This window comes from Lagopus muta, chromosome 15 (assembly GCF_023343835.1).
Source record: "Lagopus muta isolate bLagMut1 chromosome 15, bLagMut1 primary, whole genome shotgun sequence".
In the NCBI taxonomy this organism is placed as follows: domain Eukaryota; kingdom Metazoa; phylum Chordata; class Aves; order Galliformes; family Phasianidae; genus Lagopus; species Lagopus muta.
This window is the reverse complement of record NC_064447.1, coordinates 1,864,085-1,966,839: the sequence shown is the minus strand read 5'-3', so window position 1 is coordinate 1,966,839 and position 102,755 is coordinate 1,864,085. Positions and strand designations below refer to the sequence as shown.

At 52.7% G+C, this 102,755-nt stretch overlaps 6 protein-coding genes across 25 annotated transcripts; 3 read left to right on the top strand and 3 right to left on the bottom strand.

Moving 5' to 3' along the window:
* Positions 1-2,303: 2,303 nt before the first annotated feature.
* Positions 2,304-13,476, bottom strand: NAGPA (N-acetylglucosamine-1-phosphodiester alpha-N-acetylglucosaminidase). Of its 2 annotated transcripts, XR_007379985.1 has the most exons (12): positions 13,371-13,476; positions 12,763-13,248; positions 9,327-9,466; positions 8,697-8,805; positions 8,249-8,377; positions 7,269-7,477; positions 6,974-7,021; positions 6,448-6,576; positions 5,195-5,326; positions 4,923-4,983; positions 3,850-4,447; positions 2,304-3,464 (listed from the first exon to the last, which is right to left on the bottom strand). XR_007379985.1 is itself a non-coding variant. In XM_048961626.1 (11 exons), the coding sequence occupies exons 1-11, from the start codon at positions 13,463-13,465 to the stop codon at positions 4,225-4,227; spliced, it is 1,761 nt and encodes a 586-aa protein (XP_048817583.1). In that variant the 5' UTR covers positions 13,466-13,476; the 3' UTR covers positions 2,304-4,224. The 2 variants fall into 2 exon arrangements, 1 of the variants encoding a protein (XP_048817583.1); XM_048961626.1 differs by having other exon boundaries at positions 2,304-4,447.
* ALG1 (ALG1 chitobiosyldiphosphodolichol beta-mannosyltransferase) lies at positions 9,503-32,724 on the top strand. 5 transcript variants are annotated; one of them, XM_048961642.1, is made up of 14 exons: positions 9,503-11,474; positions 11,570-11,646; positions 23,851-23,928; positions 24,989-25,092; positions 25,601-25,749; positions 26,788-26,877; positions 27,101-27,217; positions 28,119-28,240; positions 28,503-28,541; positions 29,095-29,154; positions 29,866-29,976; positions 31,278-31,392; positions 32,093-32,168; positions 32,501-32,724. In XM_048961642.1, exons 2-14 carry the CDS (start codon positions 11,625-11,627, stop codon positions 32,633-32,635), a joined length of 1,218 nt encoding a protein of 405 aa, XP_048817599.1. In that variant the 5' UTR covers positions 9,503-11,474; positions 11,570-11,624; the 3' UTR covers positions 32,636-32,724. The 5 variants fall into 5 exon arrangements, with proteins under 5 accessions (XP_048817599.1, XP_048817601.1, XP_048817598.1 ...); XM_048961644.1 differs by lacking the exon at positions 23,851-23,928; XM_048961641.1 differs by having other exon boundaries at positions 9,503-11,646.
* LOC125700648 (zinc finger CCCH domain-containing protein 11A-like) lies at positions 14,787-22,799 on the bottom strand. 2 transcript variants are annotated; one of them, XM_048961653.1, is made up of 8 exons: positions 19,190-22,799; positions 18,867-18,986; positions 18,625-18,748; positions 18,201-18,284; positions 18,002-18,112; positions 17,551-17,690; positions 16,997-17,064; positions 14,787-16,482 (listed from the first exon to the last, which is right to left on the bottom strand). In XM_048961653.1, the coding sequence occupies exons 1-8, from the start codon at positions 19,388-19,390 to the stop codon at positions 16,239-16,241; spliced, it is 1,092 nt and encodes a 363-aa protein (XP_048817610.1). In that variant the 5' UTR covers positions 19,391-22,799; the 3' UTR covers positions 14,787-16,238. The 2 variants fall into 2 exon arrangements, with proteins under 2 accessions (XP_048817610.1, XP_048817609.1); XM_048961652.1 differs by having other exon boundaries at positions 18,867-21,452; positions 22,520-22,799.
* A 143-nt stretch (positions 32,725-32,867) lies between the features above and the next one.
* On the bottom strand, positions 32,868-40,037 carry EEF2KMT (eukaryotic elongation factor 2 lysine methyltransferase). 7 transcript variants are annotated; one of them, XR_007379986.1, is made up of 9 exons: positions 39,805-40,030; positions 39,662-39,733; positions 39,462-39,542; positions 39,248-39,349; positions 38,119-38,336; positions 36,902-37,197; positions 35,843-35,989; positions 34,328-34,710; positions 32,868-34,231 (listed from the first exon to the last, which is right to left on the bottom strand). XR_007379986.1 is itself a non-coding variant. In XM_048961647.1 (8 exons), the coding sequence occupies exons 1-8, from the start codon at positions 39,880-39,882 to the stop codon at positions 34,658-34,660; spliced, it is 1,047 nt and encodes a 348-aa protein (XP_048817604.1). In that variant the 5' UTR covers positions 39,883-40,030; the 3' UTR covers positions 32,868-34,657. The 7 variants fall into 7 exon arrangements, 6 of the variants coding, with proteins under 6 accessions (XP_048817604.1, XP_048817608.1, XP_048817603.1 ...); XM_048961647.1 differs by having other exon boundaries at positions 32,868-34,710; XM_048961651.1 differs by lacking the exon at positions 34,328-34,710.
* Positions 40,038-40,048: 11 nt separating this feature from the next.
* NDUFB6 (NADH:ubiquinone oxidoreductase subunit B6) lies at positions 40,049-42,296 on the top strand. Its single transcript, XM_048961660.1, has 4 exons — positions 40,049-40,325; positions 40,402-40,494; positions 41,094-41,138; positions 42,141-42,296. Exons 1-4 carry the CDS (start codon positions 40,146-40,148, stop codon positions 42,204-42,206), a joined length of 384 nt encoding a protein of 127 aa, XP_048817617.1. The 5' UTR covers positions 40,049-40,145; the 3' UTR covers positions 42,207-42,296.
* A 4,497-nt stretch (positions 42,297-46,793) lies between these two features.
* CAPN15 (calpain 15) lies at positions 46,794-95,529 on the top strand. Of its 8 annotated transcripts, XM_048961607.1 has the most exons (16): positions 46,934-47,179; positions 51,192-51,540; positions 51,627-51,811; positions 55,357-55,502; positions 60,370-60,689; positions 82,565-84,062; positions 86,952-87,160; positions 87,355-87,538; positions 90,012-90,235; positions 91,089-91,214; positions 91,328-91,480; positions 91,842-92,003; positions 92,830-93,059; positions 93,252-93,412; positions 93,666-93,844; positions 94,002-95,529. In XM_048961607.1, the coding sequence occupies exons 5-16, from the start codon at positions 60,514-60,516 to the stop codon at positions 94,177-94,179; spliced, it is 3,480 nt and encodes a 1,159-aa protein (XP_048817564.1). In that variant the 5' UTR covers positions 46,934-47,179; positions 51,192-51,540; positions 51,627-51,811; positions 55,357-55,502; positions 60,370-60,513; the 3' UTR covers positions 94,180-95,529. The 8 variants fall into 8 exon arrangements, with proteins under 8 accessions (XP_048817565.1, XP_048817567.1, XP_048817570.1 ...); XM_048961608.1 differs by lacking the exons at positions 46,934-47,179; positions 55,357-55,502 and adding an exon at positions 46,794-46,881; XM_048961610.1 differs by lacking the exon at positions 55,357-55,502 and having other exon boundaries at positions 46,933-47,179; positions 90,090-90,235.
* Positions 95,530-102,755: the final 7,226 nt, after the last annotated feature.

Genomic DNA, 102,755 nt, shown 5'->3' with positions numbered 1-102,755 from the left:
GCCGTTTGTGGTGGAGGTGTAGCTTCTTCCAGCACAGCAACTCAGGTATCCGTGGCCACATTTCACTGTTCAGACCACCTTTCTTCTTCTCACTGAGCTTTTCTTAAGGTTGAAGAACTCGTGCAGGTGAGGAGAAGGTGCACATAGAGTGATTCCTTCTAACCCTGTTTCTTTAACCAGTGATTTTGAAGCACAAAGATGAAAAGAGCCCCAGCAATTGGAACAAAAGAAGATGATGTGCTTATGTGAGTTGCTTGGAGGTTTTATTGTCCTTTTTTTAAGGAGCAGAGCCAAGGAAATGATTCCCCCAGCTTACATCACTGTGTGCATTGCTCAGGTAACCCAGTTCTGCAGGTCCTGGGACAGTTCTGATGTCCAGGAGTTCCCCAGCTGCTCTGCACACTTCACCATTTCTCCCAAATGAATTCAGCTTCTGTGTGATTTCGGACATGTCTGGGATTTCAGCATCTGACACAGAGGGAAAAGCAAAGCACTGCCTTTGCTCTGGAGAATCAAGGGTCCTGGAATTGAAAGTGCACGTGTGTATCCTGAATGTGAAACCCTGCCGTTAGTTCAGATGCTAGAAACACAAATCCAAACTGATTCCTAAAGCATGGGGAGCAAACCTTGCCCTTCCCTCTCTGTGATGTTTCAGGTCTTCAGCTTTTTATGGCTGGTTGGTCTCATCCCACAGTAGAACATCCCTGCATGTGGCAAGGCAGTTGGAGGTTCATGATCCTTGAGGTCCCTTCAACCCGGGCCATTCTGTGGTTCTGGGATTTCTAGATTGCCATTAGCTTGCTCTGGTTGAGAATCTTCTCTGTTATGCTGGATTCATTTGATTTTATATCAAGCAGGGCACGTTGCTGCTCTCCTCCCAGCTGTCAAAGCCTTGGGTGCTTGGCTCTTGCCAGGGGAGGTCCCTGATGAGCTGGGCAGAGGTGGAGGGCTGCTCCTGCATCGCTCCTTCCTGAGCTGATTGCAGCTCAGTCCAGATGGAGTTCTGGATTCTGCTCCTTGCAGATCTTACAAAGCAGAGCCTGGGCAGGGAGCTGGTGATGCAGCAGGACCTCGCGGCTGTTTTTCAGTACAGTGGGCTCGGGCTGCATTCAGACAACCAGCTGGATGTCTAATGAACTCCTCAGTTAATGAGGGCTTTCTCCTGTTTCAAATGTTCCACGTGCAAAACGCAATGCCTACCTCACAGAGCTGATGCCATGTTTAATGTGTTTGAAGGGAAACGGTACCGTGGGCAATGTGGCAACACGGCGCTGTGCTGTTGTTTACAACTCAGGCCATACGTGCAACCTTTGTTCTTAGCAATCCCTGCAGGTCCACCTTGTCCTGCTGCTCCCTGCTTCTGCCTCAGCAGGGCCGAGCACGGATACGGGGCACAGAGGGTGGATGTCACATCACACAGAGCAGCAAGACGGTGACTGAGCCGCTTGGGTGAAACGTTTGGGGTTAGAAAAGGGCTTTTTTGTAATGGCTGTAGACAAAGTTGGCCTTATGAAAGGCCTGAGGGAGACTTCAGTCCAGGGAGATGCAGAAGCAGCACTCTGGGCTTCGTACCACTTTCCACATGCCAAGGGTGAAGCTGAATGCTGGCACACAGAGCACTGTTAGGCTCTCAGTGCAGGTCTGTGCTGCTCCTGGGCTCTGTGCACCCTTCTGCTGGGGGGCAGAGTAACCCTGGTTGCCCCATCAGTACATGAGACCACAGATGTTTGCTGCAGAATTTCAGGCACAGCCATGTTCACTTCATTATAAGGTTGGCCAGTTGTTTTTTTCTTCAGTAATCAGAGGCAGGGGTGCAAAATATCACAGCTTTAATACGAATTTACAACCCTGATTTAACTCAATAGCTGAAATACTGATGAGTTTTTCCATTCTTTGCTCAGCTCTTTGTTCTGTCGGCTCTGGGCAGCAGTGCCAACACTTCTTTATTACCTGAAGTGCTCCCAGTGGGAGCCAAATCAAGCAAAAAGCTGAGCTGTTCGATCCTAAGGCCTAACACTGACATGTCTATCAGACTCCTGCATGCTACTGGCTTTACCATTTCTCTAGCTTGCTTGCATTGGTGATTCTTATGCGTAGTTATTTCTCTTCTGGAAGGCTAAATTGGTATTGTGTGACACATCTTGGCTTTTAATGACATCAACGTCCACTTCCAAGCTATTCAGCTACATACAAGTTAAATGGGCATTATTTTTTTATTATGGTTAATTTTTAGAAAGTAGTTTTACTTTCTGTCCCTTGCAGCTGTCTGGTTTTATATATTGGGGTCCTGATTTCTCTCAGCCAAAAAAAAAGTGGGGGGGGGGGGATAAAAGAACCAAGGAGCTATTCTTGAAGAGCACAGCAGCAAAAGGCTGGGTGCTCCATACTGTGTTACTTGACAGCAAATCTGATGCTAAAAACGTACTTAGTTACAGGATTTGTAAAATTAAAGGGAAAATACAGTATTTGTAAAAGCTGTACATTTCTGTAAGTCGGGAATAAAACAAGAAAGCTCTCTGAAGTACGTCTGATCGTTTGATGAAACCCAATCCTCCACATCTGTGGCAAATCCTGAATATTTCAGCACTTGTGCAGCTCTGTTTGGGTATCCGCAGTAACTGACGTTGTTTTGCTCTTATCCAGTTGCCTTTACCATTTATATAACTGCAATGTCTTTATGTTTGCCTGTAGGACCAGCATTTGCTGTTTATTCCTACACCAGGACGTAGTTTGCTATGGGCAGCCCTGCAACTGAGAACTGTTCTTTAACATGGGAAGGGCTCGTTAGGGCTTAATGACCCACTGAGAGCAACTGGGGACAAACGGTTCCTCCTCCTGCAGCTGAGCATTAACCAGTCCACTTTCAGGCAGTTATTACTAATTGGCTTTATTCATGTTTCAAATTGCCACCGTGAGCAATAGAAAAATAGAATCTTCAGTTTACAAGTTGATTTTGATGCCAACAGTGGCACAAAAGTTTACATTTCTTTTGCTTGAAGAGATTAAAAATAGAGTGCATTAGAAAGGTTCAGGCTCAGTCTTTCAGGCTTTAAAAAAAAAAAAAGTGCAGCATTAAAGCAGCATATTAAAGGCCAGTTTCTCCTCACAGGGAAGCAAACCTGGATATTTATATATATTTTTTAACACTGTGCAAGTATGTGTTCCAGTAAAACATCCAGTTTCCAGCTGAGATGTTCAGGATGTTGGGCTGCCTGAAATAGTGAGCACAGCCCCAGCTCCCTGATGGCTGCCACCCCCATAATGGAAAGGCAGTGCCAGCAGCAGGAAGCAAGAAGGGCTGCAGGGACCCTGTGCAGCTGAGGGAGGGCAGCCTAGTGCTGGGAAGACTGAGCAGGCTGCGGTGTGGTGAGCCCAGCCCCGGGCTCAGTCAGGTCCTGCTGCCTCCTCCATTCATTGCCCAGCTGGGAGGGCTCAGTGCTGCAGTACCTCTGGCTGAGCTGCTCCTGGGAGGTAGGAGAGAAGACAAGGCTGAGGTGTGTGCACCAGTCAGACTTTTCCTGGTGCTGTGCTCTAAGAATCGACCAAAAAGACAGTGCTCATGAAACACCTGTTAGATCAGTCCTGGGACTGAGGATGTTGACTGCAGTCAACATAAGGTTTGGAGGGGGGAAGGGGGAAGAAGGCACAAGAAAGCCACAACCCTGCGTGTCAGCCTCTGAGCCTACTGCTGTGGCAAGGAGCAAGAATGTTGTGGTTCCATTGCATTGCAGCTGTTTTAGCATCTTAAAATCTCACAAGGGAAGGGCAGATAACCATAGATCAGATAATCCTTAAGGCAGCTTCCTTATGGCTATCTTTATGCAGGAGGCAACATGCAGTTTATCTTACCTCTTCAGGACACTTAGCGACTGTACCACTGTGTGTGTGACAAAGGACCTTTCTGAAGTACCCATGGCTCCAACTCTGCTGCAGCTGTGGAACTCCCTCCTATGTGTGTGGAAGCTGGCTCCATGGCTTGAATCCTCGCATGGCAGCTCTCATCTGCTCCAGTCAGAGCAGGTGGAGAGGTGAGGGAAGCCAGCCTTGTCCTCAGCAGGGCTGGGCAAGAAGCGAGGCAGTTCTTGAACTAAAATCCCCTGCTGCTGCTCTTGGGTTTGTCAGCAGTTTTACACTCTAGATCTAAAAATTCTCTGTAACAGTCAGTGCTGAATGGCAGTACAAGCTGCAGAGTGAAATACCTCTTCTCTTTTCCCAGCTGGGACTCTAAAGGAGTGTCTGACTTTGGTCCTGAGCATCTTCTGCTTCACAGGCAGCAGACGTGAAGGTGTGGCTGGCTTCTCCATTCATCTCCCTCAGGGGGTGATAGCGATAATCACCACCTCCATGCTGCCCCTCTGACCTGGCCTTGAGAAAAAGGCCCACGTTTCCCATGGCACTAATTGCGAGAAGCAGAGCCAAGACAAAGGTCACGGAGATCCAGGTTCTTCTATCAGACAAAAGAAAAATCCACATAAGCAACACCTCCTGACCTGCTCTCACATGTCTCAGCGTTTTCTCAAGGTTTGTACTCCCTTCTGTGACGACAAGCTTGTGGTTCTGCTCTCAGGTAGGCAAGAAAAGGCTCTGCGAAAGCCTTTGAAAGGCTCCTCTGGCAGTGGATATTTTCTGCTTTACACTCAGTTACCAAGTGATAAACTGTGCCTGCAGAGAGGCTGCAGCTTCACTGATAGCACAGAAGCTGTGCACTGGTGTTGGGACTGTCACTGTCCTTTTGTTTTATACACAGCGCATCAGTGGAAGAGGAAAAGCAAATGGTATTTAAGTGTAAGCTGCTGCATGCTGGGCTCAGCCTATAAATAGTCACCAAAGGTGCTACAGCTCAGCACTTGTCTTGCAATTGGGTTTTAGCAGTTTGCTCCATCACTCTGTGCATGCATACTTGTCTGATTAGTGTTACTTACTCTGACAGAGAAAATTTTTCGTTGCTCTTTTCCTTATCTGGGGAAGCCAAACACCTCCAAGCTGGAAAACAAAAAAGAATAGAGGGAGGAAAGTGAGAGGTTAAAATTCCATGTAACAAAGGTAAGCTTAATGAAGGTAACAGAAACCCATGCCTTGAAACTAAGCAAACAGAACATGTGCTAAAGCTGCTCTTCCAAATGCACAAGAAACCAAAACAAAAACAAACATGAAAAAAAACCAACCCACCCCACACCACTGTAGTGAGCAGTACCTTTGCTGAGCTGGTCCTGTATTGCCACTTCGTAGGTGATGTTACAGCTGCCTGTCTGTGGGTTGCAGGGACATGAGTGTTCACATGCACAGAGCTGCTGGCAGTTGGGCCCATACCTGCCCATGGGACATGCTAGGGAACGGATTACAAAGAAGTCAGCTGCTGTCAAACCTCCATGTGCTCTGAATTCATCCAGTCTACCACCCTGATCCCCAACCCTTCCTCCATGCCTGTTCTGTCAGCTGCACCAGCAGTGTGTCAGGAGGTAGAGATGTGCTCAAGGCATTAGAAGCTCAACCTTTGCATGTAGCTCAGGTGTTCAGGTTGCTTCTGGCCCCACAGCAGTCTCAGGCATTGTTGCTTTCAATGCATTTTTCTCCCTGCCACCTCCGAGCTACCATCCTACTCTTCGGCTTGTAAGCAAAAGCTGGAGGGGGCTGAGGTGGTGTCATGGCCAATCCCTAAAGGGAAGGAGGTGCTTGTGTTTGAAGACAAGTATCCAGACCTCTTTAGCTGTGCTGAATGATCAGATTCCCAATCCCAAAGCTTCCAGCAGCTTGACAAAGCTGTCTGCCTCCCCCTGTGTTCCCCAGCAGCCTGAAAGCACCCAACTCTAAGTTAACTGCCATTATTTTGTTCAGTTCAAAGAGGTTTTTGTAAAATTGGGATCGGGTTGAGTGTTTCTATGCTGAGAACAAAGCATCACTAAAGTAACCATGCACAGCAGAAGTTCACACCCACACCATAATTAACTTGTCCTGTCGGCAGAGCAGGCTGTTCAGTCAGGTTTGCAGGAGCCTTGAGTGCTTCAGGGAAGCTGCAGTTACACAACTGAATGAGTTGCCAGCTCTGTTACTGCTGTATGTGCACAGGTGCAGGTCCAAGACTGGAAGCCAGAAGGGCCCTCAGGAGTCTTTGCAGCCGCTGACTTGGCTCACCTGAAGGCTGAGCTCCAGGCAGAGCCTGGCCACAGCACCTCCAAGGGAAGGGCGTGCAGGTATTCATGTTCTACTCAGGAGCTTTGGAAAAGCAACACAGCTTTTCTGGGCAGAGACTCAACAGGGATCCATTCTAACGATAAAGAGAACTCCCTTTTCCTCTCTGCTCCCTCTGTTTCATTTTAGCCAACTCAAGTTGGAAGGAAGGCCCTTAAGCTGGAAACCTTACACTCCAGCTGTGAAACTGACCTCACACTTGATTTGCCAGTGTGAGGTGGCTCAAACAAGACAAGAAAGCCTCTCCCCAGTCCTTACCATGCTCACAGCTTGTGCCATAGTACCCAGGAGGGCAGGAGCAGGCTCCATGCACGGGGTCACACGAGCCACCATTCTGGCACTGGCATTTCTGGCTGCAAGCATTCCCGTAGAAACCGCTCACACAAGCTGCAGGGGAGCAGAAATCTCATCAGGCCTCATCGCAGTCATAAGCAGCCTCACCCCATGCTTATAGCCCAGAGCATTCCCTGGCCTGGGATGTTGATGTCTGCTCAGGAAAGCAGGTGAGTCTGGGTCTCGACCCAGGGAGCAGATGAAAGGAAAAGGGTGGTTTGCAAAGGGCTTAAATTGAAATGTTTCACTGTGACCCTACTGTAAATTCTGCAGTTAAACTCACACTGACAAAGGAGAGCACACTGCAGCCTCCCCCCCCCTGCTGCTCCCTCTTGGAAAAGGCTCTCAGAAGAACCTCCTCACCACTGCAGGCAGCCAGCCCATAGTGAAGGGGTTCAGATTATCCCTTGTTGTCTATGAAAAATCCGAGTGGAGTAGAAATCAGCATTACCTTCACTGCAGTTGCTGCCAACCCAGCCAGCCTCACACAGGCACCCAGCTGTGCAAAAACAAACAGGCATTAACAGCTACAACACAGGTTTAGAAATAGCAGAATCAGGAGCCTTGAGATCAGGCTGCTTTCTGCCAGGGAACCATCAGAAGTGGAGTCCCAAACAACTCACTGAGTTGAGGCACAAACACCCACCCACGACAGCTCCCAGATCACCTCCCACTGCTCGGATTTTGAGAGGTCAGCTCAGGGTCAGCTGTTGGTACCCGCCGAGCCGCATGCAGCAGGGACTCACAGGAGGTGCAGGCTCCATGCAGGCTGCAGTTGGAAGGGCCACAGTCCAACGTGTCGCAGGCTGGGCCTCTCCAGAAGTCCCCAGCACAGTGGCACTGCCCCTGCACGCAGTCCCCGTGGCCGCTGCAGTCTGCAGGCTCGCAGGCAGGCTCGTGGACACACACAATGGTTGAGATGCTCCGAGGGCATCGCCACATGTTGTCAAAGGAGCTGGGGATAGAAGATGGGGCCCGTGAGGCTGCTTCCAGCCCTACGTGAAACAGCTTGGTACAACCACAGATACTCATCCCGATTCTCACTGGCAAAGGAGAATTTCTATAATGTAAAAATTAGATTTGAGTCAGTGTTTGAACTCAGTATTAGCTCCTATTGGACAGGAGTCATCTCAAATACAGGATTTAAAGTAACATGCAAGCAAAGCACCTCTTTAAGCAGTCTTAGCTTTCCTAACTTAGGTGTTCAACATGCCTTTATTTGAATGGTATTTGCTTTGATGAAGTGACATCACTGCAGTAACAGCAATGCTTGGCTTTTGACGGCCAGACTGCAAATAGGACTTTCTCTCATTTCTTGTTTACAATCAGAAACAGCCAAAAACCTAAATCTAATCTAAATCTAAATCTAATGCACATTATTCTTTAGGTACCCCGCATGAGGCAGGACAGGGTCTCCAAGTCAGTGCTTCTCTTCCATAACAACAACCTGTTCACAGATCTCTGCTAATTGGGGTGAACATGTGACTCTAGACCTCACAGTGGAAGAGCTGCTTTCAGACCCCATTCCCACATGTCCCTGATAACTAAGTGGGAAAAGTAGGTAGTCACTAAATTACTTTAGATTCAGTCTCTCTGAAACCCCTGACACTTGCCTTTGCACTGTGAGCTCTCAGCAATGCCAACGGAGTCCCCTGCAGAGCAGCAGGGTGGCACTGAGCTCTGCACACTAACAGGAGCTGTGCAGTGACCATGCAGCAGCACCTACCAGTGCTCTGAAGGGTAGCTTGCGAGGGTCCCGTTCAGGACCAGCGTTGCCGACCCTCCACCATCCAGGTTGATTGCATTGATGATTCCCTGCTGTTTCAGAAACTCAGCCATTTCCCAGAGGTTGATCCTGCAAAAGCAAATGGTTCTTCACTGATCAGCTACTGAATGATGCTGCTGTGCTAGAAACTTGGTCGCTCTCCACAGCAGAAGGGGAGCAGCTCTCCCATCCCAGATACACTGATCCTCCACCTGAAGGCTGCCATAGCATCCTGTGGCTCTGCCTCTCTATTACCACAAATTGTCAAGCAGTGTCTTTAGTTCAGCTCCTGAGCTCTGCCCATCTCTGTCTTATTACTGGAAGTTGCAGAGTTCCTCCAGCTCTGGTGACAGAATTTAAGGACTGGACTTGCACCTTCCCTGGGGGGTTACCACGACCTTGGCCTTACCCTCTAGACTCGGTCTGTCCATCCACGTGAACCAAGACCAGCTGCCCCTGACTGTCATGTCCAACTGCAGTCCTGGCTGATATCACATTGATGAACTTCTCAAAGGTTCCTGTGCAGGAGAGGAAATAATTCACACAGCAGCTGGGTGACAGAACTGGCTGTTCAGACACAACTGCCTGCAAAACAGCTCCCAGCAAGGAGCTCACTAATCTGAGACACAATGACAACAGAGCCCAGATTCCTCTTCTTTCTCCAAGACACCTAGGAATCACATTTGCAGAAGCACCACTGTCAAGTTTCTATCTGGCACCGGACAAAGGAAGGGGGTTCAGAAGCCCCCAGTTTTAAACTCCTACAGGAGGTATTACCTGCTTTGTTTCTCCAGACAAGAATTAACAGCTACCATGTTGTACAACTACTTGCAGAGTTCTTAGCAAATTCTCTTCAACATGGAGCAGATGAGCACAGCCTCACCATGCAGACAGTCAATTTCCAGTAGTGCACTTGCTGCAGACTGAAGGTAAAGCAGCACAGAGGAAATCTGGACCTCTTAAGCGAGTAGCAACTAGACAACAATTTCCGAAGCTCCCCTCACCCTCCAACAGCCTTGTGAAGCTTTACAATATTTACCTGTGGTTTGAGTTTCATCACACTCTGCCATTTGACTCTGATTGATGTACACTTCTCCGTCTCTCAGGAGCCAAACCACCCCGCTCACGAGCTGCACAAAGGGGTTTTCTTGATCCAAGACATCCTCCTCAGACAGGTAACTAGGAAAAAGAGAGCAGGAGGGGTTATCCATAGTCACAGCAGCATCATGTGAAAGCCTCTTCTGCTGCCAGCAGGCTCCAGAGGCAGGGAGAAGAGCAAGAGGCACTTGAACAAATGCCAGTACATCCAAAGCTAGAGGCCAAGCAGTGCAAAGCACCCCTTCAGCACCCAGAGTGGAGCCTCTTCTCAGTTGTTATATACAAAGCCACTGTTAGCGACTGTCCCCTGCACCAAACAACTCCTGCCAACAATGTGGCCTGTGGACCTGAGCCAGGATAAGGGCAGAAAGCATCTGGCAGATCATGAGGGCAGAACCATTGCCAAATGCTCAGGGATCTGGGGAAGTATCTTTAACACCTCAGCATCTGTCAGCTTCCACTCTGCAGAGCAATGGCACCAAACAGCCTTTGAGGGGGTTTTCAGCAACAGCAACCAGTCTGCCTGCAGCTGCTCTAAGGGATGCTACTTGCTCCCTCCATCAAGGATAGCTGCTTCTCCTCTTCCAGAAGCAAAAACTTCCCCTGGCAGCCAGCAGGAAGGACTGTTCAGCTACCATTTCCATGATTAGGCACTGTGTGTCATGGTGGGATGCTTCCTAATTTTCCTCTCAAAAATGAGGGTGCTGATCTGGTTCATCAAAACTTGCTGCTAGTTGGTGTCTGCAACACACAGAAGACAGCAGCAAAGGTTGGACCTGAACAGCTGTACTTGCAACTGTGCAAGATCTGCCAGTGTTTTTTGGTTTAATGCCAATTGCTTTACGTGCTCCAAACACGTCTTGTGGGAGCTGGATGCTTACCTGATAGTTTTTCAGTGTGTAACTGTAGCTGAAGAAAGCATCCTTGGTTGAAGAAAAGCATAACTGAAAATACCTGAATGGTAAACATGCAGAAAGAAATCCCTTTTAACGATGGGATGTGAACCCAGAATGACCACAGCTGGAAATCCACCACATTGCACACCACTCTGCAGCAAACCTTACTGGGTCTGAGGGCATGTGGGAGTAAGCCAGCAGAGCAGTGAATGCAGCCACCAGAAGCAGCAGCTTGCAAATCAGTTTCCAGACTGCTTCTCAGTCTTCTGGGAACCACCAGGGTACCCCTAGGAAGTCTTCTGGGACTTTTAGTGTACCTGCTGCTGCTGGGGAAGGATAGCTGCCAGGCATTTTACTTCTTAGCAAGTGCTAAAGTCCTTCTGTCAGCTCTTTGTGATCAAAGGGAGCTCTGAGCTTTTGCCTCCTAATTAGGGACTGTCACACACCCTTTCAGCTGGTGCCAGAAGAGATCTGTGTAGCTGCAGGGCAGAGACCACAGCTCCTAGGAGCCAGCAGATGCCACAGCTTGTGTGGAGAGCAGCTGGAAACTATGCAGGTGACACCACAGGACATAGCATCCAGCACAGCAGATACCCAGGTGCAGTCTGAGCTGCATAAGGAGAATGCAATTCTCCAGTCTCAGGCTGCAGGCTCTCACTCAAGCTAGGACCAAAGGAAATGGTGACCTGCTATGTCCTGGTTGAAAGACTCTGCTGACAGGATAAGCTGCTACACGAGGACATCAGTGCACTGCACAGCAGCTGGGATGATGAAAATGACGAGGACAGATAACAACAACCTGCAGAAAGAGAAGCCTCAACCACAGAGTATCCACAAACAGCACCCAGAATCTGCTCACTGGGGTAGCAAACACCGTGATGCTGAAAGCTGGAAGGCTCTCAGCTCGGGCAGTAGGATGGAGCTCTTCCTGCACCCCCAGATGTGTGCCTACAAAGCAAGATTAGTGCTGTATGGGAACTGCTGAATCATGGCCTGAACCTCTGATTGATCACCTGAGGCAAGCAATGAGTCAGCCCTGGGAGAGCAGCTGTGGGTAATTCACCTGTGCTGCTGGAAGGGGTGGAGCTTGGCTCCATCTCTCCTAGATCCATTAAGAGCTGACTACCATTAGGGGAGGATCTCTTTCTGGAGATCCCTCTTATTTGGAGTTTTTCAGCAAACCCAGAACAAGGGTAAGCCCTTTATCTGTTCTTTCTAGTGTAATAACCTGCTTAGTCAAACTCTCCCATGTATTTCTTAATACTTGTATATTCATTGATTATACAAGTGCCCCACAGCAAGTAAAGGGCTGGGATTCCTGTGAAACCAAGTGCCAGACAAGCATGACCCACTACAGCACCAGAGGTAAGTGAGTGACAGTAGGAGACTGCCAGCCTTTCTAGAGAGGTGTGTGGGGGGCTCAGACTTGGGATGCTGCTGGGAGACTGCTGAGGCTTCTCCAGCCCTCAGACCATCACTGCCTACTGTTCTGTGTGGGCACCTACAAAACTGCTGGGGATGCTGCGAGTGTATCAAGAGCACGGCTCAGAGGTTGCTTTGGGATAGTGGTCAAGTGATAAAAAAATATGTATAAGGAGAGATCACAAAAATCCTGGGGTGTGTTTGCTTTGTGGGAGACCACCTAGCATCGGAACTTGTGCAACTCTGTGGGAACCGGTCTCTACAACTTTCTGAAAGCAGGTTGTAGTGAGGTGGGGTTTGGGCTCTTCTGATGTGTAACCAGTGATAGGATGAGAGGTAATGGCCTCAAGTTTCACAGGAGGTTGTTTATTTGGAAAAGTTTCTCTGAAAGAGAGGTCAGATGCTGGAATGAGTTGTCCAGGGAGGTGGTTGAGTCGCTGTCCCTGCAGGTTTTTGTTAGCTGTTGTACTGAGGGACAGTGTTTAGTGGGGAAATATGGTGGTAGGGGGACTGTTGGACTGGATGATCTTGGAGGTCTTTTCCAATCCTGGTGACTATGATTCTGTTACTCAGTCTGGAGAAGAGGAGGCTCAGGAGAGACCTTATCACTCTCTACAACTCTTGAAAGGAGGCTGTGGTGAGGTGGGGGTCAGCCTCTGCTCCCAAGAGCGAGAGGATGAGAGAGAATGGTCTTAAGTTGCATCAGGGGAGGTTTCAGGTAGGTTAGTAAGAAAAATGTCTTCTCAGAAGGTGAGGCATTGGCACAGGCTGCCCAAGGAGGTGGTGGAATCACCATCTCTGAAGGTGTTCAAGAACTGTGGAGATGTGGAACTGCAGGATGTGGTCAGTGGGCACTGTGGGATGGCTTGGGGTTGGACTTCACAATCTCAGAGGTCTTTCCAAACCTTAAAAATTCCGTAAATGAACACATCATCTGTATGCGAGATGGGCTTACTGCACAGCGGGTAACAAATCCACCTTCAGGCAAGGAGGCGGCTACAACTGAGCACTGCTGTCTGCCTGCAGGAGCTTCCTGCAAACCCAACCCCCTGTCCTTACCCAAACACCATGCTGCCATCCCTGCGGATGCCGAACTGGGCGTTCTGCAGGCCGCGGGCGTTTTGCACCAGCCTGCCGTCGCTCACCACGTTCCCCAGGCACTCCCCGCTGCTCATGTCGAAGTAACCGCCGTTCTGAGCCACCAGGCACCGGCCCAGCCGCGCCGTCTCCTCCACGGTGACCCTGCGCCGCTCCCCGCAGCCCCCGGCACCGCCGGGCTCCAGCACCGACAACGTCCTCAGCGGGTTCCTCACGAAGGTGAAGTGGCCGTAAACGGCCCGGCGCTGCTCCTCGGCCGAGGAGATGTAGGAAACGAAGGTCCGGGTGGTGGCCGCGGGCAGCCCCGTGCTGTTGTCGCCGGGCCAGGTCTCGTGCGTCACGTTACCGTGCCGGACGGGCTGACAGTCCCTGACGTGGCGGTGGCCGTGCCGCGGCCCGTGCTGCCCGGGCGGGTAGGGCTGCAGCAGCCGCAGGCCGGAGGCGGCCCTGTAAGACAGCAGCGCGGGATCACGGAGCGCTCTCGCCGCCGGAGCGAGGCCTCCGCTTTCCCCTTCTAGAGAAGGGGAGACCCCGACCGAGGGAGACCGGGCCCCACGGGAGCCACTCACCCGGCGCCGCCCGCCGCCTGCAGCCAGCCCAGCGCCGCCACAGCCAGAGCCCACCGCCGTCGGTCCGCGGCCCCAGCCGACGTGGAGGCCGCCATCTTGGCAGGAGCACCCCCCCGCCCCCTCGCGCTATTGCGCCCCCTGGCGGCGGGAGGCCGCGCAGCCCTCCGTTCGGAGCGCGAGGCTCAGCCGGCTGGGAGCTGCAGCGCGGCGTCCGTCGGTGGCCGCGGGATGCGGAGCTGCTGAGTCTGAACCACGGGGAGCGGCGGAATCCCAATCTGCAAGAGGATCAGTAGGCAAGCACGGGAAAACTCGTGTGAGACAGAGGAGGTTTAGGCGGTAAAGCAAAACTTGCATGCTCACATAAGTGCAAAACAAACGAAGGCGATTCTGCTGTCTCCCATCAGCTGGGAGATGTTCATTGCACGTAATGCGGGCAGACGTGGGCAATGTTCCCTTGGACAGCTGCGATGCACTGCTGTCGGTAGCACTGGTAGTAGAGGAACCCTCTGAGCATCCTGCTGCTGCCACAGCTGTGTGATGTGAAGAGCACCTGCCTGTGGAAAAGGTCATGGCACAAAGCGATGCGGCTGGCCTCAGTGATGGCCTGTACTCCTTTAAAGACCATATGCACTGGGCAGGCTGAAGTAAGGATTAGTCCAGGAGATCAAATGTACAACTGAATGGTGAGACAGGAGGCAGAGATCTATCTCCATATTGTCAGTTAATAGTAAGATTCCTACCTGTTTTAAAAAATAAAAGTAAAAATAAAATTTTCCCCAAGAGACTGTGAGCTGTGAGAGGGGGTCCAGAGGAGCCACAAAGGTATCAGGGGCTGCAGCACCTCTACTACAAAGGCAGGCTGAGGGAGCTGGGCTTGTTCAGCCTGGAGCAAAGAAGGCTGGGGGCGACCTCATTGCAGCCTGCAGTACCTAAAGGGAGCCTACAGACAGGAGGGGAGTCAACTCCTGAAAAGGGTGGATAACAGCAGGACAAGGGGAAATGGTTTGAAGTTGAGGGAGGAAAGGGTTAGGTTGGATGTCAGGGGAAGTTCTTTACAGAGAGAGTGCTGGAACAGCTGCCCAGAGAGGCTGTGATGCCCCGTCCATCCGTGGAGGTGTTCAAGGCCAGGTTGGATGGGGCCCTGGGCAGCCTGGGCTGGTATGAAATGGGGAGGTTGGTGGCCCTGCTTGTGGCAGGAGGCTGGAGCTTCATGATCCTTGAGGTCCCTTCCAACCCCAGCCATTCTGTAATTTTCTGCATTGAATGCAGTTTTTCTGATGTTGATCAGACTTCTAACACGTTGCCATGCTTGCCAGGGCAGTCACATGCAAGCACACACTCCAGGAAACAGTCTGCAGCAAGTTGTGAAGACATAAGGCCTTCTTGAAAACCTCTGAAGGTGTTTGAAAGGTGAGCTTTGAGCACCTTTATTCCTTGGAGGTTGTAGAGGAGGGCATTTCACGTTACACGAACAATTCCTGATGGTCTTCTCTGTAAGTGGCAACTCTGTCTGTCCTTATTTATGGAAGACTTTGCGTAGAGCGATGAGGGTCGCCGACTTTGTGTCTAACCTGCAAATAATAACTGCTGTTCTGTTAATAGGAGCAGGGCCTAGGGTGCACGTGGGAGTTATTACTGTAAGGGCATTACTGTTCCTAGTTAGAACATTGCACATGAACTGGAACCTGTTATGTTAATCTGAAAGGACAAGATCCACACTGGCTCACATAATACCCTACATCTGTGTACGGATGGTCACAGGCACACAGAGAAAAAGAGAAATGTGTGGGTGTAAAACAACATTTGAGATAGAAATGCTATAATTTAAAGACATAAACAAGTAGGGAAGTGAATGTAAGAAGAGTGAGCTGGCCTCTGCTCATGGTTTCCGTCGCCTTGCATTTAGAGCAGACATTCACCATGCACTGGCATTCCTCAGCAGATGATGACTGTGGCTGACTCGAGTGGGAGGACTTTGTCCTAGCTTCCACTGGTAGACAGCCCTGAGGCTATGTTCATCGCTGAGAAGCATCCCGACCCAGGTTGGGCCAGGTGCTTGTACAGAGCAGCTCCATGCATGGTGCCACCTTCTGCTGCTTAGCATCAGCGGCACAAACGCCAGCACTTGCTGGCCTCACCAATTCCGTGCTGCCCCCTTGGCCAGGATCCAGTGCAGATGCACTGGGCTGTCAGGAGCTGAGTGACTCCACCGCTGTTCATGGGCAATGGGATGAGAAGCAGGAGTCAGATGCAATAAGGGATTGCCCTAACGCTGCAAGCCGCTGCCCCTTGCTGCCCACGGGCAAGCAGGGTGTAGGCAAGGAAAGGGGTGTGCTGGTTGTACTGGGTGTGCAGCTTTTGTTCAAGGAGAAGAACCGCACCATGCAGCGTGAGACCTGAGGGAAGGGGGAGAAAGCGGGAGGTGGGGGTGGCAGCGCTGCTGTTGACACAGGCATAGTCCAAGGAAGCAGAACCCCAGAGCTTCCACTTGAAGCCAATGCAGAGTTTTGCTAAGGGGGGAGGAAGGAAGAGGTTTCAGGTTTGGCCTTGGGGATGGACGTCTTTCTGTGCCCACACCAGTGCTTTGTGCTCTTGATGCTGAAGGCAGCCGCCCAGAGCTGGGGAGTGGGTGCACGGCCCCTGAACTCTGAGCAGCATGGAAGTCAGGAGAACAGAATGCAGGCACTGCTGATTTTGACCAGTTTGACTCTGCTTTAAGACTCATTGCACAGTTTGAGAAAGAGCGTCCTCTCAGAATAAGAAAGAGGAGGAACAGGGTTGAAAAGAAATAGGATTGGTTTTAATTGATGGTGGTTGTTGTTGTTGTAAAATACACAATCAGACTATGATGTTGTGATGTCATTGGTCTCAGAGCTCCATTAGGAGCTCATCTGTATCCAGAGAGTCGTCATCAATTTCTGCATCGAGTTCTTCTTCAGTGAATTCCATCAGTAACTTCTCGAGGTCCTCATCCTCAGAGAAGTGTTCTTTCCCCACCTCTGGGCAGCTCAGCTGCTGCGCCTGGTCAGCTTCTTGTGTGGCACAGGTTGTTAAATGTGGGATCTCCATTGGTGCCACAGAATCTGCCTGGCTTCCCGGAAGCAGTTCCAGACTGGGGAGAACAAGGAAGAGAACAATCAGCACCTGACATTTCTAACTGCAGGTACGCTTTCAGCTACCAGCTCTGAGATCTGTGGTTAACCCCTCCCGCACCTCACGCTCGCATAGGGATGGCGATTCAGTTAACCTGAGGCTGCCTTGAGAGTGCAAAATACCAGCAGGCACATGTGTCACAGTGGGAATTGATGTGTACAGACAGAGCAGTTTGAGTCCAGCCAACAGGGGCCAGGTTTTGTAGCAGAAGCACACTGCCAGCCTCATTGTTTGACTGTAAATACGTGAAGAAGTCATCCTCTGTTACGTCCACCTGTTAGAGACTGAGTTCCTGCTCCCCATGACATACTCAGCAGAGACTTTGAGTGAGCAATTGAAATTAGTGCAGATGACTTCTTCCCTTGTTGGATTATGCCATGGCACATCTCAGACACTCCACTTGTCCCCTGATGTGAAAGAACTTATGTGCAGTGGATAAAGGGCACTGGTGAAGAACAAGTAGCGGTCATCACCTGCTTGGAAGCTTCAGGACTTCAACGCTGACAATGGTGTACTCAGGCAGGACTGAAGCAAGGATCGCCTAGGAAGAAACAAGACCGTGTGTGTGAAGCAGGGCTCAAAGATTTTCTAAGTAGCTCTTTTTCTCAGGAGAAGCTGTGGATGCCCCATTGCCAGAAGCATTCCGGGCCTGGCTGGATGGGTTTCCAGGCATTTGAGTCTTGTGGCTGGCAGCCCTGGCCACAGTAGGGCAGGAGGAACACCGGATGATCTTTGAGGACTGCTCCTCCCTTCCAGGGCGCTGCTGAGCCTGATCCCTGATACAGAAGCGCATTGCTCCTGAAGAAAGCGTTCCCTTGAAGGTTACAGGTGACCTTGGGAGTTTTTAGCAGCGCAGCGTTCATGGACAAAATCCGTGTACATCTAATTGCAACAGAGAATTTCCACAAGTGCCGTGGGAGACACCTGCTGCCTTCAGAGGAAACAGAAGACCTGTGGAACATTTGAAACTTTTACCATTACTACAAGAGCAGTGTAAACCTCTCATATGCACTACTGCTGCTCTTACCATAGGTAGTTTTCTGGCTGGAGGCTCATCGGCGTCCTCAGCAGCAGATGGTTGCATCTCCGCTGCTTTCCGCTTCCGTCTCCGCATTGTGGGGAAGGTGGTCTTCCAGTCAATAGGCCTCCCGCGCACCTTGCGTCCAGCTGAAGGAAAAGGAAGAGGTTGCTGATAAGGTCTTGCTGTGCCTCAAAAGAAATCCCCGTTCTCCTATCATTCCCACAACCCTTCCAGGAAGTAAACTACATTTGGCCAGCGGAATTACATTGCCATGTCCAGGATTTCAGCAATGTTTTGCACACAGTCCTCTCCATCTACCGACAGCGCATCGAAAGGAACAAAGAAACCCAGGAGCTGCACTCAGCAATAGTCCAGGGCAAGGAAAACTTTAACACACAACAATGCTGAGTGGCTGCATTACTGTGCTGAGGCACTGCAACAAGCTCCTGGTGCTCACCCTTGACTCTTTTCTTGTGCGGCAGTTCCTCAGCTTTGTCGTCCTCCTCCTCCTCATCACATCGCTTGCGCTTTTGCGCAGCGGGGCCATGGGAGGAAGATGGGATGTCACCTGCAGAGAACAGTCCAGGAGAGAACAATCAGAACATGGGAGTAGAAAGGCAGCGCCTGAAACCCAGATGCCTGTTCAGTATCTGTACCTCCTTCTGCTGCCTCCTCAACCTCTGTCTGGTTCTCCAGACTTTCTGCAGGGCCGCTGTTCAGGGGAAGGCTTGTGTCAGCTTCTGGCAGAAAGGAGACAAGAAATAATTGAAGAGCATCTCTTTGGAGGAAGGTTTCAGCACACCAAGCCACAAGCTTCCAATTTTCAAGCATAGTTTCTTGTGTTTACCTTTCCCCTGCTCAAATGTTGTGCCGTTTCTGCAGTCAGCACAGACCTGCAATGCACTGACCTCTCTCCGGAAAAAAACCCACCCCTATTCTGACAGCCAAAACACAAACCAATATTTCACTGATCACCACTCTTCCCTGCGCTCCCCAATGAATGCTACCTGACATCCTGCACCCGCTCAGAACTAATATTCATCATTAAGTCTGTCATGCTTCATGCCATCAGGAACTCACCGTCACTTGGTGGTACGGTCGGTCCGTTCCCACCGCGTTCCTTCAAATGAAGAAAACGGCAGTGGGCTTTCTGACAGCCTCCCGGCTGATTCTCCCAATAGCAGGGAACCGCACTGCGCTGCTTCTGAAGAGAGAAAGAAAGGAAGGGTCATGGAAACAGGCAGAGGAGGTTTGCAGAGAGATGCAGCGCTGCAGGTCGTGCCTGAGGGAGGTGGAGAGCTCATCTTCAGGCAAACACTCACTTCAATTTTCATGTGTCGGAACTTGCAGTCGTTGCGGAAACAGCAGCCCTGTATCCACAGTCGGCAGACTCGTTCACTCCCCAGAGCCGCCTCACAGTGGCGGAAGGGACATCTGTCTCCCTGTGAGCAAAAGGAAAGCACACAGGAGAATAAGAGCACAGCCTGAAAGGTGTCCGTGCTGTCGGCCCAGGTTGGTAGCAGGGAGCGCACAATGCCTCTGCTGATGAAGGCAACGCATCGCCAGCAGGTCTCCCCCTGCTCCAGCCCTTCCTCTTCAAAGCGAGGAAAGGAAGAACATCCAGGCAAAAGACTCCCAACCATACCTTAAGACAGACGGAGTTGAAATAGTAGTAGCAGTCGTCTCCTTGCAGAGCCATGGGGAACTTCTTAGAGCAAGGATGGGCTGTCTCCAAAGGAATTCCCCGCTCTTGGAAGGAGCTGGCTGCAGTCCGGACCTGCTGGGATCCACAAAATGTCCTCTCGGACAGGAACCCTAGAGGAGGCATCAACAAGGGAAGAATCATGAGGAATAAGCATTTTGCAGCTTTCTTCTTTTATGCCTCATGGACTCTGGAGGAGGGCAGTGCCTGGGAAGCAGCAGGTTGCAAGAACTGTGCCAAGTCTAGATCCAACTTGTGTCTAACTGCCACGACTTCTCCCAGCAAGCCCTGTCCTCCATCTCACCACCAGTTATACACCTAGCAGCACGCATTTTGCGTTCCTGACATGAAAATGACTCCCTTCATCTTCTCCTCTTGCTGCAGCTGCAATGGATGCACTGGTACGACTCCCACGTTTGACAAACCTACAGTTCTGGCTTACCAGGCACAGCTGCAGTCCCTCTCCCTTCCAGCTCACACTCCAGCCCAATGGCTGAGCAGCACCGTCAGCGACAGCGGGCAGCACCCGTCAGCCACCACCACTCTCACTGCCAGCCGGGACGAGAGCTTACGCAGCGTGTCCACACTGCTGTGCAGCGCTCACGGCTGTGGCACTCACTGGTGGCAGCCACGGCCCCAGCACAGTGCTTGTGATGTCACCGTGCTTGTGATGTCACCGGACAGTGCATGTCCCCAGCTGAGCACCCGGCTCTCCACCGTGACTTCAGTGGGGTTTTGTTAAAAATGTGCTGGATACGGCACAGCCAGCGCTCCGTGGGTCATTAAAGCACAAGTTGCACTGCATCAAGTCTGTGCTCTTCTTCCTTTGTCCTGTCTGAGGTGAAGGCTGGGGCCCAGCAGCAGTTTTGCAGGGCTGTGTGGCAATGGTCAGTCACAGCTTGAGGCAGTGGTTGAGCACCTGGTGGGAAGGCAGGGCAGCTCAGGTGCACACAAACCCTTCCCAGACATCACTGAAGGGTTGGCAGTGGAGGCAAGGGTGTCTGAGTGGAGATCCCTGCTACCTGAGGCCTTCCAAGGCTCAGCAGTTTTTTTCCTTTCTGTCTGTGTCCCCAACTGCTGCACTTGGGCAAATCCTCGCTTGCTGCAGCCTCGGACTTTGCCACCCTGTTGTTACTGCTGCACTTTGCATTGCACTGTAGCGTTACACAGGGGAGTGACAGCAATTCGTCATCCTCACCCAAACGTGTACCACAATCTCACAAAGAATCCATTTCCCCTGGAAACAGCCATTGGGAAGGGCCTCGTTTGAGCTGGGAACTCCTCCCCAGCCCAGCTTTTCTGCTGAGACTCCTTCCAGCCACCAGGCAGCACCAAGCCCAGCTCACCTCTTGGTCCAGGTCAGTCCAGGCTGTGCCCAGGTCACACACACACCGCAGCGGTGCTTCTGACGGGCTCTCAAGGATGATCCTTGCCACAGAACACTCAGAGCTCAGTCTCTGTGTGCCACTCGCTCACTAGAGCACCAGCTCTGCTCGCCACAGAGGGCCAAGCCCTGCCACCCCAGCAACGACTGTGACCTCACCATGGTTCCGCATCACTCCTGCGCTTTCATTCTAAACAAAGGAAGCGGACACCTCCTAGATCCAAAATTCTAAGAGACCAACACAGGGGTCACCCAGTGGGGTTATTGGAAGTAAGACTTTAAGAGAAATGAAGGTGACTCTTGTGCAGCCATCTCAGGTCACCCTCTCGCTCAGGCGCCGCACGATTGGACCCGTGAGATATTGCCTCCGCGCTGCCTCCAGCTTGGAGGCTGGAAGGATTTGAGCTTCAGAATTTGATCTTCCAAACAATCAGCAAGCATTTGGATGAGCCAGCCCTCTGGTTTTACGCAGACAGGCACGTCCTGCTTGGGAAGCCGGCCCGGCGAAGGCAGAATAGCTCTGGCCGTGGGCCGCAGCACTCCAGTGCCAGGCGCCGCTCAAACTCCTGGGCTGCATTTCCTCCTGGGCTCCCATGCACTCTCTGGCTCTCCTGCCGGTTTCTGCAGGTTTTGTGGCTTCCTGCTGGGGAGCTCCTCACGTTCTTCTGCAGCTGTGCCCCGACATCATTACTGCCACCTCTGGTACCGCACCAAGAGATGCCTCAGAGTGCATCAGCCTGGACTTCCTGCTCCCATCAGCAGCTGCTCCCACGCCGACCTTCATTCACAGTGCGATCCTGGCTGCTTCCAGCACGAGCTGCCCTGCAAGGCAGAGAAAGGAAACGTGGGATTAGCACAAACACGGAAGCCCAAGGCTGTGTCACCACCTCCTATTGCAGTCTTGCAGAGTCAGCTGCAACTGCAGCCTTTGTCTGAATAAAAACAGGCACCTCAAATTAAGTGGGACCTCTGAACTGAATAATTGCCACAGTCAGAAATAGGCACTGAAATCGCTCGCTGAGCTGTAGGTGGTTACCTCGGAATTCTTTTCTTTTGGGAAAATATGGGCTTGGAGTTGAAGGATATTAGAAACAGAATCTGCTTCTCTGTAGGTGTAAGGATTGGAAGTCGGAGTCTGAGAAGAGAAGGTTTTGGACTCGTTGTAAGGCACAAAGTGATGGGATGATTCCCCATGCCTGCAGAAAGCCTGATGTGCTGTGCCACAGGCGGCTGAGTGAACCAAAAGCTGTGCTGCCCATTCAGAAGCACGTGGGGCACGGGCATGGAGCGGTTACACAGCGGCACGTGGGATGTGAACGTTCCTTGGGCACCTGTTCCCCAGCAGAAGGGAAATCCCTTTTCTGCCATGCCGTATCCCTACCGTCCTCAAGGGCTGTGGGAAGGCTGCAGAGGCAGTGCACAGGAGAGAGTGATTTCTCCTCGGTTGGTCTGGGATATGATGTGACCTCTGGGAGCAAAGCACCGTAACGAATGTTGCTGCGTCCCAGTGCATCAGCTGCCTGCCTTGAAATTATTTTTGCTACCTGATGAAAGTGATACAAACAGAGCCAGGCTGCAGGCAAAGCTCTACAGTGCAGAAAAAGGAACGCTAAAGCCTGTGACACTTTTGAGGTGGGAGGGAATAACAAGTTTGAAGTGGTCTTGATCCAGCTGAAAGATTCAGTTTCCTCTCCTGTTTTCCTTGCCTTTCGTGTGCTGTCAAACTGTCTCAGGGACTGAGGCATATCCCTGAGGGTGCAGGCACCTAAACCTGCTTTCTTGCGTTGGGGGCGTTGCATGGGAGTGGGAAATGATTCCTGTGAGCTGTCAGATTGTCCTGGACGGATGTATGAAAGTACTGCAGCAAGAAGAGCCACGTCATAACTCACGTGTAACTTGGTGCTGTTCTGTGGGGCAGGATGCCTTCCCTTGCCAGTTTAACCACAGGTACGCTGCTGTGGTCTCACAGAAAGCCTGACTGCCAGCTTCAGTGCCAGGAAATGTCTCGGGACCTTAAAGGTCAGCAAATGCACTCAGCACGCCAGTCCAACAGACCAAATCCAGATCTTCGTCCTCAGCTTCAATGCCGTTTTCTCATGACTGCCGTCAGAGGGGGGACCTTCTTGCTCATAGAGAGACGAAAGACATCTGCGATTGGAAGTAGTGTGCTGTAAGTGGTGGTGCACAGTGTTTTTGAGGAAAGTAGTGGGAAATCGTTTCTTAGAGCACTATTCTGGCAGCGGTGAGTGCATGTGCGGAGTGCGCAGGTGAGCAGACGGTCACAGCTGGGGGACGAAGGGCCAGGGGGGTGTGCAGGTTGGAAATGCAGGGCCGTGCAGAGGAAGGGCTGTATGTTTCTGCCTGCTCCGAGTCCTGAGCAGTCAATGCATTGAGCGTGTTGATCCATCTCCGTGGGATGGCGGTGCTGGGTGGGCACGCTGACAGGGCCAGGCAGGGTCCAGAGCTGTGAGTGCTGGCAGGCGGGGACGGGGGAGAATGGGGAGAGGAAATCTGTGTGCAGAACCATTCCAGGATGGTGTAAAAGCTGTTGCCCAGGCAGTAGACTTTCTGTAGGCAGTGCTGAAGATGGATCTGCGTTCCAATATCCTTGTTCGGATGTGTTTTGTGTGCAGGTGATGTTAATGGTGCTGCATTCCATCGCGCTTTGGTCAGTCTTGGACGCTGGCAGATGTGTGTGTGAGCGTGCGAAGGGCCTTGAGAGCACCGCGAGCTCGCTCTCTGGGTTTTCCTTCTCTCGTCGTCGCTCAGTGTTTGTCACTCACACACGCAGCCTCCAAACGCCCTTCTTCTTGCGCTCGGGCACCGATCTCCCAATGAACGCCAGAAGCCGTCGTGGCCAGGCGGGAAGGGGGCGCTGTGCCCGGCCGGGCTCCCAAGATGGCGGCCGGCGGCGGCGCTCTGGCCGCGTCGGTGGCGCTGGTGGCGCTGGTGGCGGTGGCGGCGGCGATGCTGTGGCGGCGGCGGGCGGTGCGCGGTGCGGGCCGGGTGTGCGTGGCGGTGCTGGGCGACCTGGGCCGCAGCCCGCGGATGCAGTACCACGCGTTATCGCTGGCCCGGCACGGACGCGGCGTGTCGCTGCTGGGATACTTCCGTGAGTGCGGGCGGGCGCCGAGGGATCCGCGCTGAGGCGGGCGGCGGGCGGGGCGCGGTGAGGCGAGGCCGGGGAGCCGCGGCTCTCAGCCTCCGTCCGCTCCCACAGAGACGAGGCCGCACCGCGACGTGCTGAGCAGCGGGGAGATCCGCGTCGTGCCCCTGTCGGAGCTGCGGTGCTCGCGAGGTGCGTGCGAGGCGCGGTGCGCGGGAGCTCCTTGCTGCGTGCGGCGCTGCGCTGCTGCCCGGAGCTGCGGGCGCCCATCGCTGGGGGTGCGAATGGACACGGATGGGCTGTGGGCAGGTGGAGCCGGGTGAACGTGGTGAGGTTCGAGGCAGCAGAGTGCAGGGTTTGGCAGTGGGGCTGGAGGAATGCCGGGCATGGATACGGAGTGGGGGGAGCAGTGGTGGAGGGCAGCCCTGCAGAGAAGGAGCTGGGGGTCCTGATGGCTGAAAAGCCGAACGTGAGGCAGCAGTGTGTGATGACAGCTGGGAAACAAATGGAATCGTGGGCTGCATCAGCAGAGGGGTGGGCAGCAGGGACAGGGAGGTGACCGTCCCTCTGTGCTCTGCTCTTGTGAGGCCCCATCTGCAGCACTGCGTCCAGGGCAGGAGCCCCCAGGACAAGCAGGGCAGGGAGCTGTTGGAGAGGGTGCAGGGGAGCCACAGAGATGATCAGGGGCTGCAGCACCTCCACTGCAAAGACAGGCTGAGGGAGCTGAGCTTGTTCAGCCTGGAGCAAAGAAGGCTGGGGGTGACCTCATTGCAGCCTGCAGTACCTAAAGGGAGCCTACAGACAGGAGGGGAGTCAACTCCTGAAAAGGGTGGATAACAGCAGGACAAGGGGAAATGGTTTGAAGTTGAGGGAGGAAAGGGTTAGGTTGGATGTCAGGGGAAGTTCTTTACAGAGAGAGTGCTGGAACAGCTGCCCAGAGAGGCTGTGATGCCCCGTCCATCCGTGGAGGTGTTCAAGGCCAGGTTGGATGGGGCCCTGGGCAGCCTGGGCTGGTGTGAAATGTGGAGGTTGGTGGCCCTGCATGTGGCAGGGTGCTGGATCTTCATGATCCTTGAGGTCCCTTCCAACCCCAGCCATTCTGTGATTCATAAGGATGGTGATTGTGTGGCCACAGGGCTGTGCTGTCACCAAGGGCTGTTACTATAAAGTTTTCTGATAGCTGCTGCTTTCTGACATGTGTTGCTGTGCATGGAACCGTGGTCTTCCCATGGGATTTTCTGCCGTTTTGCAGTTGGGCCAAAGCTTTTGCAGTACGTTGTGAAAGTCATTGCACAGACCGTGCAGTTACTGTACACGATGCTGAGGATGGATCCGCCCTCCTATGTTCTCCTCCAGGTATGTCTGTGTGTGGGTAACGTTATTGGTTTTGCATTGCAATGCATTTTTAGCAGCGTTGGACACTGGCCTTCTGTATCTGATAAATTCAGCAAGCTCTGTGTTCATTAAGATCCTTTAATGGATTGTAACCTTCTCCTTTTTATTTTCCCTTTCTCTCTGTTTGCTGTTCCTTTTGCCCTATTGCTATCTACCAGCATAAGAGAAGGGGGAACGGTTTCAATCTGAAAGATGAGCAATGTAGATTAGATATTAGGGGAAAGCTGTTCACTGGAGGGCTGGTGTGGCCTTGGCACAGACTGCCCAGAGAAGTTGTGGATGCTCCATTTCTGGCAGGCTGGATGGGGCTCTGGGCACCTTGATGGGGTGCTGGCAGAGCTGCCTGGGGAAGAGCTGCTGAAACTCAGTCATCTCTGAAGTGTCTTCCAGGCCATTCTGTTACAGTTCTAGTTAGGTGTTTGTCACTCGACCTGAGTCTTAGAATATTTTCCTCTTTTTCATTAAACAGAATCCTCCTGGTTTGCCCAGTATAGCTGTTGCCTGGGTTGCCTGTCTTTTCTGGAGAAGCAAGCTGATAATCGATTGGCACAATTATGGATACACTATCATGAGTCTGAATCATGGAAGGAATCACCCACTAGTGCTCATTGCAAAATGGTTTGTACAGTAATTACTTCTCTTTATTGATTATGTCCCTTTGCAGGACTTGGAACAGTGGGAAGTAGAGAGGAGAATATCATTAGGAAAGGTTTGTTTCCATGAACAAGTTCTGGATTTTGCTATGTTGAATTGTCATTTCAGTAAAAGTGTTCTCTCATATGCCTTTGTTAAAGACTTAGGAAGGTGTTGGTGGTTGGAATTCTGCAGAATACACTGAGGATTCTGTCTGGGTGCATTTCTTCTGTATCTATGTAGCTTGAAGGAATTAGATTGTTTTCTAAAGTAATTTGTGAGCAACTTCTACAGATTCCTTTCTTTTACTTTCCATTATATACTGTAAGACATTCAGCTTAAGGGTTAGGAAGTATTCTTGTACCTATGCAGGATAAAGTGCAGAAAGCACGTTTTGTTCTAAGAAGAATAGGCTGTACCAAAAAAAAAACCCCAACTATTAATTAAATTGAGGAGATGGCACCCAGTGCAATGTGTGTACAGTACAGTGCTGCCCTGTGAGCTACCCAGAAAAAGGAAAATGAAGTCAGCACAAACCTTTGTCTTTAGGTTGGTGTGTGAATGCTGCAAGAGCTGTAAGGTTTGCTGTGGTTTAAACGTGCTCTCTTTAGTTGAACCTGTTTGGTGAAGTAAGTGGAGTGCAGATGCAAGCTTGGATCTTGCTGCCATAAGTCTGTCTAGTGTAGTGTTTTCTATTTTAATTCCTTATTCTCTAACACTGCTTTCAACTTCAGTCCATCTTTGAAGATCATTTTGTTTCTTGCTGAATCAACATGACTACTTCTTGGTAACAGCTTTAGAGGCTTTAGAGGGTTGTGTTCTTGGGCTTTAAAGGACGAGGAATCACACATATCCCTCTCATGAACTGATATCTCTGTACAAAGAGTAGATGTGTAACTGTTAATTAAGCTGAAAGTACTGGGAGCAGTTGAGATTCTTTTAGTTAGCATCAGTGCTGGAGAGCAGTTACTGCATGTGTGTTGGGGTTGCCTTGGCTCCTTACCAGGTTTTAATTTCTGTCAGGTACGAGAAGCTTTTTGGGCGTTTGTCTGACTGTAACCTGTGTGTCACTGATGCCATGAAGGAAGATCTGTGGGTGAACTGCAACATCAAGTGAGTTTAATCCTCTTAACGTTCTGTGTGTGCTCAAAGCAGCATGAAAGCCTGGTGAGCCTGGGTTCAGAGTAATGCTGGAGAAGCAACTCTTAGGGCAATTTTGTCTTGTTTTTATGGTTGTGTTTCATCTATTGAATAGACTCCTAAGAAGGACATCCTTCATATGGGATTTTTTGTTGGACCTGGTGTTCATTTAACTGGTGAATTTATTCCATTGCAGGGCCGTAACGCTGTATGACAGGCCAGCTTCTTATTTTAAGGAAACACCATTAGAACTTCAGCACCAGTTGTACATGAAACTTGCCAAAGACTATGAAGCCTTTAAACCACAGCATGTGTAAGTAAAGCCTGCAGTTACAGTCCTTAACTGAATGGCACGAGGTTATGGCATTTGGTCACCAGAAATACCTTCAGATGGAGGTATAAGATCCTGCATATCAACAGGTGCTGGTCTTTGTATGCTTTTGGCCAGGAGCAGATACTGTGCAAGTGCATTTAATTGCCACTGGAGAGGCCAGAATGCATGAAATCCCTGAACTGTGATAGCACGTGGCTTGGTGTGTAAACTAAGTGGGGTTGGTTGGTTGTTTGCTGTAAGTGTTGGCACTTAGGGAGGCTGTAACAATATCTGAAGTGTGAAAGTAGTTGTTTAACTCCTGCTAGACAAGTTGGCAATGATTGGATGCCACATTCATAGCCTTAATTTAGGAGTTGTCTTAATAATGAGCTCTCCATTCATTTAATATGGAGAGTTTTCAAGGTCTTGCTCTAAGCATTAAGCATTTTCTTTTGATTATGTGCAGGATGTCCACTGAAATGGACAGGCAGCTGCTATACCAAACTAATGCCTGAAATGAAGGGGGAATCCACAGTATACAGCAGCTTCCTTTTTGGCAATGCCACCCTTTGGTTGTGTGGGTTCTGACTTTAATTAAAGAAATGCATCGTTGGCTGTCGCCTTTTAATTTGTATTTGAGACAGAGCTGGAAAGACAGTTGAGAAAGCTGCCTTAAGGAGAGCACAGCATGAGAATATGGGGATGTGCTTGTAGCAGTAGGAGAGGTTAACAGCAATCTCCTGCCATCAGGGACATCTCTGCAGTAATGTCTGTTTCCAGAGGAGTTGTGTGGCAAATCTGAAACCCAGTGCTTGGAAATTCGTGCCTCTGAGGCGCTGCATTTCCTTCTGTGTTTGGCTGTGTTTGTGTAGCCTGTATTCAGAAAGTTCTGTTTATGCAGTGCAGAGTCTGTCAGTTGGAGTGCTGAGAGGTCTGCCTTTACAGAAAGGGATGAGAAGAGTGGGGATGTGATGAAAAGCAGAGGACGGCCAGCTCTTCTCATCAGCAGCACCAGCTGGACAGGTTTGTAAACTGTTAATTTTTAACATATTGGCACTTTTTAATGAAAGAAAATCAGGTCTGTTTGTACTTCCCCACACTGGACACTTGCCGTGCTGTATTTCCATCACAAGTTACAACAATATCTGGTTGTAGACTTTCAAAAATGAGCATAATTGCAGCAAACTTTTAACAGGAAAAGCATGTTCTGTACTTAAATCTTTGAGGTGTAATTGATCATGAATGCTGAAAACGAGGATGTTGCTAATAAGGCCCTTTCTTTCAGAGGATGAAGACTTTTCAGTCCTTCTGAAGGCATTGGAAGGTCAGTACTGAGGAGTGCCTCTCATCTGCACAAAGGTGGTGCTTTTTTGCTGGATAGCTGGTGAGGGCTTTTACTAAATTATACTGCCTCTGTATTCAAGTGAAAGTGCAGCTGTGTCTGATGGGTTGGCAGTGGTTTAAGAGTGGGAGCTGACATGAGAAATGAGGCATCTCAACTCAACTCAGGGTGGTGCTGTGGGGGGATTGTACCTCTCCCTTGTAAATTGCAGTTTATATTCTGAGCTGTGTGCATACTTTCCACAGGCTGCTGATAATAGGAAGCACTACAGCTCTGGTTTCTAAATTCATGTACTGAAATGGCCAATATGGCCTAGTCAGAGAAATGTTTCATGGTTAATGCTTTCTGAACATACTGTAATGCGTTTCTATAGAGGTTTGTGGATTCAATGTGTGAAAACTCACAACTGTTTGGTAGATAAACGTTTATGAAGAAATTACTTGAAGTAGGAAGCTGAATTATTTGCATGCGGCGACCCTTCATGATCAGCCACCCATTTACTTGTCAGCTTTAAACAGATCTTTGTCTTCCCCAGATTATGAGCAGTATATCAATGAGGGAGTCAAGCTTCCAGCTTTAGTGTGTGTGATAACAGGTAATGCTTTCTTTGTGTCATAATTCTTTCTTTTTGCTTTCTGCTCATAGAGGAGTTCACTTTTGTACCCTTTGCTCTGATGTCCAAGGGAGAGCAGGCTGTGTTGTCTTTATGTGACTGGAAGTCAGAATGGTAATTTACAGTTGGATTCTTACAGCAATGTAACCATGGTATGTTTTTAAAGAGGGGAGGCTCTCAGCTGCCTGTCTCACACAGCTGGGGGTTGCACCATGCTCAGCATTTAACCTTAGCATCCTCAACGTCGAGGTGCTGCAGCAAAAGCAGCAGGAAGGCTGATGTTTGGAATGTTTCAAGCAGAAAAGTTTTCTTCCTGCTGACAAAAGGACTTAAAACAAAGTTTGGCAAAAAAAAAAAAAAAAAAAGGTGGAATGAATGCAGTTTGGTTACCTGCCTCACTAACAGCAGACTAAATCTTAATGTGATTTTAGGAGCAGATTGTTCTGATCCTGATGGCTGTAAACAAGGTGCACATCAGCACTGGCTGCTAGTGATAGCAGGCTCTTTCAGTTTAGTGCCAGTTCCCCTTGCTTTCAGGAGGACTTCATCTCTTAGGTGTCTTTTGGGGGATGATGGTTGGTATATTTTGATGCCTCTCAGGGAGTTTGTCACCTGTACAGCATGCACTGATTGCACCTGATTTTCAATCATCAAAAATCACTGCTTTTTTTTTTTTTTCCTTGCTTTGAAAAGGCAAAGGACCCCTAAAAGAGTACTACAATGGGCTGATAAAGAAACTGCACTTCAAACATATCCAGATCTGTACGCCGTGGCTGGAAGCTGAGGATTACCCAGTTTTACTTGGTAAACAGTGAATTATGATGTAGATTTGATGTGATGAAGTATGGAGAAACAAGTCAGCAGAGTCATAGTACCTGTGTTGCTATTACTGCCTGTTATTATTTTTCCCCATTTTTCTAACTGTGCTGGAATACAGTGTGTGTGTTCATGTTCCAGTTCACTCTCTTAAGCAGGTCAGAAAAGACACCTCAGTTTTTGACTGAGCACCGAAAAGAAGCAGAAATTCTAACTAATGATGTTTTTGGAATGGTGTTCCCTTCATTCGTGCTATTGCAGGCAGTGTGATAAGCTCAGTACAGTAGTCATAAAATCGTAGAATGGTTTGGGCTGAAAAGGACCACAGTTATGCAGCTCCAACCCCTGCTGTGTGCAGGTCGCCAACCAGCAGCCCAGGCTGCCCAGAGCCACATCCAGCCTGGCCTTGAATGCCTGCAGGGATGGGGCATCCACAGCCTCCTTGGGCAACCTGTGCCAGTGCCTCACCACCCTCTGGGGGAAAAACTTCCACCTCATATCCAACCTCAACCTCTCCTGTCTCAGTTTAAAACCATTCCCCCTTGTCTTATCACCATCCACCCTCACAAACAACTGTTCCCTCTCCTGTTTTTATGCTCCATTCAAGTACTGAAAGGCCACAATGAAGTCTCCCTGGAGCTTTACCCCTTTCCAAGCTAAACAAGCCCAGTTCCCTCAACCTTTTCTCACAGGAGAGCTGCTCCAGCCCTGTGACCATCTCAGTGCCCTCCTATGGATCCACTCAGAGCCCAGCTCCCTCAGCCTGTCTTTGTAGTGGAGGTGCTGCAGCCCCTGATCATCTCTGTGGCTCCCCTGCACCCTCTCAACAGCTCCCTGTCCTGCTTGTCCTGGGGGCTCCAGCCCTGGTCGCAGTGCTGCAGATGGGGCCTCACAAGAGCAGAGCACAGAGGGACGGTCACCTCCCTGTCCCTGCTGCCCCCCCTTTTTCATGCAGCTCAGAACACAGCTGTCCTTCTGGGCTGCAGGCGCTCACTGCTGCCTCATGTCCAGCTCCTCACCCACCAGGACCCCCAAGTTCTCCTCCTCAGGGCTGCTCTCAAGGAGATCTTCCCCCAGTCTGTATCAATACCTGGATTGCCCCAACCCAGTGCAGCACCCTGTATACCTGTACATATCCAATTTGATCTTGGGTTTCAGATCAATATCTCTTGCTCATATTCAGCTCACATCACCTCAAAAAAAAGCCCCACGTACATATGAGTATGCAGTAAGAGGAGAAGAGCTGCTTCAGAGAATTCAAGGCCTTGTCTGCTTTGTTTGCTTTTTAGGGTCAGCAGACTTGGGTGTGTGTCTCCATAAATCATCTAGTGGATTGGATTTGCCTATGAAGGTGGTAGACATGTTTGGCTGTTGCTTACCTGTGTGTGCAATATATTTTGAATGGTAAGAGTTTGCTTATTCTGCTACCAGGATTTAAAGGATCATATAAGCACTATTCTTACAAAGAGTTCAGCAGCTTCTGCGTGTATCAGTGAGATTCCAGTATTGTGCTTTAACAACCTCTGGTTATGATTCAAAAGGACAAACTTTAAATGTCAAAATCATTTTATTTAAGGGCAGCTAAAAACATCAGTTTCTACAAACTGTGGAGCATTTAATGCAACCACTTGCTTTGGAAATGAATAGCCATCATCCTGTGTTGCTGTGTACTTCATTTAAAAGACAGTCAAAGCTTCATTCTGTGTAGACAGGTGTGTGTTGTGTGAAGAGGGGAATATATGCAGTAGTGCACAGTCCTTTGGGGGGAAAATGCAGTTCTGACAGATAAATAGGTATTAATTGCAAGTATCTCGGGTACTGAGCATGAGCAGATTTTCCTTATGGATTAAAGTTGATTATTGCCCTCATTTTGACATGTGCAGATGGGTGGCACAGTGACTGAGGGCCCTTTTGTACTGTGCTGCAGTACAGTACTGCAAAACAAGTTTAATGTAATCTCCAGTAACTGCCTTTGGTTCCATTTTGTCAGGAGTTCAGCCCCCTCCTGTGCTCTTCGTAGCAAAGATGCACAGTGCAACTTCTGCAGTGTATGTCCCACTCACTTCTTGTTCTTCTATTTTCTTTCTCTGACTTTTGTTCACAGTTTACCTGAACTTGTGAAACACAATGAAAACGGGCTGATATTCAGGGATTCAGATGAGCTTGCAGAACAGCTGAAGGTAAAGACATGAGAGATGATTCTTTCCTACTAGCTCTGACCACAGAAGTGTTGCTGCGTGAGCCACGTCATTCTTTGTGACCATCTGTATATTTTGCATTCTCAGAGGGCACTGCTTTGCCTGCTGGGTCTAATTGGCCACATTTCTATTTGAGTAAAAGCCTGAAGCTGTCAAGAACATACTAAATATTTCAATATTGAACCGTGTGGAGGATAAGACCAAAGATCTCTTTCTTACTGCAACACTGATGTCAAGGGTTAGCACTGGGGAAAGCTAGAATCAATCCACAATGGAATGCAATGGTGTTTTTCTGTTATTTTTTTAACTTACAGATGCTTTTCTTGGAATTTCCCTCGCTGGAAGGCAAACTGCATGAGTTCAGGAAAAACCTTCGTGCATCCAAGCAGCTGAGCTGGGATGAGAGTTGGGACCAGACTGTTCTTCCTTTACTTACCCAGACTGAATGACTTTTGGGGGGGATGCTGTGTCAAAAAAGCTACCACACGTATGCACCTCCAGGACTGCCTTAAGTGCTGAATAAACACTTGGTCTTGTTTCCAACTGTCATTTTTAGCTGATCAGACACAGCTCTTCCCTGACCACTGGAGCTTCTTGTGTGGGTAATAACAGTGCAGAAGGTGCAGCTGAGGTTCCTTGTTGTGTGTAAGCCTTTAGGGAAGGTGAGGGTCCTGTGCTGAAGAGGCTGATCCTTGCCATCTGCCTGCCTGTGTGACTGGGGATGGATCTCTAGAGCATGGGAAGCTTAGTGACTGGAGGAACTCACGTGCCAATTCTGTTTAATGGGGCTGCCTGGAGGCTTCTTGTGGCTGAAGGTGTTTGAATACAAGTATAAACTGCACCAGTTTTACCTCCTGTACAAGAAACACATTCCTGGTGATTTTATTCTGCAAGTGGGAAACTTCTGTTGAATTTGAGTTTTTGTTTGGAATGATGGTACAGCATTTTTCTCTTTTTTCCTATGGTTAACATTCCTGGCTTGTCTTCCCCAGCCATGTACAGAGTATCTGCTTGTATTTTTTTACATTGAGACAGAACTACTTAATTTCAGAGGGTTTTTTCCTCTTTTTTTTTTAATAGTGTATGCAAGATACAGCATCCCAGCTGCTGCTATGGGACAGCTTTATTCAACACTGAGAGGAAAACACACCTTTCAGTGACTGCTGTGCCCACATACTGAAGTAAAGGCGCCCCTTTCCCTCGAGAAAGGAATGCATCTTATGTGTTATTTCAATAGAACAGAAAAGGAAAAGAGATTGAAGTATGAGGGATGTGATGACAGTGCACTTCACTTTCTGAGCAGTCACCCTGGTGTAGCCTTCATGGTTTTTTTTCCCCTCCTTGTTCACATTCTCATGCAGACCCAATGCTTACAGGATGCTTTCTCAAAACCATCTTTTCAAAACAGAAGGCAGCTGTTTAAGGAATAAACATGCTTGGTTTTAGCATAGAGCTGCTGCCTGCTTGGCTCTCTTCACAGCCCCTGGTTCAGCAGTGCTGTGTTGTTGCAATGGATTCTGCAGCAGTGTTTCTAAACCAGCTTACAGAGTTTAATATCATGTCATACCTGCTTTTCCAGGCAGTCATTTGCAAATGTGACCTTTCTCTTCCACCGTGGTAGACAGACTTGCAAGGAGTGATTTAGTTCCACTGGGGGAAGATGACCAAAAGTTGCTTCCTGTAGGGGGTTGGCAGCTTGACCAACTCAAATGATCCATAGAGATTTATCTGTGATTGTTTTCCTCTACTGTTTTCCAGCAAATTCCTGTCCCTGTCACAGCAGTCCCCTTTAACCAGTGATGCACATGGAGGTAAATTAAGCATTTCTCTGTCGTACAGAGTGATGCTGGTGAAAGCTTGAGCTTTGTCTCCCTGTAATAAATTTGGTTAGATCCAATATGAGCCATCTAGCCTTACAGAACGTAGTGACACGAGGGCTTTTGTAGCAGGGAAGATAAAAGAAGCTGCTGCTTCTAGTGCAGCAGGGCTTCATGAGGGCTTCTGGTGTGCATTAACTCCAATTCTTCCTTCTCAGGGAGGAGCAGCTAAAATAAAAATAAAATCTGGTCAGGTTACTTCTGTATGTCCAGCTTAATTCCAGCAGTCGTGGGCTTCTTCAGCTCGAATGTTTCTTCAATTACCTGTCATTTGTATTCTCTCAATCACTGCAGAAGGAGGAACTGAATGTATTTCTTCATTTCCTTAAAGTAGCTTCTAAAACAACGTCTAGAAATGCAGGTTGATGGAGGAGAAAATAACCTATTCAGTTCTGCTTCAGGATTAACACTGCCCAGTGGCAAACTGGCAATGGATTATGTGAACTTTCAAAGCAGGTAAGCTAAATTCTTCATCTTGCAAAAGGGAAATGGGTGAGAGGAATGCAAATCGAGCTGTGATTTTTGTCAGCACTGCAGAGCAGAGGTGTTCCTGCAGCATCAAGTGATCCTGTGACACTGCACAGCCTGCAGGCATTACTCATGTTGTTCTGGGGTGGCACACGTTGCCATTTTGCAAATATGCAGACCTACAACAAAAGCTGACATCAATTACAGCTGGTTTTAGTATTAAAAACGTTTATTATAAAACACTGCTCTGCTCCTTTGTCAGTATGAGACGCACACCTGCAGGAGCACAGGGCGAGTCTGTGTCGTTTACAAATCAAAACTGCATTTGAATAATTGAATTCAGCTCTACAGAATCAAAGTGCATCACAATTAGGGTGCTTTTCTGTACAGCTTGTGCTGCACAGATGCTTATAGGCGCAGCTGCTCGCTCGCACGCATGCTGGCAACTGCAGGAAGAAACATCGCTCATCTTGACAGCAGCTGGTGCACATGAGGTACGTGCAGAAGGGGGTTCTTGGTGCATGCCTCTCAGAGGCTTCCAGAATGTAAGACAGTTGTGCAGCAAGGATAAGATAGCTCCTGCTGCTCTGAAGTCCTGTGCTGTATTTACCAAATCTATACCAGTAGTTGCAGGACAGTCATGTTGGGCTGGGTGTCATGGAGAAAAATATTACTGCTGTGGGCTGGAATAATCTGCCATCTGATCCCAGCTTTATCTGCAAAGAGAAACGCTGGGATCATCTTTCTGCTTAATGAAATAGAGAGTAAAAGTTGCAGGTCCAGTTCTGTACAAAGAGATCTGTGCATGCTGCAAGGGATGCAGCAGTGTTACTTTGTTAATCAGAGCACTGATGTGGTCCAGCTGTACTGCTGGAAGGCTGCAGAAGACAGGGCTTTGAAGTCCTGCATCCCTTGCCTTTCCTTAAATCTCTCTTCTTAACCCTCAAAGAACAGCTACAAGTTGCAGGCCACATCTAAACCTTTTCACAGTTGCAATGTAGGTTTTTTCCTGTTCTAGGCTTAACCCTTATGATCTTTCCTATTAGCACCAAACTCGTGACGTGTCTCAAATTGATGCTGTAACAACTGAAAGTGGTGACAGGATGCAGCAAAAGGCTGAGATGTCTGAATTTCCTGAGCAAACCCATGCAGGAGGGTCACTGCTCTCAGGCAGAACTCCCCTGAATGCAAGGATCCCATTACTGGACAACACCCATAGCAAAAAGGAAACGTTCCTGTTCATCTCCACTGCAGATTAAGTAATTGGGAGAGGCCAAATCTATTGATGCAGTGAATGAAGAAGGCACCTACCGAGTTCAGCCTGGAACACGTGGTAAGTGTCTGCGTTACGGACTGTCAAAGCAACATAGATGTCAGGTTTTCTATCTGCTCTTGAAGAGGAGAACTTCTGTAGCACGCCAATAAGGGCTAAGGTTACCTCTGGATCATACACCACATCTGCATGGGGAATAAAGGGAAATACTCAGTATTTATTAGGAACTGAGCAGAAAGCAAGCTGCAGAATATAAAAGATCAAATGTTCACCTGAAGGAGGAAGGATAAATACTTCTAACTGAGAGATCAGAAACTTCCAGGAAGAGATTTTAGAAGATGCACTGTTTTCTATGATTCTGTGATGAGCGAATTCAAGAAAACAGCTGCTTTCAATGTTATCCCTCATGAGAATGCTGAGGTTCCTATTTGAAATCATGAGGGTCTTAAAAGTGGCAGATTTATCATCTGTTTCTGGATTGATAAAAATACAGAAAGAAAAAATAATTTGCTCTTCAGTGTTAGGTAAACAGCTGCTGAATAGGTGAAACAAGACAACATGGTGCAAGGAGCTGGGAGGCATTTCTCCAGGTTACAGTAACTGAGGTTGTCTGAGCCCTGTACACAAATCATCATAGAATCCTAGAATGCCCTGGGTTGCAAAGAAGCACAATGATCACCCAGCTCCAACCCCCTGCTGTATGCAGGTCACCAACCAGCAGCCCAGGCTGCCCAGAGCCACATCCAGCCTGGCCTTGAATGCCTGCAGGGATGGGGCATCCACAGCCTCCTTGGGCAACCTGTGCCAGTGCCTCACCACCCTCTGAGTGAAAAACTTCCTCCTCATATCCAACCTCAACCTCCCCTGTCTCAGTTTCAAACCATTCCCCCTTGTCCCATCACCATCCACCCTCACAAACAGCCGTTCCCCCTCCTGTTTTTATGCTCCCTTCAAGTACTGGAAGGCCACAACGAGGTTTCCCCAGAGCCTTCTCTTCTCCAAGCCACACCAACACAAATATCTTTGTGTTTATTTCTGTTACCTGCTTTGTCCTGCATGATACTGCAAAGCCAGCCATAACCAGAAGGAAGAGGTACCTGCTGCAATGACGACATCTGCGTGCAGAGCCAGCAGTTGCTGTTCTGTTACTGAACCCCAGTCGAGCTCTGCAACAAGGAGTTTGGGCTGCTGATATTCCTGCCCTTCTGCCTCCTGCCCTTGGGCTGGATTTGTAGTTTCAGGCTCCAGGGTAAAGCCATTCAAACGGATGTTTTCTGTCAGCTGTTTGAGGACACCGTGGTGGCAGTCGCTGAACACGTATGTCTTGGGATTGCAGGTTTTGCAGATCACAAGTCCAGTGAAGCCGACTCCACTTCCTAATTCCAAGACTGTCCTAAAGGTTAATGGTGTAAAATAAGTATTGATGAGGACTCTGTCATTTAGTTGTGTAATCAGAATATTCCAAGTGTATTTAAAGGTAAATCCAGCTACAGATTATCTCAATTTTTGAGCAAATCCTCTACGATCTAACGCGTGTTTCAAGTAACTGGTGAAGTTGGCAAACAAGATACAGTTATAAGAATTAATCACTGGAATTATTAATTCCATCACGGGGGTGAGAATCATTCCACCTATTTCTGGACTTCTGGAGCAGTTTTCTGTATCTGAACTGGCTGTCCACTTCTTTTCTTAGTGCAGAGAAGCGGATGTTTCTAAAGCACAGTTCTTTTCTTTGTGAGGTACTTGAAATGAATATAGCTGAAGCCATGCCCAGAAGTGCCCATTCCTTTCTGGTGCTTAAATACAAAGCAAATTTCAGTATCTACAGGAGGGCTATAAGAAAGAAAGGGACAGATTCTTTAGCAGGATTTGTTGTGAAGGGAAATGGTTTCAAACTAAAAGAGGGGACATTTAGACTGGATATCAGAAAAAGAACTTATTCAACATTGCAGTAGTGAGGCTCAGGCACAGGTTGCTGTATATGCCACATCCCTGGATCACCTGGAGCCGTCCATGGGGCCCTGGGCAGCCTGAGCTGTGGCTGACAGCCCACACCATGGGCTGAGGATGGAGGGCTGTAAGGCTCCTGGCCCAACCGTGCTGGGATTCTGTTGTAAGTTACTGGTTAGACAGCATGTGAGCTGAAATTCAACAGCCTACAGCACAGAGCAGATTAAATAGGTGCTATAATGGTTTTCATCTTAAGGCCTGTTTTAAAGTAATACAAAGTCATCTCTTGAACTGTTGCAGGATAGGAGGAAAGCAGTTGTTATCTGGCACCAAATCCCAGTTCTGTCCATGATGCTGTTGTTACCTGTTAGTGAAAACCTTGGGGTTCTCCATTGCCCACTCAGCGAGATGCAGAGCAGCATCCCATGTGATGAGCCCTGTGGTTCCCTGCGAGATAATGGCCACACTCTCAGAAAGGGTCACGGCTTCTCCTGAGGGCTGGAGGTCACACGTGGGGGAGAGAGATGTCAGCACAGGCACCGTGCTGCAGCTCACAGCAGTACTGCAGCCTGGAAAAGAGGGCTGGAAGCACTCTGGGTTTTTGGAGGTGTTGAACACTTTGACTCATAGAATCACACACAATCACAGAATGGCCGGGGTTGGAAGGGACCTCAAGGATCACGAATCTCCAACCCACCACCACACGCAGGGCCACCAACCTCCCCATTTCACACCAGCCCAGGCTGCCCAGGGCCCCATCCAACCTGGCCTTGAACACCTCCACAGATGGACGGGGCATCACAGCCTCTCTGGGCAGCTGTTCCAGCACCTCACCACTCTCATAGCAAAGAACTTCCCCTGACATCCAACCTCAATCTGCCCTCCCTCAACTTCAAACCATTTCCCCTTGTCCTGCTGTTATCCACCCTTTCCAGGAGTTGACTCCCCTCCTGTCTGTAGGCTCCCTTTAGGTACTGCAGGCTGCAATGAGGTCACCCCACAGCCTTCTTTGCTCCAGGCTGAACAAGCCCAGCTCCCTCAGCCTGTCTTTGTAGTGGAGGTGCTGCAGCCCCTGATCATCTCTGTGGCTCCCCTGCACCCTCTCCAACAGCTCCCTGTCTTGCTTGGCCTGGGGGCTCCTGCCCTGGACGCAGTGCTGCAGATGGGGCCTCACAAGAGCAGAGCACAGAGGGACGGTCACCTCCCTGTCCCTGCTGCCCACCCCTCTGCTGATGCAGCCCACGATCCCATTTGTTTCCCAGCTGTCATCACACACTGCTGCCTCACGTTCGGCTTTTCAGCCATCAGGACCCCCAGCTCCTTCTCTGCAGGGCTGCCCTCCACCACTGCCCTGCCCCCCGTATCCATGCCCGGCATTCCTCCAGCCCAAGAGACCTTCAGAGGTCACCCGGTCCAACTCCCCTGCACTGAACAGGTGCTTACTTTAGATGATTAAAAGTGAATTGTAATGAAGCAGTATCGTTGGTGTTTACCAGTATGTAGCTTTTGTAGCAGCGAGTGGATTCTTCCTCATTTAAGATAGGTGCCAACGCATCATACAGCTCATCCAGGGGGTCGGCCGCCGTGGATTCGTGCTGTGAAAAGAGAACAGAGTTTCAAACCGTGGCCCACAGCACAAAACACAGCTAAATACCCAATTAACGAGATGAAGCACGGAGGTGCGCGCAGTCCCGAGAGCAGCGCTACCTGCTTAATGAGCTCGGTGAGGAAGCGGCGTCTGTAGGAGGCGGGCGGGGGAAACCGCACACAGAGCGGGTGGAGAACGGTCTGAAACGAGAGAGCTGCCATTGAGCCGGAGAGGGTCTGTGAAATGCCGATGGCTCCATGCTGTACTCGGAGGCACCCGGCTGTATTTTCCTTGGTGTGCGCGGTCCTTTGTGCCGTACCTGGTGCAGGATGTCTAAGAGCAGGGAGGACTGGGAGCGCTGCGGGGCGGCCGTCAGCTGCTGCTCCAGTTCCTAAAGCACAACGAGAGCGGAGCTGAAGCGGAGCGGCCGAGCCCCGCAGCCCCCGACCCGGCCCAGCTCACCGCCCAGGGCATGCCGCGGAGCCGCCGTGCCGCCAGGAAGTGCCGCTGGAAGAGCAGCCCAAGCTCCGGCCCCGCCATCCGCCCGAGGCCGCCGTGGCCCGGCTCTGCTGTCGGTAAAGGGGAGTAGTGAGAAGGAGCAGCACCGTTGCCCGGAACGGGGACTCGAACCCACGACCCTGACACTCCCCCCCCGCCTGTGGCTGCGGCCCCAACCACGCGGAGCTCCACTTCCGGCGCGGCGCGATGACGTCAGTGTCGCGCGCCGTCGCTAAGGACACGGTGCCCGCTGCGCAGCTCCGCGCCGGGGCGGAGGCCGGGTTGGGGTCGGGTCCAGCAGCGCCATGGGCGGTTACACCGAGGACGAGAAGCTGCGGCTGCAGCAACTCCGCGCCCTGCGGCGCCGCTGGCTGCGAGACCAGGAGCTGAGCGAGCGGGAACCCGTGCTGCCGGAGCGGCGGCTGGGGCCCATAGCCGCCTTCTGGGAGCGCTTCCTGCAGCCCGGCGGCCTCTGGCGGCAGAAGGTGAGCGGGGCTGGGCGTCCGGCTCTGAGCCCCGGCCCCGAGCCCCGGCCCTGAGCCCCGTTCTGCTGTCCCGCAGGTGTTCAACGCCTACCAGACCAGCGGCTTCGTCTTGGTGCGGGTGCTGATCCCTGCCTGGCTCCTCCACTACTACATGAAGTACCACGTCTCGGTGTGTGGACCGCGGGGCTGGGGAGACCTCGGCAGTGCCTCAAGGGGGCTTTTGAGCAGGAGCGGGAGGGGGATTTTGCACGGGCAGATAATGGTGGGACGAGAGGGAATGGCTTTAAATTATAAGAGGGGAAATTTAGGTCGGCTGTCAGGGGGAAATTCTTTGCCCACAGGGCAGTGAGGTGCTGGCACTGCTGGCCAAAGCTGGGGGTGCCCATCCGTGGAGCTGCCAATGGCTGTGGATGGGCCCTGGGCTGAGCTGGGGGAGGGCAGCCTGCCCACAGCACGGAACCAGATGGGCTTCTGACCCAACCGTGCTGTAATTCTGTTACTGTCACTGATCCTGGGAGATGCTGGGACGGCTGCGCTGCAGCTGTTGGTGTGGGAGGGAAGCATGCATTGACCTAATGCTGGGATAAAGCTCCAGTTCCTATGGCTTTTCTGGCTGGTATTTTTTTAACGAGTAAGAAGGACCCCGAGTAGTGAGCTTTACATTTAATGGTGCATGTTTTAGAAGGGTTACACTCTCTGTTTTGGGAATTCTTTATCCTCCATCTGGGTGATGTTCCTTTTTTTTTTTCTCCTCCTCTGTGCTTTCAGAAAAAGCCGTATGGTATCTCTGTGTCCAATCCAGCAATATTCCCAGTAAGTCCATTCCTACCATCTTCTAGCTTTGTTAAACAGTGGCAGGGGAAGGATGGCTTCAGAAGTGGGGGTTGGTGCAGCAGCTGTGCAGGGAGGATTTCTGGAAGGAGGCACCTGATGCTCACAAGGCAGCTCATCCTGGAGCAGCACAGCACAGTGGATGCAGTGTTTGTTGAGCCCTTAGAGTAGACAGTGCTGATTTCTTTATCGCCTTCCTTGTCACTGCAGACTTGTAAGTATTTGGGCTGACAGCCCAGCCCCCTCTGAGCAGCAAACACCATCATCCCCTCCCAGGGCTCTGATAGTGCCTGTAGTGGGTTCTGTTGCTTGAGGGGCACGCAGAGACCACGGGGGGCTCACTGAAGCTTTCTTGTTTGGTTCTCACTTGGGACAGTGGATGGCATCTGTCAGACTGTTTGGTCTGTACTGCTTTCCAGTTGCTAGCTGATGGCGTAGCAAGTTGGCGAGCAAATATTCTCAAATAAAAGTTACACCCCTAACAACCTCATAGCAACGTACTGAAGGTCAGGCTGTGAGATGCTGACTTCAGCCTGATCACTGGAGCTAGGTCAGCTCAGCAGGCCAAGGCAGTGCCTGCAGCTTGAGCGAGCCGAGCTCAGGCATTGGGTTGATTTTGCTGAGGTTGTGGAGCTCTCTGCATTCAGCTGGATTTCGGGTTAGAGATGGCGTGGAGATGAGCAGGAGTGGTGCTGTGTGGGAGGTGGTTTTGCAGAGCTACAAATCCAGTGCACGTTTTTAAAGCAATATTCACTTTAAGTGCTCGGCTGCTTTTCTGTGGCGTCAAAAGGGTGAAGAGCGCAGATTTCACAAAATCTGGCTGTGGTTTTATGGCACCGTCTTGAGAAATGTTGAGGAAATTACACCGTTCAGAATAAATTGAGTTCTTGTTTAGAAGTGGGACAGCGCAGATTTACAGTGTGCTGCGTAAAGGAGTCGATTGTGTGCAGGAGAAAACCTCACCATGTTCTCTCATCCCACCAGGGGGACAGAATTCTAGAGACAGGAGAAATTGTTCCACCTCTGGCAGACGAACCTGAGCACCACTGACAGCTGAGAGCTGATGTCCTTCAGCAGAGAAGGCAAGAGCTGCAGCCACCTGTGTTCTCTCTTCTATAAAAGAGTCTTTGTTCTGCATCACCTCATCTTTTCTGTCATTTACGTTCTCCTTAGTCCAAACTCTCCCAGTCGATACTTACAGGAGAGTTTCCCTTGCTTTCATTGAGATTTAATGCTAAGCCCTGGTGATTTTTTTCCCCCTCTCCCCATCCCTTTTTTATCTGACTGTCGAGCAGTGTGGGCTTTACAGTAATGGTAGGGACAGTGCAGATCGCTGGGAATTATTGGGCAATAGTCTGCTCAGAGGAGGGCTGTCATGGCAAGCTCCTGCACACAACAGCTGTCCTCTACCAGACAGCCCAGCAAGCTCTCTTCTGCTGACTTCTGGTATTTACAGTGAAAATTAAGCTTCCTCCTGTGTCATCCCATGTCCCAGCCAATAGAGGGGAGCAGAGACAGCACCATTGCATAGTGGTGCCATCCTCCCCATCCCATGTGAATCGGTGTGATGTGGGTTTAGACACAGAATCCAGCTGGGAAGGAGAGCAGAGGCTCCCGAGTCATCCCAAAAGGTTGGTTGGTTGGTTTGAAGAGAAGTAGGAAAATGAGGTTCTGAAGAGCTAAGCCAAAATTCTTTACTCTTTCGCCTTCAACACTTCATTCTGTCTTCAGCCTTTCCTGACTCGGAGTCCTCCTGCCTTCTCTGTCCCCTATTACCTGTGGCATTTTCTACTGAGAAGTACCAGTCTTTAATCTAGTGCTAAAGCTGCAGATGTTTTGGTGGCTACTTTGGTGATAGAAATGACTAAAAGAGGAATTCTCAGTGTGCCGGGAGGCACGGAATGCGAAGGGCTGGAACAGGAGCATGGTGACCTCATGGAACTGTGTGATAGCAGCAGTCTCTGTTGACATTTGTGACGTTGGGCCTGCAGAGCTGTGGCCAACACGTGGATGAAAACTGTCCTGCAGTCAAAGGAGACCCAGGAGGCCATGGACCCCTTGACAGGCAGCCAGGCACATCCCCCTGCCTCCCATTCTTTGCTGGTCCCCCAAGTCTCCACCAAATATGCAGCCACCTCCACCCCTAGGTATAAGGCAGCTCAGAGTGGCTGCAAGGAGTGGGGGGCTGAAGGGTGGTGGTCGTGGGCTATGGGGAGCACTGGGGGCGGGGGGGGGGGGGGAGCAGCAGGATCCCTGCAGGTCATCTGGAGGCTCTGGGGAACGGGGACACTGTGGAAGCTAGAGGGTCTGTGTGAGGGCTTGAGGGATAGGGAAAAGTAGAGAGTAGGGAGGTAAGGGGGGTGATGGAGGGTTGTTGGTGGTGGTAGGAGACAGCGGGGTTGACAGAGGGGTTGGAAGGGTCTCACAGTTGGGCGAGGTGCTGTGCTTCCTTGCCGTGACTGGGGGTCACTGCCCCACCATGTGTCAGCTCCCCTGGCACAGAGTTGCCCAGGATCAGCTCTTCCCAAAGCAGCTACAGCCTGAAGCGATCCTTTGCCTGCACCAACTTGCTGCTGCTCAGCCTGGTCAGCCCCGATGGCTCTGTGGGCAGCGAGGCATCCCTTGTCCCCTGCATACACATGTCTTGCTCCAAGGATGAATCCAAGCCCACCGCCTCCACGGTGAGTGACTTCTAGGGATACCCTGCATCCCTGGGAGCTCCCCGGTACCCCAGCACACAAATGAAGACTGGGGACATTCTCACACCACTAGGGATGCCTGATACCCCCAGGGAAACACTGGCACTCCCCACCTGTAGTGAAAGATCCCCCAGAAGTGCAAGGCATTCACAGTACCTCCTGAGTTCCACGGGCATCACAGCCCCAGCACCCCTAGGGGACCCGACGGTTCTCCCCCTGATCACCCATGTCCCATGGAGGTGAGGCTTTGGTGGCTGTTCTAGGACACAGACTTGGTCCCAAGTCTCAAGGACTGCTGTCCTGTGTCAACCAGCACATGTAGAGCTGGTATATGGGGGCCCTGGGGTTGCCATAGGTAGGGAACAGATACCTCTCCCCAGAACAGAGAGGGGCTCGCCTGTCACAACCCCACCAAAAAAGACAAAACACGACAGAGAGCGTGTCATGGGATGGTTACAGCAGGAGAACTAATTATTACTGCAGGAGAATTGATCATCACCACGACTGTCCCACGGAAGAAGGCAGCGTGTGCCACACAGTGAGCAGGACCAGGAGCCCACAGCAGGACATCGCAGTGCTAAAAGCACGTGCAATGAATATTCCTCTGTACAAAAGTGTGATTCTTCCTTGGGGCTTTATCTGCACCTCTCTGAAAAGTCCTTCTGAGTCTTATTTACATCACCCCCATTTAGCACGAGAGGCTTTATCTTGACATTGAGATAAAAACTATTTGGGGTTTGTACAAGACCATTATCTTCAGTGTCCTCTTCATTGCACATAGGACCCCATATGCATGTGTGCACACGAGTACATCTACTGCATCACTGCACACCCACACACAAATGGATTTTTAGTCAAGAGTTGTGTATTCTTTGCACCTTTGTTGCACAAAGCTTTGCTACAACAGCTTAAGGACACGTGGAGGATCTCCTCATAAATAGGTATTGCATCGTGCGCTCTGAGCCATGGCTTTCCTTCAGAGCTCAATCAGGACCTTCTTGTTCCTTATGCTGTGCTTGAGGTGCCAGGACAGTGTGGAAAAAGGCCATGTAGTGGTCTGGAGTTAGGGTAAGTTGGAAGGTAAGGCTGGAGGGAAATGCTCATTAACAGCTTGCTGGTTTGGGACACAAAGGCTGGCAGATGCTCCGTTGGTTGGCCACCACAGCCCTTCCTCCCTTTTACCTGATGCCCCTCAAGCAGGAGCTGCTGGCTCCAGCACTGGCTCCAGGAGCTCAGCCAAGAAGTCTCCACATCCTCCTGTCCTCTGCACGGCTCTCTGTGCCATCCTTGGTGCTCGGCGAGCAGGGTGGGCTCCAGCTCAGCCCCACCACCATCCCACGGGATACCCATCCCTCACAGTCAGTGCTTAGCGTGATGGCTCACCTGAGGAGGAGACACCGCACATTTGGAGCCCTCCCAGTGCCTGCATTGATACACAGTGAGGTTTGGATGGCATTTGCTCGCTGGATCTCAACTGTGCAAATCCATGGGTGTGGGAGGCTGAACCCAGGGGAGCCAGCTGATGTCCTCACGGAGCTCTTGCTGCAGTCTTTGAAAAGCTGTGGTGACTACAGGAGGACCTTCAGGCCTGCAGGACAGCCACGTTTGCACAATCAGCCAAAAAGGGCTCAAAGGGTGACCTGAGCCAACCAGCTCCACTTCAGTCCCCAAGAAAAATCATTGCAGTGCATCCCCATTAGAAGCTATTGTTTGCAGGTGAAGAAAGGGCAGGGGAGCAGTCAGCATGGAGTTACAGTGGGCTTACAGCAACTGAAAAATGCAGTTGTTTTCTGTGATAACGTGGCCAGGTGTGATAGGGCAGAGCAGTGGATGACATTTCACTTCTGCGCAGCATTCAGTGCTGCTAAGGCATCTGTTTCCAAGAGCACCATTCACTGAAATATTGATGCCTCCGCTGTGTTGGCTGAACATTTGATTCTCCTTAAACCAATGGCAGAAATAGGAACTTATCTCAGGTGCTGCAATAAGTGGAATCCTCCTCTGCAGTCGTCGTTCTCTGTCACTCAAACACGTGCTGGTCAGCTCCATTTAAACGCCTCAGCTTAGCCATCTAAAATCGGGTGATGTGAACATGTTGCTGTGCCCTCCCACCATCCGGTACGTGAAGCTGCTTTGTGTCTGTGCACAGCTGGACCTACATGTGTCTCCTGGAGGCAGAGGGCTGGGCAAGCAGTGTCCTCTGAGCCCCGCGGCAGCAGCAGAGCTGGATGTCACAAGCCGGGCGCGATGTTTCACGATGCTGGAATTCCACGGGCAATGAACAACTGCATGAAATTGGATGAGCGAGTGCTGGAGGCTGGCTGTGCTGCTGGGGGCAGCCCTGGCTGTATGCACAGAGTGGGGGTGAGAGGTGGGGAGCAGCACCTGGGGAAGGGAACTGTGGTTCTGTGATAAGGGACTGGATTGAATTCAATTCTTTACAGAGAGAGCGGTGAGGTGCTGGAACAGCTGCCCAGAGAGGCTGTGGATGCCCCGTCCATCCCTGGAGGTGTTCAAGGCCAGGTTGGATGGGCAGCCTGGTCTGGTATTAAATGGGGAGGTTGGTGGCCCTGCGTGTGGCAGGGGGTTGGAGATTCACGATCCTTGAGGTCCCTTCCAATCCTGGCCGTTCTGTGATTCTGTGAGTTGCTGACCGGCTTCCGCACCCGTGCAACGGGAGCACGGCGAGTCACGTTGGAGCCGGGGCTCCCAGGTTTGCACAGGTTCCCGTCGCCGCGTGCCCGCCCGGCTCCAGGCGGACGGAGGTTTGAAGCAGCCCGGAGCCGAACCCTAATTTGCTTCACGCACCGCCAGGTCATTAAGAGATGCAATTAGCGGGGCGGGGACGGAGCGCGACAACGCTGAGCCTCGGGGTTCCGATCTCAGCACTGGGCACGCCCGAGCCGCGGCCTTCAGAGCCGCCGGCTGCGATCCCCGCCCCGCCCGGCTCCCCGCCCCTCCGCCCGGCTCCCGGCTCGCACCGCTCCGCCGCCTCCTTCCGCTGCTGCCGCGCGCCGCCGCTCGGGGTTTGTAGTTCGCTCCTGCTATTCACGACGGCCTCTGCGCCGTTTCCGCGCCGTAGCGTCCGGAGGGCGGGATGGGGCGCTACGCCACGGCGGCGGCGTAAGGGCGGGCGTGGGGACTCTGGGGCAAGGCCGGGCCGGCGGCGGAGCGGGAGGAAGGCGGCGGCGGCGGAACGGCCGTACGCCGCGGAGGAGGGAGAGAGGGAGGAGGAAGAGGAGGAGGAGGAGGAGGGGGCGAAGTTACTGCGCCCGGCGGGAAGTGCGGGGCCGCGGGCACGGCGAGAACAGCGCGGCCGCTCAGGTAAGCGGGGCCGGGGGGCCTCCGGGAGCGGGGGCCGCTTCCCCGCAACGGGCCGCACGGAGCAGCCGCGTTGCCTGCGGCCGGGCACGGGCCGCCCCCGCGCCGATCGGCACCACCTGTTGGAGGAGCGCGGCTCTGCCCCGGGGGGCTGCGGGGCCGGCGGGCTCGGGGGCTCCGTGCCGTCCCGAGGCGCTGGAGCTGTTCCGAGGGTCCGCTGCCGCGCGGCTCGGGGAGAGGAAGGAGCGCCGGCTCTCTGTGACCGCCCCATTTTCTGAGCTGCTCATCGGTCCGCATCCCAGCCCTCCTCGGCTTCGGGAGCAGGGAGTTGGAATGGCTGGGTGATGGGAGCTGTGTGTGCTGTGATCCTGGTATCAGGTTGGGATGTTGGGATGGGAGCTGTGTGTGCTGTGAGCCTGGTATCAGGTTGGGATGGGAGCTGTGTGTGCTGTGAGCCTGGTATCAGGTTGGGATGGGAGCTGTGTGTGCTGTGATCCTGGTATCAGGTTGGGATGGGAGCTGTGTGTGCTGTGAGCCTGCTATCAGGTTGGGATGGGAGCTGTGTGTGCTGTGATCCTGGTATCAGGTTGGGATGGGAGCTGTGTGTGCTGTGATCCTGGTATCAGGTTGGGATGGGAGCTGTGTGTGCTGTATCCTCATGGCAGGTTGGTTCCCCTGAGCACTGCCTTCAGACTGAAATCTTAGCATGCCATGGGCCCGCAGTGTGGATGGGTGGTTTCCCATGGTCAGACAGAAGGTACAACCGTGGAGCTGATGCTCTGGGGGGCAACAGTGCCTGGGCATGATGCCTGTTGATCTCACTGTGGTCACAGAATCACAGAATGGCCCAGGTTGGAAGGGACCTCAAGGATCTTGAAGCACCAACCCCCTGCCACAGGCAGGGCCACCAACCTCCACGTTTAATACCAGCCCAGGCTGCCTGTGCTCATGTTGGAGCCTCTCCTCACCCTGCTATGGGGCTCTTTGTAGGACCTCATCTTTCTCCCCTCTCGTGCTGGCTGTGGCTGGTGGTGAAGTGCAGCAGGATTGGGCTGTGGGTGAGGAATGAGCTGCAGGAGCATATGGGGTGGGTGAAGCAGCTGGTGCTGCTGTCCTTTGGCTCCGATGTGAATGTGACCCTACCGTGTGTCAGAGAGATGCGATCCAAAGTGCTGTGGTTTCAGGTAACTGGGGATGTTAGCTTGCTGTAACTTGTATCAGCTGCTGTTCGTGTCCGAAGCTGGTGCGGCTCCTTTCCCAGGTGGACCCTGAGGCTGTAGAGCCCTTTGGGGAGGTTTCATGTGACTTGGAGCCTGCCAGGCCGGATTGCTTGGTCAGGGAACAGGAGAACTGCAGGCTCAGTCTGGTGACTTGGAGCATACGGGAGCCCAAGGCGTGTGCCAGTCATGATGCTTTCTGAGTTGGAATAAAACAAAAGTGCTAAAGTTGCACAATACGGGGGAAAAAAAAGAAAAAAAGGCTGGGTGAGCTGTTCAGCCTGGCAGTGGCTGAGGGATGGGGTGAACCTCTGAAGGGCTGTGCTGCTGAGGGCTCTATCTGCGGAGGGAATGGCCCAAAGCCTGTGGCTGGGAGTGGGAGGCTTTTCATGGGGGAAATCTGCTGCTTTGGGTTGTCCTAGAGGTTTTATGGGAAGGCCTGGAGGTGGCTGTGTAACAGACTGGGAGCTGATAAACACGAAGGAGAGTGACTTTTTACATGGGCACGTAGTGACAGGGTAAGTTGGAAGGGTTTAAACCAAAAGAGGGGAGATTTTAGGGAGAGAATTCTTCACTCAGAGGGTGGTGAGGCACTGGCGCTGCTGCCCAGAGCTGGGGATGCTCCCGTGGATGGGCTGTGGGCAGCCTGAGTTGGTGGGGGGCAGCCAGCCCAATGCAGGGGTGGGTCTGGGGGGGCTGTGAGGGCCCTTCCCACCCAGCCGTGCTGTGGTTCGGTGCTGGGGCAGCACCCCTAGAGAGCAGCACTGTGAGCTGGAACATGGGGCTGTGAGGAAGGTCACAGGCAGTGCAGCCTTGGGAAGGCTGCTTATGTGGGTTGGATGTGAGATCTGGGGGCTTCCTCCTCCTTTTTCTGCCTCAGCAAGGTGTGCTGTCTGCACGCTCTCCCAAATCTTCCTGCACTTGGCTGTTTCAAGGGTTGTTGCTCTCCTTGTGCTCAGCTGAGGAAGGCACAAGGACTGCTGGTTGTGCACGAGGAGCATTTCACTCTTGCCTTCACAGCTCCCCTCCCTGCACGTTCTTGTCTGGGATGGTGGGAAATGACAGAGTCGTTCCCAAAGCTTGCTCACATTTGGTTTTAAAGGCGAGGAGAGGTTTTGTTTGCCATTTCCTCTCACCGTGGAAGAAAAAAAAAAGCATGCTGCCCGAGTGTCTGGGCAGAAGGGGAAGCCCTGGAAAGGAAATAAGATCTGAAGAAATGTGTCACCAGCAGAAAGCACAATTGTTTCTCTACATTCACAGCGCAGAGCGCAGCCCCGCTCATCCAGCTGCTGTTTGACAGCCAAGATAATGCATTTATATTGATGCAATTAGCAGGATGGGGGTTTTGCTGGATGGCTTGGGGGCAGCGAGCTTTTCAGTCTAACTCCAGCAAATAGATTGGGGAGGGCTGGAAAGCTGCCGTGGGTTGCTGCAATTGGCCCTTTGGGTTTCTGGAGGTTGAGTACATAACTGCTGCTATTTCCTATTGTGTTGTACCCTGCCTCACTGAAAAGAAAATAACTTGAGGGAACACGGGGTTATTTTTGCCAGCTTGAAATGATCAAGTTTGATTTCTAAAAACCCGAGTCTTTAGGCTTGTGCATTAGAAACAGCATTGGAACCGTATGTCTGTTCAAGTGCGCTTTGCCGATGGTACGAGCTCTGAAACGCATTCATAAAAGAGAAACAGCTCTTCTGTTCCTGCGATGCAGCCCCTTTTGTGGAACCCAGGGTGCCTGTTCAGCGCCGGGATCCAGCCTGGTGTTGGCGTTAGGGCTGATGGAGCTGTGTGCCTGCGGCTCAGCTGGCACTGCTTGGGCTCTGGGCGCAGCCAGGAGGTCTTTACTTTAAGCTGCTGGACGTTAAGCGGTTTGTCTTCCTAGACAATGCGTATGTGGACACATCTCCTGCAAGGAAAATGACGTGGTGTGCTGTCAGCTGATGTAGGCAGCTGGGGGTGCTCTGTCCTGCCGTGTTTAGCTCGACGCCTCATCAGCTCTGAGAAGACCTCTGGCTTTGCTGTGAGTGCATCGGCAGTGCTGCAGGCCAGGCATTCCCTGTGTTGTGCAGAGCTTTGGGCCAAAAGGGCCGGGGTGCTCCCTTCAAACCTTGATCAGAGCATTGCTTACTTTCTGCTGGTCCCTAAGCAGCATTTCTTGCCTGCTCCATAGCACTCTTCATGCGCTGCTTTGCTGTGGCTAGCAGTGCAGGCCCAGCTGTTCACACAAGTCCTCCTTTTCCTACTGCCTGGAATCTCTGTGTTATGCAAGGAGAGAAAATCCATGAATACTCCATAACCTACCCCAGCAGCAGCCCGACAAGGTGGCTGAAGGGGCAGGGAGATGGGCACAGAGCAGGGTCTGTCGCTCTCCTGTGCTTCTCCCACACCCCCCAGAATGCTCAGTGATGTTCTGGCTCAAACCTCATTTGCTTTTTTGCCTCCTCCCCAATCTAAAATAGAGATAGCAAAAATGTGCCAGCAAACCAAACGGTGGTGGATGGGGATTCTTGTTGCTCTGTCTTATAGAACTCCAGCCTAAAGGAGACTTTCCCTCAGTGTGAATGTCCTTAAAACACGTTGCTCCGAGAGCAGGGAGTGTGAAGAGGTGTGGGGAAATGCCCTGCAGGAGGGAGGGCAGCTGGGTTTGCTGGGGCTGGTGTTCAGACTCCATACCTTTTAGGGATGGGATGGGCACATTCGACAGGATCGCATTTGTACTTGGCAATTAGCTGTAAGTGCTAACGATGCTGTGACCACGCAGGGTAGTTAACGTGTCTCTTTGTGTTTCACCATGCAGGCAGCGTGCCCCTCCAGTCCCTGCACAGCAATCCTGCCCTGCTGCTGGTTGTGGAGAGCTGTCCAGAGCCCTCATGGCTGGGATCCTGCCGTGCTCCTGAGGCGCTGTGTTATTCAGCACAGCGAGGCTGAGCGGCCGCCTTGCTTGCAGGGTTAGCAGGGCGATAAATCACAGCCAGAGGGGCCGAAACCTTGAGTGAAGAGTGCGAGCCGACTCAGCAGCAGACCAAGCTCTGTCTCCAGGCGAACCGAGCGCCGGCCCATCGCCAGCCTGATGCTGCAGGAAACGCGGAGCCTTCTGGGAGCTGTAGTTCGAGCGGCCGCTGACTGAGTGACCCAAAATGTGAGAGGTTGGTGGCGTGGGCTGCTGTGATGCCGATGGGCCCCCAGTCTCAGCAGCCCTTATTCTGACGTGTCCCTCCTCTCTGTTCCCCAGCCTGGTGCAGCTGCCGCTCCTCCTGGCAGGCGCAGCGCGTTGCCAGGCTCTGTGCAGACCATCTAGCATGCTCCTCCGAGCGGGCCGTGCAGCTGGCGCCTGCAGCAGCCGTTCCATTCCGGGGACGCCGGGCTGAGCTCACACCAACTGGGCATCATCGCACCCGCAGAGCTGAACTGTCTTGGGTGAGAGGCTTTTCTGGCTACAGCTGGCTCTGTGCTGGGCTGGGAGGGACTGGAAGGAAAAAAAAAAAGGCCTTTTCTCGTCTGTTTTGTGAGTGTGGTTACCCCTGCTGCTTCTCTCCCGTGCCTCTTGTCTTTCTGTCTTGTTTTAATTAATTCCTTCTTGAAGCGTTCTCCTCTCTCTGTCTGTGTGAGGGCCACGCGCTCTGATGGGCAGGGATGCTGGCCTGGTTTTATCACAATGAAGAGGAAACTGAGAATGGAAGAGAAAGCGTGTGGTCATTGCAGCCTTAAGCTGTGGAATCTGTGTGCCTGACTGAGGATGTATATGAGGCAATGCATGAGTGGGAAAACTAATCAAAGAAATTCTGCATTGCATTTCCTGTGGTGACTGCAGAGCCCTGGCAGTTCCCAGCACGAGCACAGCAAGGTCCTTTTCTTTGAAAGCTTGGCTGCTTTCAGAGTAGTGGTTCAGAGCCTGTCCTGCAGGGCCAGGTGGCGTGCAGTGGGCTGAGCTTGTGCTGAGGACGTGCCTGGGGCATCCCATGCAGGGATATGGTGTTGTGATGGGGTAGAGCTTGCATACAACTGAGCTAAGCTAATGTGGCTGTTCTGGAGCAACACGTGTTGACCTTTTGGGGCTGGCTCTGCTGTGCTACAGCTTTCTGAAAGCATCTGAGTTGGTTTTCAGCCCCTTCATCTGGAGCATAGTGTTTTCCTCATGCGATGGTTATGTTTGTTCAAATAATTGCTCTCATGGGCGAGTACTGCTTAAGGCCCTGTGTGATCGAACACATCCTATGGCTTCAGCTGTATTGGCATAGCTGTATGGTGAAGCAGACAGCAATCCAGTATGGTTATTCCAGGGAGGAAAGGGGAATGTCATAATGGCATCAGGCACCACTGTATCTATATCACCTCAGTTACACCAGATGTTTTTCCGGCCAAATCCAGAGGTAGAAGAGAGGAATGGGCAAGAATTTGGTGCTTTTCCATAAGGTAACAGCACTGAGCCGTGCCTGCAGAGAAACCATCTTGCCCCCTCAGGTTCATTCTCCCTGTCCCTTCCCAGTCCTCTGGGCTCCTGGTGAAGTTCTCAGCCAGTCTTACACTTTTATCTTCTGGTTGTTTGTGATGGAAATGCCAAATGCCACTGCTGTCTGTCAGGCTCACCCTACCTCTGTGCTTGCTTGAGGCACAGCCAGAGATGTGATGGTTTAAATTGAGGTTGATTGTTTGGAAATTGGGACATGATGCTTCATTAAAGCAAGGAAAGTTTGAATTGCATTCAAGTGGCAGAAGGAGGCATGTGGTACTGCTGCCCTTGTGAAAGGAGGCTTTTTTTGGCTCTGGACGTGGCAGTGCACTGAAGACTGGGATTTGTCTCTAGCAAAGGAATGCAATTGGATGTGGTTTGGGTAAATTACATATTTATTGTCTGCCTGATGTCTGTTGAATTAAAGCTGTGGCTGAAGCGTCTGGGGACAGCGTGCTCAGGGGACATCTCCTCCTCCCTCTTCCTCTGAGACTGCTTTCACATCTGTGCCCTGGGCTTTCGCTGGCTCTGAGACTGCACTTCTTGCTGCAACTCTCTTCCCCTCCCTTCTTCAGTGGCCGGCTCTTCATCTGCTTATCTGTCAGCTTAGCATGATCACAAGATACAATCCCTGGTGTCCTTTTGGGTGTGACCTTGCGTTTGTGCTACGCTTGGGCATCTGTGACTCCCCGTGAACTCGAGTGGCACACAGCTGAGATCTGCCTTTCTCAGAGACCAGGAGGAAACTCCTGGGTCAAGTCCAGTTCAACACTGTTGGGTCATCTTGTGCAGGTCATGAACTTCACCAGGAATTAATTGTTGGAACTGACTGCGTGCTTTTCCCCAGCACTTCTGGAGCAGTTGGTCCAGAGATCTCCACTTTGAAAGGCTAGAAACTCTCCTCTGACTTCCAGCCCTTTCAGCATCCAGTTCTCCTGGGCTGGTTTCTTGTTCTTGTGCCACAGCAGTGTTGTCTTGCAGATGAGAGATGACTTGCAAATTTTGTTTTCCTTCCCTGGTTCATTGTAACTTTTGTCCTGTGGCAGCCTGGCTTGTGGTGTAGATTTATCCTGAGATATGCGAAAGCTGCTTTGTTTTTCTGTTGTTTCTCTCTGGGAGGTTGGTGTTGTTGAGCCTGTTTATTTCCATGTTGTGCTTTTGACTGTTCTAAGTGCAGGTGGAGCTCTGAGCTGCACAGTTGGAGTGTTAGTGAGTGCAGAGGGGCACTTTTTGCATTGCTGTCACTTCTCTTTTTTTAATGTTTGTCCTTGCTACTTTTGCAATCTTGCCCATTCAGGAGGGAGAGATGTTGTCAGAAACAGCTGAATCAAGGTGAACTTGATAAAGCAAATGTATTGGAGAGCCAGTGCCTGGCTCTTAGTCGTGTTTATCTCTAGCTGTGAATGTGCAATAACAACAGTTCTGTTCTGCACAGGCTGGCACAGCCTCAGACTGGAAGATCTGCTGTTTACCAATCAACACTCTGCTGTAAGTGAGAAGGGGAAGAAAACGTTTTATTGCTGCTGGGTAACCCAGTGTCTAGTTAAACCTATCCGAGGGGAAAAAATAAAGAAAAGGAAACTAAGAGCACACGTGTTACTCAAGATGCATTTTTCCTGGCAGGAGGCCCACGTGTGTGTTTTTCCTGCAAAGCATCCCTGCTTATGCTGCTTCCCGTTGAAGCTGCAGCGTATCAGTAGCAGCAAATAAAGGCTTCCTGGTTGTCACAGTGTGACTGGTCTCAGCAGGCAGTCTGTCAGGGTGATTTTGCAGCCTGGCATGTTTTGTAGCTGGGGTATTCTGTGGGCTGAGGAGGATGACAGAGCTCTGCTGCCAGGATTATAAATGCACAGAGAAGAAGATCTGGAAATTGGATCTGTTGGTAAAGCTTCCCAAGACTGGATGCTGCGGCTTGTCTTGTTTTGTTTCTTCCCCTCGTCTCTCTGTCTGTGGCCTCACTGGGATGTTGCTAATGAGATGAGCCGTGCCAGCCCACACGCTTGTTAGCGCTGCACTCCAAAGGCAGCCACAGTTGGCCACTAAACTGGAAGATACAAGTTGCCCTGCTGCACTTTGCTGAAGTAATGCTAATTGACTTAATAGAGCACGCGGTGGTAGAGGTTTGTTTGTTTTGTGTTTTATTCTGTGCAAATCCAGGCCCTGCTTCTGCTGTGGCTTTGTTGCTGTTTTTCGTGCTTATTCAGGTGGGCCTTCCCACTCTTTAGTGATGGAGATGGGTTTGAAGTTAACCTTTATTTTGAAGAAGCCTTCCTGTCTGTCGTCTTCACCACAGCTTGTAATTAAGTTGCCTATTTCCCATTTCAAATCTGTATAATCCCCTCTCTCAAAGTGACCGTGATGGATCTCCAGTAGCTCACTGGGTAATCTATCACTGGTTTACAGTGTGCTGTGCAAGGGAGAAGAGGAAACTTTTCAGGCTTTGACGCTAATTGCTTTGTGGCTAAGCTGGCTCTGCAATAAATCTACTTTTCCTATCAATCTTTTGCTTCAGGCTTTGGACACCTCTTCCTCTGCCTGCATACTTATGAAGAGTCAGTGCTGGGCATTGAGTGCAGCTCAGCCCAACTCAGCTGATGTGTATGAGTTTCTTCTGGGTTAAAGTTGGGCCAGAACCTGTTTCAAGGCAGCTGAAAGAAGGTAAAGATCCTCAGGCTTGCCTTTGCATGTTCATGTCTGTGGCCAGAAAGGTGTGCTGCTGTTCTGGACTTTGCTGAAGTGTAGCATGAAGTATGAGGTCCTGTTATGTGCTGGTCTAGGTTTCCAGGTTAAATTATCTTGTTACCTCATTAATAGCCCATCTAGAAAACTGTGTCCAGGCACCTAATTTCATTTAATTAGATTTCCACAAGTGGATCAGCAATTTGTATCTTGCTGTGATTAGGAAAACAGCTCATTTGCAGCTTCCAGTCCCCTGGATTTTCATCTTGGGCCAGGAATCCTGATACTGGCCTCTCTCCTCCCAGCCCTACTGCCCTGTAATGAACATTTGAGTGGGTAAACTTCTCCCTTTTCTGCATCTTCCTGCCCTCCCATTTGTGGTGCTGTGTAATGCCTGGCATCCTCGTGCCTGGTGAGACTGAGTGCTTCTTGGCCCTGGCAGGTAGAGCAGTGCCTTGAGTCACAGGACTGTGTCCCGAGTCGAGCTGTGTGCTAAGCCTGAAGGCTGAAACAGCTTCCCACTGGGCTGTCCTTCCTGTTAGACCTATGCCTCCTCAGTCTGCTCCTGGAGGGACTTTCCCACCCCTGCCTTCCGGCAACTTTGCAAGGAACTGGAACTTTCTGACAGCTTAATTTCCTGCCAAGGCTGCAGCACTCGGGCTGCCTTACATTGCTGGCTCAGCAGGTGAGGGTGGGAAGAAAGAGCAGCAAAACTCCATTTCTTGTCACCAAGACTCCAGCTTTGTGCAGGACGCTTACTTGATCAGCATGGGGCATTTGGTTTGCTTGGCTGTTTTGCAGCATGGGTCTTGCTGGCAGCCGTGGGAGCTTTTGCTGTGCTTGAGCCATAGAGCTCTCCTTGAGTTGGGGTTTAGCATCTTGGATTTCAGTCTGGCCTGTTTCTGTGTGATATGGATGTCTTACTGCTTGTCTGCTCTTTTCCTGCCTTGTGGGGAAAAAGAGAGCTTGTTCTCCCATCCTTCCCTGCTGTCTCTTCTTTTATCGAGGTCCTCTCAGCATGGTGAATGCAGATCGTGCTCAGCTTGGTGCCCATGCCTGCCTTTACACATGCACAGGTTTTGCCACCCTGCTCTGAGCGGTGAGGAGCTTGGCTGCTTGTCACTTGCTGTGTACACAAATGCTTGAGCTGCTTTTACTTGCTTGGTTGGTATGACACCATCAGGCCTCTGTGCTGCGTCCAGCCTTAGTTACCTGTGCCTGACCTCTCACTATTTGGGTGGGGACGTCTCAGGAACCCTTGTTTCAGCTTGCAAGCATCAAGTTGCATGTGTGTAAAAGCAGAGAGCTTTGCTCCTGAGGGTGAGAGCAGGTCCAGCCTTTCTGATGCCCAAGGCAGGGACGTGCACACAGTTGAGGGAAGAGAAGGACTGGTAGTGGCAGCCTCTGTGTTGTAGCAGGAGGCTCTCATCTTCCTGTGGCACAGCTCTGAGGATGCTTTTCCTCCAGGTACGTGGGGGGACGCTGTGAACAGAGCTGTATGGTGTGCAGGGCAGCTGTGTTTTCATTGCTGGGTCCTAGCAGAGAAGGCAGTAGGTCAGAGGTGACTGTATGGCATTGAGAAACTAATGATGTGACAGAGTCTTGGTCTTAGGTGTGGGAGGCTGAGAGCAGCGAGATGTTGGAAGACTTGGGCAAGAGCTGAGCTGTGTTACGTGAACAGATAGATAACAAAAGGAGCGTGGGGAGCATCTATCACGTACCAGGGGGCTTCTGCACACAGGACCAAGTGAGGTGAATCTGCCCTTGGCATTTTCAGGGGCTGGAGCAGCTCCAGAAATCTGTCTCTTCCTGCTGCATGCCGGAGGGAAGAGCTTGGGCTCAATGCTAGAAACATCTTGGGACAAGCTGGTCCTGCAGTTTCCTAGTTCCACATTGGAACATGTGAGCTAGGTCTTGTTTTTCTTTTATCTTTTTTGTTTGTTTGCTTATTTGTTTTTCACTTCAAAATGGAAATCTACTTTGGAAGGGAAGGTGATTGAGGACATCTGTGCTTGGCTTTGCGTGCTGTGGCAGAAGGGCTGGGACCCAACCTGCTTGCTGGTGTTGAGGCATAGAGCTCATCCTGCACCCTGGCAACCTCTCTGCTCTCCAGCAGCAGGAGCAACCTCTGCAGGGAAGCTCTGCTGTCCTGAGCTTGCTGCCAGAGCCTGCTGCTCCCAGTATCAGTGCAAACTGAGGAAGGGTCTGCCTCGCAAACCAGCGTGAATGCATGCGAGTGACTTGGAAGCAGAAAGATGAAATCTATTTTAGTTTTGGAAGCAATATTTTGGGAGCAGTTAAGCAGTGCCAGTTGAAACCTGATAATTATCGCAGCTGCAAGGGGTAAAAAAAACCAAAATCCCAACTCAGCATCTTACTAAGGTGCTTAACTGCTCATTTCCATGAATGAGTTCCACCCTTCCTGAGACATTTCAATCTATTTGCTTTGTTTCTTCCTGTCCTGATGAGGTAGGTGGAAGCAGTGCTTTATTTATTAGAAGGAAAATCCTGTTCCTTTGTGCCAAGGCAGAGGAGCTGCTGGCAGTTTGCTCCCCCTGAGGTCTGCTCTGCTCAGCATGGGCTGTGTACCTGCATGGGGTGTCTGCTGCCCAATGGGAGAAGCTCCTAAAAAATAAAGCTCAGTGCTTTCGGTGAGGCTTTCCTCTTTGTAGCCCTTTTTAATTGACCCCTTCCCTTGCTGGGGTGTAGTTTGCAGATTCTCATCTTTCCATCTTGCAGACTCTTCCTTTGCTTATTGTTGGCCAAAGGCGTTTTCTGGCTCAGCGTGGCAAGCAGGTACGTGTTTTGCATTGAGCTGCAGCGATGCCTCTCCTCCTGTTTGCAAACAGACTCCATTCAGTGCTTCCCTCTGCACTGTTTGCTGGCTGCTCTCACCTGGTGTGAAGGGTAACCCTGGAGAGAAGGATTTACTGCTTTGCCCAGAGAAATCCGATTTCACGCAGCGCTCGCAGCCAAGCAGCCCGTATAGACCAGACAGTCTTGGAGATCACCAGGACTTAGCAGGGTTATCCTGCACCTATTTATAGGTCCCTGCCCAGCTCCACCCACCGTGGGGTTTTAAAGCAGGGTTCCCAGGCTCTCTCCTTTCTGCAGCCTTGCTCTGGTCCCCGGTGCAGACCTGAGGAGGAGGAAGGGCTGAGACGTGAGCGACGCGTTGGGAGCCAGCAGCGATGCCGGCAGCAGGCAGGTCTTGTGCCTGTTGTGGTGAGCTAAAACTGGCGCTTCTGCACGTAGGAGGAAGAAGCAAAGGGCTCTGCTTTTCCAGCTCAGGACTCGGAGGAGGAAGCGATCTCGATCCAGGCTGTGGAATGGCTTCTTTAGGCGGTTTGTGCAGGGGAGAAGGCTGTTAGCAAATCGAGCATCCCACCTTCTGCTTGGCACTGCCTGGAGTGAACTCTGCGGGGCTGTTTCTGCCCAATTTGCTTTTACTTTGTGTGTTTTCTTGTGGGAAAACACAACTCCTAAGGTGAGGCAGCTTGTTCTCTCAGCAGGGTGTGAAACTGGGCTGTCTCAGTCAGAGTTGAACTGATGACACTGGGAGATACTTCCCCTCACATCACTGCTTTCAGTTAGCCAGGAAATCAGATTTGTTGCAAGCTAATTGCCCAAGTTGAAGGAAATGAGAGAGGAAGTGCCAGGGATCCACGTTGGCTGGACCTGCAAGAAATCAAAGTCCTGGTGTTGTGCAGGGAGCTCAGTGTGGAGATGTGATGTCTTCAGTCTGCCTGGTGCACAGCAATTAGGCAGACCAATTACAGCAAAGTAATCGAGGTAGGGAAAATGGTGTTCTTGAGCTTTTATTTTTACCAGTTCTATTTCCTTAGCACAGGCTTTGCAGGTTGCAGAGAAGGCACCATGACAAAGTAGCTAATGTTCTTCAGTTAATGGCCTTATGCAGGCACGTTTCAGTGTTAAGCTTGTAGCAAACTGCACCTGCTCCTTGAGCTGCTGCATTTGAGAGGCTGTTATCTATCAAGGCCTTTCTTGGTCCCTCAGAACAACCCCGGGATTGAAGAGCTGTATTTTAGGAATCTTTGTTTCAGCCTTTTTGCTGTGCAAAGTAGATTCTTCGCAAAGGTCTTTCTACAGTTCATTCATCTCTGTAAATCCTGGTGGGTAATTGAATAAGCTCAGCTGTGCTAATTTTTTCTTCTTCCTCCTTTCTTCTTTTCTCTCTGTTAAATGTTCCCTTGATCCGCTCCTTCTGACACGCATCCAGATTGCCGTGCCTCTCTCCTTTAAGGAGACATATATGTTTAAACTTCTTTGAATGTCAGAGGACAAGAAATGTTTTTGGGTTTTAACTGAGATTCTAAGAAGCGTGAAAGAGAGAGGGCGAAAAGGAAGAACGTTCAAAGCCCCAAACCCACTTCTTTGGGTAGGGGAATGCTCAGAATCTGCTAAAAATTGGCTTGAGCTGAAAGAGAGTATTTAATTGCCCTGGTCACAGCAAACATACTTGTGCAGACGGCCAGTCAGCCCGTATGCAGCGTTACTGCAGTGTTAGTGGGAAGCAGGAAAAGAGGGATATTTTGTTTTACGTACATCCTCCCTGCAGACAAACCTGAGCCTGGAAAGTCCTGGTGCTTCCCTGGGGAGATCCTCTTCTGCAGCCCTGCGCTCCACATCTCCAGGCAGCAAAAGCAGGCTTCGGTGACGTGGCCCTGGTCAGAGCATGCACTAACATGCACGCTTCTGCTTCTAAGACAGGAGGGGTGTTGCTGAAATCATACCTTATCTTTCTCTCTTTTTCCTTTTTTTTCTTTTTTTTTTCTTTTTTTTTTTTTCTTTCCCTTTTCTCTTTGTTTTTTCAACTCTTGATCAGAACCGACCTTCCTTTCTCCAGCGAGTCGGGATCCTTACAGCAGCCCATGCCGCAGCGCCTCGCCTGTCCCACCCGAACTGCCTGTGCCACTGCCTTGGACCTAACCTAGGATAAAGCTCTGCGTGGCCTGGGTAGGGGGGAACCATGGGGAGCTCTGCCTCGTCGCTGGCCGCAGAGACGGAGTCGGACCATGGCTTCACTAGCCCACCCTACCCAGGGCACCCAGCTGTGGGCTGGTATAGGAGTAGTCACGGTGGTCCTGTTTGGGAAAGTGACCTTATAACACGGCAGCAACAGAATTTACACCACCGGCTGCGAAGGTAAGGAGAAGGGGAAGGAGCCTGCTTACCTGCTTGCCTCTCAGCTTCAACCCAGGGCAGTGCAGTGGGGACGAGTCGCTTTGCGTCCTGCTGAGCGTCGGCTCTCATCCAGAGGCTCAGTTCTAGCCCTTGTGAAACTCAGAGCCGAGTTTCCACCGATAGGAGGGTGCCAAACCTCATCTTATTTACCAGGCTGCCAGTGTTTCCTGCAGAATAACTGCAGGACTCTTCCCACCTCTTCCTCACTCACCCCAGTGGTGGAGGTGTCTACCTGGGAATGAGATCTCCATTCCTTTAACAAGCTTGCCACCTTCTTGCGGCTCCCTTTTCACCTCCCAACTCACTGTAACTGTCAAAGATGAAGCATTATGACTCCAGGGTGAGTGGGAGAAGTAGCAAGGGTCTTTGAACTTAAAAGAGCAAGAGATGCTGTTTTTGTGACAGTGCAGTGAAATGCTCTGAGTACCGGATTGTGGGGAACAAAACACACCAAAACAGACTCTGAAAAAGAGCTCAGTGTTTCCTGCTCTCGCTTTCTGTCCCTCCTTGATAAAATCAGCATCTCAAGATGTGCCTCTGAGTCATTTGGCTGTGCTCGTTCCCCATCAGCCACCTGAGAGTGAGGAATATTTCCTCCTGTTAGAGGGCTGTGTGCTGCATTCAGGCTCTGCTAGGCTGAGAGGTATGCTGAAAGCAGCTAAAAATCCCCAGCCTGGGGGCTTGACTACAGAGACTGCCGTGTTTAATGCTAACACTATCTGAGCCTTTGCCTGAAGCCTGCTTTCTGTAGTGCCAGCCTGGTTGGGTGTCTGTACTTGCTTGAGTCCGTTTGGAGCCACTAGTATTTTAGGAATAGCTGCTTGCTTCTGAGAGTCCCCGAGCTGTTGTGGCTTTCCACTGGAGGCGTTTGCTGTGATGGTCACGTCCTATCTGTGGTGTAGTCCTTGTTTTTGTTGCTGCTGCCAGTCCCAGCAAGTTTACTTCCCAGTGTCTGGTGTTCGACTCGGGGAGACCCCAAGGCACGCAGCGTCGCGCTCTGCTCCTTTGTAGGCCCTGCCTTGGGTTTCCTAGTTGGGCTTGTAATGGCATGGAAGCAATTAGTTGTTGTCTTTGCTCTCAGTCACGTGTCTGAGTTCTAGCAATGCCTAAGATGCTTTTAAAGGCTGTTTTGTGCAGTTCCCCACCACCACTGCTGCGTGTCCCAGCCTGCAGGGCTGCCCATACTGCTTGGACCTGCAGCTCTTGGGGGATCGTGCAAACAGAGTTGGGCCCTTCCTGCAGGATGACTCCCTCCAAGCTGCTGCTTTCTCCTCTCTTCCCCAGATGAGCTGAGGAAGGTGTGGAAATAGCAGCAGACTGCCCTGGCACTCCTGTGCATGGTCAGCACTGCTGTTCAGGAGCCGGCAGTGCGAATCGGTGCTGCAGGGTGATGTTTGTGCAGCCCAGTTTGTGCCGGCTCTGCCTGCTGCTCCCCATCCTGAGCCTGCAGCCTGCTGGAGCTGGAGAAATTACATGAAATCCTAATGTAGGATCCTAATGTAGAAGTACATTTCCTGCACAGCCAGCCTCCGCAGCGGGGCGGATGTTGGGGCAAGCACAGGAACTTCTGCTCTTTGTGCGGATAAAGGCAGTGTCCTGTGAGGAGCAGTTCGGTGAGAATTATGCTTTTCCTCTGCTGAAGGAGAGAGCTCAGCCCAGCTGAGTGCTGCGTGGTTCCTGGAGACAGGAAAATAGCTGGCCATGATTCACCGAGCAGCCTCTGCGTGGGAAGGACTTGCTTTAGGCGGTGATTATGGAAGCGGGTTCAAAAGACGTGCTGAGATCAGCCGGGCTGCCAGGCATCAAAGTCCCCACGGTTCCCATGGTGAGACTGGTGCAGCAACGGGGTGAAGCAGCAGCAGCTGCTTGGTTTCCAGAGAGAAACAGATTAATACACTCTTCTTTTTTAAAGAAAACAGAAGTCAATAGAAGCAGTCCAAGTAGGTGGGTCCGCCTCTTCGTGGCCTCATCCCTGGAGCCCTGTAGTGCAGGAAGGAAATGGAGTACTGGGGAGTTGGTCTGAGGCTGGCCAGGAGTTCTGGGATAGACTTTGCTTTTCCTGCTGGTTTCCTGCTCCTGCCTGTGGCCACCTTCAGAGCTCCTAATGTTTGGATGCTGAAGGCCAGCACAGAGCCAAGCCTGCTGTGGTGTATCCCGTGCCTCAGGGATGCATGCACACCTTGTTAGGAAAACAGGGGTGGGAGAGCTTCACGAGTGGGCTGTTCTTAGGGGGAGATTTCGGTCACAGTGAGGATAGGATTGAGGGCAGAGATCAATGCTGTGTGGTGTTGGAGGTGTGCTGGAAGCTGTGGTGCCTTGAGGGCTGAGGCTGGTGGCCTACAGCCCTGTCTGCTGGGGACAGCTGGACATGGGAGCAGCGAAAGGACCTTGGTGATGGAAACAGTAGCCTTGTGACATCCAGATCTGAGTGCCTGTTCTCTTCTAAACCAAGCTGCTTAGTCTCTTTGTATGTGTTAGCATCTCATCTTTTAAACAGGAACACACACCTGCTTTCCCCAGTGTACCGGGAGGGTGCATTAAAGGAACAAATGCATGGTAGTGAAAGGAATCTTGTTGCTAAAATCTCTGCTTGGGGCGAAGATTTTATTTTTAAATAAATCCTCGATAGCTGTGTGTATGTTCCAGATGAATTCTGGCTTAGCTCTGAGTCTGCTTGGGCTCCTTCTTGCTTGCACACATGGAGGTGTTGGGGCATTCAGCTGAGCCTGCAGACTCTTCATGGCCAAGGTGAGGTGCCACCCCTTCATGGCAAGGTTCCTGCCACACCAAACCTTTCATGAAGCTGCAGGCAGCACAGTACAGTGCCACAGGTGCTGGTGGCAGGACCTTGCTCTGCTGATGCCATTGAGTGCGTTGGGAGCCAGGGGCTTGCAGTGCCTTCTCATGCTGCTGCTGGAAGTGGTGGCAGTGGCAACTCTTCCCCGTGCATCCTTCCATACCTGTAAGGTGCTAGGAAGGGATCAGGACGCTGATTGTCTTTGAGATTCCATCCCATTCCACACCCATCGTGAAGAGGGGAATCAGGGTCCTGTTCTGGTCAGGGTTTTTGATGGTTGCTTTTCCATCAGTGCAGGGAGATGGACCTTTCCCTGCTGGGCCCTCTGCTCACTGGGGGCCTTTGCGAGGTCCCTGCTGGAGCTGTGCACATGTCAGCAGCAGGCTGCTGAGGCTGGGAGCACCCATGGGTTGCAGCACGGTTAAACTGTCAGGTCTGTGTAGCTGAATGTGAGCAGCTCTGTCCATCACTTGGTTTGGCTGGAGCTTTCTGGATGGCTTCCCTTGTCTGGAGAATTGGCGTTTTTTGGAGTTTCCTGCAGCATACTGGAAAAGTGTTCTGTTTTTCTCTAAAAACCTTTTCAGAATGAATGCCTGTTGTGAAAGGCCACAAAAATTATCCAAGAGATGGAACACCTCCCCTCTGGCCCCTGAAAGCAGCATGGAGAAGGTTCCAGGCAGACCTGATGGTGGCCCTTCAGTATCGAAAGGGGGCTGTAAGAAAGAAGGGGACAGACTTTAGCAGGCACTGCTGTGACAGGGCAAAGGGAAACGGTTTCAGACAAAGAGAGGAGATTTAGATTGATGCTAAGATTGGCTCTGATGCTCAGGACGTGCCAGTTCATCACGCTGGAGCAGAGCTGGTGTTGTGCAAGAGCTGCGGTGAGGTGGCTGTGTCCCTGCAGGGGAGCTGTGGCATCCAGCTGGGATGCGGTAGGGAAACCATGCTGCAGGTCGTTGTGGATACCTGCTTGGTATCCACATGGGAGCATTGGACTTGGAACTGGTTGCCAGTTCTCACCAAAGCACTGGCAGCTGGAACCTTGCCCCAGAAAGCGTGCAGTGCTGCGGAGCTGGCAGCACGTTGTGCTGTGGCTTCCATCCCTGTCCGTCCGCTTTCTGTGCTGGCTGTTCCAGCACTCCATTTACTCTCAAAGCCTCTTAATTGTCTAAAATGAGGCTATTTATAGCTCTGGAGCTGTAATCAGAGGATGGTAAGAGTAGTAGAAACTGAAGTTTTTATTATGATCCCAGATGGCCCCAGTGGTATGAGGGCAAATTTCCCTTTCTCTTCCTCTGCTGCTCCGTGCCTCCAGGTCACCTTCCTCATCTCTGTTTTCAGCAAACACAGGTAAAAGCCACGGCAGAACTTGTGCTGAGATCTTACCCAGATGCCTGAGTGCCATGCCTGGAATGTTACTGTTACATATGAAGCTACAAGCAGGCCTGTCACTTCAATCTGCCATTTAGACAGAGTAGCAGCACCTTTTCGTGGTTTTGGGATGCTCTGCAGTAGCTGAGCCCTCTTGTTCACAAAGGTAGGGTCAGGTCCTCATCCAGGTGCGGCGATGTAGGGTCAGGTCCTTCTCCAGGTGCAGGAATTGAGTAATTTTGCTTTGGTGCTCTCAGGATGTGGCTGTGCGTGCAGGAGGTTGGTTTCCATCTTTGGCTATGGCCAGATCCAGAGTCCTGTCCTCTTCCTCCCTTTTAGGAAGGGATCCTGGAGCTGCAATCTTGCTGTGAAAGGGGACAGCCTCTTGTGCACTGTGCTCACTTGTGCTGGGAGAGCCTGGGAGAGCACTTGGGTGTTGTGTTTGGAGCAGGTTGTTCCCAGGTGCATATATGCTGTGAGGTGGATTGACGGGAAGTGAATTTGTTGTTCATTTTTTAAGAGTAAAAGGAACCAGAGCAGGATTTTTTCTAGAGCAGCCCTTCTGCCTTGCTTCTTTGACTTTTCTCTTGCTGCAGAGGCAGAAGTCTGGCAGAAGTACAATCCCTTGTCCCCTGGAGAGGTGTCATGCATGTGACCTGGAGCTGTTGGAGAAGCCTCGGTCCTCCAGCAGGAGCTGATGAATGGATGTGGTGACAGCAGTTGCTCAGGAGCCTGAGTGCTGCAAGGAGGGAGCTAGTGGAGGACATGAGGTACGTGGAGCAGAGCCCCTTGAAAGTGCCAGGGAGGAACCACATGCCCTTCCAGCTGATGCTGTGCAGTGTCTGTCCTTAGGGCTGTGCTCCTGATGCTCTGGGCTTGGCAGAGGGGGCTGAGGGCAGGACCAACTTGCTGCCTGCTTCCCTGACCCTCTGAGCTGTTCAGCACTGCCAGCTGCCCTCTGTCTTCCAGGCTTGTTTTGGAGCTCATTCCTTCCTTCCAAAAGTAGCAGGCACCAGTTGCTGCTGGATTTCCTCTACTGGTAACTTAATCCACTTTGATACCAGTGGCTCTAGTCCTGGGTCTCTGACTACTGTGATTCAGAAATGGGGAGGAGAATGTGTGAAGCTGCAGTCCCCTTTAGCCTGCCTCCATCCCTGGCTGCCAGCACCGAGGTGATGCTGATCCCATCTGGGCTTGGGGCCGGTGCTGGTGTGTGCCAGGACGGGGCAGCGCATGCTGAGCAAACCCCTGAGGCCTTTGTTTGCTCATGTGAAACTGTCTTGCTGTGTGGGACTGCCATGAATAAAAGGCACTTGTTCAAGGGACACAGAGGGGAAAGATAAGCTGTGGTTTGATGCTGTTTCAGTTTGGCAAACTGGGGCTGCAAAACAAAGGACAAATCTGTCTGCTCCTGCCCAGAGGTCTGTGGCTTGCCCGAGGAGATGGCCTTTTCAGCATCTCTCCATCTCAACAGTCTGCCCTGTGCTTTCATTTGAATCGGGATCCTCTTCGTGCTCCATTATGACCCTGCCTGGGTACAGCAGGGCAGCAGTAGTGCAGCCAGCAGTACAGTGCATCCTGCAGCAGCTGTGCCTGCAGCAGCACCGAATCCCTGCGAGGGGCAGGTGCTGGAGGCCACAGAGGGGTGGTGTGAACAGCTGATCCAGAATAACTGCTCCCGCCTTCCAGATGGTATTTATGAGGCTGCAGTAGGATGAGAAAACCGGGAGGAAACTTGAATTGTGAACGCAGCCCTTCTGGATGGCGGTGGGACGAGCAGCAGGAGGCTCAGGGCAGTGCCTGGGGTAGGGAGGAGAGTTTGGGCTGCCAAGCTGGGAGCCAGAGGGACCTTGCTTGCCCTTGCTCAGAGCTGCAGAACAGCTTTGTCTCCAGACGCCTGGGTTTGTGCCCCGCTGCACAGTATGGGGTGGTACTGCGTGCTGGAGCTTAGAGGTGCAGGGAGCTGTGCATTTCGAGCATGGCAGGCTCACCGCAGGTGCTGGAGGCTGGCTCTTGCTGGCTCTTACTGCCTTTCAAGATGCAGAGGGCAGGTCTGCACCTGCTGTCCTTCCATCGCGTTCCCTGATGGCAGAGTGGGGAGGAGGTGCAGGTGGTCACAAGCAGGATCTTTCATCTTGCTGAAAGCCTTGTTTTTACCTGCATTGCTTGGAAAAGTGAAACTCTGTACGTGTTTCTAGGTGATTTTTTTCCTCTTGTTCCTTGATACACCAGGCGCTGGTACAGCTGGCTGTACTGTGCTGTGCTGGCACCTCCCATCACACTTGTACCTCCAACTGCAGCAAATGGATCCTCTTCACCTTTCCCTGCCAAGGAATCCAAGCTTCTTCTGCTGCCTCACCACACAGCTGCTCTGACTTTCTGCAGAGAGGGACAAATGTGGAAACACTTGTTGCTTCTGAAATGCGAAAAAGCTGTTGTAGAAGCTGTAGGGTTGCAGTGCATGGCACAAATCTGCCTGGTCACTGCAGCTGTTGTCATTTTGCCTAGCAACTTCTGTGGTCCATGCAGTAACGTGTGTTGGGCACATCCTCATGTCCCACGTACCCCAGGGCATCTAGCAAATAGCAAAGCTTGGCACAATGGCTTGTTTTTCTTAGTGCTCCAATGCTGTGTCTTCCAGGCATGCATGAACTGCAGCCCCTGGCTCACTGTTAGGCTCACAGTGGGGATCCATCCATCCATCCTGTACAGAGATGAGGGCAGGGCTGTGCTTTCTCTCTGCCCTGTGCTCATGGGCACCTTCAGGTTGTCCTTGCAGACCTGAGGGAGACCAATGGGAGCGTGCATGGCTTGGAGAGCTCTGGGAGTGTTAAGGAAGAGCAGGAGCTGCCCTCTGTGGTGGGAAGCACTGTGTCCCACTGTGGGGACAGGTTGCTGAGCTGTGGGGGGCAGCCCCAGTGTGGCCTTAGTTGGCACTTCTTAGTGGTGTGTGGACACGTGAAGGTTAGCTGTATGTGGTCAGCTGGGAGCATCCTCTAGATTCCAGCTATCAAGGCACTAACTTAAGTATGCTTCATCTTTATGAGGCAGTAAACAGTACCATAGTCTGAATTACTGAGTCCAGAGGCCTCCTGGGGGCAGTATGAATTGTAGTGACTTCCCTGGTAATTACTGTCTGACTGCTGGAGCAGGGCATGTCTCAGATGTGTTGCTGGCTCAGCTGAGGTGGCGGTAGCTGCAGTGTGGGGTGTGAGCAGGCTGTGGTGCTGCTCTGCTCCAGGCCCCCTATTACTCCCCACCCAGCGCTCCTCTGAGATACCAAACAGATGCTGATAACCATTCCTTCCAAAGTTCAGACACGTGAGAAGCAGAAGCAGGTGACCTTTGTTGGCCCGCTGTGCGTGGGCATTCACGTGCATTCATTTGGAGCTGCTGGTGGTGGGACTCAGGTTGTTTGCCCGTTGATGAGTGTGCAAAGCTGGCGGTCTCCTGGAGATGCAGGAGCTCATCTCTGACCTTGGTGGGTAGCAATGGAGCTTGTGTTCAAGCAGTGCTGGAATGAGAAGGTGGAAGTGAGGGAGGGACAGTCCTCTCCTGCCCTCTGGAGATGATCCCTTGTGCCATTCTCTGCCTCTTGTGTCAAGCCTGAGTGCAGCTGCTTGTGGAAATGAGTGGACTTCTGTTAACCAGACCTTTTGTGTGCTCCCCTGTGAAGTGAGCCCAGATACTAGCATGGCAAGAAGCGAAGGCTGGAGCACAGCAGCTGGGAACTCAGGGTGAATTATTCCTTGGAAATGTGAGTGATGGAAGCAGACAGCTTTGGAGCTGTGTTGTTGCTCCAATTCTCTTCCCTCCCCTTCCTTTCATTCTCTCTTTCTGTTCCCCCACTCTTCTTTCCTTTTTATTTTAACAGCACTACAGATTGGAGGATAAATCTTAGCTGAGTTGATGTCCACCACTAAATCTCTTCCATTTCCCCACACAGGAGAAAAGTTGCACGAGGAGTAAGGGCTAAGGATGAGCCCCTGGTGCACGTGGTTCACAGTCCCATCAGCCTTTCCTGTCTCTTTCCTGCTGTGGCCCTCAGTCTGTCTATGAGACCTGGTGTTTTAGAAAGCAGTGTGAAATAGTGCTGAACGTGGGAGAGGATGACATGTAGCTGTTGTTCAGCTGTGTGACATCTGAAATCGTTCCCTTTCTTAAAGATAATAGAAGATGGTCTTCATCCCAACAAATGGACCTCTTCCTCCAGGCCTGGCCCATGCAGGTGCTCTTCTGATGCAGAATGCATATATAATCCACAGCCTGTGCACAGTATTATGGGTGCAAGATAAAAGCACAGACCATGCCTTCATCTTAACCTCATCTTTGCTGTTCCTGAGGCTTCAAAGGCACTTACCATGTTGGATTCTTACAGCTTCGGGAAGGTGTTGAAAGCTGCAAGGATTGGTCTGCTTGAGATCAGTAAGGCTTTTTGGTACTGATGCAGAAACAAAGATGCAAAAGGGAAAGGCAAGAACTGCATTGCAAAGCCGTGAGATCTGGGGGTTTGGAAGAGCTGGGATTTGTGCAGAGAAGCGCAGGGCCTGCAGTCCCTGCAGTGTCTAGGGACTGCAGGGCTCTGACTCCAGATGGTTGCCTCGTCCTTGCCCTGTTCTGTTCAGGGAGCGCAGGCTCCTCTGAGGCAGTCTGCAAACCCTCACTTGAAAAGAAATTCCTTAATTGGCTTAAAGGCAGTTAGGGAAATGAAAACAGCAAGTAGAGCTTCCCCGTCATCCTGATTTCTTTCCTCTGCAGGGATCACATTTGGAATGATTGTTCAGATATACCTCAAATGCAGGTGGCTAAATGGGAGGAATCGGGGGTCTTTTGGTCTCAGGAGTCCACCCATCTTGCTGAAGCTGTCCCAGCTCCTCAGAGAGAGCAGCTTCATGAGCTCAGCTTCTTGCTCCTTTCCTTGCGTTTCCCCTCCCCACTGGGAGCAGGTGAATCTAAAATGCAGCCATGGGAATCAGTCCCATCTTTGCTTTTCTGTCTTGTGGTCTCACAGCTGTAGCACTGAAGGGCTCCTTCTCATTCTCTGCCTCCCTGCTCAGATCCTCCTTCAAAGACCAGCCAATTCTCTGCTCCTCCAGGGTCTGTTTCAACTTCAAGCTGGAGAGAGGTGATCAAGGCTGCCCTTTGAAGCTTGCTGTGCTCAGGTCTGTGAGCTCCCCCTGTGCTTCTGCAGTTTCCTCCCACAGCTGGGCTGCAGGACACGCAGCTGGTCGATGGGACAGCAGTCCTTGTTGGGATTGTTTTCCCCACCAAAGAGAAGTACTGCCCATGCAGCCCAGCATGCTGGGCTACCGTGTTACTGCCTATTTCTCATCTGGGCTAACTCATCACCTGCACACAGCCTGCTGCAACCTGTTTATACCCGAACAGGTGTAATTCGTGCCAGCACTGAAGAAATTGAGTGCATTGTCAGAGAGGAGCTTGGAACTCATTCACAGCTCTGAGGCTGCTCTCTGCTCCTCTGTGGCCAGGTGCTGGTGTTGGGGAACTCAGAGGTCCCGGTAGCTCGCCCAATCCCAGGTTTGGATGCTCATTTTGTTCTCTTAAGATTCTCTCCACATACACCCACCAACCCTTTAATAGCTGTCATAAACCATATGCCCTTGTTATTTAAATAAAATAAATAAAGTTGGAAAAGCCTCCCAGGAGCATCTGGAACTTCACCACCTGTAGAAAATTGATAATTAAAGGAGCTGTGTATGTAGCAGTGCTGAGAAGAGCCCATAAAGACAGCATCGGTGGAAAAAGAGGAGTGTCTGATTCAGTCTTTCATCTTCCTGTTGGCAGCACTCAGATGTGACTCCAGCTGCTTTTTATTCTGGGATATGGGCGAATGTATGATCCCAGAAAGGCTGGGGAGAGCATGTGAGAGCTGTGCTGCCTGAAGTGGCCATCCTGCTTAGATGAGGCACAGGCTGAGCACTGAGCAGTGGTGCAGCACGTGCCTTTATGTCTTCACACAGTTTGATTGCCAAGCCCTGTGACTTCTGGGCTGAGAACAGTTGAGTATTCTTGGTCTGCTTGATTTCTGTGATTATTACTGTTTGCAGACAGCAGGACTGACTTGATCCCAAGGTTTGGAAATCAGTGAATTAACAAGTAATTTAGAGGATGGTGAAAAAAACATTGCAAGGAATTAAGAAATTCATATTTGGCTTCTGGACTTGTAGACTTAGTTGAGCACAGTCCTTGGTCTCAGTCCTTGTTCACTGTCTGGATCACAGACCTCTGCAGGAGGAGAATCCAAGGCTCCAAAGCAGGTGCAGAGCTGCACAGTTACTTACATAGAGGTGCGTACAGTCTTAGCTGTCTCACGTGCTGGTGGTGTTTCTTAGGCTGGAGTAGCAAAGCTGTTCCCAATCCTGACCAGAACCTCCCCAGATTCTTGATAGGAAGAAGCAGCTTGTCAGCCAAGCAGGTGCTGCAGGGTAGGGAGGACACAGTCATGTCTGTGTTCCCTGGAGACCAAAGGGACGCTGGAGTTACATTGCTTCAGAAGGAGTTGTGCTGCTGCCTGTATTCTTTTGGCTAATCTGGACACTTAGCATCCCAGATCCTTCTTGCTGCAGATCTTTTACGAGTTGAAGGCTTTTATTTCCCAGCCTCCTGCACTATGGACAATCCATGGGCCAACTTATTGCAGAAAGCCCCTTGGTGCTGTGTCTCATTTCCGAGGCACTCGTGCCCAAAGGTTCGACCACTTCTGAGATGAAGAGAGGGGATGTGCCATCCTCCAGGATGCTGGGTAAGTAGGCAGGTGTCTTTTGCAGTCTTGTTCTTCAGAGTTGCTGATATGCACCACTCACACAGGGAGATGTATCATTTGACTGCCAGTACCCTCCCCTCGCTGCTCCAGCACGTAAGCCTCTGTGTGGTGCACTGGGTTTGATAGAAGGAGCCAACCCTGCTGCAGGCTTTCACTGTTTGTCAGAATAAATTGCTTCTTCCTCCAATTGCGAGGAGGAGATGCTGGTTCGTTTGACCTGAGCCTGAGCAGCACCCACGGCAGCTTCTCCCCCTGTTCTTCCTTCCTCTAAGCCTGCAAGGAGAGTAGAGCCTGCTGGCTGCAGGCTCCCCAAAGCATGTCTGATGCAGCAGCAGATTTTGTGCAGTGCTGCATTCATCTGCATTTCATTGCCATGAAATAGCACGGCAGGAGCTACAGAACAGAGCTGGAGAAGGTGCAGATGATCCAGGAGAGGAAAGGCTGTGGAGGCAGCTGTGAGGTTGGTGGGATTTACTCCTCTCTGAAGCCTCTGCTCTCCATACGGGGCCAGGCAAGTCTGTTCACCCTTGGCCCTGCCTCATACCCCCAGCATGGTTAGAGATGAACATGGCTCCAAATTGCCTTGTTCATTTTTCCAGTGTCTGACAGTGGATGAATGTAAGTGCTCCTGAAAGCTGTGTCTAGAGCCAGGGGCTTGATGGAGAGAGTGAGTGGGTGCATGTGTGTGTGAGCTCCCGTCCTGATTTGTTTGGGACAGTGCCCTGAGCTGCTGCTCTGTGTGTTGAGATCCTCCTCTGGAATCAGTCTTCTTCTGAGGAGTTGCAAATATTTTTCCTGAGGTAGAAGAGAGAACATTCAGGTTTGTGCTCTGCCTTCAGGCTTCTTTTTGCCAAAGGAGGAGGGCTGTTCAGGTACGCTGGGAGATTGCAGTGCTCCCTGGTTAGGGGCACTGAAGGCAAATGGCTCAGAAAGAATCACCATCCTCACCTGTGCTGTTCGTAGGGTGGCAGTGATCACTGTGCCCTGATCTGACCAGAGGATGAACTCCAGGGACATCAGGAGTTGCCAGAGTTCATCTTTCTTCTTCTGTGTCTTGGGAAACTTTTCCTTTCTGCAGATCAGTGCTGGCAGTTATTAAACAAGAGCTGATTTCCTGAGGCATAGGGCTGGCTTAGTTTTCTGTTAAGGCCTGTTAATCACCCTAAAAGGGAGGCTGACAGTCACTGACAGTGACCATGGTGTCTCACTGCCTTTCGTATTGCCTGGCAGCTCACAGTCCTGCCTGCAGTGCTCTGAGCATGGCTGGTAGCTCCATGGACTGGCATGGAAGAGGTGATGCTGCAGAGCCTGGCAGTGAGGGCTGGCTCCCATCGCTATTCCCTGTTTGCATGAAAGGCGACTGGCATCAATTCTGCGAGGGAGCCAGGATGCTGGCTGGTAACAGCTCCAAATCAGGAGCTGAGGCTCTGCTCCCTCCCTCTGCCAGTGCCTCACTGCACAGTTCTGCACTCCCTCCATCCCAAATGACTTGGAGCTGTTGATTACTGTAGGATTTTTTAATTGCCCCTTAGAATTATGCCGTGATATTTTTCAGGGAGAATTTAGGGAAAAAGGTAGGTGTTGCCCTAGCAAATAGCAGTGCCCCATGCAGCTAATTGCAGGCTGGGAAGTGGGGTGACAAAGGCAGAGAGGGGCTCGGCAGGTGCTCCTGCCCCCACTTCCCTGCGGGTTCCCTTCCTGCCAGAGCTTCCATCACCCTGATCACCCATGGGGGTACCTGAGGGGCAGGGGGCCTTTCCAACCTCGCCTGGCTTCCTCCAACAGCAGCATTTTGCTTTCAGCACATTCAATTTCCTTTTCATCACAGGAAGAAGAAATTTAATTTACTCTCTTAAATTACAGGGCAGCATGAGAGTATGTCTGGAAGCAGTGCCCGTGAGCTCTGTCAGCTCTGCAACATTGCACTAGGTGCCTGTTGTCCCTTGCATCCCACATCTCATCTGAAATCACACCGAGTGGCTGTGGAGGCTTCACGTTGTGGGATGCTGTGAGTGTGTTTGTCCTGTGGGCCACGGGAGCCTGTCAGGGTGCTCCTGTTATCTCCTACCCTCTTTGTGGCACACCTTGATGTTTAGAGGACCTTGCCCTGTGTGGGGGTTGTCCTAGAGCTCATCCCAGAGGGTGAGATGTCCTTGCTGCTCCCTGATACGTGTGTGGTGGTGTCAGTGCTGTTCTGTCAGTTCTGACTGTGCTGATGGAGCCAGGGCCACGTTTGCTGTGGAATAATTTCTCTGTGTTCAAAGGACCTGAGGTCCCCAGGCTGAGATCTGAGGCTGGATGCTGGAGCCCAGTCAGCAGGCGATGCTTCTCTTCTGCTGGGTCTGTCTTGGGCTGCAGCTGGTCCTGCTGCCTGGCAGCTCCATTGCTCTTCTCCCTCAGCTTCACCTTCCTTCAGTTCATCTCTGTTACCGAGCAGGGAAGGTGTCTGCTGGGACCGAGCCATCGCAAACCTCTGGGGAGTTTGTGGTTGCCTAGAGGCCGCTCAGTGGATCCATTCTGGGAGTCCCTACACTTCCTTTGAGCTCTTCCTTCCTAACTGAGGGGATCTTTGAGTTTGAAATTTCTCCTTTACCACCTTTTCTGCAGAAGCGTTCAGGCATCTCCACGTGAGTAACTGCAGATCTCCTGCTGGGACCATTGAGGTGAGCGCTTGGAAGCGGCAGTGCATCTTAACTCTAAATCTGTTCTCAACACTGATGAGCAAATGGGCTCAGGGGTGTCTGCTGGCACGTGTGCAGGGTGAGCTGCTTGTGCCATGCTGAGGTCAATGACTCTGAAGGGCCACAAGCTGAGTTACAGTATCTCTCATAGTCCTGGCTTTGTGTTTCTACCTGTTTACAAGACCCTTACCCTGTCTGGGCATGGAAAACATTGTTTTTCTGATCCCATTGGTTTGATGGCTCAGTGTAGAAGTGCTTTTTTCAAGCCTTTTTTAAAAAGCCATACTTATCTAGGCAGATAAGTATTTTATTTAGGAGCAGGTCCACAAGATGCACTGTTCCTGTTTGTGGGATTGACTTCAAAAGAGTCCTAGCCTTCCTCCATCTCAGCTGCTCGTCAATGTTGCCGGTCAGTTTTATTTGATGTGGGAAGCTTGCTGGAATGCTCTTCAGCCCAGAGATAGAACGCAGTGAAAAAAACCAACATGCAAGGTAGCTGAATCAAATCAGATTGGGCTTTTGGACAGACAAGACTCCTGTTCTCTGCATGCTCCACGTGTTGAGGCAGCTGAAGCCACGAGCGTCCAATGTGACTTGGCTCTGTTTGTCTTCTGGAGATCAGAGCTTTCTGTTCTCTGGCTCCATTATTTGCAGTGATGCTGAGAATGGTGCAGCAGAAGGAGTTAATCACAGTCCTGTGCATTGCTGTAGTGATCTTTATTCTTCTTTTGGAAAAGATTTTTGTGGCAACAACAACAAAAAAAGCAAATTAATTCGGTTCTTGTGTTTCATTTGCTGGAGGCTTTGGGTCTTTTTCACCTGAGAGGGCAGCTTTTGTGGGGCTGTGTGCATGCTGAAGCACTCCCTAATGTTTTAGCACTGCCAGAATATTTCTTTGCTCTTTCTACAACCAAATTTCCTGAGTCTGGAAAAAAAAACAACAGTAAAAGTGGTTTGGTGTACCTTCTTTAAGGCGTTTGCTCTTAAGTGGGATTCAAATAGCAACTGTATGTGGATTTCAGTCAAAGTCAGTGGGGAAATGCACCTAAGCGAGGCAAGATGTAGATTGAAGCCATTAATTCATCACTCCCTGAAGCAAAATCAATGTATTAAGACATTGTCAAACCTGTTTAAGCCATAGTAAGATGCCAGGCAGAGTTAATGGCATGCAAGTTTTCCTTATGGAGCAGAATACTTACGTGCAATTGGACCATAGCATTATTTGCTCTTCATTTCCCCAGATACCCCAAAACTAGGGAAATGAGGTACAGAAGAGATAAGTGAAGTAGTTGTATTGAGGAGCGGTGGCAGCACTGACGGGTTTATTTAGGGTATGCTGTGCAGCCAGCACTGCTGGGATCTGAATGGATCACATTGCCACAGTCCATCTGCTCTGGGCCCTGCGCCTCGTGGAGGTGCTGCCTTGGGGTGGGATGCTTGGTCCCTCATCTGAAGATTGTGAGCCCAAAACCTTGCTGAAGCTCACGGCGTTTGATCAAAGCTGGGACTTGGACTTGCCAGCCTCCTTGAAATACTCTCTGTGCCTCTTCCTTTTGTGCCCCCAGGGATTCTTCTTATTTGGGCAGAAATTTGAGTAACCTTTTCATTTGCAGAGGAGCCCTTGAGAACAGTCTTGTCTCATCAGTGTGGAGCTGCATGATGCTCTCCTAGCCAAACTGGTTTCCTTCCCCAAAATAGTATTTCTAGGTACTGAAGCAATTAAGGTATATTAAAGGCCAGTGATGCACGTCCTGTTTTTCTCACAAGGCAAGCCTTCCAGATTCGCATTCTGCTTTGAAGATTCTGCATGAAGAATGATGAAAGACTCCAGCAAATCAGCTCAGGGTAACACTACCTGTATGTCTGCAGCCTTAGAAGAAAGCAGGTGTGAAGTGTGCTCCTTCCAGCTGCGTTATTTTGCATCCTTGCAACAGCTGCAGGCCTGGAACTCCAGTGCCCACCTCATCAGACGTGCTGATGCCTTCAAAGATTCTGCTCTTTTTCTCCTTTTTCCCAGTCAAACCCAGGCAGGGATTTCAGTCAAGAGGACTCTGCGAGCGATGAAGATCTTTGCAACTTCTTTCCTTCATCAAGGCCAGGTTTTGGTGCATCTTCTAGGAGTTTCAAGGTGCTCCTGTGTCTGCTGTGCTTCTGCCTCTGCTCATTTCCCACCTGGCTCCGGGCACTTCCTTGGGACCTGCTGCATTGCCAGCGAAAGGTAGAGAAGCATGTTCTCTGTTCCTCTTGCATCCTTTGCAAGCAGTTGTACTTACAGTGTTGCCTTGGAAATCATTTCCTCTTCCCTGTCCTCTCCCCAGTAACATCTTTGTTAAGACACATAAGCCCTGTTCTCTGGGAATTGACTGCAAAGAAAATTGCTGGGAAAGTTGCAGTTTGAGAGCAGATTCTGTGGTTTTGTTGGCTGCCACAAACATGTACTGCTGAGTAAACTCCATTTAGCTGGGGCCTATGTTTTTTTTCTCACACTTCTCATTTAGTAGAGTTCAATTTTCCCCCGGGAGCCTTCTTATTAAAACTCGCAGCCTCTTTTCTCCCTGGCCAGTGAATCACACGTGAGCTGGCTGAGCACTTTGTGAGCTGTGTCCGGCGTGGGAAAAAGTGTAGAAGCTGAACAGAAACTGTGCAAGAACACACACGAGATCTGCTGCAACGGGACCAAGAAATCCCAGGAAGTGTGTCATCAGCCTGGAAAACCTGTAGTATCTACCTGAGCCTCTTGGCCCTTTGTAGGGAGCATTGTGTGCTGCTCACAGGTCTTTTAATGGCCCTGTTCACCTTCAGGTGCTCACTGTTGCGAGGTCTTCTGCTGCAGAATTTATTTTCTCCCTTCTACTTGGATAAGTGAATCCTCCTCTGCCGCCATTACTTCACCAAACAGAGCAAATAGAGCTGTCTTTCTTCATCATGAGTTATTAGCATTGCCAGTTACTGTTTTCTGCATAAACGTAATTGCTCTGTCCAAGGAAAGCTGGGAGCTCAGACCAGGGCCCCAGCTCCAGTTTCATCTTGAAGGATCCACCTGGTGTGGATTCTGACTTTGCTGCTCTAGTATGAGCCTCCAAGAAAGCTTGGGTGAGCTTAGGGGCTGTTTTCTTTGTGATCTTCCCTTCTACAGCTGAAGAACTGTGCTGGGGGAAAGAGGGAGATGAGCACAAAGGGAGAGGTCCCTTCTTGTGCTTTCATTTTGGCTGTGCTTCTCTGGGCTTGGGTGAAGGTCAATGGAACTTCAGCCTGTTTTATTTACTTGGCCCACTTTAGAGGAGTGAGGGAGAAAGGCTTTGGAAATGCTTATGCAACCTGCACTGTTTGTGTGATGCTGGCACAGAGCTGATGACACTTCTGCAGCCTTGGGGGCTTACAAGTGTGAATCAGAGGCTGTTTTCCTCTACTGATGTGCCTATAAAAATCTGTAAATATTGGGAAGTCCCTGCTCATAGCTTTTCTATGTTGCTCCACCAGTTCATCTGCCAAAACCTTCCCCTTGATCCAGCCCAGCCCTGCCTGGCTCTGCAGGAGGAAGGCAGCTCAGCCACCAGTCTCTCCCTGCCTGGGCTGCACGGCTGTAGGCAGGAGCCAGCAGTGCCACCCAGTGCCCTTCCAGCTGCTCGACTGCCAGAGAGGTGCTGCGTGTTTCCTGACCTCCTGCAGCCGTCCTTGCACGGCCATGGCTGTCTTCTGCTGCAGCTGCTGCTGGAGGTGTGGTAGGTCCGTGTGTGAGGCTGCTCCCCCGGGTCGGTGCTGCTGGAAGGAGTTAAACAGAAAACAGCTGCATGGGAGAACTGCTTTACAGCTCACAGATAATTGAGGCAGGATTCTGTTTGTTTGATTGGTATGATTTTCCTTTTTCCACCGCAAAGATCTAATGCCCTTTCTTGTATTTATCAAGCAGGAGGATTTTGCTACAATACATTCTGTATCAGAGAACTCGGGGCTTGTATGTTGCTGACGAGAACAATTGATTTTTGTTTATTTGTGTATTTATTGCTGGAGAGAACTGAAGCAGTAAGTTGTAAGGCTTTAGCTCCTCTGGAGGAGCTTTATTTAGAGAAGCAGCCTGATCTTGGTGCTGACACAAGCTCATGCAGCCCTGCACACTGCTGGGGGCTGTGCAGCAGAATGCTGGATATCTCGCTCCAGTGCCCGGGTCACCTCGAGTCATTCACAGTGGTAGTCTGAGCTCCTGGCCAGGGCTGGCTGGCATCTCTTGCCCTTGGGGATGCGTGGCACTTGGGGCTGGCACAGCACCAGCTCCCTGTCTGCAGGAAAGACGTAAACTGCAGGTTTGGGGCACTTCCCAGTCTTGCACCCTGCCCTGTTCCTTCCTGTCTTGTCCTGCTCTGGGGAGGCCTCGGGCAATGCCTTTGGTCCCAGATGACACCCAGGGGTAACAGAGACCTCTGGCTTGTTTGATGTGTGGGTGCCAGGGCTGTGGCAAGACAAGCGAGCTGAGCAGAGCCCTCAGAGGCGGTCATCACTGTCCTGAGGTGGATTTGGAAATGCTTTATGAATCCTTTCACTGTCTTCTGCCCTGCTTTAGTTAGAGGAGAATTCCTGCTCCTTAAAGGGAAGCAAAGGACCAGCGATACCTTTGCAGTAACTCTCCCTTCCCTCCTAGTGACAGCCTTTTGCTGCCATCTCTGTCCTCAAAACAGTGTCCAGAGGCAAACAACTGCTTAACCTGCCTGGGCTTCTCTCTCTAGAGGCTGTCATCTTGGCCTTGGGCTTGGTGGCACTCATAGATCTCCAGTGAAGAGCAAGCAGTGAGGTTTCCTGGGATCACATCACACTGACAGCGCCATACTTGGCTGAGTATTTTGTACAGGCTTTTATTTATTTTTTTTTTAAGGTATTACAGTTAGGCTGCTAAGGTAGGTGCAGTGCTGCTAAGGTGGTGATGCCTCCTGCCAGCTGATGTGCCACGTCGCTGAGTGCTGAGAGGCTCAGCACCCTTTGCTTGCATCATTGTTCTCCCTACAGACTGCCTGCTTCCAGGAAAAAGCCCTCCTGTGGGTGGGTGAGTTTGCAGGTCACTACGGAGTGGGTTTTGTGAGGAGAACCCCTCTCCTGCAGGGCACTCAGGGAGGTGGCAGGCAATGTTTATCTCAGTTGTGTCTTCTGGGGCTGGAGAGCATGTGTGTTATCATACAGCAGATGGGTTTGGGGAAGAGATGGCGGAGACAACTGTATTTTCTCACACAGGCTTGTTGCCTGCCAGGAAACGAGCCAGCCAGGCTTTATAGGGAGAAGTAGAGACCCTGGGCAAGCTGTTGAGGGTTCCTCCTTCACCCAGCATCTTTGTGAGAGATAAGTGGAGCCATGGGAGAATGGCTGCTGCTGTGGTACTCTGAGCATAGGTATGAGGTCTGCTGCATGCGGATAGGCCAAGGGCCAGCACCCAGCATTGCCTGTTCAGCTCTGCACCTGCTGTCACCTCGGGACCCTGGTGCTCCAGGCAGGGAGTGGGATTGTTCACCAGTCCTGGGCAGAAACAAGCTGCAGTTGTGTACTACCAGTCGCCTAGGCTGATGCACCAGTACTGGGCTGGGGACGGCTCAAGATGCCTGCCCATGTCCCCTTCCATTTCTCTGCATCTCCTACTAGATTGCACTGAAAGCTGTGTGGTTGCTGTGCTTGGTGGCAAGATGTGACAGCCTCCTGAGGACAAAAAGACAGGGATGTCCCTACCAGCTTGCCATGCTGGTGGTCCTTCTGCTGCCAGGAAAGTCACAGATGCATGAGGGAGCAGCAAAAGCAAAAGCTGGCAAAAAGCAAGCTTTTCTGGGTGCTGTCAGATTCAAGCAGATGGGAATCCCAGTGGTGAGCGGGCTGGTGTTACTGGAGTGGACGGCATGGAAGGGCAGAGGGGGGACCAGGACAGGGATAGCAATGCCAGGGAGAGGCAGCAGCTCTCTGTGGCTGTTGTCAGAACTGGGGACAGGCACAGGCAGTGCAGCAGCAGGGCAGAGCCCTGCAGTGTTCTGGCTGCTGCATCCTTTTGCCTGCCTGGCCAAGGGAAGCCGTGCTGTCTTCCTGAGCCTGCAGCTCCTTGCTGGAAGCACATCAGGCACTCCTGGCTCATCCCACTGTCCCCTCGTGTCCTGTTGGGTATCCTGTTTTTTCCCTTCTCTCTACTGACACAGGAAAGGGGGTGATTTCTTTCTGTTGTCCTTTGCGCAGCAGGAGGAGCTGGAGGGTCCCAACCTGCGGTAAGCAGTGCGGCGTGCGCGGTTAGGGGTCGGTTTTTGAGCCCATGCTTCTTCAGCACTGGATGCTGCAGGATGGATGTGGATGGCGCTGGTTGCTGGCAGCCTTTGCTTGCCTTTTGCTGATGTCTGTAGTTTGATGAGCCTTATCCAGTAAGACAAATGGATGTGACAGGATCACGGTGCCCTTCATGGCCCCTTTTGCTTCCCTGCCTTTGCTGGAGCCGGTCACACAGCTCCTTCCCTTTCTCTGTTTGAAGACTGGTTTCCCTTTCAGACATTCGTGAGCTGCTACAGGGAGAGACTGTGCTCATGGCTGTAGAACTTCAGGCAGAAAAATCAATGTTTATATTTCTTTTAGCTGGGAAAGATTCTTGAAAGAACTCCAGCAAATAAACGCCTTGTAAAGTTCAAACTGTGAAGGCACGGTATATGAACCCAAATGAATTTTCAAGCTCTCTCTTGAAATAAAATGGATTTTTTTGGATTCAGGCTTTATTTAGAGAAACGTTTGATTAAAGAAGGGATTTGAAAGTTGCATCTGATCTCCTTGTGAGGGAGAGCTGCTCTGCTACTAGCAGCAAGATGTGGTTGGGAAATGTGGTTGGATGCTGCTGGGATGCTCCTGGGAGAGCAGCCCCTGTACCCAGCCATGGGGGGTGGCTTTTGCTGTGTCCTCTGTCCCCTCAGAGCCCTGCTGCTGCAATGCAATCAGTTCAACTGCCTTGGTAAGCTGTTTGTGCAGGTGTTGCTGTTCAGGATGCTGAAGGGCAGCTGGCACCACACTCCCTCCATGGAGTGCATGAGCATCTCAGAGCTTTCTCTACCTGTCCTCTGTAGTACAACACGTTTTCTCTCCCTTCTTTGTTGCGGTCTGTGCTGTGTGGATGGTGAGCCCTCTGATTCAGGCTGCTGGCTCCTTGCTCTGGGGCAGCCTGAAGTCAGTGTTCCCAGGAAGAGCTACGGGTGTGGGGTGGACTCAGAGGCTCTGCATTACCTGGAGTGCTCTAGTGCTTTGCATTTACCTGCAGGAGAGCTATTTGGTCTTTGTACAAAGGAGGAGGAAGCAGGAAACTCTGTTTCAGCCCAGTATGGTTGAACGCTTCAGGAAGTGACCCAGAGCAGGGGACAAAGGGCATCTGAAGTGCTGCTGTTCTTCCAGTTTCTCATTAGCACATGTGCAATCAGGGCATCGCCTTCCTGAAAGCACCAGGAGAGCCACAGTGAGGAGGGCTGCCCTCTGTAAGCCCAGGGGCTGCCACTGCCTTTGGCGTGTGTTGGATCTGTTCCTGTGTTCAGGTGTCAGGCTTTTCCCTGCAGGTCTGGAGGCTGAAACCAAGGGCTGCCAGGGTCTGTGGCCTCTCCACGTCCCAGGTAAGCAGGGGTGCAGCTGGGGCATGGTGCCCCCTGGAGTCTACTGGACACAGAAACCTGCTGCTGACTGAACTGGGGGGAATTGGGAAATGCTGAGCCCCTGGAACTACTAGCTGGTGCCAGCAGAGGAGATCGTGGTTCCCTTCAGCGTGGGTACCTGAGGTGAGCCTGGAGGAGAGGAGAGTAGAAAATGCTTCAGAGGTGGACTGGAGTGGCTCTGAAAGAGGAATGAACTGATGCTGGGAGCAGAAAAGTGGGCTAGGTGTTGCCCAGCTGAGGCATGAGCAATTCTCAGGTGTGAATGCCCATGCTGGTCAGGTGCACTGCCCTCCTGCTCTGCTTCCTGGTGCAGCAGAAGGCTCACTGGGGTTGTGGGCTGCTTTCTGTGCCCTTCCCAAGGTGTTTTGGGTGGAAGCTGGCACGCTGCTGCGCACTTGCAGAATTATGCTGTCAGTGCCAGAGAAATGAGTTCCTGGAGAGTAATGGCTAAATTGCTGTTTGTTTCCTTCCTGGAAGCAAGGTCCTGCCTGTGCCAGCCTGGGGAGCACCTGACACCCCCGTGTACCTGCTGGCCCTTCGCTCACTCTGTCTTTGCTCTCTTCCAGCCACTCCCACTCTCCCGGCTCCATGGCTGCCGTGCACGAGTGGTCCTGCACCCGCTGCACCTTCCTGAACCCCGTGGGCCAACGGCAGTGCTCCATATGCGAAGCTCCGCGCCAGAAGCCTGACCTCAACCACATCCTGCGGCTCAGCGTGGAGGAGCAGAAGTGGGCCTGTGCCCGCTGCACCTTCAAGAACTTTTTGGGCAAAGAAACATGCGAGGTGTGCGGCTTCACTCCGGAGCCGGGGCCCAGCGGCTCTCCCCTGCCTGTCATCAATGGCATCCTGCCCAAGCCTGCAGTGCTGGTGGAGCCCAAGGGCACAGCCAAGGAGGAGGCTGCCAAGGTGGAAAGCAGCAGCGAAGATTCAGAGGGGAAGAGTCCTGATGAAGCAGAGCTGGAGAGTGGCTGGGCTTGCCAACGCTGCACGCTGCACAACACTCCAGTGGCCAACTCCTGCTCGGCCTGCGGCGGGCCACGCAAACTCTCCCTGCCCAAAATCCCACCGGAGGCGCTGGTCGTCCCTGAGGTCATCACCCCTGCTGGCTTTCACATGGCCCCTTCCACCCCGCAGTCTTTAGTCCCCACAGAGATCTCTGACGGTGACACCGCGGCCACTCAGGGCCCGGTGGCGATGGAACAGGAGGCACAGAAGATGCCGGCCTTCAGCCCCTTTTCCCCCGGGCTGCAGAACAACCCAGTGCCCCGCAGCCGGCGCGAGGTTCCCCCCCAGCTGCAGATGCCGGGCCCCGAAGCACCGCAGCCTGGGGCTCAGGGCACTGCGGGGCAGAAGGGCTCCCCACAGGGCCAGGCCAGGGCCGCGCCGGCTGCTCGCCTTCAGGAGCTGCTGTCTAACAAGCGACTGAGCGTGCTGGAGGAGGAGATGGATGTCAGCCCGTCCCACTGGAAGTGCAGCACCTGCTCCCTGCTCAACTCCGCCGGGACTGGCAAATGCGAGGCCTGCAGCACCCAGAAAGGCAGCGACACCATCAATTTAGTGGGGGACTCGGTGAGGTTCACCCCCTGTAGCCCCTCCAGCCCTGACTTCACCACCTGGTCCTGTTCGAAGTGCACCCTCAAGAACCCCACCGCAGCCCAGAAGTGCAAAGTCTGTGGTTCCTCCAAGCTGCACGGCTTCCAGGAGCACAGCCCACAGGGTGAGCCATCCCCCCGCTGCCCCGAGTGTGGGGCTGGTGAGAAGGGCAGCTGCTCCTCCTGTGGCACCAAGGCACCCTCCGCTCGCAAGGTCGCCCGTCTCTTCCCATCCCAGCTGCCTGGTGCTCAGGACCGGCCGGGCCAGTGGGCTTGTCCTGCGTGCACCCTGCTCAATGAGCTGAAAGCCAAGCACTGCGTGGCCTGCCATACCCCGCAGCAGTACGTGGCCCAGCGCAAGGGACTCAAGCCCCTCAAAAGGAGGGAGAGCATGCACGTGGAAAAGAGGAGGCAGACAGACGAAGGAGAAGCCAAGGCTCTGTGGGAGAACATTGTGACCTTCTGCAGGGAGGTGAGTGTGAGCTGAGCTCCTCTTCTTCTGATCTCGCTTGGAGAGCACCCTTGTCACTCCTGCCCTGGGGATCTGGGATGTGGCTTTGGACAAGCAAGCGGTTGCTGTGACTTTGGGAGTTGCAGAAACATTCACTTGCAATGGATGCATGCTGGGTCATTGCACTGAAATGTGTAGTATTTTAAATGTAAGGTAATTTCTAAGGTGAAGGGGCCTTCCAAGGTTCACTTCAAAGGTCCTATCTGGTTCACTCTCTGTCCAAAGGTGAGGAAGTGTGAGCATGAACTCTGGCTCATAGCGGTACTTCAAATCAGTGAGAGAGATCAGTGCTGAAGCAGACATTCCTAGGTGATCAGTCCAGTTCTTTTCTGTCCAGGAGTGAAGGTTGGGAAGGAGTGCGTGCTGGTAGTCCCAATGTTTCTGGGCAGCAGCTGCAGTGCAGGTGCAGGAAATCAAGATGCTGCAGGCAGAGCTCAGAGCACTGGCAGGCGTGCGAGCAGAGGACACTGTTACCTCTGCAGCTGTGAGTGAGCCTGGGGTTCTGAGGGCTTCCAAAGTCCTGCCTTTGTCCTGCACCGTTTCTCTGTCCTGAGGTTTCTCAGGCTGCAGATACGTTTGCAAATATGCAGCTGTAAGTACCTCACCACATCTGGGGAAGGACAGCAGAGGTTGAGCTTTGTCCTGGTTCCAGGTGAGGGTCTCAAGAATGTGTGTGCTTCCCTTCCGCTGTGCGCTATCTGTTTTAATCTGTTGGGTCTCAGTCTCAAACAGCACTCTCATGGCTCTGTTTTTCCCCCAAGTGGCAGAAGATGCTCCTGCAAATGCTGTTCTTTCTCTGCTCTCCTTCTGGGGTAAGCCTCCAGCTTCTGTGGACCAGATGGAAAGGGAATTGCAGTCCCATTCTGACGCAGACAAGATTCTTCCTGCTTGGGCCAAGGAGTGCTTCCATGCCTGTGTCTGTGCTGCACAGACTGGTCATCATGGAGGTGTTTGACCTAGGAACTAAACCACTGAGAATGATTCTGTTTTGGAGTTGTTTTTCTTTTAATTGCTATGTGTCCTTCCTTAATAGACCTGGGTGCCTTTATAGCAGAGAGACACTGATTCTGCAAGTGAGCATTCTCTTGTAGGCAGGGAGCATCTGCAGTGTCCAGTAGAATCAGGCGTGAATATTAGGTGAGATGGCCAAACTGAATTAGCAGCTCTCCAGTGCTAAAAGGGGAAGGAGTCTTCCTCACCTCATCCTGTGCAGCTGTCCATAAGAGCAGAGGGGATCAGCATGGGCTGCCTGGCTCGTGGAGCTCCCACAGCGGTGGGATGGGGCTGCTCTCAGACTCCTGCTTTCTCTTCTCCCTGTGTGTCTGTGACTTCTTGCAGCAGCCCAACCACAGCTCCTCCTGGCCAAGCTGGGATGTCAGGCAGCCTCAGAACATCCTCCTTCTGGCTGCTGTGTGTCAGCACTGGAGGGGAGCATCAACTGGCCAAACCTTCTGCCTGCTGTCCATGAGTTATAGGAGCAGCCTACCTTGCAGCAGAGATTTCTGCCTCCTCTGTTATTCCAGCAGTGTCTTTCTCAAAATCAAAACCCTTCATGCAGAGAGTTTCGGTCCAGTGCCTGGACCCCATTTTTAGCTTTATCCCCAGGCCCTCATTTTTAACTTAATCTTTTCACGTTCATCTGGGAGGAAAGATGGTCTGACCTCTGCCGCTCTGCGCAGGGCTGCTGCTTCCTGCGCTGTGCTGTCCCCTCTCTTGCTCATCCTCCTGTCTCGTGCTTTTCCTCTCCTCTCATTCAGTGTCCTTCCCCTTTCTGCATAACCGTGTGTGTCAGCAGTACAGCGGATTCTGCAGAGCCAGAAACACGACCCAGGACTCTGCTCTGTGCCTGCTCTGGCACCTCTGCCTGCAGAACCATTCTGTTTACAGTCTTATCCCCTCGCAGGACAAACAGGCAGAGCTCCTTGTCTGGCACCGTCTAGGAGCAGACTTGCTGCTGCCCTGGCGAGCATGCAGGAGCCTGGCAAAGTGTCCACCAAACGTCCTGTGCAGCCAATGCTCCCCAGCCTGTCATAGCACAGGGCTTCGTGGCGTTTGGATGCGTGTGCTCTGAAATGTGCAGTGCCAGCTGCACTTGTGAGCGTGGATCAGATGCTCTCCTTGAGAATGTGAATCCTGGGGACGTGTCCTCCTTGGCCTGTATTTTGTTTGCATGGTGACAATGAGCTGCAAAACACCCTTCTGCAGAACAGGAGCGCTAATTGAGGCACTGTGTAGAAAGGGTTCACATCAGTGAGCTAGAACTGCAGCAGAAGAGGAAGGACAAATACCAGCTTGTTGTGTATAAAAGCTCATTTAAAGCAGAAAGAATTTAATTTCATTTAATTAACAGTAACAAATCCCGGTTCTTACTTCACCCTGTGTTAAAGTGTCTGGAAAAACCATTCTCCTCCCCTCGGAGAAATTCTGGGCTTCCATCCTACATCTGCAGCTGATACCTACAGGATCATCTGCCTTTCAGTCCATCCTGTTTTATTTTATTCTTTTTATTCTGTGATTATCCAGAGCTCAGGGCTGGGGCTGCAGAGCCAGGGCAGCTTAGCGTGGGGCTCGTGCTGGGGAGGTTGGTTGCCAGATGCTCCCTGCAGGCCTGCTGCTCGCCTGCTTCACCGCTTGCAGAGGCAGCCAAGCTTCCCCACCGTCTGACTTTTAGCACCAGTGTGAGGTGTGAGACATTGCCTGCCCAGAAGGTTCCTGTAAAACAGAGAAAGGCAGATTTGAGCTACAGCTGGGAGCCCTGAGGAGGGAATGGGTTTGTGGCTCTGAGCTGGAGGCCCCGGGAGCTGCGTGTGCCGCACACACTCATGCTATCCTTGCCTTTTGCTCTTGCAGAACAAAGTCAATTTTGTAGATGACAGTTTCCACCCTGGGCCCAAGTCTGTGGGATTCCCAGAAGGTGACAGCGTGCAGCAGAGGGTGAAGCAGTGGTTGCGGCCCCACGAAATCAACTGCAACATCTTCAAAGACCGATCGGTGAAGTGGTCGGTGTTCCGGACACCCAGACCCTCGGATATCCTTCAGGGACTGCTGGGAAACTGCTGGTAAGGAGGCGTTGAGCTGGGTGACCCTTGCTGCTCCTTCCCCCAACACCCAGGTTGGGTTCAGACCCATCAGCCGTACCCAAGCCCACTTACATGGGGCCCATCCTCCCCTTCCCAAGCACACATTTGCTGGGCAGGGGCATTGCCCTGTGCTGCTCACCCGACCCCACTGAGTGCATCCCTATTCCCTGCAGGTTCCTGAGCGCCCTGGCCGTTCTGGCTGAGCGACCAGAGCTGGTGGAGAGGGTGATGATCACACGGACGCTGTGCCCTGAAGGCGCCTACCAGGTGCGGCTCTGCAAGGATGGCACGTGGACCACAGTGCTGGTGGACGACATGCTGCCCTGCGATGAGTGCGGGTACCTCCTCTTCTCACAGGTCAGCAGCTCCGGTGCCCACAGGGGGGTGGGCAGCACTCTGGGGAAAGGAGCTTGTGCCCAGTTGTCTGTGCTGTAGTTTACATGGGGCACCTTCTGCAGGCTGCGTGGGTGCTGTTTGCTGCACCCTGAGCTCAGCTGAGCTCTTTGAGGCCGTTGTGTAAACCCAACGTAGACCTTTTGGTGTTTTCCATGCTGCGATGGAGAAGTTAATTTTGCAGTTGTTTTTTTGCATCGCTCCTCTCTGCATTGCAGGTCAGTTCATGGGCATGGGAGGACATCTTTACGTGCACAGCAAAAGGAAAATATTTCTGCATGTTTTTGCACTGAGGGGGCAGAGAGGAGCTGAGCAAAAGCTGTGTCTTTGCTCTGCAGGAAGGTCTGGCAGCTTGGCTTTGCCAGGGAGGGGCTGTGGCGAGGGGGGGAATGCACAGAGCAGCCAGTTTGGAGCCAGTGCCCGGTGGCTCTGCGCACACTCAGGTGGCATCTGCTAGGATGAATGAAGCTCCCTGAGCCACTCTGGGACGTCATTGTGCATTCTGCCCTGCTTGCCAGGCCCAGGGGCACTTGCTGGGATCATTTCCATGAAGGAGACTGAGAACGTCTTTATTGAAACTCAGACTGCAGAATCTGTCAGCCAAACCGTGCTGCAGACAGGGAGCTGGGACTGTTGGGTTTGACTTTGTTCTGCAAATCCAAATCCTTTTTACAATACACACAGCTCCAAGCGTGCAGACTGTGAGGACGGCACTATGGGGAAACAGGGCCTGGAGATGAGCATCAGGGAAGCTGCATGCTGGTGCAGCTCACAGAGTCCCCAGCCTGAGCTGCACTCTGCGTCTCCCGCAGCGTCAAAGTGCCCGGTGTTGGCCTTTATGGTGGGCAGGATCCAGGCAGATGCAGTTCTTTATTTTCAGCGTAGGATTTGCCTTTCTAGACTTCCCTTCCCCTCCCCTCCATTCATCTCCACTCCTTTTATCAATTTTGAGTCTGCACTGTTGTTTTTTTTGAGACTGAAGCTTTTCACGGGCGCTGGACTTGCCTTGCTGCTGTTTCCAAATGCGTCTGAATCGTGATGAGATTTTTCTGCGGGGTGTTCAAGTGTGTGAGCTGCATGTGGGGGCCTAGCAGAGGAAAGCCAAAGAATTTTAAAATGAAAGGAAAATCATGCTTTTGTCAGTGATCAGAGGCCGCGTCAGCCAGAAATAAACACCATGGATTTTGTTGAGACTCAGAAACAAGCCAGAGAAAAGAATTTGTGAGCTTTCTCCAGTCTTTGCAGCCCTCCTTTCCCCTCCTAACCCTTGGCGGCCACCTGTGAGTCACACACAGCCACACATGTACTGGAGTTTTCTCCTGCTGCCCTCTCAGCACAGTGCTGGAGTGTCACCAGCTGAACTGGATTTGTTGGAGACACAGAAGCCTCGCTACCTGTCTCCTTGCCTCCTGTGTTTGTACACCTGCAGCCTTTGCAGCCACGTCTCCTCCCAGGGCTGGCCGTGCCCAGGACTGTGGCAAAGCACCGCTGCTGGCTGCACCATGAGCCATGCTGAGTGGTGACTTGGACACGGCTGAGAATGCTGCACACCAACGCTGTGTTGATGGGTTTACAGAGGCTTCATAAACCTCTGGGTACATTAATGCGTGTTCTGTGTTTCTGTATGGATTCCTGCTCAGTCTGACTGTGCCAGGATTTATGGCCTGGCACCACAAGGGTGCAGAGGGAGTTTTCCCCCTGTGAAAACACATCTTCTCATTTCATCTCGCCTCTGTCTCTGTGCTGGAGCTAGACGAGTTTGCCTGAGTTTGTGGAGCTTGTCCTTGAGACATCTTCTGGGCTCCACGTGTGAAATCTGATCAGCCCTGAAGCTGTGTGTGCTCTAGGCAGCCTCTTCCACCAAAGGTGTGTTGGTTTTTGTTTGCGAGTGTTCAAGTGTAGGCCTGCTGTTCCATGTGTCTCTCATGGAACATTTTGCAGTCTGACCCACTGAGGAAGGAGGTGGGTAGGAACCCCTTCTGTGTGCCCCAGGCTGCAGCTGTGTCGGCATCCAAGCACTGGACATGTCAAGAAGAAAAAGGTTCTTTATGATAAGAGTGGTGAGGCACTGGCACAGGTTGCCTGCAGAGGTGATGGATGCTCCATCCCTGGAGACATTCAAGGTCAGGCTGGATGGGCTCTGAGCACCTGATGGAGCTGTGGATGTCCCTGTTCATTGCAGGAGAGTGGCACCAAATGGCCTTTAAAGGTCTCTTTCAACTCAGATGGTTCTGAGATTCCATGATTTTCCCAAGGGGGAGTTGAACCACACAGACAACGTGCTGAGCAGGCAGCAAAGGGTTCATCCATGGCCTCGTGGGGCTGAGCTCCTGGTCCTGCTGCCACTGGGGGCTGGCAGAGGTGGGCGAGCTGGGCTTTGTGAGTGCTTGTCCATCTCCTGCTCGGAGTGGCTCATGATGTGTTTCTCTTTCCCCAGGCCCAGAGGAAGCAGCTGTGGGTCGCGCTCATTGAGAAGGCCCTGGCCAAGCTTCATGGTTCGTACTTTGCCCTCCAGGCAGGGCGTGCTATTGAAGGCCTGGCTACACTAACCGGCGCCCCCTGCGAGAGCCTGATGCTGCAGGTCAGCTCCACTAACCCTCGCGAGGAGCCCATTGACACTGACCTCATCTGGGCCAAAATGCTGAGTTCTAAGGAGGCTGGGTAAGACGAGGCAGGAGGGGCCGTGGCAGCAGTGTGGGAGCTCGGAGAGGGGGATGAGGGGGGCAGCTCTCATCTGCAGAGGCTCAGAGGAGGGAGGGTTCGTGCATGACTTGGAGTGGGGCCTTCCACGCTTGGAGTTCACCTCATTTGTAGACTGAGCTTCCAAGCTGTGAAGTGGTTTTTCCTTTGTTTAATTTTCGTATGAAATTAAAATCCTGGTGAACCTCGTGGTTTTTATCTCCCAGAAGTTTAGATGGCCAGCGTCGAGCCTGTGGGGTTGCTTTGCCTTTGTGCAGTGCTGGGGTTGCAGCTGGGATTTTGCCATATGGGTTCATGCATCCCCGCATGTGGTGCCCCCCAACCTGGCCCGTTCAGCCCCCCCCATCCCAAATGTGTTGTTCTCACCGCTGTAGAGCAGCATGCAGTCAGCTGTACCGTTTGCCTCTCCACTTGGCCCAGTCTATGGCTCTAGCAGAAAATGGGTGAGGTTTGGACACAGCCAAGAGCTTCCAGGCCTGCAAGTGGGAAGCAATGGGATTGAGCAGGGCAAGGATGGCTCTGCACTGTTTGGTGTGATTTGGAAGTCAACCAAGTGCTCTGCTCTGAGGGCACTGCTCAGAGAAGCTCACCATGGAGCCTGGGCTCAGCACAAACCCCAGAGAATGGAGGGAGGTGATTTCTGCTCAGGGAAAGCTGTGCTCAGTAGGACCAAGGCCCTGCTTCAGGGAGTGGTTGTGGTTGCAGAGGGATGTATGAGAGCCTGCTGGGGAGAGCCTGTCCCATGCCTCAAGCAGTGGGTATGAGCTTCCATCACGCCTTGCATGACATCAAGCATTCTGCTCTCCCCCTGCAGGTTCCTTATGGGTGCATCCTGTGGTGGGGGCAACATGAAAGTGGACGATGTGGCCTATGAGAGCATGGGGCTCCGTCCACGGCATGCCTACTCCATCCTGGACGTGCGGGATGTCCAAGGCTTCAGGTGAGTTCAGGGCAGAGGCTGGCGTAACGCAACACGTGTCCTGCCAGCAGAAAACCCTGGGGACGAGTCTCCTTTTTCCTGAGTGTCTGACCCCACTGCTCCCTATCCTTCAGGTTACTGCGGCTCCGAAACCCGTGGGGTCGCTTCTCTTGGAATGGCAGCTGGTCTGATGAGTGGCCCCACTGGCCTGCTCCCCTGCGCCACGACCTGATGCCCCATGGCAGCAGTGAGGGGGTCTTCTGGATGGAGTACAGCGACTTCATCAAGTACGGTAGCAGCCAGGGTACAGAGGCAGTGAGGGTGGGAGCAGGCAGTGTGACGGGGGGGACCGTGGGGCAAAACTGCCTCATTTAGGAATTTCTTTGCTCAGAGCCCCAAAAACACAGAGCAGTGGGCAGCAGTGGAGACCCAGGGTTGCACTTCCCCTCCTTTGCAGGGAGGATGAGAAAGGGAAAACGAGACACCGAGGCAAAATGGAGCAGGCATAGCCAGGCATCGCTCTCTGGGTGCAGGTGGTGTTGCAGGGTGTGCAGCTTTGGGCTGTGTGAGCTGCAGCATGCCGAGGAATGGGACAGAGCACTACAAGACCTGAGAACCCCACAGGCACTGAACCCAACTTCCCCACAGGTATTTTGACTCCGTGGATATCTGCAAGCTCCATTCAGACTGGCACGAGGTGCGTGTGCAGGGCATGTTCCCCAACAAGGCCAATGGACCAGTGACAGTGACATCGCTGACAGTGTTGGAGCGTGCTGCCCTGGAGTTTGCCCTCTTCCAGGAGGGCAGCAGGTGAGCTGGGGCAGTATGAGGGCTGCAGGAGGTGACCAGAGCAGGGAGAAATGCTCAGGGATATCCCTATCATACCTCCTCTTCACCCTGTGTTGTCCCTTGGGCTTGTAGTGCTCGGCAATGAGCATCCATTGAATCATAGAATCACAGAATAGCCTGGGTTGCAAAGGAGCACAGTGCTCATCCAGTTCCAACCCCTGCTGTGTGCAGGTCACCAACCAGCAGCCCAGGCTGCCCAGAGCCACATCCAGCCTGGCCTTGAATGCCTGCAGGGATGGGGCATCCACAGCCTCCTTGGGCAACCTGTTCCAGTGCCTCACCACCCTCTGGGTGAAAAACTTCCTCCTAATATCCAACCTCAACCTCCCCTGTCTCAGTTTAAAACCATTTCCCCTTGTCCTATCACTATGCATCCTCGTAAGCAGCCATTCCCCCTCCTGTTCATATGCTCTCTTCAAGTACTGAAGGCCACAACAAGCTCTCCCTGGAGCCTTCTCTTTTCTAAGCAACCTCCCAGTTCCCTCAACCTTTCCTCATAGGCGAGCTGCTCCAGCCCTCTGATCATCCTAGTTCCCTCCTCTGGCCCCACTCCAAGAGCTCCACGTCCTTCCTGCGCTGGGGGCCCCAGGCCTGGACGCAGCACTGCAGATGGGGCCTCAAATTGGCATTTCTCTGATCCCCATGGCTCGTGTTTCAGCCAGAATCCAAGCCTGGACACCATTTCCCGGAGCAGCCCCCAGTGCAGTGGAAGGACTCTGAACCCATGGCCTCTGCACTCTGTGGGGGAGCTCTGGTGACGTGCGACCCTTCTCCCACCCCGGCACAGGCGGTCGGATGCTGTGGACAGCCACTTGCTGGATCTGTGCATCATGGTTTTCCGAGCCACCTTCACTAGCGGCAACAAGCTGAGCCTCGGCCGCTTGATGGCTCACAGCAAACGAGCCGTCAAGAAGTTCGTCAACTGCGACGTGATGCTGGAGCCGGGCGAGTACGCCGTGGTGTGCTGTGCCTTCAACCACTGGAGCGCTGCGCTGGCGGGCCCCGCTGCCGCCCAGGGTAAGGGGCTGCACGCCCTCCACGTGGCGCTGCTGGGGGAGGCGTTGCGGGAGGCAAAAGTCAGGTGCCCTCGATCCTCCTTGCTGTAGGAGATGCGCTGGGGATGGAGGTTGCCCACGTGTGCAGCGCCCTGGTCTTGAACTTGGGGGCGATGTCACCCATCTCCCTTTCTCTGCGTTGTCGTCTCTGCAGCATCCAGTCCCACCAGCAGCCGGCCGGCCACCGATTACTCCAGCTACATCCTGGCCATCTACAGCTCCCGCCTGGTGATGGTGGAGCAGGTGGAGGCGCAGCCCACCACGCTGGCAGATGCCATCATCCTGCTGACTGAGAACAAGGGCGAGCGCCATGAGGTGAGAGCAGTGGCATGGGGCGGGATGGCGATACCGGCAGGACTCTGCCTTCATCACATCCTCAGTCTGGCAGGACCCAAACCAGCTCTGTCTGCCCCCAGTCCCTCCCTGCCCCACGGGTGCCCATCTTTTTCGCTCCGTGGTGCGGCATGGGGTGCCTCATGGGCGGGCAGTGCTCAGAGGGTGATGCTGCACATAGACACAGGGCTGCCTGCGAGGTTCACACGCCTGACCATGCCATTTGCTGCTGCAGGGCCGTGAGGGGATGACATGCTACTACTTGACGCACGGCTGGGCAGGGCTCATCGTGGTGGTGGAGAACCGGCACCCCAAATCCTACCTGCACGTCCAGTGTGACTGCACCGACAGCTTCAATGTCGTCTCCACGCGTGGCAGCCTCAAAACACAGGACAGCGTCCCTCCCCTGCACAGGTCTGGGGTAGGCAAGGGGGGGAGGAGTCAGGTTGAGGGTCAGCTTGGGGGAGGAGGTGATGGCACCCCGCGGGTGCTGGGCCAAGGCAGAGCCTGGGGTTGGGGGGGAGCCGTGATTCACCGCGTGGCTGAGCGCTGAGCCCCGCTGTCTCCGCAGGCAGGTGCTGGTGATCCTCTCCCAGCTGGAGGGTAACGCCGGCTTCTCCATCACCCACCGCCTGGCGCACCGCAAAGCCACCCAGGCCTTCCTCAACGACTGGATGTCCACAAAAGGCACCCACAACCCGCTGCTCACACCCGAGGTTGCCGGACTCCACGGACCCCGACCTCTATGACGAAGCGCCGCTCCTGCCCCGCTCCTCTCTCCCGTTGCTTTCAGCGAGCCTCCAGCCCAGGGTTTCCCCCCGTGCTGCCAGCACTGAGCCGTGGGGCAGGGCGGGAGCGTGGCACCGAGCACTTTGCCCTGTGCCACGGGGCTGGGACAAACTCTCAGGGCCGGGACCAGCTCTGCCCGCTGCCCCCCCACGCACTTTACGAGGAGCAGTCGGGGGGCACGGGGCCATCTCAGGATCCCACCCGCTTTGGGCACACGGCGTGGTAGCAGGGGGCTGCAGTAGACGTGGGGGCTGGAGGTGGCAGTCAGCGTCCTTGCCAGGCACCACGCTCAGGGCTCTGCCCCGTCCTGCAGCACCGGGGCCCTGGTGCTCCAAAAAGAATATACCTCTGACGTCTGTCCGTCTGTGTGACCCTCTGTCTTGTCTCCTCTGTTGTCTGCTGCCAGGACTGAGTGGGCACTGAGGTACTGCGGCTGCCGGGGTTGTCCCCACGCGTTGGGGCCGGGATGGAGAAGGCGCAGGGCTGTTGCAGAAAGCTGCTGCTGCTGGTTTTCACCACACTTCGGGGCGAAACGAGGATGTAAACCTCAGTTCCAGGGTGGGGAGCAGGGCTGCAGGGTGCTGCTCCGTCCCCCCCAAGCCATCGCAGTGTTACTATGCAAAGGCGGCCGCTGGAAGCAGCGCCTGGAGAGAAGCCATGCGTCCCCTCCCCGCGCCCTGCGGGGTGCACGGGGCAGTGGCACGGGGCACTGGGGACAGAGCTGGGCTCTGGGGAGCAGCTCCTGCAGCGTGGCTTTGCTGGGGAGAGGGGCGGTGATTCCGTAGGCCGATGGTGAGCCCCGTCCATTGGAGGGACAGCAGTCAGCACAAGGCAAAGGCCGAGAGCTGTGGGGGGCCACTGGGGTTCCATGTTGGGGTGACCCTACGGCCGGCTGGCTGCACACAGCTGGGTGTGTGTGTGTGGCTGTGGGTGTGTGTGTGTTGTGGGGGAGCTGCTCTGGGGCAGCCTGCAGCAGTGGGGATGTGTGGGTGCGGGGTTTGTCCCTCTGTCCCTCCCGGCCCCGAGGGCTGGGGCTGCTGAGCCAAGCTCTGTCTGTGTGTCTGTTTGTCGCTCTGTTCTCTCTTCCCCCGCACCTTCCTCCTCGGGATGATTTGTCCTTCACTTTTTCTCTCCGTCTTTCTGAGCTGTGAATATTTTTAACCCTGTAAATACTGTCCAGCTCTTAAGAAACATAGGATATTTTATCAATTGTAAATCAGATCAGTAATCCCTGTATGATATGAATTATCCATGGGTGGTTTTCAAACTCAGGTTCTGACGGACCAAATAAAGTTTTGTTTTTTACTGAAGCTGCCTGGTTTCACTGTGCTCTGGGGAAACTGCGGAGAGGTGACAGCCATCACCTGGCTGGGGGACCTTGGGCACTGGGGCAGGCTCCAGGACAGTGGTTGTGGCCCCAAGTTGCCAGAGTGCTGTTGGGACACCGTTTTCAGATGCAGGGTTAGGACACATCAGCACAGGCTTACCTGCAGGAGGAGCTGGGGGTGCTGGTGGCCAACAGGCTGAACGTGAGCCATCGTTGTGCCTTGGGTGGTGGTTGGCCTTGGGTGTCTGGTTGGCCAGTGGTTGACTGAGCACTCAGGGAGCCCTTGAGGCCAATGGGGTGGAACCTGGGGGGCATTGCAGAGAGGCCAGCAGATGAGGAAGGTGCTCTGTGCTCTCCTGGGAAGTCTGTATCTGTAGCACTGCATCCTGTGCTGGGCTCCCCAGTTGCAGACAGACAGGGAACTGGTAGAGAGAACCCAGAGGGGAGTGCAGAGATGGGGGGGGGGGGAGCTGGAGCACATCCTGATGGGGACAGGCTGGGAGCCCTTGGGCTGTTCAGCTGGGGAAGAGAAGGCTGAGGGGGGATCTGATCAATACCTGAAAGGTGAGAGCCAAGCAGATGGGGCCGGGCTCTTTTTTGGGGGGACCCAGTGACAGGGCAAGGGGCAATGGGCACAGAATGAAACTTAGGAAGCTCCATATGGATGTGTCTGCACCAGAGCCCTGAAACAAGCTGCCCAGAGAGCTGGGGCAGTCCGGAGATGCTCAAACCCGTCGGGTCGCTTTCTTGTGCAACCTGCTGCAGGGAGATGCTTTTGGGGGAGGCAGTTGTACTGGGGGAGCTCCAGCGATGTACTACGGTACCGTGACTGACTTTAGGTGCCCGGCCGGCGGAGGGGTGCCGAGGGACTGAGGTGGAGATACTCCATCACCATACGACAGCGGCACGGCCGGAGCCGCAGCGGCCGGGAGGTGGCAGCCGCTGCCCGTGGTGCCGCTCCTACGGACCCGACGGCAGCGCTCCATCCGCAGCGCCGCACGGAGGTTGGGGGGCGAATGGGGGGTGAGGACGGGGACGGGGACGGGGACGGGGACGGCTCCTCCGTTGCGACCCCCACCGGGGCACGGCTCAGCTCCCCCCGCCCGGGGCCGAGGCCGGCTGGCGCGGAGCTTTCCGGCTGAGCGGAGGCGGCCGGCTGCGTGCCAACCCCATCTCGCCCCGGGTGGGCACCTTGAGAGACCAGTAGGGAGAGACAGAAGGAGAGGATTTCTGTCTTTCTTAAAGCAACTTGTAATAGATTTTCCGGGCGAAACATCTTTGCATTCAGGAGGCCCTGTCACAAGCCATCAGCCTCAGCCGGGGAGAAACAGATGGGGAGTTAATTTTGGTGGGGAGGGCGGGGAGGGCACTGCCTCTCTCTTTTGCTCTCTCCTCTCTCAGTCTGTTCAGGGATGGAAACGTGATGGCAGAGGCAGGGTTTAACCCCTGCGTCCCCGCAGCCCCGCGCCCTGCCGGCAGCCCCGTGGTGGTGGCGGTGAACGACGCAGCCACCCCAGGCGGGCGCCTCACGGTGAGCCCACTCGGACCAATGCGCTGGGGACAAATCCTGCCCTCCTCGTGCTCCTGCCGTGCCGGCAGTGCCAGGACCTCGGCGGTGGCACCCGCAGGCCCAGCAGCACTTCTCCTGCCGGGGGGACGGGCGGCATCAGCACAGCGCCTGCCGCGGAGCTGTAGGGTACCTGCGGCACCAGCTGCGCGCAGATGTGTTGCGCTGTGGGTGGGGATGGGGATGCATAGGGACGTGGATGCGGCGCATCTCCCAGCAGCAGCTGTGCGCGTGCAGTGACAGCAGCGATGCTGCCCGTGTCCCCGGCCATCAGCGCAGCCCTGCAGTGACTGAGTGATGTGGGACAGGGAGCAGCGGCTGCGGCAGGGTGGGAAGTGACGACTGCAGTAGTTGAGGGTTAGAACTGACTGCTTTACAATGGCATAGAATTGTGTGCCAAAAAGATATCGTTGTGTTTGAATGAGCAGTTTCATGGCAGCGTGGCGCTTCATTAACTATCCCTATGGTCCCTTAAATCCTTCCTTTTGGGAAGAAGTTTTTCACTCAGAGGGTGGTGAGGCACTGGCACAGGTTGCCCAAGGAGGCTGTGGATGCCCCATCCCTGCAGGCATTCAAGGCCAGGCTGGATGTGGCTCTGGGCAGCCTGGGCTGCTGGTTGGTGACCTGCACACAGCAGGGGTTGGAACTGGATGAGCGCTGTGGTCCTTTGCAACCTATGCCTATTCTATGACATTAAATCTATGAGATTAAATCAGTCATAAAGGGGGAGGTGGGGAAGGGGCAGTGGAGCAGCTGGTAGCAAGGGAGACAGCCAGTGGGATGTGAAGAGCGGTGTCAGACCCACAGATACGGCACACAGTGTGTGTGACAAGGGGCAGCAAGGGGCTTCCCATGGGGCTCTGCTCTGACCTCTTTGTGAGACCCCGACCCAGGGGATGTGGTTATGAATAGGCATTGAATGGGAACATTGGGGTGGGATGAGGCTGCCAGCGTGGGATGGAGAGCAGCAGAGGGCACGAAGCCCCCCCCACGCTGCCAGCTGCCAGCACTGCCCACCACCCCGATGGCAGCTTTGTCTCCCCTGTCCGCAGTTCCCTTGGGCTGGAGCTGCTCTGGTATTTCCCATCTCACCAATGCCATCAGCCCCTGCCCCGGGGGAGGGGGGGGGATGAACGCATCCTCCCTCCACCTGCCAAGCCCGGGGTGGGTCTTGCAGGTGAAGTGAGGGTTCTCACCTTTCCCCACGTGCACGAGCACGGCCCTGGCTGCCCGCTATGCCCTACCAGCAGTGCCAGCACTGCTGGCCGCACTGCAGTTTGTGGGGTCCTGGCAGGGAGGGGGCACGCCGTGCTCGAGCGCTCTCCGTGATTCACTCTGACTATAATGGGAGCTGCTGGTGAATATTTTATGGCTCCCACAGGGCAGATAGAACATATTGTGCATTTTACGCCACAAATCTCCGCCTAGAGACAGAGAGAGGCTTAAAAAGAACATCATCACCAGCGCTGCGCGGAGGCGGAGGGGGCTGCACGGGGTTGGCACTGCTGCAGGGGCACGGCCGGGGCGTGCGGCTCCCGTCCTCGTCCTGTTTCCTTCTCCGTCGCCGTCCCTGTCCCGGTCGCGGGCGATGCGGTGCCGTGCGGTCTCTGCCGTTGCTCTGTGCGGTCGTTGCGGCTCTGCCCGCCCCGGGCTGGGCGCTGCTCTGCGGCTCTGCGGCGCAGCAAAGTGCTTTGCCCGCGGCTCCGTGCTGCGGGGGGGGGGGCCGCTGCCCGCTTTGCCCGCGCCGGGGCACTCCTCCCCCTCGTCAATAATGCAGCCCCTGCCCCGGTCCGCCCGCCGGCACTGCCCGCAATAATGGATCGGGGACGAGAGATGCTCCTGGCTCAGCCCTGCACCCCTGACTCCCTGCTCAGCGGCCTCATCGCTGCCGGGAGCATCTCCGGCCAAGAGCCGCCGCACCGCACCGCCCCGCACCGCCCCGGCCGTGAGCCACGCGGCGGGCTGGGTGCTGCCTGCACCCCGACAGCCCGGCTGGGATGGGAATGGCAAACACCGACAGTCTGAGCTGAGGGATGAGGAGCTCACGGAGTGGGGCTGCTGGGAACCAAGTCTGAGAGCGGCTAATTGGGTAACGGAATGAACGCCGCACCTTTGCTTCCCCTGAAGTCCTCAGATGGGCAGCAAATTCTGCCTAAATAAAATGCAAACAGTGCTGCGGCGTTGGAGCTGGGCCATGGCTTTGGTGCAAGCAGCAGTGGGGCTGGTGGGGGATGACGGGGACACGTGGTGCTGTGGGTACTGGCACTGCATGGGCCCCGGGTGCCATTTTGGTGCTTAGGCTCCCTGTCTGCTGCCCCAAGCACAGGCGCTGCCCGGCAGGTGGGAACCATCAGGGTATTGCTGGCAGCTGCCTGCACTGATGTGGCCTCGGTGGGACATGGGAGGCAGCTCAGAGCGTGGCAGCAAGGGGGAAGAGGACAAAGCAGATGAGAACGATGAGGGCCTGTGAGTGCTGAGCACTCCCGGCTCCCTCATTGCAGCACAATGTAGCACAAGGGCCTGATGTTGGGGACAGTCAGACTCAGGTTTGGGTTCCCCTGGGATGTGGCTGTGCCAGCCCTGGGCACCCTCAAGTTCTGGGGCAGCCCCCAGCCCTGTAACATGGCCATGCGGCACTCGTCTGTGACCCCCATATTCCCAGACCTGCTCTGCCCCATTGCTGATGGCTTCATGAGGTGCCCCAGCATCTCCCCGGGGAGAGCAGAGCTGCACCCTGAGGATGGATGGGGCTGCATGGGGTCCTTATGGTGGCACGTGGTGGGTGGCTTCACTGCAGTGCCATCCTGGAGCAGCGCTGCCCCAGCTGCATTCGGGACCACGAATAGTGCCCAGGAAAGCAGCACAGCATTGTTAGGGCCATGCTGGGAGGAGAGCCCTGGCCACTCCAAGCAGCTCCCAGTGCCTTCTGCCCATCTAGGCATGGGGATGCCCTGGGACGGGGCCGGCTGGCACGGCTGGGCTGCAGCCACCGCATTGCCCGGGCTGTCACGGGCTGGGCTATCGAATCTGAAAGCAATTAAAGCCATCATCAGTGCTAGCTCGGGGCTGGCTCCAGGCTGCGGGGAAGCTGCCACAACAGATCATGCACTCGATGCTGCTGGCCTGAGGACCCGGCTCAGCCCGCGCCTGCTCCCACCCGTGCCGTGGGGCAGCGCCCTGCAAAACCCCGCTGCCATTCACACCTCCAGTGGGTGTCCGGCCCTGGGACTGAGCCCATCTGGTCCCCGTGGGTGTCCCATCCCATGGGGATGTCACGTTGTCGTGGCCACTCAAAGCCACACGAAGCTACCACCGCTACTGGCTCCATGGCTGCAGGGCTCGGCACGGTGAGGGGGTGGCCGTGGGGTGGGTGCCCCAGGGTGCCAGGGAAGGGCAGTGTCCTCACTGCCCCCCAGCTTATGGGGGACACCCCAACAGCTCCTGCTGGGTTGGGGGCGCTGAGGGGTGGTGAGGACGGAACCTCGGCCCCATGGAGCTGGGCAAACAAAGATGTGCTCCCCAGCATCCACCACACCAGGTCTGTCCTCCCCCCTCGCATCTCCCTGCTCCCCCCCCCTCCCCCCCCCCCCCCCGCACTAAACAGTTAAGCAGAAGTTTGCTGGTACGGAAGTTGAACATTGTCTTGAGGCACATTTTCTGTTTTTTCACTTGTGAAATATTTCTGTCAGAACCAGTTAATGTACAAATTAGCAGCGGTGGTCTCTCTTACGTCTTCTGACTCACTAATTTGACAGGGGGTGTTGCGGTGCCCGAGCTCGCTCTTGACAGGCAAATGGGAGGTCAGGGCCGGCGGCAGCAGGAGGGGACCCACGGATGGGGGAGGCACCGAGCTGTGGCCAACAGCATCCCTGCTCTGCCCCCTGCGATAAGGGGGGTTTGGCCCCCCAAAATCACATTTCCTCCCCTAAGGACTTCTGTGCTGTGTAAGGGCTTAGGGAGGGAGCCCGTGGTGGGGGGCTATGCTGGGCCCCGGGGACGTGGCCCCAAGTTGAGCAATGCTCAGGACCATGTCCTGCAATCTGTCCCCAGGCAAAAGGCAGGCACAACAGATGGGCACGGTGTCGTGCCCGAGAGGGCAGCAGCAGCTTTGAGATCCGTGGGGGGATGTGGAGCTGAAGCCACCAGCTCTGCCACCCCCTGCCAGCAGCTGGGCAGCGATGTGGGGCAAAGGGAGCTGGGCCAGGCTGGACGCGGGCACTGGGACCAGGGCAGCTCCAACCCCATCCTCAGAGCCTCGAGTCCGGCTCAGAACTAAGAGGTCAGGATCAGCACTCCTGGGTGTGGGTGCCCCCAGCCCCAGGAGCCTGGTGCTGCTCCCTGCTGTCTGCAGCACCCACATCCTAATTTTCCCAATGATCTCAAGCAGGGCCAGCTTCACTGTGGGCCTACCAACTCTGCATGGCCACCCTAAGGATATGGGTTGGGGAACAGAGACGTTACACGTCACCCAGGACCTGCAAAGTCCCCACAGGGAATGAGCTGGCATGGCTGGCATCTTGCTCGCAACAAAGTTTTTGCTCCAGCTGCCAACTTCTAGCTTGCTTTTAGAGAGAGTATTTGCCCTGAGCAGATGAATGGGAGGAAACACCAGGTTTGGGCAGCCGTGTTCTCCCTTGGGCAGATCCACCTGGGTGCTGCATGGTGGCACAGTGAGTGATGGAGAGCCCTCAGTGGCCGCTGTCCCAGCACAGTGCAGAGGCTCTGGGGGCTCTGTGTAGGTCTTGCAGTGACTTTTAGGGCTCCAGAAGATCTCAGTGCCCTGAAGGCACAGAGCAAACCCTCCTCCTTCAAGCAGATCTCCCTAACCCCTGTCCCTCCACAAGGTCCTGGCCCCATCCACAGGTCCTGATGTGCCGAGCATCCCAAGGTGCCGTGGCTGCAAATCCATCCATCTCACTGCCAGCTCCAGGCACCCTTCTCCCAGGCACATACTGTGCACTGTCCCACCGGGTGCCTCTCGCCTTGCAGCCCCTGCACTCCCATGGGGACGTGGAGCGGAGATGGGCTGGGTGGCACCGGGTCCCCTTGCACGGGGCTGTGGGAGCAGTGAGAACAGCACCAACCTCACCACTGCCTGGGAGGGAGCTGCAGTCAGAGGCGGTCGGGGCGAAGCAGCTCAGGCGGCACAAATCGACTGTGACAGCCCCAGAAAGGCTGAGCCCGGGGGGTGCGGAAAAATACAAGTTAGTTTCCTTTTCCTTACCATATGCTCCCCTTCAGCTGTGGGCGGCACGGTAATTACTGCCATCCACCATGCTGGTCTGGCTTGTCACACAGACTGCCTGCTGCTCCGCAGCCAGCGCTGAGCACGGCACCGGGTCCCCATGCAGAGCCCTGCTGGGCTGCAGAGTGGGATTTGGGCCCACGGTCCTGGGTTGGGATGCGGCACTTGGGGGTGAGAGGGCATCATCCCAAGGGCTGCAGAGCTCAGAGTGAGCAGTGCAGACAGAGAGCTCTGCTTCCTGTTACCTTTCCTGTACCCCACTACTGGGATGGGTTTTCTCCATCAGACTGTAAGCTGCTGTCCCCATGCTTGGCTGAAGTTCACCTTCACTTTCTAGGTTACATGCAGCACCAACTCCATCAGTCCCTTCATTTGGGAAGGGAAGGATGGCCCCACC

Bases quoted from the DNA above. Each gene is read 5' to 3' on its own strand.
- NAGPA (XM_048961626.1), bottom strand. From the start codon at position 13,465: ATGGCGGCCTCCACGTCGGCTGGGGCCGCGGACCGACGGCGGTGGGCT. The intron at 7,022-7,268 runs GTGAGTCCCTGC...GTTTTTGCACAG, and splicing joins GCATGGAGCCTGCACCTCCT to CTGGGTGCCTGTGTGAGGCT. The intron at 4,984-5,194 runs GTACTGCTCACT...TTTGTTTTCCAG, and splicing joins ACAGGACCAGCTCAGCAAAG to CTTGGAGGTGTTTGGCTTCC.
- LOC125700648 (XM_048961653.1), bottom strand. From the start codon at position 19,390: ATGATTCTTCCCTTGTTGATGCCTCCTCTAGGGTTCCTGTCCGAGAGG. The intron at 18,749-18,866 runs GTGAGTGTTTGC...TTCTCTCTTCAG, and splicing joins TCCGACACATGAAAATTGAA to AAGCAGCGCAGTGCGGTTCC. The intron at 16,483-16,996 runs GTGATGACCGCT...TGTTCTCCCCAG, and splicing joins GTCCTGAAGCTTCCAAGCAG to TCTGGAACTGCTTCCGGGAA.
- ALG1 (XM_048961639.1), top strand. From the start codon at position 23,529: ATGGCGGCCGGCGGCGGCGCTCTGGCCGCGTCGGTGGCGCTGGTGGCG. The intron at 27,218-28,118 runs GTAAGTAAAGCC...CTGTTTATGCAG, and splicing joins GCCTTTAAACCACAGCATGT to TGCAGAGTCTGTCAGTTGGA. The intron at 29,155-29,865 runs GTAATGCTTTCT...TGCTTTGAAAAG, and splicing joins TTTAGTGTGTGTGATAACAG to GCAAAGGACCCCTAAAAGAG.
- EEF2KMT (XM_048961645.1), bottom strand. From the start codon at position 39,882: ATGGCGGGGCCGGAGCTTGGGCTGCTCTTCCAGCGGCACTTCCTGGCG. The intron at 39,734-39,804 runs GTGAGCTGGGCC...GTTGTGCTTTAG, and splicing joins TCCGCGGCATGCCCTGGGCG to GAACTGGAGCAGCAGCTGAC. The intron at 39,543-39,661 runs GTACGGCACAAA...CTCTCGTTTCAG, and splicing joins TCTTAGACATCCTGCACCAG to ACCGTTCTCCACCCGCTCTG.
- NDUFB6 (XM_048961660.1), top strand. From the start codon at position 40,146: ATGGGCGGTTACACCGAGGACGAGAAGCTGCGGCTGCAGCAACTCCGC. The intron at 40,326-40,401 runs GTGAGCGGGGCT...GCTGTCCCGCAG, and splicing joins GCGGCCTCTGGCGGCAGAAG to GTGTTCAACGCCTACCAGAC. The intron at 40,495-41,093 runs GTGTGTGGACCG...CTGTGCTTTCAG, and splicing joins ACATGAAGTACCACGTCTCG to AAAAAGCCGTATGGTATCTC.
- CAPN15 (XM_048961608.1), top strand. From the start codon at position 60,514: ATGGGGAGCTCTGCCTCGTCGCTGGCCGCAGAGACGGAGTCGGACCAT. The intron at 87,539-90,011 runs GTCAGCAGCTCC...CTCTTTCCCCAG, and splicing joins GGTACCTCCTCTTCTCACAG to GCCCAGAGGAAGCAGCTGTG. The intron at 93,413-93,665 runs GTGAGAGCAGTG...TTGCTGCTGCAG, and splicing joins ACAAGGGCGAGCGCCATGAG to GGCCGTGAGGGGATGACATG.